Below are 144,179 nucleotides of genomic sequence, written 5' to 3' on the forward strand. Positions count from 1 at the left end.
CATTTCAGGTTGAAGGCCCATAGGCCTGACCACATGTTGCAGACATATCTGAAGTGATGAGAACTCCCTCACCCAGGCTGCTGAAGGCCTCCAAAGGCCTTCGCAGACAGGCAATACCCCCCAGACCTAATACACAAGTAGATCTTCCATGCCATTTCACCACACACACCTCATCCCCACACCCATCCCAAGTACCAATCACAAAGAAGCACCCCCTTGTCACCCAATAACACCCAGGACTGGAAAAACTGAACCACATCCTTCATCAGGGCTTTGGTTATCTATCACCGTGCCCTGAAATGAGGGACATCCCACTCTAGATACTTCCATCCCCTCCCAAAGTGAAGTTCGACCACCCACCAAACCTTCACAACATCCTAGTTCATCCTTATACCACTCCAACCTACAGCCCCCTGCCGCAGGGATCATACCCTTGTGGAAGACCCAGATACAAGACCTGCCCCATCCACCCTCCCAGCACCTGCTACTCCAGTCGTGTCACAGGCTTAACCTACCCCATCAGAGGCTGGGCCACCTGTGAAAGCAGCCATGTTATATACCAGCTCTGCTGCAACTGCTGCACAGCATTTTGCATTGGTATGCCAACCAACCAGCTGTCAACCAGAATGAATGGCCACTGTCAAATTGTTGCCAAATGCAAAGTGGACCACCAAGCGGCACGACATTCAGCAGAGTACATACAACATGTGAGATTTCAGTGGCTGCTTCATGATCCATGCCATATGGATCCTCCCCACCAACACCAGCTTTTCCAAGCCATGCAGATGGGATCGATCCTTACAGCACATCCTCCGCTCCTGTAGACCTCCCTGCCTAAACATCAGGTAATTCGCTGTCCCCCCAGCACCCCATCCAGTATGTACACACCATCCCTTTCCCATTACCACTCGCAATATGTGTCAGCTAGTTATGTGCTGCCATCTCATGCCCTAATCTGTGAAACTGCATGCTCAGCCGTCTGCCACCAGCCCCCTCTACCTACACCCCTAGCTAGCCCATAGGTGGCTCTTCACTCTCCCATGAGCCACTAGACATTTGCCCCCAGCCCCCTCCCTCCCTCCTGCATCTCTCCACCCCTCACCCTCCCCCACCCTGCACCCCACCTCACTCATCATGGGCCAGGAAAGAGCTGGCAGTCTAATGAGCACAGTATAGGGAGACAAGCATGTGCATGTGCCTGTGTGTGTGTGTGTGTGTGTGTGTGTTTGTTTGTGTGTAAGTGTTTGTGTGCATGTTTCTCCTACAGCCTGAGAAAGGAATTTCATTCTGAAAGTTAGTAAAGCAAAGCTCTGTACCTTTTGTTCATGTATCTATCGACAGCCCAGCACTTCCACCTTTTGGTGAGCCGTCTCTTTATTCCTAAATAATACATTATTCTCAACCAGAACTTTCCATGTATTATTATAGTAATAATTTTAGTCAGTATCACTCACTCCTTCTAGATATTTTTTTGTTCATGAGTCTATCCATACCCTGTCTGTGTAATGTTAGTGGTTGTCATCGCTCATTCCATTCAACTTAAAATTTTCTGTAATATCAGTAATGAATGAAATATACTACATAATCATTTTATAAAAAAGTAACACATCATTAGCTTTGATTGAAAGAGTATATTTACAGAAATATCACAGTTGTGTGGTACATAGTGCCTACTACAGGATGGTTAAATATAAAATAGCACAAAAATAAATCTGTAGTGCTCTTATAGTCTCTTCTGACAATTTTTTCAACATTCATGTACATCTTGTGTGGTGCCTCAAAATTCATCGTGAAATGGATAATATTTAGAAGCTTTTGCCCTGTAAGAGAAAGAAATTGCCACCAGTTAAAATCTATTTGCTGTATGCTACATATGATCACCAGCCTATTGCACTAGTCTTGGCTCTTCAATGCAGAAGTGTGCCTCTAAATTTTTTGTGGAAACATTTCCATGATATTTTGAAAATATGAGATATTTTTCACATATGAATGATGAGCAGATATGATGACAGCTAATTGACAAAGAAATAAAACTGACAGTCTTAAAATGTATCCCATATTTAACAAAGAGTTCTAGCATTGGTCATTATTCATGTAGACTGAACAAAGAGGGTTGAGTCTAGAGAAAAGATATTATACTGCTGACACAGAGCAAGTATGAGAAGAGAAACATGGCAGACATCATCATGAAGCAGGTGGTAAAATTGTGTTTAGATATATGAAATCAAGACCAAATTCTTGTTAATATCAAGGTCAAAGCAAAACCATCTCTCACTACCTGCAGGTAGACTGACATTTAAATAAATGAACAGATTTAAGTACTTAGGACAATGGTTTACTGTACAAAATGCTGTGGAATTGATGTAAAAGAGAAAATAGAACAACAAAGTCAGTTGTGCAGAAATGTTTACAAGCTGGGTGGCCGATATAGGGCAGCTCAATACTTTCAAAAGGATGATGAGTCAAATCCTAGCCTGAGTAAAATATGGTAAAGAATGGGGACAACAGACAAATGAAGAGGGATGTGGTGTGATGGGAGGTAAGCAGATTAAAAATACATTGAGGAACAAATGTATATTACAAGAATAATCAAGAGCACTACTATCTGGGCTCTAATGGAAAATTTTCTACAAAATCATTCCAACTTGGTAGAACAAAATATGTTGGTGGGCCAAACACAAAAGATCTTCAAAAGTTGGGTATTTCAGGAGACTGGAAAAAAGTAGCTCTAAATTGGTGGAGATGGCAGTAACTCATTAAAGTAGGAGATTGTCTTTGGGGTCAGAGACAACAGACTGATATTCTTTTTACATATGCCAGTAGCATTCTAATTAAATACAATTGAATATACAAAGCATTACATAACATAGTTCACGTGCATTTATTACAAAAAGTAAATTAACAAGAAAAATGGACTGATCAGATCTATATTCAGACAACATTTCTCCAAAACTGAGCCATACCATGGGTGTTGCCATTGGAAAGCAATAAATTTTGTTCTGAGTATGAAAATGGAAAGAAAGAGCACATATGGGTGACTTTTGGTTCTTGGCCACACATGCACTTTCTGTCCTCTGGTGTAAAGTATCATGATTTAAGTGATGACATCCTTGACAACATCAGTTCTTATTCAGTTAAGTGACCTCCAAACATTCGAGTCCTCACTGTAACCAGCTGGAAGATAGTCATGCAGCTCCATCCACTCTTGGTGCTTAGATTTCAACAGTGAAAGCCTTGCATTATTTGGAAGTACTTCCAAAGGCCTTGATGTCTGAAGGAAATTTTCCTTGATTTCAGCCTAGGTTGAGCAAGACAGTTTATCATTTCAGCAAAGGTGGGTTTTAGGCATCCAGTGATTGTCTTGATACACAACAATAAAAAGATTTTACAGCCTACAGAAACAGCAAACATATTCAACAAATACTTCACTGGGATAGCTGAAAATTTAATAAAAACTAATTTTAGTTCAACTCAGTATCAAGTGGTAAACAAGTGCAACAGTAATAAATTTTCAATGTTTGTGGACCAAGTAAGCAGGGAGTAGACACTGAAGGCTGTCAGAGAACTTAAGACAACATACTCAGCAGGAATTGATGGTATACCGAACAGAATCCTAAAACTCTGTATCCAAAATATAATTGACCCCCTTACTCACTTATGCAACTGTTCCCTAGAGTCAGGCATCTTTCCAGATCAACTAAAAACATCAAAAGTCATCCCTATTTTCAAAGCTGGTGACAAAGATGAAGTAATAAACTATCGTCCCATTACATTAACATCCTGTTTCTCAAAAGTAATAGAAAAAATTATGTGTAGTAAGTTGTTAAAGTTTATAAACAAAAATAGTGTGCTATCTAATACTCAACATGGCTTTAGAAGCAAGAAATCAACGGAGACAGCAATCTATGAATGCATATCTTCTGTATTAAAAACAATAGATGAAAAACAACAAACAACAGGTATATTTTTGGACCTAACCAAAGCCTTTGATAAGGTTAAACTACAAAACCCTATTGAAGAAGTTAGAGCACTATGGAATTAGGGGGTTGGCAAATGATTGGATTCGTTCATTTCTCAGCAACCGTAAACAAAAAGTATCCATCAGACATATAGATGATAATGCACGAATAATCACAGAATATGTATCATCAGAAAGCCCAATCACTTACGGGGCACCGCAAGGCTCGGTAATGGGACCCCTACTTTTCTTGTTATATATCAATGATTTGGATATACATATTGATTCCCACAAAGTAATACTGTTTGCTGACGACACAACAATACTGGTAAAAGCAGCAAAAAATGAAGATATACAAGAAGAAGTAAACACAGTTACAAAACATCTAAGTAATTGGACAGCAGAAAATCAGTTGATAATAAACTACAACAAAACAGTAGCCTTAAATTTCCATAACCACCAAAACACCACATTGATATATCCAGAAATAAAAATCAGTCAACACACTATTGCAAATAATGATGCTACAAAATTTCTCGGCATCTGGATACAAAGAGACTTAAAATGGGACAAACACATAGAACAAATTAATGCCAAGCTGAGCATGGGCTGTTATCTTCTTAGGGTTCTCAAACGATGCATAAATGAACAGGCACTATTGTGTGCCTATTATGTGTACTTCAATGCCCATCTCAAGTATGGACTCATATTCTGGGGAAATTACCCAGCAGCTCAAGGGACTTTCAGAATACAAAAAAGAGCCATTAGGATTATGACAGGGAGTGGTGCTCGACAGTCCTGCAAACCAATATTTAAAGCACTGAATATACTACCTCTGCCGTGTATGTTATTGTGGACACACTAATGTACATAGAAAAGTATATGACTGGAAATGATGATAACACTTTAAAAAACAAAGATATACATGATTATAATACTCGAATAAAATATAACTTGCATGTACCCCCAGCCAGTACCAGTTTGTATCAGAAAGGTACATGCTATCTAGGTATTAAACTCTATAATAGACTATCAAATAGTATAAAATGCTTACAAAATATTTGTGCTTTTGAAAGATCTGTCAGAGAATATCTACAGTACCACTGTTTCTACTCAGTAAAGGAATACTTGGACCAGAATAACTGTTAAGAACTAAAGCTATTGTAATTTGTTACATTGTATCATTGTAAGAACTACAACTATTGAAATTGGTAGCATGTTGAAAAATGAGTATTTAAATATGTATCATTTTGAACTTAGTAATAAGTCCAATATCATCCTGTACACTGTACTACATATGATCAAAGGACGCAATAAATAAATAAATAAACTTGCAAGCTTTGTTCAAAGCAAGGTCCACAGTCTTGGAATGGGTTGACCTACAGCACACTGGGGATAAATATTCTGGACCAGAGTAGCACAGAGCTAATGCTGTGGTTCTAAGAACTTCTGGTTTTACATTCCAATTTGTGCCTCTTAAGTTCCTCAGAATGTCATTTCTGGCACTGACTTTATGCTTTGTTTTAGAGCAATGTGTTCTGAAAGTGAGTGAGTAATCCAGCATTACCCAATGGTACGTGGATGAAAGAATGCCCCAAAAAGGTTTCATTCCAGCAATGATGGATAAAGAAAGGAATTTGGGAGACATATCTTAAGTAAGGAAGAGTGAAAATAAGGATGGGCCAGTGCTTGGTTTATGATGGTACACCATGCTGGTATCTCTGACGGAAAAAAGCGTTAAAATAACGTTTTAAGACGTCTAAATTGCAAAAAAAGCAACACCAAGAAGGTTACAGTACCAGAATATCTCTCTCTCTCTCTCTCTCTCTCACTCTCTCTTTTTATTTTTATTTTTTTATTATTTTTACAAATCAAGCACTGAATGTGCAGTGAAGGTTTACCACAATCAAAATATTCTCAATCATTTTTTGGAGTTATTTCAGTTGGTATTCTAAAAATACAACACTGACATTTCACAAAGAATTTTTTGTCATTAATTTCTCACATAAAACATAAAGAACCCATTCTTTTAAAATGCCAAGGAAATAAGTCATTTCATATACCTCCAATCACCAGTCAACCAATACTATATTCTGCACTTTCTGTTCCCTATTTCAATTGTGGGATATCCTACAGAATATGATAAAGATAAGCACAGACATATTTGAATTCAAAATGAACTCTTGCAAATGATGAAGCAGGGTCCTTATACACCTCCAAAAACTTTCAATGAATTTCCACTGCTGATAAGACAGTGAATTTTGTGAGAGCACAGCATTCCCATTAATGTAACAGAAAGAAAAACACGCAACAGAACTATTTTTAAAGAAACATGTAAGTAAAACTGTGCTGCAAATTGAACGACCACTTCCCACATTATTATCCAACATGCAATAAGGTGCCATAACTAAAACAATTTCATTTGTATGAATGCCATCTCTGTATCAAGTCTATCTCCATCATTCTGTTTCTGTGTATCATACTAAATATCTTTTTTTCTATAAATACAAGTGTCAGTAATAAGAGGCAAGTATTTTTTGTTTAATTAATCTATATTTGTCTTATATACTTACTCAGTAAATGGAAACACCCTGTAGTTTTTGTTAAATGTATTTATGTAGGTCATATCATCATTACTGAGCTCAAAATCAAATATCTGTATGTTTTCCTCAATCCTCTTCTTGTTAAAGGACTTTGGGATTGGAACTGTGCCTAGCTGGTACTGCAACAAAATTGAGAAGTAAATATTGACTACACTAGAATGAGGGTAATGTGAACTCATATAAAATAATGAATACATAGTTGCTTCTACATTAGAAATATACGAACATACATGGCAACTCAGTATGTTTTTGTGAACATGGGTTACAAAATGAGTATTTTCAACACTTAAAGATATTGCATTTTAACCTTGCAAAATGCTACATTTTATATACCAGTATGTAAAAGAAAATGTGGAGTATAGTCTCCGCATGCAAACTAGGCTGTGAAATAGACTTTGAAATCTCAGCTGTTGAGTTAATGTCTGAAAAAAATATTATTTTGTACAGATCTCCTGTTAGTGTGTGTAAGTGAGTTTCTTTCACCCCCCCCCCCCCCCCCAAACAACTGGACCTCACTTTAGGTAAACTCAAGACAACTGGGGAAACAGTTGTACTGTGTGAGATTTTAATATTGACCTTCTGAGCCATAGCCCTCACAGGGAAAAGTTCTTAAATATTGTAAAAGCCTACAATCTGTGTCTGACTGTTAGCTCTCCAGGACATGTAACAAAAAAAAGTGTTACTTTCCTTGACCAGGTATGTGTAAACATGGACAAGTGTACAACAGAAAACTTTGATACAGGCTGTAGTGACCATCTTTTGCAATTACTAATCATACCTGTAAATCACATTTCGACCAGTGTACAAAATATTATCCATAAAAGGAGTTATAGTCAGAAAAATATTGAACGCTTCCATTATCTAATCAGCAAACAATCTTGGAGAGAAGTATACCAATGAAAAGATGGAAAATTTTTTGAATATTTGCAAGTATAACTTTGACATAGCTTATCCACAATGAAAAATGATTTCCAGAAGCACGAACAGATTCAAAAACTAGATTACATCAGACATTAAAGCATCTTGTAAAAGGAAGTGGGAACTTTTACTGCACTCAAAAACTGACATTTCAAAAAATACAAGTTAGTTTTGAAATGTGTCATAATGGAGGCAAAAATCAGGGAAAATGACAAATATATTATGAAGTCATCAAATAAAACTAAGTCCATGTGGAAAGTTGTGCAGGATCGTACAGGGAAGAAGACCAAAAATATTGTGATATCGCATGATGGCAACAATATCAATGGCAGTTGCAAATGTCTTCAATTCTTATTATGCAACTGTTGCTGGAAAATTAGTGAAGAAAAAATTTGTTGATACACCTAACACAACATTGAAAGAGCTTTCATCTATTGAAATAAATAATATATCTATGTTCCTCAGTCCAATACGCCCAACAGAACTCCTAAATACAAATAATTCAGTGGAGAGTAATTACTCAACAGGTATTGATTATATTCTAGATTATATTATTATTAGACACATGCAATTCATCCTTGTCATGTGGTGTCTTCCCACAGCAACTGAAAATGGCAAACGTAATACCACTATATAAAAAAGGTGATCAGTAATGTATAGACCTGTGTCACTACTGTCAGGGTTTTCAAAAATTATTGAAAAAGTGTTCCTTTCATAACTAACTACATTTTTCACAAGAATAATACTATTTCTGGATGTCAACATGACTTCAGACTACAGCGATCAACCGAAACAGCCAGTTTTATCCTAATAAACCATGTCTTAAATGCAGTGGGCAACCACAAAAAAACTCAGGTTTATTCTTGGATCTAATAAAAACTTTTGATGTGATTGATCATTCTGTACTCCTGAGAAAGCTTGAATGGTATTGTGTAAGAAGTGTGCCAAATCAGTGCATTAAATCATATTTGGAATATTGCTCTCAGGTAACAGAAACTAAGTACATGGAAGGAAATGAACTACAGGTATGTCTTTCAGAGCCATGTGGACTAAATCATGGTGTTCTACAGGGCTCTATTTTAAGTCCCTTTCTTTTTTTGGTATACATTAATGATTTCCCATTACACATTAGGGATTCTGAACTAATACTTTTGCAGATGACACCAGTGTATTGATTAAAGGAAATAAAGATGAAAATCTTACTGCATCTGCAAAAGGTATTATGAAAGAAGTGTCTCAATGGTTTACCAGAAACAGACTAACAGTTAATCCCCAAAAAACAGCACACATGAATTTCCACGCAGATGAAAATAAAAATGCAGCACAACCAGTAATATGTATAGATAACCAAAACATTTTTGCTGCCAGCAAAACTAAATTTCTTGGGATTCACATCCAGGAAAATCTTAACTGCAGCTCTCATATCTCAGCCCTAAATTCAAAACTAGCAAAAATGAGCTATTCAGTAAAAAGTCTTTGCAACAATATGAGTGCAGAAAACAGTTATAGTTGTACAGTTTGCTCGTGTACATTCCATACTGAAGTACAGTATCGTTTTCTGGGGAAACATACACCAGGCCAAAAGAATTTTCAGGAAGCAAAAGGGAATTATACAAAAATGATACAAGTGAGCTGTAGAAAACCATGCAGACCTCTCTTTAAAGATCTAAAGATATTACCTGTTCCCTGCATTTATATACTGTAAGTAGTCGCGCATGTCAAAAAAAGTATACTGAGAAAAGAAAACCTTTTTCCTCAAAACATTGTGCCCATGATTACAGTGCCAGGTCAGACAACGACGTACATGTTAGTCATTGTAACACCACATTATGCCAAAAAGGTGTATATCTTACAGAAACAAAACTGTACATCAGCCTACCTTCTGAAAAACTGCTACTATTTAATCTGACAGTATCTTTTCTGAAAAACTGCTACTATTCAATCTGACAGTATCTTATGCACAAAAAAACGTAATTTGTATTTTTAATTGTTGAAATAAGTTATGAGTATACAGTTTTGAATAAAATTTGTAATTACTAACCGTATTTGTTATAGAAATTTAAATGATGTATGTCTGATGTTTGTAAAACCAATAGCTAAAAAGGTTTTCTGTCCAATATCCTGTGTACGATATATGTACTGATAAAGAGATTTACGTGGACACACAAAATAAAATATAAAATAAAGCAAAACCATTGGTAAATGTATGCACAATAAATACCAATAAAAATTACTGTTCATGTGTTGGAAATTACTGTATTTTATGTCTAATATCTATTATTTATCAAATTAGTAACTAATTTGCTTCTTATTCTGTTCTGATAAAGGCCAAATTGAACCTGTGTACAAGTGCTGAAGTTAGTTTTACAGTGCCTTCTCCAGTACTTCTCAAGCTCTTTATCTGTTTCTTTCCTCTATACTAACTTATCTGCACAGATCTCTTGCATAATTCAGACTTCATTGTCATACATATTTACATGCTTATCATATAGAATAGATATAACTGTTAAAAGATACTGCAATAGAATTCATGTTTAACATTGTGAAAATGGACAGTTTAACATGATGTGTCCATTTACTTCCATATACAATATAGCTAAGATATTTTCTAAAGTGGATAACCTTACATCTTGCACATGCATTTTTAAGTACTTGAAATTCTTGCAATCACCTCACATTGTGTTTAATCCTTTATGGTTTTTGTTACTGGTAATAAGAACCAGTTCCAATTACACTGCAAGACACACATTCACAACACAAGACACAAAAATAGTTCATATGCACATTTTGCCTCCTTGTCCAAGATTCAGAATGGAGTTTGGTGATAAGATCTTCAACAAAATTCCATCCAGCACAAATTAAGAAATTGGGAATCCCTGTTGACTCAAAATGAAATTAAAAGTATACTTCATTAGCCACTCCTTCTACAAATTATCTGGATGTTTGGATTCAGGGCTCAAGAGTTCTGTTAACTACATGGCAACTGTCAGTGTTTTGTTTGGAAGCTGTACGACAAGTAAGAATGTACTGGAAATAGGACTCAGGAATTACAGATATTGTCTTTGAAAAAATTGTAATCATGTAAGCACTAAGCTATTAGTTATACAACTGAGGAGGCAACAGCTTTTTCAAATAGCAATTTAGATGCCGTAAGTGTGAGTAATGTTACACAGTGCAGTGATCATCCATAGTTATGGTAGTATAGATATTAAGTTTGTATGATGTCTTATATTAATGAATACCTTGACTCATTCCACACCTGAATGAATGAATCACACTTAAGAAGTGATGGTATTCATATTTTCTCCCTATATGGAATATAAACATTATTATAGGCATATTGCTAGTATACTCAACAGCAATTTTATAGATGCTGTACCACCCCACTCAATGTTCCTGAAAACAAAAAGAACTCATAAAAATAATTCAGAAATTAAAATCCAATAAGTCTCCAGGAGATGATGAAGTATCAGATTATCTAATCAATCATATGAATGAAGAAATAACTGTGCCTCATTTAGATATAGAAAACTGCTCATTCAGAGAAGTATTTCCAGAGATATTAAAAATAAGCGAAGTTCTACCAATGTGTCAGAAAGGTGGCAATGATGTCACAAATAACTACAGACTAGAATCTTTAACCCCTGGTTTGTCAATAATACTATAGATACTCTGGCACAGTAGGATGACTACATTCCTATGGAAGTATAGTATTCTGATTCTAGGACAACATGGTTTCCAAGAAGGGAAATCTACAGAAAGTGCCATCTCAAGCCTAAGAGAATCTGTTACAAATACATTAGACAATAGAAGGTCTGTATCTGCTATGTTTCTGAATTCGTCTAAAGCTTTTCACACAATCACCCATAAAGCATTAACTGAAAACCTTGAAAGCTATGGCACACGTGGACATGCAGTGGAATAAACAAAATCGTATCTCAGTAACAAAAAGTAGTCTGTGCCAAAAGAATGTGGATGCATATCTGAAATACGGGATATTAAGTATGGAGTACCTCAAGGATCTGTACTTGATCCAGTTCTGTTCAACCCATTTACAAACAGTATCGAAGTCAGTAAGAGGGATGAAAAAATACTGTATGTTGATGACATGATATTACTGAATGTGGAAGAAAATTTGGAAACAATCTGGAAAGAATTTCATTCATGTCAACAAATAACATGGTAATGTAACCACCTTTATCCACACATAGACCATCAGTCACATTACTTACGTTCTAGCTCCAAGGGCATTATTCAGGATGAGGAAAAATGGAAGTGGGGTAACATATAGTGTTAAAGAAATGGGAGTAAGGTCCATGTTCAGAAGGTACACAATGCAAGCTTGATAAGTCTACATTTAAAATGCAGAAATGTCCTGAGCAGACAGGGAACTGTCACAGCAAGCCAACGGAGCAGGCAGTTATGAAGTTTCAAGAACTGATTTACTGGTTGCTTTTGCCTCGCAGTAACAGATGGCAGTTAGTGCAAGCTTCTGGCTGTTTCATGGTTGCAAGCTAGAAGTCAATAGTCATGTGTTAAAAACATGACCTCAGTAACCACAATTCTACATAGCCGAAAAGATGCATTTCTGGTACTATAGTTTGTCCATGAGAGCCAGAATAATATAACATAAATCCTTAAATATGTCATTGAAACAATATAGAAATAACACAGGTATAAGAGAACTAGTATGATCTACCATGTCTCTGTCCTCAACCCACGGCATCATTAAATTGTAAGGTATTGTAGCTAAGTTAAGGTAAATGCCCATTTTATTATATAAGCATATAATTAGTCAGTATCCCAAAATATAATCAAATGAACAATATGAGCATATAGATTGTGTAAAGATGATGCCAGAACATACCATACTCACATCAATAGTATAACTTAAAGACAACAATACGTGAGAAGGAAAGCTGCAGACGTGCGCAAGTTGCGCTTGTGTGAGTGAGTGTGTATGTGTGTCTACTGCTGACAAAGGCCATATTAGCCGAAAGCTATGATTGTGTGAATCTTTTTATTGTGCCTATCGTGACTCAGCATCTTTGCTATACGGAGAGTAGCAACTTTCCTTCTCTTATATTGTTACATTCCATCCTGGATTTTCCATTGTTTGATAACTTAAACATAGGTTTTTATTGTGAAATCGAGAACAGTGTTACTAAAACTGATGTTCATTTGTGTCATTCAGATATATTACTATTATTGTCTTCACAAATACACACACACACACACACACACACACATATATATATATATTTCCCAAGTGGAATGTTTCCCTCTATATATAAAGATGATGTGACTTACCAAACGAAAGCGCTGGCACGTCGATAGACACACAAACAAACACAAACATATACACAAAATTCAAGCTTTCGCAACAAACTGTTGACTCATCAGGAAAGAGGGAAGGAGAGGGAAAGACGAAAGGATGTGGGTTTTAAGAGAGAGGGTAAGGAGTCATTCCAATCCCGGGAGCGGAAAGACTTACCTTAGGGGGAAAAAAGGACGGGTATACACTCGCACACACACACGTATCCATCCGTACATACACAGACACAAGCAGACATTTTGTGTGTGTGTTTGTGGTTGTTTGTGTGTCTATCAACACACCAACACTTTCCTTTATATACTTTCTATCACTGCAAGCATGGTATGTTCTAGCATCATCTTTAAACAAGCTATCTGCTGTGGCAGTTCATTTAATTGTGTCATGTGTAATTTTGTATTGTCTTAGATGAACTATATGCATATAAGAACAGCTAAAAATGCACCTGTGAGAGCACAAAAAAGACAAATAAGCTCCTCTTTAAAAGACTCTGACAGAAAAATGAGGAATCAGGTGCCTCAATCTACATTTCTCCTTCCTCAGCAAATATTTTAGGCTTGTGAACATACTCCCTCTCTTTTAACACAGAACATTCTAATTCCTTTAACTTCATCTCCCTCTGTAATGAAGCCTTCATACTCAGCATCTCCTTTTCTCTCCTTCTCAGTGTCACTGTCTATATTTATCTATCTCCCACTGTCTCCTTTTTCTCCCACTGGCACTTTCTTCTGTCTGTCACTCCACTCTCACTGTCTTCATCCCTTTCTCTTGCTCTTCCGTAACACTGTCTCCTTCTCTGCCATTTTCACTTTCTCTCATTGCCATGGTCTCTGGGGGTTGGGGGTTGGGTTGTTAGGGGGAGGAGACCAGACAGCGAGGTCATCGGTCTCATCGGATAAGGGAAGGATGTCGGCCGTGCCCTTTCAAAGGAACCATCCCGGCATTTGCCTGGAGCGATTTAGGGAAATCACGGAAAACCTAAATCAGGATGGCCGGACGCGGGATTGAACCGTCGTCCTCCCGAATGGCCATGGTCTCTGTCACAGTCTTTCTCCCCATTGCCAAGGTATGTTTTTTACTCGCTTACAGTCTGCTGTCTTTCTCTTCAACCACCATTGTCTCCTCTCCACACATGGTCTTGGAGATTGTTTGCTCATGGTTTTAAGCCCTAGATGGAGAAACTTTAACATGTGGGTATAGTGTATGGGGGAAACTGGACAATTTTTTTCATGTTAAAGTTCATTGGTCTGGGCAGAGGAGGAGTACAGATCCCTCAAGCCTACATATGGTCCCCACTCATCCCTCTTTTTCATTTCTAGTGTCTCCTATCTCTTTTGTTCTCATTGCTACTATCTCCACTCACCTTTCTTTCTCTTTTACTGCCATCGCTATCTCTCTCTCCTTGGCTCCCATTGCTATTGTCTTCATCCACCACTCTTTCTCTTTCACTTCCATCCCCCCCCCCCCCTGCCACACACACACACACACACACACACACACACACACACATCACTGTCTCCTCTCCCTTTTAGTTTTACTCCCACTGGCAATGTCTCCTCTCTCTTTCACTTCCATTGCCTCTCTGCTGCTAGCTTTCAGTACAAAAAAGCGTGAATATGTTCACATGCCAAAATTTTTGTTGAGAAAGGAAGAATGAGGATTGATACAGCCTCTTCCCCATGTTACAGCAGGGTGTGCTGCTTATATGAAATGAATTCTGCAGCTCAGTAAAGTTTTGACTGTTTATTTATATATTTGAATACATTTAAATACTTTGTCACATATAAATAACAAATAACTATGCATAATATAACGTTAACATAAAATTGTCCAACACAAAATTTCTTTACACTACTTCAACTACAAATGCTCAACATTTTTAGGCTAAACATACAGTTATATGAGTGTGTAGTGTTTGTCTGAAAGAATCAACACCATGCAGGATCTGCAGCTGAGAAACATTATATGTAAATTAATGGGGGATCACTGCTGTTAGCTGCAATGGGACATTAAGTGGAATCAGTGGCAATAACAAAAATGTTTACCAGACTGGGATTCGAACCCGGGATCTCCTGATTACTAGTCAGCTTTGGTAACCACTGGGACAAGTGTTATTGCAACTGCATGGACTATCTCAGCACACCTCATGGCCAATTCACACTCCCACCAAGCACCACCTGTCTGCAGCCCCCCTTCACTATATTCCTGTTCACAGGTGTGGATGGGCCATGATGCATGCTAAGATAGTCCATGCAGTTGCAATAACGCTGTGTCCTGAATGGTGCAATGGTTACTGCATCTGCCTAGTAAGCAAGAGATGCTAGGTTCAAATCCTGGCCTGGTATACATTTACATTGTCACTGCTGATTCTGCTTGATGTTCTGTTGCAGCTGACAGCAGTCATCCCCCATTAATTTTCATATATTACTTTGTAGCTGCAGAGTCTGCATGATGTCTGCTCTTTCGGACAAACATTACACATTTATATAATTGATAAGCCTAGCTGGGCAATGGATCCCCTTCCTTCAAGTGCAAATACACAAATACGTCCAACCTTCTGTGGGAATCTCTGAGTAGCAAACAGGAGTATAGTAAACAGGGACTGTGGATAAGTGGCGCTCAGTGGGAGTGTTGATTGGCCGTGAGGCATGCTGAAATAGTCTGTGCAGTTGCAATAATGCTGTGTTCCAGATTGTTCAATGTTTTACCGCACCTGCCTAATAAGCAAGAGATCCCAGGTTTGAATCCTGGTCCAGTACACATTTTCGTCATCGCCACTGATTCCGCTTAATGTCCTGTTGCAGCTGACAGCAGTGATCCCCCATTAATTTACATACACCTACAGTATATCACAAAAATGTGGTGTTTGATTTGCAACTACGAAGAATTGGGAATGACAAAATAATTTTCTGTAATTAGCTTATGTGTTCAGGTGACACCATGACATTTCCAGGTCAAGAAAGCCTGTATAGGTGTGAAGTGTGCATTATGCAAAGAGAGCACTTCATAATGTTTTATTGGTGAAAAAATAGCACCTAAAACTGTTTGGTGACCTCAGAACCCTTTCAATGTATGACTATGATAACTTTGAATCTCTAGACCTCAGTAACAATAAATAATGACACCAAAAAAAGTTTCAAGGTTCATTGAGAATATCAATTTAAGAACATTATTATGGTAAAAATTTTGGTGATTTACCATGAAGAGAAATTATTGATGTGGCCACCCCCCAACTGGTACTTTTAGTGCCCAAAAATCATGGTTTTTTTTGGTTGTCTCTTGATAAAGGATAAAGATAGCTGAAAATAGGAAAATGGTATTTCTAGATAAATGTCTAAAGAGTGTATAGTTAGATTTTGAGCCATTTTCTATAGTTAGTTATTTAGATAATTGTGGCCCACAGAACAAATTTTTAACAAATGTTAAGATAATGTTCTCGGGGAACTTTGGAAATTTTTTTGATATCATTAGTTCTTACCAAGATCCAGAGATTCAAACTTACCATAGCTATGGAACAAACTGCAGAAGCCACTTTTTGGCCAACAAATCATTTTGGAACATTCTACAATGTTGTTCAATGCTCTCAAAGACTCTCAAATGGTCTGGAATGTTCTTGAATACTGTTCAATGTTTGGGAATGTTCTAGAAATTTCTGGAGGGAAAAACTTCCCAGCCCTTATATTTTCAAAAGCATGCCCTTCAGGTAAAAATGGGAACCTTCTTCATAGATGTGGAACAGAGGGCTACCATACCATCTGACTCCTTTTATCATACCAGGACCCATTTCTGAGCTTTAACAGCATGTACATTGTACCCTTACTCTTATACTATACATAGGCAAAAATTGTGTTCACCAATTTCAGTGGAACAGTTCAGATTTTATGTAATATATTGCATTAATATCACACAAAAAACATACATTCAAATAAATTTTAAAATTTAATTTTGTAAAACAAGCATTTAAACAGAAAACTACATGATAATGCTAATTCTATGAAAACTCAAATATTCTGCACTCTAAATTTTACTTTTTGCTATATTTTTATTGTTTATTACACATTTAATAATAAAAACACAAACTCCCACAAAATATCCAAAAATATTAAAATTAAACTGGTACTTTTTAGGTGTTTAGTTTCCTTCTCAGAGGTTTTCTTTACATTGACTGGAAATTTTTGTTGAGAATTCAAGTCAGCTTGGCTTCTTGCAACAATGGCAAATATACAGTGCCTTTCACTTCTTTTTTGGGACACAGGCAGAGCATCTTTGCCATTTTTCCAATCATTCTAAAATGGCTTCTACTCTTGGTTCTGCTACACCCAAAATACAGTGAAGGGTACACAAAGTTCATGGGGTGTGTGATTCTAGTTGACTCGCTTTTTATCTGTGGTGTCACCAATTAGTCTACAAGCTTCTTGAAAAATCAAAGTGTTACACTTGAGTACTGTCTCTGTAGAAATTGTGAAGGACAAATGCATTCACTCCACTTATGCCCATCAGAAGGGAAAGTAATGCCATTGGCCATTGTTGGAAGAGATTTCAATGAGCAGCGATATTTGTTTCGATCTAATGTATTTCTGGCAGAACCTCTAGCTAAAGATTCAGTCTCCATACTTCTGTCTTCATCACTTTGATCACTTGATTCATTCAAGGAATTCATGGGTGGCAAAATAAATTCATCTTCACTTTTGCACTGTTCCTATACTGTACTACATTCACTTTCAACTTCATTGTCACTACATGATCCAAAATCACTTCCTATACTGTCCTCAAACAATTTGAAAACAGTATCCACGAAGTCAGAGTCTGTTAAACACGAACAGTAAATGAAGACTTGGCTACTGAATCCAAAACGCGAAGTCCCAGGTGCAGTCTCAGAGATCAGTAGCATGAAAGAAGCAGTAATAGTATAGCTCCATGCCACATTCAAGTGGTTACTGACAAAGGAAACCTCAGAAGCTCTGAGAAAGAACAACTAAACAATGCTATAATCTCCTACTCCACCATTACGCATTTGCAACAGAGCAACAATAAACGCTAGCGGTCTGTGAGACCACACCTGGGATTTTAACTGTTAAAAGGCTTCTTTGCAGAAGCCCTGAGTGAGAGTATAAAAGAGCTGGTATCCAGTGGACTTAGGTCGGTCAGTTTCATGCAGTTATAGGTTACAGAACTGTGTCACTTTTTTTTATGATCTCGGCATTGGTCCGCCACTCTGCTACAGTGATAGAATATCTGCGATATGGTGGAACTTAAGGATTCCGCAGTGATCAGCTGATGCACAATTTCAGAGCAGTCCTGTGTTGTTACTTTGAATGGCATGACACACTTTATATTTTTATTCATTAAAGCAAACTGAGCTTTAAGTGACAGGAAATATGTAGAAACAATATAAGAGAAGGAAAGTTGCTACTCACCTTATAGCGGAGATACTGAGCCACGATAGACACAATAGAAGGATTCACACAATCATAGCTTTCAGCCATTGAGGCCTTTGTCAGCAGTAGACACACACACACACACACACACACACACACTCACACTCACACACACACACACACACACACACACACTCACACAAGCACAACTTGCAAACCGATCTGCAGTCTCAGAGCGCTGAAACTACACTGTCAGTGTAGTTTCAGCTCTCTGAGACTGCAGATGTGTGTGCGAGTTGCACTTGCATGAGTGTGTGTGTGTGTGTGTGTGTGTGTGTGTGTGTGTGTGTGTGTGTGTGTGTCTACTGCTGACAAAGGCCTTAATGGCCGAAGGCTATGATTGTGTGAATCTTTTTATTGTGCCTATCGCAGCTCAGTATCTCCGCTATATGGTGAGTAGCAACTTTCCTTCTCTTGTATTGTTACATTCCATCCTGGATTTTCCATTGTTTGAAATATGTAGAAATCTAGACCCAACAACTTATCTGAAATTAAAAAACCAATGACATTTTACTGGCATACCAAAGACAGCACATGTGAAAACTGATATGAGTTCTTTTCTAAAAGAGTAGATGTCTATTAAAATGTAGAGTAGATATTCTACTTATTTTGTTTTCAGAGCAAACACAACCAAAACAAAAAATGATGATGACATGAATCTCTATAGTTCTTAGTTCTTACTAACAGTTGTAGATCACAATGCACATATCTTACCACATATCTAAGAACAACTTGAGCCACTGTCTTCCTATACTTGGCAGCAAGTAACTTCATCTTTGGGTTTTCCAATAATGGCACTCCCCCTCCTGGCATTGTCATAGATGGATTCGCAAGTGGACTGTAAGCAGTTATCACTATGTCCCTCTGCTTGCAGAAATCAATTAGTTTCTTCTGGTTAAGATAAGGATGACATTCAATCTACAACAATGAAATTCAAGTCAGTAATTACATGTTTCACATTCTTATTGTGAGACTACAGCTTTCCACTTCATGTGGACCATAATACATGAATGCTCATTATATTCATGCTAGATATAATTTATGTAATTTAATTGTGCATGTGCAATTTTTCTGCTAACAAAGAACATCCTATTCTTTTGTCTTATGTCTTTAATGATATAGTTGTAGCATTCTACTGCAGCATACATCAGTCCCAGTTGATGTCATAATTTATTATTGATTATTGTAGTAAATACAACTGGGGTTGCAAAATATATTTAAAAAATATGGTAAAAACTGTGATTTAGACTGTGTTATTCAGACAATTTCAGCAGGTGGTGTAATGTCTTCTATCATGGTGGATAATTTTTTCTTACCATAATGAACTACAGGTATATAAAATTTACTTAAGTTTAATAAGACTGCTGGTTATATTGTTTGGGTATGAACAAAATTATTCTCAAAAACAAAACAGAAATAGTTTTTTTCCAAAACATAAAGTGGTCATTAACACAAAGTACCACAATTTAAATGCTACATCTGTTACTTCAGCATAACATCTACAACTTAGAGAATTTAAGAACATTTGTTTCTTCAGGCTGTAATATAATAAATTAAAGTGTAGACTCCTTGTTGTAATACTTTGTGGTAATAATTTGAATTGTGAGGACATCACATTGTATAACCCCACTGAAAACTGATCCTGCTTTATAATGGACTGACTACCTTTGGTGTTGACTGTGCAGTGACAATGCAGTCTATGGTTTCAAATTGAGCAGACATGCTTCTCACCATTTGAGTGCAATAAAGTGTTATTTTTGTCCATATCATGTTTGTATTCCATATCATACCCTCACTTTATAGATCTGCAATGGTGAGCCACACCAATCATGAATTACAGCAAATACACACCAAATTGGATACTATGCATCAATAATGCTACCATTGTGTAACCACTGTGTGTCAAAATTTGCAAATTGCACCAACAAGTGCAGTGCCAGGGTATACAGTGTTTTGGAACAAACCCTCTGGAAAAGTGTATCTTGAAAAGTGATTCAGACAGTCATCCATGCAGTGCACCAACAATTGTCAATAACATTGAACAGTGGCATCCTATGAGCAACTTACTGTGTGAATTAGCATCCACCCCTGTTTTGCAAGTGGTCCATTCTGACCCACTAGTGTCAGTCTGATTGTACCCGTAATCACGCACTATGAATGATGACTCTTCACCCCCATGTGTAGTAATTTTCATTACTGTGCTTACACAGCCACCCATGCAGATGCACAGTCTGACCACACTTTCAATCATGGTGGCACAGACCTACATTACCACTGCCAATCCTCCCATGGCTTTTGGCATAATCACCCACAGAGTTTGCCTAAAAACCAATTTAGTGCTCACCCCAAGCTACTGCCATTTCGTTCCAATCAGCTCTCCATGAGGTTTGTCATAACACACAGCATCCTCACCACCCATGATTTCACTGGGGATGCTGCAAAATTTTTCATGCTTGTCAGCCACTTGGATGTATAAGCACACATGATAAGAAACATCAGTTTTGCACCACTGGCAGATAATAAATACTCTACAGCAAAATCAGCACCTCTACAACACTTTTACAGGACACAACATCTTTTTCTCCAAACTTAATCATGTTCTTCACAAGATATCCACTCCAAAGAACCAGATTCTCATATGTGGGGACTTAAATGTAGATAAACTGAATCCTGATGCTACATGCGACTCATTACTAAGTCTTGCTCAAAGTTTCAATCTAGTTCCAATGGTTAACAGTGCAACAAGAATAACAAAATACTCAAAGACAGCTGTTGATCAGGTATTAACAGATTTAGGCAAAGAAAACTGTGAGGTGGTGGTAGCTGAGCTAGGATTATCTGATCACTCAGGTCAAATCATTAATATAAAAGTGGCTCCAGAAGAAACAAAGAAAATGCATATTTACAGACGAATTTTTTCTAAACAAAATAGATATGAGTTTGCCAAACAGATAACAGGACAAACATGGGACTCAGTATATTCAGAGGTGGATGCAAATGAAAAATTCAAAAAATTTCATGACATTGTTTACATTAAATTTTGAAGAAACATTTCCTAATGTGTTATGTCGATTATCAACAGCAGGAAAAAACAAGTGGGTCACAGCATCAAAAAATCTCCTGAAACACTAAAGTACCTGAGCTCCATTAAACACAGCCAAACTAATCCTGCTTTCTCATTGTTTTATAAAAGATACAGGAAAACATATAGGAAAATATTGCTTGCAGCAAAGAGATATCATAACTCCAAACTGGTGCTCTCTGCTGAAAACAAAAATAAGGCAGTATGGAATATTGTAAAGCAGGAAACTGGTACCAGGAAAATGAATCTGTCAAACTTGAAAATCAAAGAGGAAGGGACTCTAATAAAAGACCCAATATATTTGGCAAACTATATAAATAATTATTTTAGTAGCATAGGAATAAAATTACAGGAAAATTTTCTAACAGCGCCCCAGGTCAAAATGCCAAATAATGGTGCATCACACTCAATGGTGTTATTCCCTACAACACAGGAAGAAGTCTACAAAGCAGTCAGCAAACTGAAAAACAAAAACTCAGCTGGTCTGGATGAAGTCCCCATTTTTATAATTAAGGACTGTATCAAGAGCCTACTTGCACCTTTAGTTGATATTATAAATCAATCTTTCAAGCAGGGCTACTTTCCAGACTATTTAAAATATGCTAAATTACTACCTCTCTTCAAAAAAGGTGATGCAGGAAAAATTGAAAATTATAGGCCAATTTCTCTACTCTCATGCTCTGAAAAAATACTAGAAACTATTATGAAAGATAGGCTAATGAATTATTTAAATAAATACAACTTACTGTCTGTTGACCAGTTTGGATTTCAATCAGGGAAAAGCACAGAATCAGCAACAGCACACCTCACAAAACACATTCTAGAAGCATTAGATAAAGGGAACTACACAACAGGCATATTTCTTGATCTAGCTAAAGCGTTTGATACAGCAGACCACAACATATTGTTAAATAAGTTAGATGAACTGGGAATAAGGGGACTTGTGAAAAAGTGGTTCCAGTCATATCTAAAAAATAGAAGACAGACAACTGAAATATCACATATTTCAAGTTGCTCAAACTATATTGTAAAGTATACCTCAGACCCAAATTATGTAAATATAGGTGTCCCACAGGGTAGTGTCCTTGGCCCAATACTATTCCTCATTTACATAAAAGACTTCCCACAGAGCATCAAGCATGGACAAATAATATTGTTTGCAGATGACTCAAATGCTCTAATCAGTGACAAATCACCAGATGCACTGAAAGAAAAAGCCGAACAAACACTAAACAGTTACATGAGTGGGCATCCAATAATAAACTAATACTAAATTTTTAAAAAAACAAATGCTGTTAACTTCTATGTCTGCAAAAATCCACACTATAACAACTTTAAGTTAAATGATGAAACTATAGAATGTGTCGACTACACAAAATTTCTTGGTATGCATTTTGATAGTCAGTTGAAGTGGGAAGAACATATTAAAATAGTTACTAACAGAATCTCTATAGCATGCTATGCTCTTACAATTCTGACTGCAGTGTGTGATACTACATGCATCAGATCTCTATATTTTTCTTATATCCACTCTCTTATTACCTATGGAATAATATTTTGGGGAGTCAACAGTAAAAATATTCAAAAAGTTTTCAAATTACAGAAAAGAGCAATTCGTATAATAACCAGGAGTGGCAGTAGGGCTCACTGCCTTGAACATTTCCAAAAGCTGGAAATCCTAACCGTCCCCTGTCAATACATTTTTCAAAGTATTATGTATGTAAAAAAAAAAAAAAAAAAAAAAAAAAAAATTACTGCTAAGTTAAAAATTCTTTAGTACACAGCTATGAAACTAGAAACCAATACAATCTGCATCTAGAGAGGAAAAATAAAGTTAAAACTCAGCAGAGGTTGTTGTACAATGCCGTTCAATTATATAATAAATTACCCCAAAATATAAAAGATATTGACACAATTGGACAGTTCAAAACAAAACTAAAAAAATTTTTATTAAATAAAAGTTATTATGCAGTAATGGACTATCTGAATTAAAACATGCAGCATAATTAAAGTAGCCTTTTGTAATACATGAGGAAATAATTATAATATGAAATCTAGAATTGTACAGTACTATAAGAAAATTACACAAGGATATAAAACTAATGTAAGATACTTTAAAAATGCATGTAAATATTAATTTTATGTGTATTAATTGTAGGTATATTGTATTGTATATGATTTTGCTGACGAAACCCACACAATGTAAATTGTTACATAGATTAATAAAGAAATCAATCAATCAGACCAGAAGAACAACTGCAACAAGTGTTCTATAATGAACAACTAAAAAACAGAACCCTGTCCCAACAATGGCACCAGTTACAAATATTAATCAACTCTCAATTTATGCCCAATCATATGCTGTGGACATTGTGGATAGCTAAACATCCAGATCAAGTGCAGCTCGCCATAATCAGCATTGAGTGGGAACCATTGGATTACAGACTTAAATTAGCGGGTAGAATTTTTGCTGTTACTCAGCATCAACAATGTATCAGTTTAGTTGACAACAATACACTGCACATGACTAGAACACCGGCTCCAGTGTGCTATGCCTCCTGTGGCAAGCACACATGACTGCTGCCGACTCTGACATCATGGTCTCCACACAGCTGAGTCAACGAAACAAATTAATGATAATTGGTCTCCCCCCAGACTGCCATCCTGTGTTGATGTTGCTACCACACACTGTTCAGCAAGGTCACATGCAACTGCTGTCCACCCTGTGACCACCCAAAGGAGTAGTGTGCCCCACATTAGGTGCACAAGGTCATGATTATCATTCACATCAGCTCACCTTAAGTAACAACAGACTACCACACACTTCACCAATGAAGGCTCTGTATCCTGGATCATCTCAGACAGCAACAATATTTATATAATAGAAGGATACATTCCACATGGGAAAAAATATATCTAAAAACAAAGATGATGTGACTTACCAAACGAAAGCGCTGGCACGTCGATAGACACACAAACATACACACAAAATTCAAGTTTTCGCAACAAACTGTTGCCTCATCAGGAAAGAGGGAAGCAGAGGGAAAGACGAAAGGATGTGGGTTTTAAGGGAGAGGGTAAGGAGTCATTCCAATCCCAGGAGCGGAAAGACTTACCTTAGGGGGAAAAAAGGACGGGTATACACTCGCACACACACACATATCCATCCACACATATACAGACACAAGCAGACATATTTAAAGACAAAGAGTTTGCCCAAAGCTTGAATTTTGTGTGTATGTTTGTGTTTGTTTGTGTGTCTATCGATGTGCCAGCGCTTTCGTTTGGTAAGTCACATCATCTTTGTTTTTAGATATAGCAATAATATTTAGTTATTTGTGGCTCTGATGTAAGTGTGTTGCCTCCAACCTGCCTCATCACAGGACACAATGACACTGTTATACAGCTCTGTAGAGCAAAGAACTCAGCAATACCTGTTTGTGGCTCTACCCTGCATATTGGATCAGGGGTTCAGAACAATGGTCATGTGGAACTTTCTGATCACAGGTATCAGCAAACTGGTACTTGTTGCCAATTTTATCCAGCATTTCTTGCTCCTACTGGGTCTGTCCAGTGGCACACTGATTCAACCCAACACTGGTCATGAAGTTGCGGAACCATCTACTTGACTGTGTGAACTCACTCACTGAAATGCAACAAAACCAGTTTCTTTACTTTGAGACCCAGCTGGAGTCCCTATGCCTCAATAGCAGAATAATGACTAGCAATTCAAAAAAAATGTCTGAAGACCTCACCACAGCATGACATTGATTACTAGAGATGATCAACTTCTACCAGCACCAACTCTCACAGGCAGCCACTATTCAGTCACCATTCACAGAGGCCATAAAAGGAGAAAACACTAAAGGTAAACACAAGCTGATGTGGGTCACCGACATGCAAAAAGCCTTTGATCAGTTAAAAGACTGTCTTACCCAGGCAACGACACCAGCACATTCACTTCTGCAAGTACAGTTAACCATAAAAGAGTGTGTGTGTGTATATATATATATATATATATATATATATATATATATATATATATATATATATATATATTTAAAAACAAAGATGATGTGCCTTACCAAACAAAAGCACTGGCAGGTCGATAGACACACAAACAAACACAAACATACACACAAAATTCTAGCTTTTGCAACCAACGGTTGCTTCGTCAGGAAAGAGGGGAGGAGAGGGAAAGACGAAAGGATGTGGGTTTTAAGGGAGAGGGTAAGGAGTCATTCCAATCCCGGGAGCGGAAAGACTTACCTTAGGGGGAAAAAAGGACAGGTATACACTCGCACACACACATATATCCATCCGCACATACACAGACACAAGCAGACATTTGTAAAGGCAAAGAGTTTGGGCAGAGATGTCAGTCGAGGCAGAAGTAAAGAGGCAAAGATGTTGTTGAAAGACAGGTGAGGTATGAGCGGCGGCAACTTGAAATTAGCGGAGGTTGAGGCCTGGCGGATAACGAGAAGAGAGGATATACTGAATGGCAAGTTCCCATCTCCGGAGTTCTGACAGGTTGGTGTTAGTGGGAAGTATCCAGATAACGGGGACGGTGTAACACTGTGCCAAGATGTGCTGGCCGTGCACCAAGGCATGTTTAGCCACAGGGTGATCCTCATTACCAACAAACACTGTCTGTCTGTGTCCATTCATGCAAATGGACAGTTTGTTGCTGGTCATTCCCACATAGAAAGCTTCACAGTGTAGGCAGGTCAGTTGGTAAATCACATGGGTGCTTTCACATGTGGCTCTGCCTTTGATCGTGTACACCTTCCAGGTTACAGGACTGGAGTAAGTGGTGGTGGGAGGGTGCATTGGACAGGTTTTACACCAGGGGTGGTTACAAGGGTAGGAGCCAGAGGATAAGGAAGGTGGTTTGGCGATTTCATAGGGATGAACTAAGAGGTCACGAGGGTTAGGTGGACGGCGGAAAGACACTCTTGGTGGAGTGGGAGATATATATATATATATATATATATATATATATATATATATATATATATATATATATCTCCCACTCCACCAAGAGTGTCTTTCCGCCGTCCACCTAACCCTCGTGACCTCTTAGTTATATATATATATATATATATATATATATATATATATATATATATATATATATATAAAAAAAAAACAGAGGGAAACATTCCACGTGGAAAAAATATATCTAAAAAGAAAGAAAGTGATGAGACTTACCAAACAAAAGCGCTGGCAGGTCGATAGACACACAAACAAACACAAACATACACACAAAATTCTAGCTTTCGCAACAAACGGTTGCTTCGTCAGGAAAGAGGGAAGGAGAGGGAAAGATGAAAGGAAGTGGGTTTTAAGGGAGAGGGTAAGGAGTCATTCCAATCCCGGGAGCGGAAAGACTTACCTTAGGGGGAAAAAAGGACGGGTATACACTCGCACACACACACATATCCATCCGCATATACACAGACACAAGCAGACATTTGTAAAGGCAAAGAGTTTGGGCAGAGATGTCAGTCGAGGCGGAAGTACAGAGGCAAAGGTGATGTTGAAAGACAGGTGAGGTACGAGCGGCGGCAAATAGAAATTGGAGATTAGCAGAGATTGAGGCCTGGCGGATAGCGAGAAGAGAGGATATGCTGAAGGGCAAGTTCCCACCTCCGGAGTTCTGCCAGGTTGGTGTTAGTGGGAAGTATCCAGATAACCCGGACGGTGTAACACTGTGCCAAGATGTGCTGGCCGTGCACCAAGGCATGTTTAGCCACAGGGTGATCCTCATTACCAACAAACACTGTCTGCCTGTGTCCATTCATGCGAATGGACAGTTTGTTGCTGGTCATTCCCACATAGAAGGCTTCACAGTGTAGGCAGGTCAGTTGGTAAATCACGTGGGTGCTTTCACACGTGGCTCTGCCTTTGATCGTGTACACCTTCCGGGTTACAGGACTGGAGTAGGTGGTGGTGGGAGGGTGCATGGGACAGGTTTTACACCGGGGGCGGTTACAAGGGTAGGAGCCAGAGGGTAGGGAAGGTGGTTTGGGGATTTCATAGGGATGAACTAAGAGGTTACGAAGGTTAGGTGGATGGCGGAAAGACACTCTAGGTGGAGTGGGGAGGATTTCATGAAGGATGGATCTCATTTCAGGGCAGGATTTGAGGAAGTCGTATCCCTGCTGGAGAGCCACATTCAGAATCTGATCCAGTCCCGGAAAGTATCCTGTCACAAGTGGGGCACTTTTGGGGTTCTTCTGTCGAAGGTTCCGGGTTTGAGGAGATGAGGAAGTGGCTCTGGTTATTTGCTTCTGTACCAGGTCGGGAGGGTAGTTACGGGATGCGAAAGCTGTTTTCAGGTTGTTGGTGTAATGGTTCAAGGATTCCGGACTGGAGCAGATTCGTTTGCCACGAAGACCTAGGCTGTAGGGAAGGGACTGTTTGATGTGGAATGGGTGGCAGCTGTCATAATGGAGGTACTGTTGCTTGTTGGTGGGTTTGATGTGGACGGACGTGTGAAGCTGGCCGTTGGACAGGTGGAGATTAACGTCAAGGAAAGTGGCATGGGATTTAGAGTAGGACCAGGTGAATCTGATGGAACCAAAGGAGTTGAGGTTGGAGAGGAAATTCTGGAGTTCTTCTTCACTGTGAGTCCAGATCATGAAAATGTCATCAATAAATCTGTACCAAACTTTGGGTTGGCAGGCCTGGGTAACCAAGAAGGCTTCCTCTAAGCAACCCATGAATAGGTTGGTGTACGAGGGGGCCATCCTGGTACCCATGGCTGTTGGGAATGGGATTACAAAGTTTGCCAAGGTAATCCCATTCCGGATGTCCAGGCGGAGCTTCAAGGAATCCTCAGAACCTTAGGCCCCCTACAAAACCTTTCACCTGACTCCATCAACCTCCTGACCCCACCAACACCCCGCACCCCTACCTTCTACCTTCTTCCTAAAATTCACAAACCCAATCATCCCGGCCGTCCCATTGTAGCTGGTTACCAAGCCCCCACAGAACGCATCTCTGCCTACGTAGATCAACACCTTCAACCCATCACATGCAGTCTCCCATCCTTCATCAAAGACACCAACCACTTTCTCGAACGCCTGGAATCCCTACCCAGTCTGTTACCCCCAGAAACTATCCTTGTAACCATTGATGCCACTTCCTTATACACAAATATTCCGCATGTCCAGGGCCTCGCTGCGATGGAGCACTTCCTTTCACGCCGATCACCTGCCACCCTACCTAAGACCTCTTTCCTCATCACCTTAGCAAGCTTCATCCTGACCCACAACTTCTTCACTTTTGAAGGCCAGACATACCAACAATTAAAGGGAACAGCCATGGGTACCAGGATGGCCCCCTCGTACGCCAACCTATTCATGGGTTGCTTAGAGGAAGCCTTCTTGGTTACCCAGGCCTGCCAACCCAAAGTTTGGTACAGATTTATTGATGACATTTTCATGATCTGGACTCACAGTGAAGAAGAACTCCAGAACTTCCTCTCCAACCTCAACTCCTTTGGTTCCATCAGATTCACCTGGTCCTACTCTAAATCCCATGCCACTTTCCTTGACGTTGATCTCCACCTGTCCAACGGCCAGCTTCACACGTCCGTCCACATCAAACCCACCAACAAGCAACAGTACCTCCATTATGACAGCTGCCACCCATTCCACATCAAACGGTCCCTTACCTACAGCCTAGGTCTTCGTGGCAAACGAATCTGCTCCAGTCCGGAATCCTTGAACCATTACACCAACAACCCGAAAACAGCTTTCGCATCCCATAACTACCCTCCCGACCTGGTACAGAAGCAAATAACCAGAGCCACTTCCTCATCTCCTCAAACCCGGAACCTTCCACAGAAGAACCCCAAAAGTGCCCCACTTGTGACAGGATACTTTCCGGGACTGGATCAGATTCTGAATGTGGCTCTCCAGCAGGGATACGACTTCCTCAAATCCTGCCCTGAAATGAGATCCATCCTTCATGAAATCCTCCCCACTCCACCTAGAGTGTCTTTCCACCGTCCACCTAACCTTCGTAACCTCTTAGTTCATCCCTATGAAATCCCCAAACCACCTTCCCTACCCTCTGGCTCCTACCCTTGTAACTGCCCCCGGTGTAAAACCTGTCCCATGCACCCTCCCACCACCACCTACTCCAGTCCTGTAACCCGGAAGGTGTACACGATCAAAGGCAGAGCCACGTGTGAAAGCACCCACGTGATTTACCAACTGACCTGCCTACACTGTGAAGCCTTCTATGTGGGAATGACCAGCAACAAACTGTCCATTCGCATGAATGGACACAGGCAGACAGTGTTTGTTGGTAATGAGGATCACCCTGTGGCTAAACATGCCTTGGTGCACGGCCAGCACATCTTGGCACAGTGTTACACCGTCCGGGTTATCTGGATACTTCCCACTAACACCAACCTGTCAGAACTCCGGAGGTGGGAACTTGCCCTTCAGCATATCCTCTCTTCTTGCTATCCGCCAGGCCTCAATCTCCGCTAATCTCCAATTTCTATTTGCCGCCGCTCGTACCTCACCTGTCTTTAAACATCACCTTTGCCTCTGTACTTCCGCCTCGACTGACATCTCTGCCCAAACTCTTTGCCTTTACAAATGTCTGCTTGTGTCTGTGTATATGCGGATGGATATGTGTGTGTGTGCGAGTGTATACCCGTCCTTTTTTCCCCCTAAGGTAAGTCTTTCCGCTCCCAGGATTGGAATGACTCCTTACCCTCTCCCTTAAAACCCACTTCCTTTCATCTTTCCCTCTCCTTCCCTCTTTCCTGACGAAGCAACCGTTTGTTGCGAAAGCTAGAATTTTGTGTGTATGTTTGTGTTTGTTTGTGTGTCTATCGACCTGCCAGCGCTTTTGTTTGGTAAGTCTCATCACTTTCTTTCTTTTTATATATATATATATATATATATATATATATATATATATATATATATATATATATATATATAAGCAGACATATTTAAATATGTCTGCTTGTGTCTGTATGTGTGGATGGATATGTGTGTGTGTGCGAGTGTATACCTGTCCTTTTTTCCCCCTAAGGTAAGTCTTTCCGCTCCCGGGATTGGAATGACTCCTTACCCTCTCCCTTAAAACCCACATCCTTTCGTCTTTCCCTCTCCTTCCCTCTTTCCTGATGAGGCAACAGTTTGTTGCGAAAGCTTGAATTTTGTGTGTATATTTGTGTTTGTTTGTGTGTCTATCGACCTGCCAGCGCTTTTGTTTGGTAAGTCTCATCATTTTTCTTTTTAGATATATTTTTTCCACGTGGAATGTTTCCCTCTGTTATATATATATATATATATTTAGGGATTGGGAAATTACCCACTTACTATATCCAAAAATTCATCTAATGAGTAGAAGGAGTTGCCATAAAGAAATTCTTTTAATTTACTTTTAAATGCTATATGGCTATCTGTCAGACTTTTGATGCTATTAGGTAAGTGACCAATGACTTTTGTGGCAGCATAATTCACCCCTTTCTGAGCCAAAGTTAGATTTAACCTTGAGTAGTGAAGATCATCCTTTCTCCTAGCGTTGTAGCCATGTACACTGCTATTACTTTTGAATTCGTTCAGATTGTTAATAACAAATTTCATAAGTGAATATATATATATATATATATATATATATATATATATATATATATATATATATATATATATATATATTGTGAGGCTACAGTGAAGATTTCTAGCTCTTTAAATAAGTGTCTGCACGAAGATCTTGGATGAGCTCCAGCAATTATTCTGATTATGCACTTTTGTGCAATGAACACTCTTTTACTCAATGATGAGTTACCCCAGAATAAGATGCCATATGAAAGCAGAGAATGAAAATAGGCGTGGTAATCTAATTTACTCAGATGTATATTGCCAAAATTTGCAATGGCCCTAATAGCATAAGTAGCTGAACTGAAACGTTTCAGCAGATCCTCAGTGTGTTTTTTCCAGTTCAACCCCTCATCAATGCATACACCTAGAAATTTTGAATATTCTACCTTAGCTACCGATTTCTGATTGAAGCCTATATTTATTAATGGTGTCATTCCATTTACTGTGTGGAACTGTATATACTGTGTTTTGTCAAAGTTTAAAGAGAGCCCATTTGCAGAGAATCACTTAATGATTTTCTGAAAAACATCGTTTACAATTTCACCAGTTAATTCTTGTCTGTTGGGTGTGATAGCTATACTTGTATCATTGGCAAAAAGTACCAGCTTTGCATCTTCATGGATATAAAATGGCAAGTCATTAATATATATTAAGAACAGCAGAGGTCCCAAGACTGAATCTTGTGGCACCCCATTCTTGATTGTTCCCCAGTTTGAGAAATCACCAGTTTTTTGCAAATTATGTGAACTGTTTATTCCAACTTTCTGCACTCTTCCAGTTAGGTATGATTTAAACCATTTGAGCACTGTCCCATTCACACCACAGTATTTGAGCTATCAAAATGGGTGACTTCCAGTTACTCAGAGCATTTAATGTTTCATTAGTGAAAGTATATATAGCATTTTCTGTTGAAAAACCCTTCTGGAAACCAAACTGACATTTTGTTAAAACTTTATTTTTACAAAGGTGTGAAGCTACTCTACAGTACATTACTTTTTCAAGAATTTTGGATAAGGCAGTCAGAAGAGAGAGTGGGCGGTAGTTGTTGACATATCCCCTTTTTTATGCAGTGGTTTAACAATGGCATACTTCAGTCTATCTGAGAAAATACCCTGCTTCAGAGAGCTATTACATATGTGGCAAAGAATCCCACTTATTTCTTGGGAACAAACTTTTATTATCCTGCTGGAAATGCCATCAATTCCATGTGAGCTTTTATTCTTGAGAGAGTTTATTATCTTCCTAATTTCAGAAGGTGAGGTGGGTGGAATTTCAATTGTATCAAATGGTGTGGGTAAGGCCTCTTCCATTAACTGCCTTGCTTCTTCTAATGAACATTTAGATCCTATTTTCTCTACAACATTTAAAAAAATGATTATTCAAAATGCTTTCGACTTCCGGCTTGTTGTTTATCAAGTTTCCATTTGCTTTGATGGTGATGCTGTCATCCTGTACTCTTGGTTGCTCTGTCTCCAATAGGAAGTGGTGGGCCTACAACAACCCCTCAGACTTTTTTTGAAAAAAAAAACTGACTCCTTCTTAAAGCAAATGATCCACTAAGGACAGATGTATGAGGCAATCTGTCAATTTTAAAATGTGGAAGGTAGAGGACTAATCATGTATAAAGACCACCAAACACTAGCAGATTCTATCCATAACCCATCAACAGACTCGAGCCCCAGACGCTACAGCCACCTCAATTATACTGCACAATTTGTAACACGTGTAGGCCATCTGAAAGGTGCAGACAACATTGTCATTGATTATCTTTCATGAATCAACACCATTTTCACACAAATCGATTACGATGATTTTGCAGAAGCACAACAGCAGGACAAAGAGCTTCAAGACCTCCTCAATGATAACTATTGATCTCAGAACTGAACACAACCTGACATCAGACACAAGACAGATACTGAGTGATATCACAAAATCAAACTCACCCCTTAGTACTTCAGTTATTTCATAAGATCATTTTTGACCAGCTGCAAAACTTGTCACACCTTGGCATTTGCTCAATGACACAACTTGTTACAAATTGTTTTGTATGGTCGAACATCAAGAATGGTTGCAAGGAGTGGACATGCACATTCATACCATATCAAAAAAGCAAAGTGGAGCAGCACCCACTGGACAGTTTACAATACCAAAAGGACTGCCCCAGCACATGCACCTTGATCTGGTGGGATCCCTCTCTAAATCTAAAGCTATGTCTCCCTCACAGATTTAGTGAGCCATTGCCCTTATCACCAAAATCCATTCCATAGGTACTGATGGTAGAAACAACTCAACTTCCCACACTCTTTACTAGGGTGAAAGAACACATTGCAAGGCTCAAGATACCACCTCAACAACCTCACTACACTCCTTAAGTTTTCATGCATGAGGGAGTCACTGACTGCACTTGTGCCATGCTTTGTGATGATACAATTTGGCTTGCTTTACGGCTTCCTTATACATGTCTATACAAGGTTCTAAAACATGATACACATATGATCAAAATACTCCTGAATGGAAAGCCCAGCACAGCATCTGTATACCATCTGAAACCTGCATGGATGCCTCAGGATGATCCATCCACTGATGGCAGTGTGTCCAGACACTCTGTGGTGGTCACTGATTATGTAGTACAGATCGAGACCAAAGACTTCCAACCTGGAAACCTAAGCATTAAACTGCTTGACAAGTTCCTGGTCATCAAAGGTCAACATCCTGAATGCAACCCTGGAAATGGTTTCATCAGCCAGCACTTCGTGCATTCTTACTAACTGTCCAATGGCGTTGACACAGCAGCCATTGACCAATGACCGTAGCAGTCTGGTCCCTTTAATCCCACAAACCACAGCAGCCATCATTTCATGGCTTCTCCTGATGGTTTCCCCACAGTCACCATTCCCAGAACATCACACCATTCTGACACCATAATGGAGGACCACTAAGATTACCCCCTATGCCTTACCACAATACCCCTGCTAAATAACACGCCACAACAGTCCCACTGTGGTTGGACTCAGCAACCTTCGATATACCTGGAAGATTGCCACCTTAATGCCGTGCAATGAGACCCCACCTCACCACACCCTCAGCACACAAAGCTCAGGCACCATCTCATTTGATACTCGTGGCACATTGACCCAACTGCATAGCACACAGATATCAACTTCATACACCATCACCATATCGTGGCCATCACCTTCCACCAGTGTTCTACACAAGGGTGGGGGAGCCTCTGTCAGAAAACCATATTGTGTAACCCCACTGAGAAATGATCTGGCTTCACAACCAACTATATTTGGTGTAGACTGTCCAGTGACAGTGCACTCTATGGTTTCAAATCAATCAGACATTCCTTCTCACTGTGTATCATTCGAGTGTAATAAAGTATTACCTCCATGTGGTATCATCCCATATATATTCCAAACCATATGGATCTACAATAAGCAAGAGACTGCAACTAAAACATTACTTGTATTTCAAAAATACCCATGATAAGAGTTTTATTGTATTGTATAAGCAAGTTCTGCCTGAGCAGCTGTTTTAAGACTTCATGAGCCATCATACAGCCATCAAGAATTTCTCCTTGGAATAACTACTGCATAATTAAAACAAGGTAAGGAAATAAGAAGACCTGTCTTACTTTCTGCACTAAACAAAAGTTTATTAAAATATTTGTATTTCATTACCTGATTTGTAACTGGCTTGATGGTAGCTGCTTCAAGCAATCTGCTGAGCTGCTTACTGTTGAAGTTGGATACACCAATGCTTTTTGCTAGTCCTAAATTAACACACTCTTCCATTTGTTTCCATGTATCCAGATAGTCAATGTCAGTAGTAATTGCAATACCATTCTCTGAGGGGTAAAAATCATCCCCTTCCTGTTAAGATAATAGAATTTGGTTACTAAAGTTAATATACTACCAAAAAGAGTCATCTGCATCAAAAGTGATTTATGATAAAATTATGATACAGAACTGCTGGCACTACCAAATCACATCCTGAAGTAAGTATTGGCCAGCTAATCTGTTTCATAATTTTATAAAAATAGTCATCTTCGCTTACCAAACTCAAATTATATCACATGGCAATAAATAAAGTCAAAGAACATATAGAATGGAAAGAATTAGTAGTATGGTAAATATTGAAAAAATACTTTTTATTAAGCAGGCAAAAGATGAAACATTCAAGAAAGGGTTATTGTTTTTAGAAAGAATTTAATTAGAGAGAGAAATGATTGGATCAAGATGTACAAATGGGTCAGGGTAAATCTATGGGCATAAAGACAGCTCTTTATTATGTCAATCTTTGTTTGGACTGCTTAGAGGAAACTTCCTATACTGGTGATGCAAGCAGTGTTGTGCCCTTTTCTGACTCTGATACCTTCACAACATTTTCATAACATGAGTCTGAGCTGATAAATTTCCAAGGTTAAAAGTATTGCCTTCCTTTACCCCTGACGCATTATCTAGCCTCTCTGCCATTTCATTTCAGATCTCCCTCTTGTCCTGTGAAGCTGTGGCACTGTTTATCCAAATCCTGAGACCCTCCCCACTTAGGCCCTGGACAGTTCATACTCTTTCCTCCTCTTGTTCAGAACAAATAAGTCATTAACAAAGACTGCCACATTTATCATTTATTGTTTGTGCTGAACTTGTAAACTGTTGGTGGGTTTTTCTATTTCATGTCATTTACTTTCTTTTCTTCTAAGTGAAAAAAGTAGTAGAATTATCTATCTATAAAGGAACATGTAAAGTAATTGTCTCTTACTAAATACACAAAAAATATTGGGTAATAGTCCAGAAATTATACCACAAACAGCAGTGTAAGTAAATAGTCACAAAGTTTCACAAGAAATATAGTAATTTTTAATATTTTAAGAAACATATGATCTGTTCCATAAACATCACAACATATGATCTAATTACACATAGGTAATAAGCAAGCAGTTTTGAAATTTCCAGACAAATTAAAACTATCTTCTGAATTGGAATTCGAGTCATGAACCTTGGCTTTCAGGAGCAATTCTCTTACTGGCTGTGTTGTAAGCAATTCTCAAGACTTCAATTCTGTTAGTACTTCTCTCCTACTTTCCAAGTTTTATTCTAAATTCATTCAAATAATAAGCAGATAAAAATGCCATACACTAATTGAAAGTAAGTCCAAATCAATAGCAAGTATGTGTATGTACACACAGGCTCACATACAATACAGGAAGAAATAAAGAGAGCAGCAGCTAACATCCATTATTAGTCATATTGCCTAAATCAGTTCCTTGGTGCTGGGGTCTCTCAGTATGTGCCCATCATTCTTCTCTTTAATTTCCATTTTGAACAAGCTGTCAGAGTGGTTGTGCAACAATACTTGAATTGAGAAAAATACTTCTGCAGCCAGCTTTGATTTATGTTTTTCTTCCTAACTCACTGAAATTGGTGCCAGAATGGGTACATGTAGACATCAAAATGTTTCTTTACACATTGTTGTACAAATATGCTTATGTTATCTCTCCAATGACCATGCTGCCAGTGATGCATTAAAGACTAAACAATAACTATCCTGTCTTCCCGCTGTTTATTAATTGTATGTGAGCATGAACTCTTTATGTATGGTACCTGTAGAGCTGTAAGGAACTGATTATCCGTTTCCTCTTTAACTAATTAATTGTACCTTCCTTCACTGAAGGATATTTGAAAATTAGCAGCTAATAGGTAATATTTCAACTATGACTCATACACAGACTTCTACAACAAAAAAAATAAAACAGGCTCACATCTTACACATACATGAAAATTTAACACATCATGTGCATATACAGTTCCATTTTGATTCTTTCACGTATAATGATTTCAAAATTCTAAGTTGGTATGCTATCAGTTTGACACTCAACCATTTTTAACAGTATGCAACCATATACATATTAGCTAAATTTCACTAAATGTGAGATGGTCATATGCACTCTGTGCATTCCTCTCCTTCATTGTCTTTTCTCACTTGTGTTTCCTATTAAGATCTCTTCTTATAGATTTTCAGCATCATAAAAACTGCAGTCCATACCTGTTAGTTGGTTCATTTCCTTCCCAGTCCTGCTCCCCCATTAATTTACCAAAAGATACCTTATGTATTGGCAGATGCCAAGCTGAGTGGACATGCCAGCAGCAGTAGGAGCAGCAGCAGTACACAGTAATTTAGTTTAGTTTCTGTCTTTTTTTTCTGCAAAGAACTGAACTATAAATCTTGGTGCATAAATCTTGATGCATACCTTTGTTCAAGGTGGTTTCCTAGTGTAATTTTCCCACCACCAGAAGCTCTATGCCATGCCATTAAGTTTAATTCTTGTGCTGGTACACAGCATGCAGTTTAGATCAGTTCATTCCAGTACGTTTACTTATCTCATGCAGTAGCCTTTGGTAAGCAGAGTTTCTCGTAACAGGTATTGTGGATATATTCACTTCAGTACAGAAATTTATTGCTGTTTAAAGAGCTTTATATCTCAAGATATAGTGAAAAAGCTGCAGAGCAACTTTTAGTGTTTCTTTATTCTCCTTAATATATTTTACATTCATTCCAAACTCAGTAGGGCCATTTGAGACCTTATATCAATTTTTTACACTCTATGATATGGCTAGGGACTGTGCTTGTTGAGACCAGACACAAGGAATATTGGCTGCTGTCTGTAAACAGCTGGAAGCTGTATTGGCTACTGTTGACATGCTTTTGGCTAATGCTCAAAGTTGCAGCAACATCGGGATGCTGGTGATGAGACCTGTGACACCTTTGGTGTCATTGGAATCTCCTGGTTACCTAGGTGTTGCTGCATCTTCTGATGTACATCTGACCAGTCTGTCCTCATTTGAGAGTAGATGGCAGACAGTGATAAGTTCTTAAGTCACTGGCAGAAGGCGAAAGAGAGATCAGATAATGCAGCTGGCTCCTTATGCCTATGCAACAGATATGAGGTGCTACCCAGTGTTGATGATAACTCCAAGCCTGTTGGGCCAGTGGCCAATTTTCCTACCCAGTCTGGACAAGTGCAGAGCTCACTGGGACCTCCAACGTTAGGCGAGTGATGGAGACCCTCACAGAAATAGCAGGTGAGGTAGTAAAGAATGTCAGTGTGCACTTGGTATGTTTAACAGTGGGGTCTCATCTGTGGTGTAGAGGAGGCCTGCCGGTGGCTATCAAGCACATTGAGTGCAGCCGGCTCCATGCAGTCACACGTATTGGCACAAATGGTGCCTACCGCTTGGGTTCTGAGGGCATCCTTGGCTCCTTTCAACATATGGCTGATTTGGAGAAGGCAACTAGCATCACATGTAGGGTAGAGGCTAAGCAGTCTATTTGTAACATCACACCCAGAGTTGATCACAGACCTCTGGTTAGGAGCAGAGTGGAACGTCAAAACTAGAGGCTCAGACAACTCTGCAACATTATCAGATGCGAATTTTTCAACCTCCACTATTAGGTGCAGAATTCTAGGGTTCCCCTTAATAGATCAGGTGTGCACTACACGCAGGAAGCAGCTACTAGGGTAGTGGAGCACATGTGACGTGCTTATGGGGCTTTTTTATGTTAGAGGAACCCACCCTTGGGATTAAAGATAATTGGTCTGATAAATTAGCCACAGTGTCCACAGAGAATATTCATCATCACAGATCAGAGATAGAAAAGGTTGATATGATTTTAGTAAACTGCTGAAGCATCCAAGGAAAGGTCCCAGAATTGGCATCACTTACTGAAGTCTATAATGCACAGATAGTGTTAGGAACAGAAAGTTTCTTGAGACAGGATGTTAATAACAGTGAAATCCTAAGTTCAGATTGGAATATTTATCGTAAGGATAGGGTAGTCACCAGGGGTCACGGCATGTTTATTGCAATAAAGAATTCGATAAAATCTAGCGAGGTTATCATGGATTTCGTTTGTGAATTAATCTGGGTGAAGTTGAGTATCAAAGATCAGTCAAAAATGGTAATCAGATGCTTTTATAGACCACCTCGGTCAGGAGCTCTAGTGGTAGAGCACTTCAGACAGAACTTGCAGAGTATTGTTAACAATTTTCCTGATCATGCCATTGTAATAAGGGGTGACTTCAACTTGCCAGGTATAGATTGGAAGAGCCATGCTATCAAAACTGGTGCAAGAAACAGGGATTCATGTGATATTTTTCTGGATTTGTTGTCCAATAATTACTTTGAGCTTATAGTTAGAGAACCAGCTCGTAAAGGTGACATCTTAAACCTCCTGGCAACATAAAAAGCTAAACTTATCCAATCGTTTAACGTAGCGGAAGATATCAGTGATTATAAGGGTGTGATAGCATCCATGACAATGCATCTTACAAAGAATGTTAAGATAGGTAGGAAGATATTTTTGCCTAGTAAGGGTGACAGGATACAAATTTCAAAGTATCTGAGCAGTCAGCATCAAATATTTGTTGATGAAGACAAATATGTGAAGAACAAACTGATGTAAAAGACACACCATGGTTTCATAGCCATGTTAGAAAACTGCTACATAAATGAAGAAAACTTTATCTCAGAGTCAAGAGAACAAAAATCTCACTGACAAACAAGAACTGAATGAAGTGAAAATGAGTGTAAGGAGAGCAATGAGAGAAGTGTTCAGTGACTTTGAAAGTAAAACTTTGTCAACCAATCTAAGTAAAGACCGTAAGAGGTCTTGGTCTTATGTAAAATCAGTGTTGTTGTTGTTGTGGTCTTCAGTCCAGAGACTGGTTTGATGCAGCTCTCTGTGCTACTCTATCCTGTGCAAGCTTCTTCATCTCCCAGTAACTACTGCAACCTACATCCTTCTGAATCTGCTTAGTGTATTCATCTCTTCGTCTCCCTCTATGATTTTTACCCTCCACGCTGCCCTCCAATACTAAACTGGTGATCCCTTGATGCCTCAGGTCATGTCCTACCAACCAGTCCCTCCTTTTAGTCAAGTTGTGCCACAATTACCTCTTCTTCTCAATTATCTTCAGTACCTCCTCATTACTTACGTGATCTACCCATCTACTGCATTCATCTGTAGCACCAGATTTAGAAAGCTTCTATTCTCTTCATGTCTAAACTATTTATTATCCATGTCTCATTTCCATACATGGCTACACTCCATACAAATACTTACATAAATGATTTCCTGACACTTAAATCTATACTCGATGTTAACAAATTTCTCTTATTCAGAAATGCTTTCCTTGCCGTACCCAGTCTACATTTTATATCCTCTCTGCTTCGACCATCATCAGTTATTTTGCTCCCCAAATAGCAAAACTCATCTACTACTTTAAGTGTCTCATTTCCTAATCTAATCCCCTCAACATCACCTGACTCCATTCCACTACATTCCATTATCCTCATTTTGGTTTTGTTGATGTTCATCTTATGTCCTCCTTTCAAGACACTGTCCATTCTGTTCAACTGCTCTTCCAAGTCCTTTGCTGTCTCTGATAGAATTACAATATCATTGGCAAACCTCAAAGTTTTTATTTCTTCTCCATGGATTTTAATTCCTGCTCCAAATTGTTCTTTTGTTTCCTTTACTGCTTGCTTAGTATATGGATTGAATAACATTGGGGCTAGGCTACAACCCTGTCTCACTCCCTTCTCAACCGTTGCTTCCCTTTCATGCCCCTCTACTTTTATAACTGCCATCTGGTTTCTGTATAAATTGTAAATAGCCTTTCTCTCCCTGTATTTTATTCCTGCCACCTAGGTTGCTTGCGGAGTATGACATAGATGTAGATTTAGATATTTATTCATTCATAAAACATTACCAAGAGAGCAAAAATCATTACAGATCTTGCTCTCTACTCCCTACAGGAATTGTAATGACTTTATCCAATACTAAGATGTGGAGTATATTTATAGTCAGAAGAACTAATCAATGCTAACTTTGATTTGAAAGAGGAGTGGAGCAAGAACTTATGAGGGATCATTTCAAGAAAGAATGGAAATGTTGAAGACCCGGTGGTGAATCTCTTGTGTTTCATTGTCATGAGGTAGATCAGAGTCCAGTTTAAATGCATCCAAATAGAGTATGAACTAACAAAGGCCAAAATTCTTTGTGTGTCTATAGTGGTGAACAAACCACCACTGACAAGACTGAATATAGCTATAGACAGCTGGTGCTTCATGGAAACAGCTACAGTCTTTACACTAGTATTTTATGGTACTAAAGTTCCAACAAATACCATCATCTGACATTTTTATACCTCTACGATACAAAATTTATCGTAAATGATGCATTGGATCAAAGGTAACTCCTTAACTGATAAATTTATAATTTTAGCAACAACTATATTGCACTGTGGAACAACATTATGTTCATTGTTTGAACAGCTGTCTATTTCTAAGCAATCTGCACACTGCTAAGGTTTGGAAGTAACACAGCTTGGGTGAAGTGTTCACGTCATACAACCCACTAACATTCATCGCTGGCTGGGATAATAAACTTCCTGATCTTCCTGCACAGAATTTGAAACAGATCTGAAATTACTGTCAGTAATTATGATGTACCATTATCTCAGGAATCAGTACTTTGCCCACTTTTGTTCAGACTCTTTCAAAACAATATTGAAGGTAGTCAGGAGGAACAAAAATACTCTATGCTGTTGATCTGACATCAGTAACTGCAGAAAAAAAAATCATAAAAACCTGAAATAGCAGATTTATTTCAACTAATAATATAGTGTACTGGTTCATAAAAACTTAGTTACCAATAAAACTAAAACAGAAGCAAGTCCATTGTCATCACTAAGACAGAAAAGGATAAGCCCATAGATATATCTATGGATGATAAAAGACCGGAAAAATTCATCTTTGTAAAATTTTTGGGAATTATATTAGGCATTAAGCTTCAAGTGGGACAACGTACAGAAATGTCTGCTGTAAATTAAGCACTGTTTATTATGAAACAGTTTTCACATTATGCCAATGAGAACTTTCTGTGTACTCTAGCAATACAAAAATAATTTATTTATTGCAAAAAAAAGGCATTAGGATTATTCTGAATAAAAAACAAAGAAACTAATGCAAAAAATCTTACAAAACCTACAAATATTCTCATTTCCATCTATTTACATAAATAGAACAATAGTTCCCTCAATAAAATGCAATATATCACTAAAAGCCCTTTCATATGACACAGGAAATAAAGACTAGCTGAGACATATACCACTCAGACAGAGCTGTTGAAGGAGTCATCCATAATCTATTGTACAACTTGTAAAGGTCTGCCAAAGAATCTGTGGAACAGTGAGAGAAAAGATATTCTAGAAACTTCTTAATGATTATGTGGTGATAGAGAAATTTACAGCATAGAGAGATATATGGCGATGAGCCAAAATATTATGATATTGCCTGCTATGAGGTTAAATGCCACCTGGTAATACATTAAGGAACATATGTAAGTGGAGCAGAGACAAATGGAGGACAATCCTAGCAATAATACAGTTGTAAATGGGGGAAATTCACTGATGTATGCAATTTTGACAAAGGGCAGATTACTATAGCTCAGCACCTGAGAAGAATCATCTCAACTGGTCAGAAGCCCTGTGCTCCTGTCATGATCACCCATGGAAAGGTGTTGAAGAACAATGAAACTAAGAATAGGCAATATGGTGTTGGACATCTTCATCTCATCACAAAATGTGGAGATTGGTTGTTAAAGCAGGCAATAATCCGTGGAAGATTTATGATCGAATATGATGCTGGTGGATACACAAGTGATGTGGTGCACACCATTCAGTGCATATTGTCGAACATGGGGCTCCACAGCATACGAGCCCTATGTATTCCCATGTTGACCCAGTGACATCATCAATTATGACTGCAGTGCACACACAGTCATCAAGATTGGACTGTGGATCAATGGTACGCTGTTGCTTGCTTGGATGAATCTTGTTTCCTGTTACATCAGCTCATTGGTTGTACCTAGAGATGCTGTCATCCAGGTGAATGGCTAGTGGAGACATGTATATCACCATGGTTGCAGGTCAGAAGGGTGGTATTAATCAAAGACAGCCTGGTAGCTCTGGACTACATATCTCTGGACTACATGATCATTGTTACAGATCACCTGCATCCCTTCATTCTGTATGTCTTCCCCAATGGTGAAGGATAACTAGCTGTTTAACAAGGCCAGAATTATGCTACAATGTTTTGAAGAGCATGCTACAGAAATCACTTTTATGTCTTGGCCACTAAATATGCATCACCTGAAGCCAATAGAACACATCTGTGACACTACCAGGATTCAGCCTTGTGCACACAAATCACCAGTCCATAATTTATTGTAATTATGTGACCTGCACATAGACATCTGGTGCAATGTAACCCTAGAAACATACTAAGGACATTTTGAAATCTTGCCATGCATAATCACTACTGTAATGCATTCTCAGTCTGTGGGTCTTAAGTTACATTTTGGTTTTAGATCCCATGTTGGTTACTATAGATAAACTAATTTTATATTCTCAGTCTATGGTTCTTAAGTTACATTTTGGTTTTAAATCCCATGCTGGTTGCTGTAGATAAACTAATTTTTTGAGATAGGTAATTAGCAGCTTACATTAGGAGATGAACACTGGTACTGAATAGATTGCTGATATTTTAAAGTAAGCAGATCCTTAAAAAATAGCTTTCATTTTGTATTATCTTTTTACAAATGTGCCTGTTATTTCTAAAGCAAACTTTTACTTCATAGTTGCTGATATTTAGAATGACACATGGCTATGCTTTATGAGAACTCCTAGGAATTAATTTAAATTAAAAATGATCTGCTAAGATAATCATAGCTTCCATTTATTTATTATGTATTGTTGTTTTATTTATCAACTCACCTTGTATGAAAATGGCCAGTGTACAAGATAAAGATCAACATAATCTAGCTTAAGATCTGCTAATGTCTTCTTACAGGTTGGCACAACCAAGTCTGGTCTATGACAGGTGTTCCACAACTGAAACAACAATTTCATTTTATATAAATTTCTGTCTGCTGTAATTCACTCAGATTGCAAAATCTTAAACATGGCTGCAAAACAACATCTGTGTAAATCTGAAGAGGTTGAAAAATCAGCCAACCAGTTGCAAAACAAAAGTTTATTAGCCCTTGGCCTAAGTTTTGGCATTTCTAAAAATATCTTCTTCAGGAGGAGTGCTGTAACAAGATCCATTCCTTTTGAAGAAGATATTTTTTGAAATATCGAAACCTAGGTCAATGGCTAATAAACCTTTGGTTTGCAATTAGTTGGCTGATTTTTCAACCTCTTCACTTAGATTGTATTACTGCACTGCATAAAAAAAGAGTTTACCCATTAAATAATTTAGACATACTTGTACAATATCTTTTTAAAACACTATGGTATACATACAGGGTGACACATATTGAACTACATGAAATAAAATTGTCATAACGTCTGAAGCGTTTGTGTTAGGACGTTCAAACTGCACAGTTGGCTGCAGGTCGCAATGAGAATTATGTGCATGCAGACACGTCTTCTTGTTGTCGGCCATTTGCATTTGGACAGATTTGCCAATAAGCAAAATTGGAGCATTTGGGGGACTGAGAATCCGCATTTCACTATTAAGAAGTCTCTTCACCCTCAGTGGTTGACTGTGTGGTGTTCAGTGTCCAGTCATGGAATTATCAGTGTGATATTCCTTGATGGTACGGTGACTACCAAACAGTACGTGAAGGTTTTGGAAGATGATTTCATCCCCATTACACAAAGTGACCTTGATTTTGACAAGATATGGCTCATACAAGACGGAACTCTGAAGCTCGACCCCATTGAAGCAGGAGAGTGTCTGATGTCCTGGAGGAGCTCTCTGGGGACCGCATTCTGGCTCTGGGGTACCCAGAGGCCACTGGCCTGGGCCTTGATTGGCTGCATATTCTCCATATGCGAACACATGCGACTCCTTTTTGTGCAGCTGTATTCAAGATAAGGTGTACAGCAATCACCTCAAAACCATTAATTAGCTGAAAACAGCCATTCAGGAGGTAATTGACAGCATCAGTGTTCTGACACTTCAGTGGGTCATGCAGAATTTTGCTATTCATCTGCGCCACATCATCACCAATGATGACAGGCATATCGAACATGTCATAACCTAAATCCAAATATTTGTAGTGATGTTTACATATTGAATAATTCCTGCATTGTTACAAGCAACAAAAGCTACAGTTAGCCATCCGTTACCCAAACTGGAGGAAGAAGAAACTTTCATTAAAGTGAAATTTAACTTCGCACCACAAAATAAGGTAGGTCCATGAATAAGAACAAATTGAGTAGTTTTACCAACTCCTCTTACTTCGTTCTTTTTACCCTTCGCAGAAGATGTCGAAGCACCAAGAGTGCCGTCCACATTGACAAGTGACCAGCATTCGCCGACTCGTTCCACATCATTACGAAATATCGTATCCATGATCCATGGAACTTGTATTAATCTAATCTAATCTAATCTAATCTAATCTAGTGTGTGGATGCCATAGTTTGCAACTAATTTACATTTTTTTCATATAGTTCAATAATTGCCACCCTGTATCTAACAAGCAATCTATCAAAATAAATGTAGCGTATGAATAGTATTACTACAGACGTTCTGGCTCACGCCTCAGCTTTAGTTTGGATCTGGAGTTCCTAGCTTCGAGACCTGTTGAGGGCATTTTTGCCTTAGCCTCATCAGTGCCTTTGAAAATGACATTGAATGTGACATCTCAGTCTTGAACCAACCCAGTTTTATAGCTTACATTATTTGCAGTTACCAGTACATATAGGCAGTAACCATATTAGTGCTTTTATAAACTAATCCAAAGAATTATATCATGCTTGATAATTTTCTCTCAAACCATATAATGCCTCAAATTACTTACAAACTCTACTTGTTCCATCTTTGTATCTTGGAAAACGCCTCACATAAATGTCTGTGAAAACTTTACCATTTATTAATGCAGTCTGTACATCCATCTGTTCTACAGTTAAATACTTTGGCAACAGTATAATTGCAAAAGTTCCAATGTTTGCATCATAGCAACTGGTGAACAAATATCCATTACTTTAGTGTTGAAATTCGTTTTTTTACTTATGTATTTTTATTGTTCATACTCTTTTAATTGATTTTAGTAATAAAATACATTGTTTTTTGCATTATCCAAACAACAAATGGATTCTAAATCTTTTTAATATTAAAGTTAAGTGTTATTTTCAAAGTACCAATTTCTCAGGTAGATTTACATCCTAAGTCATTTTGCCGTACGTGGATGGACAAAAGAAAATTGAAATTGTTCAATTACATCACCTGACAAAAAAAGTGAAGCAGCCAGAACACATGGTTGGATTCAATGTAACTCCATTCACATACACACCATCAATGGGTATGTAAATTCTCTGTCACAGATAGAAAGACAATAGAGTGCATTAGCATTTTTCATGTTTAGTGTTGTTCCTGGTCTGTTAGGATATGTAAGGGGCACAAATGGTGTCAGACGTTGCGTGTTCACTATGAAGGACATGGAGATGCAATGCATTCATGTGAGACAGTGATATTAAGATCTGACATCATATGAAAAGAAGCCTCATTATATGTATCCATTTGGCCAACTGGTTGAATCATGCACCCTCTACATTTGCTGAGCATTCAGATATGACAGTGATCCAGTGTTGGACAGCATGGGAATATGATACCAGGGATACTTTTCATCAATGTTTCATTCAATTACATCTGAGTGTCACAAGGGAGGATTACCATACTGTATACTACGCAATCCCTTCACATCTGTGCCTGTCATATGACAACAAATAAATGATTCCCTGCATTATTCTGTGACATCTGCACCACTGTCAGCAGCCAGACTAGAGATTTACCGCTCCATATGTGGACTGATTTCACAACACAAATGGCATGTATTGTTACCATGACCAGGAGGTATGGAATGCTGATGAATGGCATCACATTGTGTTCAGCAATGAATCTTGGTTCTGCAGCACCCCAGATCACCATTGTTCCTGAGTATATCAGCAACCTGGGAAGATGTCCTGTTATTCCTATGTTTAGGAGAGGCACAGTGGTTTTATCCATTTGGAGTCATAGCGTGTGGAGTCATCGGCTATCGCTTCAAGTGAGAGCTAGTACTGACTGAGAGAACTCTGAGAGCACATTTGTATACCACAGACATCCTGCTTCCTCAAGTGTTATGTTTCATGTGACAGCATTGTCATGCCATGTTTCACAGACAATGCTCATCTACATATCATGTGTGTCTATGAACTGTCTGCATGAAAATCAGGTACACCCTTGGTCAGCAAGATTGCCAGATCTATGTTCAATAGAAAATGTGAGGGACCAGCTTCGATGTCAACTCCATCCCAGTGCCAGTATCCAGGGTATCAAGGAGCAGTTACCACTTTAAAAATAAAAAAATTAAAAAAAAGACATGCCACAAAAGAATTATCTGAAAGGAATTGAAGTCAGTAGATGTGATGTACATGTACAGATGAAAAAGGATCACAGTTTCAGAAAAGTCAAATGATTTATTCAAGAGAAAGAGCGTCACAAATTGAGCAAGTCAATAACGCATTGTTTCACTTCTGGTCCTTATGCAGCTATCAATAGAGTTGTTGAATGTCCTGAAGGATATGTGCCAAATTCTCTCTAACTGGCATGCTAGGTTGTCAAAATCCCAAGATGATCAGAGGACATTTCTCAGAATGCTCCAGACATTTTCAGTTGGGAAGATATCCAGCAACCTTTCTGGCCAAGGCTGTGTTTGGCAAGCATGAAGACATGCAGTAGAAATTCTTGCCATGAGTGAGCAGACGTTATCTTGCTGAAATGAAAGTCCAGGATGGCTGGACATAGAGGGCAACATAACATGGTGTAGGATATCAACATACTGCTGTGTTCTAAAGGTGTCATGGATGAAAACCATAAGGGCCCTGCTATGAAAAGAAATTGCACCTGAGACCATTACTCCTGGTTGTCGGACTATATGGTGAGTGACGTTATCCCACCTTCGTTCGGGGCATCTCCAAACACGACTTCCATGGTCATTGGGGCTCAATTCAAAGTGGGACACATCACTGAAGGCAGTCCTATGCCTCCAGCCATTTAGATTCCAGGCGAAAGACATGACTGGAGATGCCTTGGACAGTGGTGGGATACCAGCCCGATTGTCGCCGCCATATGACCTGACAACCAGGAATAATGGTATAAGGTGCCATTTCTTTTCACAGCAGGACTCTTTTGGTTGTCATCTGTGGCACCCATTCAGCACAGCACTACATCAACAACACCTACGCCATGTTTTGTAGCTCTCCATGACAAGCCACCTTGGGCTTTCATTTCGCAAGATAATGCTCAGCTACACACTGCATCCAGGACAGATGGGGTGCAACATCATACTAATAAGTGGGCTCCTACTGCCAAGTTCTTTGGCAATTTGACTGGATTTTGTAATCACAGAAATAACGTCACATACACTCTCAACTTGTGAAGGTTCATTTCGTTTCTTTTCTGGGTGCTTCTCTTTTCGTGTCAGGCAGAGTATTGTTTCCTATTCTATTTTGGTTTACAAGTATTACGCAAAGAGTAATGATGTGTTTATCTATATCTATACTCCTCAAGTCACCTTGCGGTGGGTGGTGGAGGGTTCTTTGTGTATCATGGTCACTTGCCCCCTTTGCCCTTCCAGCCAGGAATGGTTCGCAGGAAGAAAGAATTTTGGTAAGCCCCTGTGTGAGCTCAATTCTTTTTACTTCTACCGTCATAGTCTTTTCATGAAATGTATCACTCGATTCTTCTATGAACTAAACTCTCGTAAATTTAACTCTAAACCACATATTATGCACAGTGCTTCTCCTGTAGCGTCTAGCACTGCAGTTGGAAGAGCATCTCTTTGACGTTGTTGCACTTACTAAATGAACGTGTGATGAAACGTGCTGCTCCTCTTTGAATCTTCTTTATTTTTATGTCATATCTGCCTGGTACAGATCTCAAACTGCCAAGAAATATTGAAGTTTTCGTGGAATGAGGGTTTTGTAAGCCATCCCCTTCACGGATGGACTACACTTCCTGAGGGTTCTTCTGATGTTAACTCACTCCAACATATACCTTACTTGTGATCAGTTTCATAATAATAATAATAATAACAATAATTTACGTGGCTGTTCCATTTCAAATCACTCCATACACATAGATGTGAATGATTTCAGTGATTGTCCTGCAATCTCCATTTATCTGCAATACGCTGCACTTGTTTACGCTGAGGTCCACTGCCAATCCCTGCACCAAGCCTAGATCCTCTGCAGATGCCTTGCAGTTGGCTAAAATTTTCTGGTGTTGCAACTTCTCCGTGTGCAACAGCAGCATATGCAAAAAGTCTCATAGAACCTCAGATGCTGTCTACTAGCTCGTTACATATATTGTGAAAAGTGATGATCTTATAACAGTCCCTTGTGGTACTTAAATGTGTGAAGAGTTCTCTCCATTAAATCTTCATCCAGTCACAAAGTTAGTCTGATACTGCATACCCTCGTATTTTATTCATTAGGTAAGGGTGAGAAATAGTATCACACATCTTCAGGATGACAAGGTTCAAATGGCTCTGAGCACTATGTGACTTAACTTCTGAGGTCATCAGTCCCCTAGAACTTACAACTAATTAAACCTAACTAACCTAAGGACATCACACACATCCATGCCCGAGGCAGGATTTGAACCTGCGACCGTAGCGGTCGCTCGGCTCCAGACTGTAGCGCCTAGAACCGCACGGCCACTCCAGCCGGCTGGACGACAAGGAATACGACACTACCTTTGTGCCATTATTTAGTGCCTCCTTGGCCTCGTGAACGAACAAAGGACGAGGTGGGCTTCACACGATCGTTGATTGCGGAGTCCATATTGATTGCTAAATAGTACATTTTGAGTCTCCAGAAATGCCATAATACGTGATCACAAAACCTATTCCAAAACTCTACAACAGACTGATGTCAGAGATATAGGCCTTTAATACTGTGCGCCCGTTCCACAACCCTTCTTGAAAAGGGGAATGATTTGTTCATTTTTCCAACCACTGGGAATGCTTCGCTCCTCCAGCGACCTGCGGTACACTGCTGGAGAAGCAAGTTCTCTCGCATACTCTATGTAGAATCGTCCAGTCGTCTTTCATTTGATGAGCGATTTCACTTTATTGTGCATCTTGCGGTCACTTATTTAGACACCTACCACTCTGATGTTCATGTTACGATTTATAGGAGGAACCTTGGTACGTTCTTCCTCAGTGAAACAGTTTTGGAAAAAGGACTTTAACAGTCTGAACTTCTCTCTATCATCTTCCATTTCGATTTTTGATGCCATTATGGTCACAGAGTGTCTGGACAGATGGCTTTGGCTGGTTTGCTGAATTAACATAATATCAAAACTTTTTAACATTTTGAGTAAGATCGGTAGGTAGAATTTTACTTTCAAAATGGATGAACGCATCACGCATGGCTCTCCTTACGGTAATTTTGGTTCCGTTCAGTTCAGTTTTTATCTGTCTATGAAGCTTTGGCTACTTTTACATCTGCAGTCTATGAAGCTTTGGCATCGTTTACATCTGCAGTGAAGCTCTCTTTGCAGGCTTTCTAACACAGTTGTCGAACCACGGCGCTACCGCCCCTCCCCCGGCAACGCAAAACCATATTGCACCTCTTGGTTGGGAGCGCCTACACCATCCGCCTTACAGTCAGGATCTCGCACCAAGTGACTTCCCATGTGTTTCCTGCTTTGAAGAAGACTCTCGGCAGAAGGCGCTTTGGCAGCAGTGCTGACGTCAAACAAGCCGTTCAATGCTTCTTCCGTATGCAACGCCCTGATTTTTTCCTCGAAGGCTTTTTGAATGTACTTGAAAATTATGTACAAAAATAAAGATATATCTTAATGTCTCAGTATCTTTTTTTTTCCTCCCACGTACATCGACCTTATGATCACTGGATCCCCGTTCTACGTTCGCTGAGTCGGAAATTTCGGGCCTAGCTGGACTGCTGGTAGCATTTTGGAAGTCTTGACTGATTCCTTCAGATGATTTCAGGGCGTTATTAATATTATTTTCCTAGCACTCTCCACAATGTTCGATCGTTCCTGTCCGTCATAAGAGGAGGCCTTGCCTAGTCTTGGTGCAGCTGCGGTTGTTCCTTCGAGTTCCCACTTCACAATCACATCACCAATAGGCGATTTGGGCACTTCTAGAAGGATTGAAAAGTCCCTGATGTATTTTTTACTCAGCTGGCATCTAATGGCTAGTTCACGTTCGAGATAACTGCGCTCTCCTAACCGATCCAGTCTGATGTTACTGCATCTCTGCTGACAACAGATTTGCTAGGTCAAATAAGTAATAGATACAAAACCATTCTTAGTATATAAGAGGAGGCCTTGCCTAGTCTTGGTGCAGCTGCGGTTGTTCCTTCGAGTTCCCACTTCACAATCACATCACCAATAGGCGATTTGGGCACTTCTAAAAGGATTGAAAAGTCCCTGATGTATTTTTTACTCAGCTGGCATCTAATGGCTAGTTCACGTTCGAGATAACTGCGCTCTCCTAACCGATCCAGTCTGATGTTACTGCATCTCTGCTGACAACAGATTTGCTAGGTCAAATAAGTAATAGATACAAAACCATTCTTAGTATCTGTTCGCAACACACACAGATTAGCCAAGTGAAAGAGACTGGCAACTGACAACTTCTCTACTGTGCTTACTTTTATATCAGCAGATCAGCACTCGTGACGTCTAGTCGTCAGTCCCGCATTACATAGGGGTGTCCGGATACTTTTAATAAAATAGTGTATAGCGCTGCCGATCAAGTATAGTGTACGCAGAGTTGCCAGTCTCTTTCACCTGGCTCATGGTTTGCAACTTTTCGTGCATTTTGCAACCAACCTGATTCGTTTTGGTGGAACAACTCCACTAAATCTGTGTAATCTGTGTGTGTTGCGAACAGAAACTAAGAATTGTTTTGTATCTATGCCTTACTTGACATAACAAATCTGTAGTTCCAATTTTTATTGATGTTCTGTTAAATTTTGTTGACATTACTTACGAATTTAAGGGTGTAGAGGCTTAACTCAAGAGGAGTAAGATAAATACTGCCTATACGAAAATTAAAGAGACCTTTGGAGAAAAGAGAACCAGTTGTATGAATATCAAGAGCTCAGATGGAAACCCAGTTATAAGCAAAGAAGGGAAAGCTGAAAGATGGAAGGAGTATATAGAGGGTCTATACAGGGGCGATGTTCTTGAGGACAATATTATGGAAATGGAAGAGAATGTAGATGAAGGTGAAATAGGAGATATGATACAGCGTGAAGAGTTTGACAGAGCACTGAAAGACCTAAGTCGAAACAAGGCTCCGGAAGTAGACAACATTTCATTAGAACTACTGACAGCCCTGGGAGAGCCAGTCCTGACAAACCTCTACCATCTGGTGAGCAAGATGAATGAGACAGACGAAATTCCCTCAGACTTCAAGAAGAATATAATAATTCCTATCCATAAGAAAGCAGGTGTTGACAGATGTGAAAATTACCGATCTATCAGTTTAATAAGTCACAGCTGCATAATACTAACGCGAATTCTTTACAGACGAATGGAAAAACTGGTACAAGCATACCTCGGGGATGATCAGTTTGGATTCCGTAGAAATGTTGGAACACGTGAGGGAATACTGACCCTACGACTAATCTTAGAAGAAAGATTAAGGAAAGGCAAACCTACGTTTCTAGCATTTGTAGACTTAGAGAAAGCTTTTGACAATGTTGATTGGAATACTCTCTTTCAAATTCTGAAGGTGGCAGGGGTAAAATACATGGATCGAAAGGCTATTTACAATTTGTACAGAAAGCAGATGGCAGTTAAAAGAGTCGAGGGACATTAAAGGGAAGCAGTGGTTGGAAAGGGAGTGAGACAGGGTTGTAGCCTCTCCCCGATGCTATTCAATCTGTATATTGAGCAAGCAGTAAAGGAAACAAAAGAAAAGTTCGGAGTAGGTATTAAAATCCATGGAGAAGAAATAAAAACTTTGAGGTTCGCCGATGACATTGTAATTCTGTCAGAGACAGCAAAGGACTTGGAAGAGCAGTTGAACGGAATGGACAGTGTCTTGAAAGGAGGATATAAGATGAACATCAACAAAAGCAAAACGAGGATAATGGAATGTAGTCGAATTAAGTCGGGTGATGCTGAGGGAATTAGATTAGGAAATGCGACACTTAAAGTAGTAAAGGCGTTTTGCTATTTGGTCGAGAGGATATAAAATGTAGACTGGCAATGGCAAGGAAAGCGTTTCTGAAGAAGAGAAATTTGTTAACATCGAGTATAGATTTAAGTGTCAGGAAGTCGCTCCTGAAAGTATTTGTATGGAGTGTAGCCATGTATGGAAGTGAAACATGGACGATAAATAGTTTAGACAAGAAGAGAATAGGAGCTTTCGAAATGTGCTGCTACAGAAGAATGCTGAAGATTAGATGGGTAGCTCACATAACTAATGAGGAAGTATTGAATAGAATTGGGGAGAAGAGGAGTTTGTGGTACAGCTTGACTAGAAGATGGGATCGGTTGGTAGGACATGTTCTGAGGCATCAAGGGATCACCAATTTAGTACTGGAGGGCAGCGTGGAGGGTAAAAATCGTAGAGGGAGACCAAGAGATGAATACACTAAGCAGATTCAGAAGGATGTAGGCTGCAGTAGGTACTGGGAGATGAAGAAGCTTGCACAGGATAGAGTAGCATGGAGAGCTGCATCAAATCAGTCTAAGGACTGAAGACCACAACAACAACAACACTTACGAATTACTTATTTTTATGCTCTATCAACTTGTCGTTAAGTGAGCTACAAAGAAGTAGTGATATCTCCGTTAATGCTGGTTTGCTTGAAAAAACGTATATGACTTTTCGTTTTCTTTCTGCATTATCTGCATGTCGTTTGATTTTCTGTACACATTGGAACACATCATGTATAGCCTTATTTCTGTGGAAGTCCTTACCTTGCTGGTGACAAACACCTCTTCCCGCTTGGCTGCCCCTTCCTTAATTTTCTCCTGCAGTGCTTCGCCCACTTCTGACTCGTTGCGGTACACAGCAGCGGTGTCGATATGGCGATAACCGACGTCGATTGCGTGTTTAACTGCCTCCCTGACTTCTCCTGGAGTTGCCTGAAACATCACAAAACATAAGCTCTAACATTTATCTACCGGATTTGATGCTAGACACTTTTTATCACTAACTCACCTAAGACATTGTGCCAGTCTCACATTCGGTTTTCGCCCGCGGGGGCTTAGATTAAGTGGTGTGTAAGCCTAGGGACCGTTGACCTCAGTTTGGTCCCATAGGAACTTAGCACAAATTTCCAGCTCGGTTTTCGCGCAGAAATAGCACCATCCACAAATCACAGGACAGACGCCACAGTTCAGGTTCTGTCTTTCCCGACATCGCGAAACCCACCAGTAAGATTTGCCCGAAGGTTGTTATTTATATCATACCACACACAATTTTCACTGCATACAGTTCTCCTTGTTAACACTTTTCCAACGAGGAGACAACTCTTTATATGAAGAGTCAGTGTTGATAGTATGGTTAAGGTTGTTACAGTTAGGTTTCCTGAACGTCTATAGTTTATTGACTCCACTAGTGTTTAGAAAAGTTAAAATATAAATCTAAGGGATAATGACAATGTCGTCAGACTGTACATTAAACTTTGATCTATATTTACTGAATATGGACAAAACTACTATCAAAATAGTGGGCTGGTGAAGGTAGAAGAAGGAAGACAATGGCAGAAATCGTTTTGCTTGCGTAAGCAGTGATGTTCACGTTTCTAGCGGGAGAGAAGATTATAGGTAAATGATTAATTACGCTATGTGATCAAAAGTATCCGGACACCTGGCTGAAAATGACCTACAAGTTCGTGGGGCCCTCCATCGGTAATGCTGGAATTCAGTATGGTGTTGTCCCACCTTTAACCTTTATTACAGCTTCTATTCTCGTAGGCATACGTTCAATCAGGTGCTGGAAGGTTTCTTGGGGAATGGCAGCCCGTTCTTCACGGAGCGCTGCACTGAGGAGAGGAATCGATGTCGGTCGGTGAGGCCTGGCACGAAGTCGGCGTTCCAAAACATCCCAAAGGTGTTCTGTAGGATTCAGGTCAGAACTCTGTGCAGGCCAGTCCAATACAGGGATGTTATTGTCGTGTAACCACTCCACCACAGGCCGTGCATTATGAACAGGTGCTGGATCCTGTTGAAAGATTCAATCGCATCCCAAATTGCTCTACAACAGTGGGAAACTTAAACATCAATGTAAGCCTGTGCTGTGATAATGCCACGCAAAACAACAAGGAGTGCAAGCCCCCTCCATGAAAAACAAGACCACACCATAACACCACCGTCTCCGAATTTTACTGTTGGCACGCTGGCAGATGACGTTCATCCGGCATTCGCTATATCCACACCTTTCCATCGGATGGTCACATGGTGTACCGTGATTGTCACTCCGCACAACGTTTTTCCGCTGTACAATCGCCCAATGTTTACGCTCCTTACACCAAGCGAGGCGCCGTTTGGCATTTACCGGCGTGATGTGCGGCTTATGAGCAGCCTCTCGACCATGAAATCCAAGTTTTCTCAACTCCCGCAAAACTGTCATAGTTCTTGCAGTGAATCCTGATGCATTTGGAATTCCTGTGTGATAGTCTGGGTAGATGTCTGCCTATTACGCATTACGACCGTCTTCAACTGTTGGCTGTCTGTGTCAGTCAACAGACGAGTTCGGCCTGTACGCTTTTGTGCTGTACGTTTTCTGCATTTTTAAATTCTTATACTTAGGTCCACCCTCTTGGATAAAATATTCTGGAGGGAAAATAATTCCCCACTCGACTCTCCAGGAAGGGACTGCTCACTGCTCAGGAGGATGTTCTCACCGGGAAAGAAAAAAAAAATCTGGTGTTCTACCGGTCAGAGCGTGGAACGATAGCTTCCTTACACTGGTAGACAGTCTCGAAAATTTAAAAAGAATAAAGACTTCTTGTCAGCAAAATTCACGGTTATCAACAAAAATCAAATAAATGTAGTGCAGGAGTAGGATTACTAATGAATAAGAAAACAGGAATGTGGGTGAAATACTATGAGCAATATAGTGAACGCATTTTAGCGGCCGAAATAGAGCGCCAACACCCACTGCAGTAGTATAAGTTTATAAGTCTACTAGTTCCTTAGATGATGACGAGATTGGTAGAATGTACGATAAGATGGCGAAATTATTCAGATCGTTAACGCAGCCGAAAATTTAATTGTTGATAGAGGGACATGAATTCGTTAGAGGAAGAGAGAAAGAAAAATAGTAAAAAAGCATGAACGAGCAGAAAAGAACATAAGGGGAATCTGCCTAGTAAAATTTTCACAATGTCACAATTTAATGATTTGGTTTAATAATCATAAATGACTTTTATATGGTGAAAACACCTGATGACAGCGGAAGGTTTCAGGTAGTTTACATAACGGTATGACAGAGATTCTGAAACCAAAGTTAAACTAAAATATATTTCCAGGGAAAGATGTGGGTTCAGACCATAATTTACTGATTATGAACTGCAGTTAAAAACCGAATAATTTGCAAAAAGGTAAGAAATTAAGAAGACAGGATGTGAATGAAGCGAAGGAACCAGAATTTGTTGAGAATTTCAGTTGGGAGATTAGGCAATGTTTAACTGAAACAGAGGAAATATACAAAAGTGGACCAAGGGGTTCATTTCAGAGATGAAATAGTTAAGGCACCAGACCATCAAATAGGTCAGAAAGCAAGACCTGGTAGGAATCCTTGCATGACACACGAGATATCGAATATAATTATGGAAAGGCAAAAATATAAAAAGGAAGCGAATTAAATTGTCATGAGGGATTACAACGTCCGAAAAATGTGACTCAATTACTTGTAAAATAGCAAAGCAGGAATACTTCGAGGAGAAATACAAAGCTATAGAAGTATGAATGGCTCTTGGATAGATCAGATGAGAAGCCTCTCCAAAACAACGAAGGCAAAGATTGAAATGTGGAAGGAATATATAGGAGGGAAACAGACTTGAAGGCAACTTTATTGAATGGAAGTAGATTTAGTTTAAATTGGAGATATGATACTACGAGAAAAATTTAACAGAACACCGAAAGACGGAACAATACAGCAGAAGTACACGACAGTCCCTCAGGATTATTTAGATCCTGGGAGGGCCAGCTATGACAAGTATTCCATCTAACTTGCAAGCTGAATGAGAGAGGCAAGCACTCTCAGAATCGAAGAGGAATTTAACAGTTTCAAAGAGAAGTTAATGAGGGTGTGGATATTACAGAATCATCAGTTTAATATGTCGCGGTTCAAGAAAACTGACGCGACCTGTTTACAGATGAATGGAAACACCGGTGGAGGTCACCATCACGAAATATCCGTTCGAGTTCTGGAGAATGGTAGAAACGCTGTACGCAGTATTTATCCTACAATCTATCTTAGAAGATAAGTTGAAGAAAGGCGAACCTACGTTTATAGCATTCGGCGATTTAGAGAAAGTTTTCACCAGTATTGATAAACTACACTCTTCGAAATTCTGAATATAGCAGGAATAAAATAGCGCAATTTACAACGTGTTATGTGAGACGTAGCGAAGTGGTAGCGTTTCACAAACGCTCAGAATAAGCCAGCACAATGATCTGGGGCCGTAGCGCCTGGCCAAATCCCAGAAGGGGGTGGTAACACGAGCGGCCAGGTTTAAAGTGGCTACATCAGTAAACAGTATTAACCCTGGAACACTAAAGGTGGAAAATGTTACATTGCTACTAAACCATCTTAAATTTTACTACTACACATGTTATTCAAAGGAAGTCATATTTTATAGGTTATGCGCTAGTTAACTACGAGTATTAGCTGAAAGTGATGCTGAAACAACAAATGATGTTTCAAAAATCTAACAAGCTACGTAAAAGTGGAAGTGCCACATACCTACCTTTCTGAAGTTCAGCCGCAAATACAGGGTGGCTTAGATAAAAGTAACCTGTGTAAATATAGAGGAAATACAGTGAAATTACGGAACCGAAAAGCTGAAATGGACTTACCGCTTACTTACAGTGGAAAATATGTTTATAGAAGATGTTGAAAGGGACTCCCTGCAACATCGATACACAGCTGTGCTCGTCTAAGCATATTCAGATACAGCCCGTTTGAAGTTCCGATATCGATAGCGTCAACTTCACAGCTGTGTTGTCTTTCAGTTTCTGTATTGTATGTGCATTTCTTTCATAGAAATAAATCACATGTTGTTAGACCCGGCAAACGTGGTGGCCATAAATCTTTGCTGACAGTTCGTTCCTCAGTGAAGACGTCATGGGCTCGTTCCAGAACACGTTAGAAGCGTGGCGTGCTGCCCCATCTTGCTCGAAGAAGCAGTATTGTCTATCACATTCAGTGGGAGTTGAGCACAAAATATATCAAAAATTTCCATGTATGCAACCGTGTAGAAGGAGTAGTGTCAAAAAATATCGGTCCGATGATGCACGTTCCTGTTACACCGCACCAAACGCCGATTTTTTCATCATGGAAAGGTTGCGGACACACAATGTTAGGGTACTCCGTTGCCCGGAACCACGTGCTCTGTGAATTCACATGGGAAACATGAAACCATGCCTCTCGCTCATGGTGTAATGGAAAGAGTCTAACAAGCCATTGATGATGTTGTTCAAAAGCCACGTGCAGTAATCTACATGTTTCTGACTGCCATCCTCCCGTAACTGTTGCACAACCGTCAAACGTTATGGCTTCAAATTAAGACTTCAATAACCGCTAGCAACTCCTCCTACTTACAGATACATGGTGGGCCAATTTACATGTAGACTTCTCTGGGCTCTGAATAATTCTTCGACGAATGTCTGCAGTAACATACACTCCTGGAAATTGAAATAAGAACACCGTGAATTCATTGTCCCAGGATGGGGAAACTTTATTGACACATTCCTGGGGTCAGATACATCACATGATCACACTGACAGAACCACAGGCACATAGACACAGGCAACAGAGCATGCACAATGTCGGCACTAGTACAGTGTATATCCACCTTTCGCAGCAATGCAGGCTGCTATTCTCCCATGGAGACGATCGTAGAGATGCTGGATGTAGTCCTGTGGAACGGCTTGCCATGCCATTTCCACCTGGCGCCTCAGTTGGACCAGCGTTCGTGCTGGACGTGCAGACCGCGTGAGACGACGCTTCATCCAGTCCCAAACATGCTCAATGGGGGACAGATCCGGAGATCTTGCTGGCCAGGGTAGTTGACTTACACCTTCTAGAGCACGTTGGGTGGCACGGGATACATGCGGACGTGCATTGTCCTGTTGGAACAGCAAGTTCCCTTGCCGGTCTAGGAATGGTAGAACGATGGGTTCGATGACGGTTTGGATGTACCGTGCACTATTCAGTGTCCCCTCGACGATCACCAGTGGTGTACGGCCAGTGTAGGAGATCGCTCCCCACACCATGATGCCGGGCGTTGGCCCTGTGTGCCTCGGTCGTATGCAGTCCTGATTGTGGCGCTCACCTGCACGGTGCCAAACACGCATACGACCATCATTGGCACCAAGGCAGAAGCGACTCTCATCGCTGAAGACGACACGTCTCCATTCGTCCCTCCATTCACGCCTGTCGCGACACCACTGGAGGCGGGCTGCACGATGTTGGGGCGTGAGCGGAAGACGGCCTAACGGTGTGCGGGACTGTAGCCCAGCTTCATGGAGACGGTTGCGAATGGTCCTCGCCGATACCCCAGGAGCAACAGTGTCCCTAATTTGCTGGGAAGTGGCGGTGCGGTCCCCTACGGCACTGCGTAGGATCCTACGGTCTTGGCGTGCATCCGTGCGTCGCTGCGGTCCGGTCCCAGGTCGACGGGCACGTGCACCTTCCGCCGACCACTGGCGACAACATCGATGTACTGTGGAGACCTCACGCCCCACGTGTTGAGCAATTCGGCGGTACGTCCACCCGGCCTCCCGCATGCCCACTATACGCCCTCGCTCAAAGTCCGTCAACTGCACATACGGTTCACGTCCACGCTGTCGCGGCATGCTACCAGTGTTTAAGACTGCGAAGGAGCTCCGTATGCCACGGCAAACTGGCTGACACTGACGGCGGCGGTGCACAAATGCTGCGCAGCTAGCGCCATTCGACGGCCAACACCGCGGGTCCTGGTGTGTCCGCTGTGCCGTGCGTGTGATCATTGCTTGTACAGCCCTCTCGCAGTGTCCGGAGCAAGTATGGTGGGTCTGACACACCGGTGTCAATGTGTTCTTTTTTCCATTTCCAGGAGTGTATTTATGTGCGAACTGAAGGGATTCTTTCTCGTTTTATATTTTGCCCAGATCCGTAAGTGCGCCAATCTTTATACAAACTGTGAATTTCTCTCTTTGCTGGTAGTCCTCTATTCGAATACTTGACCCTGAAAATTTCGTGCGTTTCCTTAATCGAACCTGTATTCACATGTGCTTCCACAGTTTCAGTTGTTCAAAAATGTGTGTGAAATCTTATGAGACTTAACTGCCAAGGTCATCAGTCCCTAAGCTTACACACTACTTAACCTAAATTATCCTAAGGACAAACAAACACACACACACACACACCCATGCCCGAGGGAGGACTCGAACCTCCGCCGGGACCAGTCGCACAGTCCATGACTGCAGCGCCTAAGACCGCTCGGCCAATCCCGCGCGGCAAATTTCAATTCTTTTCTTCTATCAGGAAAGTCATTTTGCAGGCCGCAAAGAGAAACGACTAACTACAGTGGCGAAATAAACTGAAATTCTGACAGACGAATGTTAACAATAGATATTGTATAAAACTGTCCAACATTGTAACAGTTTATTTCAGAAGTCGGAATATAGCATTCGCATTCAAAGGGAAGGCGGGCTGCTTTTAACTGCCCTATCCTGTATTAGGGCAAGTAGTTCACGTGATCCATGACATAGTTCTTAAAAAAGAAATGGAGAGAATAAAGAATGCAGCTTAGAAGCTGTTTTCTTGAGGAATGTCTCAAAAGGGAAACAGAGCAAATATGTTTACTTTATCTAAACGGAATCGTTGTGTACAAGAAGCAGTGGGGACAAACGGATGATTAAATAGATTCAGTAACTCATTTCTTTTGTAATACCCTTTGATTTGGTCGCAGTAACTCAACAGCAAAGGTCATACATACATATTCGAGCTGATTTAGGAATAGTACAGCACTTTAAAAATTTTCTTTTCTAAGATTATTAAGTTAAGTACAAAACAGAATTTTTGTGATTGTATTTTTTTTCTAAAATTTAGATATAACGGCAGTTGTTATTTAGTTATTGTTTTATTCACATTGGTTAGCAATTCAGCACCCATGAAACTGTTCGCACACGTTACCTTTCCACGAAAACATCAGCTACATTTTCCTGAAATGAATATTTTCTTTCAACTGGGAGATAATCATTACATTAATTAGAGTATTTCTGTGTAGATCGACGTGTATGCAACATAGCACATTACACAAACACACTGATTTATATTACTCGGCAAATGTTAATTATGGAATAGTAACACTGAATGAGTTAGTCCGGCCTGTGGCAAGTTACAATTTTTTACTTTAAAGACAGCTAACAAAATAAAGAGGATGGATATTAATTCCAATCGTAGGATTTGTCGCCTTTTTCAATTTATTCGCACTTAAATAGAGATGCTACTCAATACACCTAGTGAAAATATAGCCCTTACGTCCTTACGATGAAACTATCCTCTAGACAAAAGTATCGAAAGCGAATAATCCACCAGATGTTTTTACGTATTTAATAAATCGTATATACATATTAAGAAAATCAGCGGCCACATTACAACTCATTTGTGCACATCTGACGATAGTTTCGCATGTTTTAAACATTCTATTGTAACATACTGGATTCTATTAGTGAATAATTCTTCGGAACGATCGCATATCTGAAATGTAATCCATATGTTCCCACCTTGGTTATCAGTGTCATACAACATCGAGCCCCTTTCGGAAATGTAGCAAGATAACGCGTTAATAAAACAAGCAATGTTTCATATGTGCTGCTTTTCCTGAACCCGAGTAGCTTCATAGAAATAATTCTTTTTTTCCTTACAAACGTCATAATGTTCAAGTTTAGAATTCCTCTAGGATCCTGCAGCATAAGGGCGTTAATGATATTATTTTGCAAGATCTACATTTTAATAAAGTTATTGCAGCCTGAATAGTTTAAGAGAAGTGGGTAAACATAATATAACATTTGCAGTGGTTGGAAAGAACTTCGAAACACTGGAGTGTCTGTTTACTGAATCGTACTTCAAGATATAGAAAAGCTAAATGTTTTTGTAACAGGTGGTAGCAACATTTAGTGACTGAATAAATTAATATAAATATAATTTCTACAAGAAGAAGACACAGTTGGCAACCTCCTGTCGCGAGAAACTGCCTCGGGCTCGGAAATACCTCAATTAACTACAAATAAGTGTTAGACTCAACGAAGCCTCACTATGCTACTCGCGGTTGTTATTGGAGCGCTAATTGGCCACACTCAGAACCCATCAGCTATAAAAGGTTAACACTATTACGCCAGACGATATTGTTGGTGAAATCTGCAGTGACGTGACGCAGCTTCAGTGGCAGTGAATTTCACTTATTCTTCAGCTTTCGCAGCTATTACGTTTCGTCCGAGAGCAGCAATTGGTTTGAACTTAGAATTTTCGGCACGTGTGATATTGACACCTGGCTTGCACAGAGAGGGTCGCAGTGCTGGACTTGTTTGTGAGTCATCTCGTGTAAATTTGGAAAAGTTTCGATTATTTTGTACCATGGGGGCCGCTACAGTTGTGGACTTCGAGTATTTTTGTATAGTATTTCCAAACAAAGAGTGGGTTATAAATGAAGAAAAACAAGGTCTTTTAGGAGAAATGCTAAATATTTTAGCTGGTGGTATGCAGAGGAATTCGAAGAAAACATTCCATACAACATGTGTCTAATATTTTATTTGTTGCAGCGATACAGCCATCAAAGTGTAACCAAAAAGATACTACCACAAGGTGTTAAGCAAAGCCAAATAATTGAGTTTAAAGTATATTTTCACAAGATCCACCACCGACCTCAATGAACTTTCAAATTCTCTTGACAACACCATGTCTAGCTTTTTTGAGGTCGTCTTGGCAGCACTATTCATAATACGACCGATCACTATGTCACTTGTGTTTATTTTTTCTTTGCAGACTTCTTCTTTCAGCCGTACCAGCTCCCAAAAATTAAAATGCGTTAAGTCTGGAGTTTTTGGTGGCCAAGAAACGTGACCATTTCTGCCGATCCATCTTCCTGGGAAGGTTAAGTTTAGACGATGTGTCAATTGACTACTAGAATTCGCAGGGGCCCCGTGATGCTAGAAGAACATATCCATCCCTGTAGCCAAATTATCCTCTTCCAATAAGCCTAGAAGCTGGTTTTTAAGATAATAGAGATCAGGAGGTCGTGTAAGACGAAGTGGCAAATCATCATTCCCAATAAACTGATAGTCTATCATGCCGCATCACACATTTATGCTTCTTGAAAATGTGTTTCCACAAAGTTATGTGGGTTTTCATCGGACAACTACTGTGAGTTACGAGTGTTATTTATACATTCACGAGTTAAAAGTGGCTTCATCAGCAAACAGAACTAATGAGATTACTTCACAATTTGGAATTAATCAACGGCAATCAACTCTTTAGAAGATGTTAACTTTAAGAGAGGGCCTGAAGGCCCTAATCTGTTCACGCCAGATAAACAATGGATAAATAAATCGGCTGTAAACGATAGGGACAGCGGCTGTGTATCCCTAACGTCCGCCGTATTCTTGTAAGTGGAATACTGATACGTGTAGAAATTCTGCGTGTGTTTGTTGAAGGACTGCACCGAACAAAGTCTTATTCTCCTCCAACACACTGTTCATTTGCATTTTCTGTCAGGCAATGTATCTGAGAAAAAATTTTGTTACCACCTTAAGGTGCTTTTATGAATAACGCTTATTGATGACTATACAGGGTGAAAAGTATTTAAGGGGAGCCGGAGGTGGTCAAATCCAAAAAATTTCGATTTTTTTTTTTTGCTACCGAAAATTAATTGGAACATTCCTCTTTAATGTAAACTTTGATTTATTGTTCTACTCGCCCTAGAAGTGGAGTTATTACCATTTTCCCCCACGCCTGCAGAGGAAATGGGCGGCCGCTGAATGCTGGATCCGCAGATACGTCCCCTCTGGACTTTTTTGTGTGGAGAGAGATGCGCAACCTTGTTTACGCAACTCCTGTTGCATCAGAAGAGGATCTGGTTGCCCGGATAGTAGCAGCAACAGTAACAATTCAGGATACTCCTGGGGTTTTTGCCCGTGTCAGACAGAACATGATCCGACGGTGTAACCTTTGTTTACGTGTCAAACGGCTAGTGTACGATGTGTTACATAATTTTACTGTTGCACCAGAGCCGGAGAGGACGCAGGTCTGTCCTGCATTTTTGAAAATCTACTGTAATTGAAATTGGGTTGCGTTAATGTGTTGTCTCTTGGTCATAAAAAAATGGAAAAGTGTTTCTTGGTTAGATTAATTTTCTGCCAGAGAAATCTTCCTCTACCGGTTTAAACACTCCTCATAGGAAAAAATGACATTAGGGAAAAGTATTTGTTTTGATGTCCCCTACTACCTCCCAGAGTTTGTCGGCTTAAACACTTTTCACTCTGTATAGTTTGTACAGGGACCCCGTCATGTTGGAAGAACATACCCATCCCTGTAGCCAAAGCCTAGGGCCTCATTGTCGAGATACAGTCACGTTCAGAAAAAACAGAATATATTGAACGACTACAGATAGGACGTTCATATTCACAGGACATGTACATCAGTATGTTCTGCAGGAATGCTCAGCATTTCAGTCACCTCGGCTCGGCAAGTGTCATGTTGCCAAGTAAGCACAGGGTCCCGCATGGGCCATGATAACTTGTTCCATACGTGATGGCATCGACGCATATAATGCGCGAAAGGCGTCCTGTGCTACATTCATCTATGCAGCATTCACCTGGTACCAGAGTTCATCTGTGGTGATTGATATTGGGTCACAGTGCTGCACCTATCGTTTCACTATATCCTCACACATTTCCGATTGACGAAAAGTCTGCTGACTTGACGGGCCATGGAAAAAGGCTGACATCATGTGACACCAAGAAGGCACATGTTGTACAGCAACTTTTGGTCATGCATTGTCTTGCTGACAAATAGCGTCTGGGGTGTGTGCAGAAAGGGTATGGCTGCGGGTCGCAGGATGTGATTCACGTAGGTTGTACTGGTCATTGTGATTGTACCCAATAGTATTCCTCACCATAAGGCCTTGAGTTGGCGCTATAAGTCTTGTGCGAACGCAGTCACTGTGATGTCACCAGAGACATATATGGGGGGGGGGGGGGGGCGCCCGCATTGCCACCCGCGCCGCCCCCGCCAGTCAGCCCGTACACTATTCGTTCGTTTCGTTCATCAGTCGACTCGACTGAATCGAGTTATCGAGTGGTTGTGCTTTCCTATGTCCGCGTCCGTGTCATCGTATTAAATAAAACTTTCTTAAACTTTGCATGTGACTTGATTAATTTTCATTACGGTAAAAGTAAAGGTTGTTGTTGTTGTTGTGGTCTTCAGTCCTGAGACTGGTTTGATGCAGCTCTCCATGCTACTCTATCCTGTGCAAGCTTCTTCATCTCCCAGTACCTACTGCAACCTACATCCTTCTGAATCTTGGTCTCCCTCTACGATTTTTACCCTCCACGCTGCCCTCCAACGCTAAATTTGTGATCTCTTGATGCCTCAAAACATGTCCTACCAACCGATCCCTTCTTCTAGTCAAGTTGTACCACAAACTTCTCTTCTCCCCAATCCTATTCAATACCTCCTAATTAGTTACGTGATCTACCCACCTTATCTTCAGCATTCTTCTGTAGCACCACATTTCGAAAGCTTCTATTCTCTTCTTGTCCAAACTAGTTATCGTCCATGTTTCACTTCCATACATGGCTACACTCCATACAGATACTTTCAGAAACGACTTCCTGACACTTAAATCTATACTCGATGTTAACAACTTCTCTTCTTCAGAAACGATTTCCTTGCCATTGCCAGTCTACATTTTATATCCTCTCTACTTCGACCATCATCAGTTATTTTACTCCTTAAATAGCAAAACTCCTTTACTACTTTAAGTGTCTCATTTCCTAATCCAATTCCCTCAGCATCACCAGACTTAATTCGACTACACTCCATTATCCTCGTTTTGCTTTTGTTGATGTTCATCTTATATCCTCCTTTCAAGACACTGTCCATTCCGTTCAACTGCTCTTCCAAGTCCTTTGCTGTCTCTGACAGAATTACAATGTCATCGGCGAACCTCAAAGTTTTTACTTCTTCTCCATGAATTTTAATACCTACTCCGAATTTTTCTATTGTTTCCTTTACTGCTTGCTCAATATACAGATTGAATAACATCGGGGAGAGGCTACAACCCTGTCTCACTCCTTTCCCAACCACTGCTTCCCTTTCATGCCCCTCGACTCTTATAACTGCCATCTGGTTTCTGCACAAATTGTAAATAGCCTTTCGCTCCCTGTATTTTACCCCTGCCACCTTCAGAATTTGAAAGAGAGTCTTTCTCCTGATAACGACGTCCTCTTGAGTAGTCCCCGCCCGGAGATCCGAATGTGGGACTATTTTACCTCTGGAATATTTTACCCAAGAGGACGCCATCATCATTTAATCATACAGTAAAGGTAGCTCAAGATATCTTTAGCGCACCCTCCTTGAGGTTTTTCTGTATCCGCCACTGGATGTCACTCCCCCTTTCTGAGGCGAACCAACATGCGGCCATCATTTTCAAACAGAACGTGAGTTTGGCCGGAAACACTACCTGATACGATTCCTACCCCAGTGACGGTGCACCATACACCACTGCCGTCTAGCGTGTTCCTCACATTCGTCAAAGGTAGGCGTAGAAGCGGACGACGAACATGTAACCCGTGCCGTAATAAACGGCTAGTGTACCATGTGTTACATAATTTTACTGTTGCACCAGAGCCGAAGAGGACGCAGGTCTGTCCTGCATTGCCATTCGGATGAGGTGTCGATCTTCTCGGGGGAAGGGGGTGGTCTGGATCGTGCGACCTCACCCATCTCGTCATGCTCTATGGCCTTCCGTAAGCCATTCTGTACTCAGTCATTATACTGCGAATCACTTCGTCCCACACGAGCAACAATTTCCCGGATGGATGCATCACATTCTCTCGAGCCAATAATGTGCCCTCTTTTAAACTAAACCGATCTGACGGTACGGTTCGTGCATACGTCTGCAAGGCGTCCTGCACTGCTGCTCAAGTCACACTGATCCATTACCTTCGGTTTAAAGCGACGACGAGAGCCGCCGGCATGTTTTACCAGCAGGTGGTGTTGCGCCGTGATATCGATGTTGACCTTGAACTCGCTGCCCGACATGGTTCAAATGCTAATCATTTCTGCAGAACATGCTAATGTACATGACCTATGAATATGAACATCCTATCTCGAGTTGTTCCAGGTGTTCTGTTTTTTCTGAACATAAGTGTAGTAGAGATAAGGGCCATGAAAGGCAATGTGACAACTTAAGCATGCCCAACTGATAGTCGACGTAAACAATAATAAAAACTTCTTGGTTGGATAGATTAAAACTCTCCTCCCGCACAGGCCATGAGGGTCGAAGGTACCGACTGGCCGCCGTGTCATCCTCTGCCTACTGGCGTCATTGGATGCGGATATGGAGGGGCATGTGGTCAGCACTTCGCTCTCCCGGCCGTATGTCAGTTTCCGGGACCGGAGCCGCTTCTTCTCAATCAAGTAGCTCCTCAGTTTGCCTCGCAAGGGCTGAGTGCACCCCGCTTGCCAACAGCGCTCGGCAGACCGGGTCACCCATCCAAGTGCTAGCCCAGCCCGACAGCGCTTAACTTCGGTGATCTGACGGCAACCGGTGTTACCACTGCGGCAAGACCGTTGGCCCCAGGATAGATTAAGTAACCAATAAAATGGGATACATGTTATATGGAATGTTTTACTCGAATTGGTCTATACTGCCAGATACTAAAATAGTTACTACTCCTCCTGAGACACCCTGTATATTGTGGAGGTAGTGTCACCACTGAGTAGCAAACACAAAACGCATTTGAATTACACAAAATAGTGGAGTACCTTATGATGGGAACTTCTGAGTGCTCCTTTGCTCTTGCATAAGTTAAAAGGAGCGACAAGCCTGCACAATTGGCGAGTGACATGGTAATCGATGCTAGGGATAGCGGTTATCGCTGAAACAATCGGTTTTCGGTTATATCTTTTTTTTATCCCAGTTTAATCAGACTGTCAAAACCGCTCAAAATAACCTGTTTCTGAAATAACCGATTCTCGGTTTTTTATTGCTGTTATTTCCAGTAATAAACTTAGACTTCGAACAAAGATTGAAAAAATTCTGTCGGTGAAGGAGTAGGAGATCTCGATCGATAGGAGTTTGCGGATGTGGCAGAAATTGGCCTCATTGTCTCCAGGGAAGATGGCGAAATTGAAGGAACAGGCATGGCGACGGCGTGAGCGAAAGTTCACACGTTGATGACTTCCCTGTATCGTCAGTTTTGGATTATATCAATTTTTTACCCTGAACCAACCACAAAATTAACAGATCAGTTATTATCCCAAATTTATAGCGCATCAATAAAATGATAGATGTGACAATCAAATCTAAATTCTTTGCCAAGGAACATTGTTAATGATTTCTCCTTCCATTACGTCGCAAGCTCGTTTTACCCCCTCCCTTTCTTCATCTTTTAAAGCAAATGGATCACTGTGCTTCACTGCTACCGTACTTTGTAAAATACTGCCAAAGTATCGAGGTGCCATTATGCAGTATACCGATGTTAAGAGAGCCGCGCAGGGTAGCCACTCGGTATAGTGCGCCTTGTACGGGTCGCGCTGCTCTCCCCCCCTCCCCCCTCCCCCCACGGACTTTAAAAAAACGGAAATTTTGCAAATAAACATAACTCGTTTTTAGAAAAAGTTTTATTTAAAACCAAACATTTTAGCACTGCTGCTATGTCGATTGATATGCCTGTTTGTTTGTTTGTTTGTTTGTTTTTTTACCTGGTTGTTGTTGTTGTTTCGTTGTGGTATTCAGTCCAGAGAATGGTTTGATGCAGCTCTCCATACTACTCTATCCTTTGCAAGCTTCTTCATCTCCTAGTACCTACTGCAACCTACATCCTTCTGAATCTACTTAGTGTATTCATCTCTTGGTCTCGCTCCACGATTTTTACCCTCCACGCTGCCCTCCAGTACTGAACTGGTGATCCCTTGACGCCTCAGAACGTGTCCTACCAACCGATCCCTTCTTCTAGCCAAGTTGTGCAACACATTCAAGCCTGCAGGTTGCGCTGCTGTATTTGACCACGAACGGCACCTCTGCAGTGTCCTCAATACGTTGCAAGTGTCAGCCGTGGTCAGAAAAGTGTTCTGTATAGTTACGAGCGCATTATGTCGGAGCTAAGTGAATATGAACGTGGGTGAATTGTTGATGTTCGTATAGTGGGTGCTTCCGTAAACAGCAGACCCAGAGTGATTTTTCAACAGACACCGTATTGAAGATTCACATCGTATACAGGGAAAGCGGAAAAAATCAACCGCTCGGACGAAATTGTGTGTTGAGTGATCGTGACGGAAGATCATTGAAGAGTACTGTGACGTAAAATCAGAGGACGACAGCAGCAAAAGTCATTATACACACATCAAGAAATGTTTTGCATCACCCCGATTCCAAGAACTCCTGAAGATAGACGCTGACTGTGGATGTTATATCACAGACACGGTCCCTTTGACTGTTCTGAGATGTCAGTAAACCCGCCCAAAGATATAAACAACCATACATGAGCAGCGCCTATTAGACGGAGGTGGTCAGACAGTCGATCAGTTCCAGTCATTCCACCAGGAAGGAGGTACACGGCTAGTGTTGTCTGTACTTCAACCGTGCCTAGAAGGTCGATACCACGGTTCGATCGCGTCCGCATTGTTACTTTGTGCCAGGAAGGGCTCTCAACAAGGGAAGTATCCAGGCGCCTCGGAGTGATCAAGGCAATGTTGTTCGGACATGGAGGAGATACAGAGCGACAGGAACTGTCAACGACCTGCCTCGCTCAGGCCACCCAAGGGCTACTACTTCAATGGATGACCGCTACCTACGGATTATGGATCGGAGGAACCGTGACAGCAACGCCACCATGTTGAATAATGCTTAACGTGCAGCCACAGGACGTCGTGTTACGACTCAAACTGTGTGCAATAGGCTGCATGATGCTCAACTTCACCCCCGACGTCCACGGCGAGTTCCATCTTTGCAACCACGACACCGTGCAGCGCGGTACGGATGGGCTCAACAACACGCCGAATGGACCGCTCAGGATTGTCATCACGTTCTCTTCACCGATGGGTGTCGCATATACCTTCTACCAGACAATCGTCGGAGACGTGTTTGGAGCCAACCCGGTCAGGTAGAGGTTCCCTGATGTTTTGCGGTGGCATTATGTGGGACCGACGTACGCCGCTGGTGGTCATGGAAGGTGCTGTAACGGCTGTATGATACGTGAATGCCATCCTCCGACCGATAGTGCAACCATATCGGTAGCATATTGGTGAGGCATTCGTCTTTATGGACGACAATTCGCGCCCCCACCGTGCACATCTTGTGAATTACTTCCTTCAGGATAGACTAACGACATCGCTCGACAAGAAAGAAAATGTTCAAATGTGTGTGAAATCTTATGGGACTTAACTGCTAAGGTCATCAGTCCCTAAGCTTACACACTACTTAACCTAAATTATCCTAAGGACAAACACACACACCCATGCCCGCGGGATGACTCGAACCTCCGCCGGGACCAGCCGCACAGTCCACGGCTGCCGCGCCTTGGACCGCTCGGCTAATCCTGCGCGGCTCTCGACAAGTGTGGCCAGCATGTTCTCCAGACATGAACCCTATCGGAAATGCCTGGGATAGACTGAAAAGGTCTGTTTATGGACGACGCGGCACACCAACCACTCTGCGGAATCTACGCTGAATCGCCGGTGAGGAGTGGGACAATCTGGACCAACAGTGCCTTGATGAACTTGTGGATGGTATGCCACGGCGAATACAGGCAACCATCAATGCAAGAGGAAGTGCTACTGGATATTAGAGGTACCGGTGTGTACAGCAATCTGGATCACCACCTCTGAAGGTCTCTCTGTGTGGTGGTACAACATGCAATGTGTGGTTTTGAAGAGCAATAAAAAGGGCGAAAATGATGTTTATGTTGATCTCTATTCCAATTTTCTGTACAGGTTCAGGAACTGTCGGAACCGAGGTGATGCTAAACTTTTTTTCTCTTTATGTGTGTAGAAGGTCGTCCCAAGCCTACGATTCAGACTGCTTGCTGCTAAGAGTGAAACATGGCGAGGATTGTTGATGATTTGGGCGTCCATATCGTGATAGTCCATAGACCCCACGTTTACTATGCAAGGGCGCAGTACTGCCAAGGATTACGCGACCATTTTGACTGATCATAATTTAATTGATGAAAGGAGAAAATATAAAAATGCAGTAAATGAAGCAGGCAAAAAGGAATACAAACGTCTCAAAAATGATATCGACAGGAAGTGCAAAATGGCTAAGCAGGGATGGCTAGAGGACAAATGTAAGGATGTAGAGGCTTGTCTCACTAGGGGTAAGATAGATACTGCCTACAGGAAAATTAAAGAGACCTTTGGAGAGAAGAGAACCACTTGTATGAATATCAAGAGCTCAGATGGCAACCCAGTTCTAAGCAAAGAAGGGAAGGCAGAAAGGTGGAAGGAGTATATAGAGGGTTTATACAAGGGCGATGTACTTGAGGACAATATTATGGAAATGGAAGAGGATGTAGATGAAGACGAAATGGGAGATAAGATACTGCGTGAAGAGTTTGACAGAGCACTGCAGGCCTGAGTCGAAACAAGGCCCCGGGAGTAGCCAACATTCCATTAGAACTACTGATGGCCTCGGGAGAGCCAGTCATGACAAAACTCTACCATCTGGTGAGCAAGATGTATGAGACAGGCGAAATACCCTCAGACTTCAAGAAGAATATAATAATTCCAATCCCAAAGAAAGCAGGTGTTGACAGATGTGAAAATTACCGAACTATCAGTTTAATAAGTCACAGCTGCAAAATACTAACGCGAATTCTTTACAGACGAATGGAAAAACTGGTAGAAGCCGACCTCGGGGAATATCAGTTTGGATTCCGTAGAAATGTTGGAACACGTGAGGCAAAGCTGAACTTACGACTTATCTTAGAAGAAAGATTAAGAAAAGGCAAACCTACGTTTCTAGCATTTGTAGACTTAGAGAAAGCTTTTGACAATGTTAACTGGAATACTCTCTTTCAAATTCTGAGGGTGGCAGGGGTAAAATACAGGGAGCGAAAGGCTATTTACAATTTGTACAGAAACCAGATGGCAGTTATAAGAGTCGAGGGGCATGAAAGGGAAGCAGTGGTTGGGAAAGGAGTGAGACAGGGTTGTAGCCTCTCCCCGATGTTATTCAATCTGTATATTGAGCAAGCAGTAAAGGAAACAAAAGAAAAATTCGGAGTAGGTATTAAAATTCATGGAGAAGAAGTAAAAACTTTGAGGTTCGCCGATGACATTGTAATTCTGTCAGAGACAGCAAAGGACTTGGAAGAGCAGTTGAACGGAATGGACAGTGTCTTGAAAGGAGGATATAAGATGAACATCAACAAAAGCAAAACGAGGATAATGGAATGTAGTCAAATTAAGTCGGGTGATGCTGAGGGAATTAGATTAGGAAATGAGACACTTAAAGTAGTAAAGGAGTTTTGCTATTTAGGGAGTAAAATAACCGATGATGGTCGAAGTAGAGAGGATATAAAATGTAGACTGGCAATGGCAAGGAAAGCGTTTCTGAAGAAGAGAAATTTGTTAACATCGAGTATAGATTTAAGTGTCAGGAAGTCGTTTCTGAAAGTATTTGTATGGAGTGTAGCCATGTATGGAAGTGAAACATGGACAATAACTAGTTTGGACAAGAAGAGAATAGAAGCTTTCGAAATGTGGTGCTACAGAAGACTGCTGAAGATTAGATGGGTAGATCACATAACTAATGAGGAGGTATTGAATAGAATTGAGAAGAAGAGGAGTTTGTGGCACAACTTGACTAGAAGAAGGGATGAGTTGATAGGACATGTTCTGAGGCATAAAGGGATCACCAATTTAGTACTGGAGGGCAGCGTGGAGGGTAAAAATCGTAGAGGGAGACCAACAGATGAATACATTAAGCAGATTCAGAAGGATGTAGGTTGCAGTAGGTACTGGGAGATGAAGAAGCTTGCACAGGATAGAGTAGCATGGAGAGCTGCATCAAACCAGTCTCAGGACTGAAGACCACAACAACAACAACAACATGTCCGTCCTAAGGTTCAGTGTTAGTTCACCAACAGTGATGCTTGTTCCAAGACGACGGGCCCCCTGTTTACACAACTCACACCGTCCAGACGTGATTTTGTGAGGATGAATGTGACTTGTCGAATCTCCCCTGGCCACCATAGTCACCATATCTCAATATTATTGACCGTTTGTGGTCTGCCTTGGAGAGATGGGTGCTTGATTGCTATCCACCTCCATAAATGTTACCTGAATGTACCACTATTTTGCAGCAAGAATGGTACAAAATTCCCTCGAAAACAATACAGGTGCTGTATTTATACCGGGTGATCAAAAAGTCAGTATAAATTTTAAAACTTAATAAACCACGGAATAATGTAGATAGACAGGTAAAAATTGACACACATGCTTGGAATGACATGGGGTTTTATTAGAACAAAAAAAAAAACAAAGTTCACTAAATGTCCGACAGATGGCGCTGGACAGCAAAACGTCAGTGACTGCGCATGACAATCGTGTATAAAAGGAGCTGTAATGAGAGAGAGAATCAGATGCGCCAGCAGTTGCAGCATGTTGACGTTACCTGGAAAGGCGCTTTTAGTGAAGCTGTGTTATCAGAATGGGGAATGTGCTAGTTCAGCGTTACGATCCTATCGCCATAGGAAGGGCATTCGAACGGGTAAAGGTCCGTTGACAAATGCAGCTGTGGTGAGAATGATTTAGAAGTTCGAAGCCACGAGTTGTTTAGACGATAGACCCCTTTGTGACCGACCGAGCACAAGGCGTAATGCTGCTGAGACAGCTCAGGAAGAAATGGAGACTGTAGCGGGTTCGTCTATTCACGGGGAAGTCAGCGCTCGTGCAGTCGCACGCCGCGCCGGCAAACACTACTGTTTGGTTGGCACTGAGGCGTACCCTCCGATGCTATCCGTACAAAATCCATCGGCATCATGAACTGTTACCTGGCGTTTTAGTGAAGCGGAGGGCATTTGCGGTGTGGGCGTTTCAAAAGATGGCGGAAGATGGCGATTGGTGGAGTAAGTTGTTGTGGACCGACGAAGCTCAGTTTCTCGCTCAGAGGGTCTGTCAACGCCCACAACTGCAGAATTTGGGCTACCGAAAATCCTAGAACTGTCGCGGAAACTCCATTGCACGACGAGAAAGTCACGGTATGGGTTGGATTTACCACATCTACCGTTATCGGGCCTTTTTTCTTCGAGGAAATGCGTGATTCTGGTTTTGTAACTGCTACCGTGCCGGGTGAGAGGTACACCGATATGTTACAGAATCGCATCATCGCCAGCCTCGCTGATAAACACCTGCTGGAACGTACGATGTTTATGCAGGATGGCGCGTGAAAGATCTCTTGCGCACGTCGTTTGGTGATGATCGTGTGCTCAGCCGCCACTTTCGTCATGCTTGGCCTCCCAGGTCCTCAGACCTCAGTCCATGCGATTATTGGCTTTGGGGTTACCTGAAGTCTCAAGTATATCGTGATCGACCTATATCTCTAGGGATGCTGAAAGACAACATCCGACGCCAATGCCTCACCATAACTCCGGACATGCTTTACAGTGCTGTTCACAACATTATTCCTCGACTACAGCTATTGTTGAGGAATGATGGTGGACATATTGAGCATTTCCTGTAAAGAACATCATCTTGGCTTTGTCTTACTTCGTTATGCTAATTATTGCTATTCTGATCAGATGAAGCGCCATCTATCGGACACCTTTTGAACTTTTGTATTTTTTTTTTTTTTTTGGTTCTAATAAAACCCCATGTCATCCCAAGCATGTGTGTCAATTCGTACCTCTCTATCTACATTATTCCATTATTTATTCAGTTTTCAAATTTATACTGGCTTTTTTATCACCCGGTACATTCAGAGACGACTGAACCCTGTTTTGAATGCATACTGTTCCAACACTGTACTTGGCACGGTCTTTTGTTGTGTTTTTGGTTTATACGTATTGTTGTACAATGCCTACACCTGCTGCTAACAATACCTCACGGTTCGTGAGTTCACTGGTAGAACCGGCAAAGCACAGAAACCTGAGTCAGACAAGACAGAAAACGAAAGACCCTACAAAGAGAAAAAATGTCAGAACGACATAGCCGAAACGACTGAAAGAAATAGTGTTGCCCAGTTACAGACTCGAATAGCCGTAGCCTGCAGTCATGTTATGTTCAATTTCATATCGTATGAACTGTAGGTTCAAATGGCTCTGAGCATTATGGGAGTTAACATCTGAGGTCATCAGTTCCCTAGAACTTAGAACTTCTTAAACCTAACTAACCTAAGGACGTCACACACATCCATGCCCGAGGTAGGATTCGAACCTGCGACCGTAGGCTAACGTTGTTGCTGTGGGCAGTTTGTTCCTGCTATGGTCCCTAAATAATTTGATTGACACTTCTAAATCTTTCAGAGAGTGCTCCTTTTTAAATGTTTACCTGCCAGGTGCCGAGTCCGAAAGCCGGCATGCTCCTCCCGTTGTTGAGCTTCACAGTAGGTGCGAACGAAGGCATGGCTGTGGAGAGGCGGAAGACGTGTGACTGACAGAGCAGTTGTTGCTGGCAGGTGCCAAACGGTGCGCTAATATAGACTAATATAGCGTGGCGTTGCACAAGCGATGCTTCGATCACAGCAGATTACGAGCGCGAGAAGGGGACGGGGAAGCTATGAGATAGGAACAGACGGATAACATCACCGCCTTCGAGCACGCGCTGAGCGGAAGGACAAGTTTATTTTTGCGTAATCACTCCATCGATATTCCCCGCCTTTCACGATGAAAATTCAAAAAGCGAGACTTTCTCTCGTACTACGAGGGACGTCCAGAAATGATTTTCAATTTTCTTGTTTCACAAGTACCTCTCAAACTACGGGTACGTCCTCGCGTATGACGAACTGATTCTGGTACATCACGCAGACGCTATAATGCAGATGTGAGCACTGTATATAGTGAAAGGACAGGAGAGAAGGCAATGTACTAGATCAGTAGTCATCAAACTGCTCCCTGAATCATGTACTCGTGCGGCCCGCTGTTCACAGCAGTATTTTTTGATACAGTAATGTGCATCTAGCAAGTAACAGCCGAAACCAAAATCGTGAAATAACGTTAAGAGCTTCTTAATAGTGAAGTTTTTCTCCTCAGTAACAAATAAATATATTTACAGAGGTAATAGTATTACAAGATGTATTGAATTATAATTGACATACGTTAATTCGGGCATGAGCTAATAAAAGTTGTTGGTGTATCTCAGAGACATGGGGGTAAGTAGAGCGGCCACTGGGGGGATAGAACAATGATTCCCAAAATGAGGATAGTTACTTCCTGAGAGGTAAAACGAAAATTTCTGAGAGATACAACAGAAGTGTTCAGTTTCGGTCATGAAACTGAATTACCTTTAAAAGCTATTTATGTTATCTCTAATCCGTGAGACTTGAATACTGATTACATAAGTTACCAAAAATACATTTTTAAATACTAACATTAAGGTGTGTCACAATGTGATGGAGATTACAGCTTGTGAAACGAATTTATGAACAAAATTTTTCTCACAGAGTCTATCCTCTTAGATATACACTTCTTACCATTCATCTACGACAGTAAAACGGAGACTTATACATCACATATACTTAAATATCTAATTAACATGGCTTTTCTGCGTTGTTGACAGTTCCCATAATAGACTATAAACTGCTTCATTATTCACTCCGCAACAATAAACGAACTAATTGGCAGCACAACACAACAGTAGCTACATAATGGCTACTCCACTGGTGTAGGGCCTACAAAATATATAATAATAATAATAATAATAATAATAATAATAATAATAGCGGCAGTCTACAGACAGAAAGCATTCACAGCCTGAAGTTGTCGAAATTTCTGCCAATTGAGAAGTAAGGAGTCCACCAATCAAGTGATTTTCCAGCAACAAGTTTAGTGTCTGCATTTCAATTTGACTGATTTTAAATGAGGGAGAAGTAATGGACAGCAAGCATTCTTTTATAACAAGTGTCTACCCTCAATGTGCATAGTTAGCTTTCTTTACCGAGACGGAGTTGTAGGTAGCAATCGCGGTTCATTGACATTTGCTTCATCGTTCTATAAAAAATGCGGTGTTAGAAATACGAAGTACCTATTGTTTCATTGTCTCATTAATTCATGGTTTAATGAAGCATCTACAAACACTAAGTATCATTTATCTTTCTTCATTTAGAAAGGGAACTGTTCAAAAGAAGATTAGTTAGGTGCTTATGTTTGATGGTTGATGTTGGTGGTGGTATGGTGGGCAGGGGGGGAGGGGGGTACGGGGGAAGGTGGTACTAAAAATGGTTCAAATGGCTGTGAGCACTATGCACTATGGGACTTAACATCTGAGGTCAACAGTCCCCTAGACTCTAAACTATTTAAACCTAACTATCCTAAGGACATCACACACATCCATGCCCGAGGCAGGATTCGAACCTGCGACCGTAGCAGCAGCGCGGTTCCGGACTGAAGCGCCTAGAACTGCTCGGCCACAGCGGCCGGCTGAAGGTGGTATTGGCTAATATCAGATTTCACTAAGGGATAATGGTCTCAGAAGGGTCGCGAAGCACTGCATTAGAGGATATAAGAGGGGAAATGTTTCGTTGTTTGTCTTCCAGCACTGACAACTCGCGGGCATGGGCTACATGTGCCAATCAGATACTACGACATAAATTTTGACACAGAAGTAATAATGATTTATGAGTGCACATTATGGAGACGATCATCTTCAAATGCGGTACATATTTTTAGTCAGGAGTATGGAAACTGAATTAAGGTTGTTGTGAGACAATGCCACAGGTAAAAGAAAAATGACTTTCCTGTTGCGTAATGCATTTAAATATTAGCACAATTAATGTTGCTAATCAATTAATAATATGACAACACAGATAACACAACACTTCGTCAGGCAGTTACAGTGTCTGAACTTCGCGGTTGCTAAGGGTGAGAGCAATCTGAAACAGTGAACTGTTGACACGAAGTGCCAGTGTTTGTGGTGCCGGAAGCCAACTTACTGCGCCCTTACTGTAGCTTATATGTTAGGGGCTCATAACATTTTCGTTTACATAGGTTGCCAATTAACATATGCGGTACATATGCGGCGCTAGGTGTTGCCTCACAAAGTCAGTATTGGCTCCTGAGCAAAAACGTTTGACGACCACTGGTCTAGATGGAAGGCGAGTGTCATGGATAAAGATGGACGGCTTTGCTTCTGCGGAAGGAAGGAATCAAAACAACAAATTTTCATAAACGTTTAACTGCAGCGTGTGATCAACAAACTCTTCCACAAAAGGGCTGGAACTGGATCGCTGAGTTCACTAGCGAAAGAAAATCTACAAGTTAGAATGTGAGAACTGGTCGTTCATCTTTATCGTGACCTCCAGGGAACATTGAGATTGCGTCTAAATTGATGACTGTTAGACTTGTAACCTGTGATGAACTGGAATGGCAGACAGGTCTCAACCGCTCAATCCAGCACTCCATTATGCGTAACGATTTTGACAAGAAAAAGGCGTGTGCATAACGGGTTCCAAGGGACTTGATACAGGGCCAGAAGGAGAACGGAGTTGAAGTCTGCTGTACATTACTGGAAATGAAGAATGAAGAGCCAGATTTTTTTTTTGGATAAGCTGGTGACGGTGACGAATCATGGTGTTACTACGATAAATCCGAGAAGAGAGACGAATCCGTGCAATGGAAGGATCCTGGCAGACCCCGACCCAAGAAATATCGTGGTGCTCCTTCCGCGGGTAATCGATTATCTCCGTCTTTTGGCACACTTGTGGCATAGTTGTAATGGACTAGCTCCCACAAGGAACAACTACGTATCAATAGTAGGGAGTACCGTCACACCCTACACGACTTAGACGCAGGACTCAGCAAAGGCGACAGGGTAAGTAGGTGAAACGAATGCTTTCCAGCACGACAATGTGCGGACCAGCACCAGCAATGCGACGGCTGCAAAGTTGACATCACTAGTGTTCATTGTTGAACCACACCCACCACATCCACCGGATGTCGCTCCATCTGATTATGCTTTATCCGTTATATGAAGTACATGCTGCGAGGTAAGAGGTTCGGCAACAACAAAGAATACGGTATTTGACTGTTTTCTGAAAATCATCTTAAATACCTAATTATGTCGTTTTATGCTCATAACATGCCTTTTTTCTTCATTAATAACAGTATTTTAAAAAACGAAAATGAAGTTCAAATAATGTGGAATGTTGCTAAAACGCTCCATTTGAGTCACGTGATGCCTGTGACATCCCCGGCTAGCATGCTGCTCCTATTGCCGCAAAGTTTCTTTACAGTGATGTCTTGTTATGGAATTTACATTTCGGAAAACGTGTTAAAATGGTGTGTACTACCACATTATACAAATACATCTATAAAAACTCTTGCAAAATTGTTTTGATAGTTCCAAAGAATCGGAAGATGCAAAAAGTAGTTGCCACTCACTCTTAGAGATCCAAATGAGATAGTGGTTACGGCGTGTTTTCATTTTTCTGAGGCTCATCTTGATGTAAATAAAGACTCAATACGAACAAGTTGTTCCTTGTAGCATAATAGGTAGCGTTCTGGGCTTGTGATACAGTTCTTGCTAGGTTGATTCTCATTCGCAGCATCATTTTTTTAGTACTACTACTGTCTTCGTGAGTTTATATTATTCGTATTACAGTTACGTAATAACTTTAAAATCTATATCATATTACTTTTTAAAATCTATTTTCATTTATTAATTTCATTTTACACGTCATCAATTTGAGATGAACCAGAAGGATGGTTTACGAAACTGTGTTTCGTGCCTAATGTAACACTTTTTTTGAAGAATCTGAAAAACCGTTTAATAATTGCCGACCAAATTATTCTTCTCAAGCAAGTCGCTGAAGGCAACAATTTGTCACTTACAACTGCCTCCACTGAACCTGTTGTAAAGCTCGATTATTTTGACAAGGAGAAAAATTGAAAATTGTTTCGAACCTACGAGGAACTGTAAGACGACCAGGACATTATGATAAAATGAAAGTTAGTTTTGCTTAAACACTTTTAAATCGTAACGTTTCAGCAGCAGTAAAGTATGTAGTAGGATGACAGATACTTAAAGGTCCTTCATATGTTATAGAGCTATTACGCTGTTTGAAATTTTGAAAATTGAGAAAAGAGGTATCTGGGAAACAGTAGCAGTTCTGGAAACAACCACAGCAATTAACAATCAGGATTATCTTCTGAATCAAAAAGTTTCCACTATTTTTCACTTCACACGCTTTCACAAGTTGTCCTGGGAAACGCTTTCAGCATGGTTCAACAAAATAATCCAGTTCCAGACTCCCTCAGTTTTAAGACAATTCTGCGACTTATTGCTGTGTCAGAGTGCTTCCGTCCCATCGCCATGCAATGCAGTTTTCACATTTCTCATTTCCGGAACATAAAATGCTGGGTTGTTTTTGAAGAACGTATCAAGTTTCGCAAGGTTTGCACTATCAGTCTTCACAAAATTCCTTTCCATTGTTAATTAAATGTTGTCAATGCGTTTTCCGTCACTAAATAACTTAACTGTTTGCCGAAAAAGTACGGAACAACACTAGTAACTTAGATACCACTCCTATGCCACACGTATAGCTTCTACATCTACATGGATACTCTGCAAATCGCACTTCCGTGTCTGGTAGAGGGTTCGTCGAAGAACCTTCACAATAATTCTCTATTTTTCCAATATCGAAAGCGTGCGGAAGAAACGAACACCAATGTCTTTTCGTGCAAGTTCTTACTTCTCTTATTTTGTTATGATGATCGTTTCCCCTACGTAGGTCGGCGTCAACATAATGTGTTTTGCATTCGGAGGAGAAAGCTGACTATCGAAATTTCGTGAGACGATTCCGCCACAACGGTAAACGCATTTGTTTTAATTATGTCCATCTCACATCATGGTTCATGTCAGTGACACTCTCTATTTCAAGATAATACAAAACCTGCTGCCCTCCTTGGAACTTTCTCGATGTACTCCGTTAATTCTCTCTGGTAAGGATTCCACATAGCGCAGCAGTACTCCAAAGCGTAGAGTAGGTACTTCCTTTTGTAGATCTGTTACATTTTCTAAGTGCTCTGTCAATAAAACACTCAGTCTTCGGTTTGCCTTCTCCATAACATTTTCTGTGTGTTCTTTCCAATTTAAGCTGTTCGTAAGTCAATTCCTAGATACTTAGTTGAATTTACGGCATTTATATTTCACTGATTTATTGTGTGACCCAAGTCTAACGGGTTCCTTTTAGCACTTTTCATTATTTAGGGTCAGTTGACAATTTGCGCGCTATATAGATTGTTGTTGTTGTTGTTGTTGTTGTTGTGGTCTTCAGTCCTGAGACTGGTTGATGCAGCTCTCCATGCTACTCTATCCTGTGCAAGCTTCTTCATCTGCTATATAGATATCTTTCCTAAATCGTTTTGCAGTTTGTTTTGATCTTCTGATGACTTTACTAGACGATAAACGACAGCATCACCTGCAAACAACCTAAGACTGCTGCTCAGATCATCTCCTAAATCGTTTATATAGATAAGGAACAGCAGAGGGTCTATAATACTACCTTGCGGAACGCCAGAAATCACTTCTGTTTTAGCCGCTGACTTTCCCTCAATGACGGCGAACTTTGACCTCTCCGACAAGACATTACCAATCCAGTCGCATAACTGAGACGATATTCCATGAGCATGCGATTTCATTGCAAGGCAAATGGTTCAAATGGCTCTGAGCACTATGGGACTTAACATCTGAGGTCATCAGTCCCCTAGAACTTAGAACTACTTAAACGTAACTAACCTAAGGACATCACACACATCCATGCCCGAGGCAGGATTCGAACCTGCGACCGCAGCGGTCGCGCGGTTCCAGACTGAAGCGCCTAGAACCGCTCGGCCACACCGGCCGGCCATTGCAAGGCACTTTCGTGGTAGTGTCCAAAGCCTTCTTGGAATCTAGAAATACGGAATAAATTTGAAATCCCTTGTCAATAGCCCTCAACACTTCGTGTGTGTAAAGAACTACACTCATGCTCATAAATTAAGGATAATTGCAGAATGTTGTGCCACACAACGTGGCACTACACAAAACTGGCGCTAATAGCATAGGCACACAGGAAACACACACTACACAGATCTGTAAGTCCACGGTATTGGTGATAAGTTGAGAAAACCGTCCCGAAACACATGTGCTACAAAACGCCACTGTTTCCTGAGCATGTACCCGACATCAGTATGGGGTATGATCACCATGCACACGTACACAGGGCGCACAACGGGTTGGCATACTCTGGATCAGGTGGTCGAGCAGCTGCTTTGGTCTAGCCTCCTATTCTTGCACCAGTGCCTGTCGGATATCCTGAAGTGTCGTAGGAGTTTGAAGACGTGCAGCGATACGTCGATCGAGAGCATCCCAGACGTGCTCGATGAGGTTTAGAAAGATGGGACGCACTGCACCCCTGAAAAGGTGGATATGCTGGTGCAAAATTATGTCCTGATACACCTGACCTGTTACAGTTCCTCTGTCAAAGACACGCAGGGGTGTACGTGCACCAATCATAGTTCCACCCTACACCATCAAACCACGACCTCCATACAGGTCCCTTTAGAGGACATTAAAGGGTTGGTATCTGGTTCGTGGTTCACGCCAGATGAAAACCCAGACTATACCTGAACTCGTCCGTGAACATAACCACTGTTCCAATGACCATGTACTGTGTTCTTGACACCAGGCTTTACGGGCTCTCCTGTGACCAGAGATCAGTGGAATGCAAATTGCAGGTCTCCGGGCAAATAAACCATGTGTGCTCAGTCGTCTGTAGATTGTGTGTCTGGAGGCAGCTGTTCCAGTGGCTGCGGTAAGGTCCCGAGCAAGGTTACCTGCAGTGCTTCGTGGCTGTCTGCGGGCACTGATGGTGAGATATCTGTCTTCTTGTGGTTTTGTACACTGTGGATGTCAGGCCGGCCGTGTGGCCGAGAGGTTGTAGGCGCTAAAGTCTGGAACCGTGCGACCGCTACGGTTCGAATCCTGCCTCAGGCATGGATGTGTCTGATGTCCTTAGGTTAGTTAGGTTTAAGTGGTTCTAAGATCTCAGATGTTAAGTTCCGTAGTGCTCAAAGCCATTTAAACCATTCGAACTGTGGACGTCCCGTTCTGTAGCACCTGGACACGTTTCCTGTCTGCTGGAATCGTTGCCATAATCTTGAGATGTGGCATACGGAGGGCCCGTGCTACGACCTGTTGTGTTCGACCAGCCTCCAGTCGCCCTAGTATTCTACCCATCATAACGTCATCAGTATGTGTTCTTTGAGCCATTTTCAACACACAGTCACCACCAGCACCTCTGAAAACGTCTGCATACTTACTCGCTGCTCCGTACTCTGACATTCACCAACACACCTTTGGGTATGTGGACTGGCGCAGAGCCACCGTGCATATGTTAGCTAAATTTCGTATATATATATATATATATATATATATATATATATATATATATATATATATATATATATATATCTCTGTCCGAATTCAGCGATTTTTTTCGCCTGGCTTGTTAACCATTTGTAAGTTCCAAAGAAACATCATGAGTGGCGAATTTTGAGTAAAACATACACATTTCTCTGCTTGCAATATTAAAACTTGCTTCTTTTGCCAAAACACAGCGGAGTTTACATAGTCTCACCCCACTAACATGTGCAGACGCAGTTGCAAAAGAATTATGAAAAATCGGTCTAATAAGTTTATTAAGTGAGGAACTGAGGAAAAGTAAGGTCAGTACCTTGTGAAAAAGCACATTCTCGGTACAAAATAAACGTGTAATGTCTTCACTTATGTTGTCCCAAAACCCATAGCATTTCTCGTTTCTAGGCGCTACAGTCTGGAGCCGAACGACCGCTACGGTCGCAGGTTCGAATCCTTCCTCGGGCATGGATGTGTGTGATGTCCTTAGCTTAGTTAGGTTTAATTAGTTCTAAGTTCTAGGCGACTGATGCCCTCAGAAGTTAAGTCGCATAGTGCTCAGAGCCATTTGAACCATTTCTCGTTTCAACAGCTATTAATGGCCCTTAAAAACTGCATTCTTTCATCGAAAATGTTTATAGTTGGTGGAATAGCACGGTAGATAATGAAGTTTTGTAAAATAACCATATCGCAAAACACTCTCCTCTATGCATCGTATTATTTACCAAAATATCATTTCGATATTTGAAACTGTATATGAAATATGACGAATGTTGTAGATATTCCACTTTGGCTTTATCGCAGGCACGATCGGAAATGGGTGTGCTACGTCAGATCAGTTTTCTCAAGACTGGTGACAGATACAGCCACGTCTAAAGAAAAATTCAATATGTTAGCTAAATTTCGTATGCTACAACATATTACGTAATGTGCATCAAAAGCAAAATCATAGCGACCTCTATTTTTCATCACAAACTTTTTCGAATTTCGTGCAGTGTCTTACTTCCACGTAAATATCACAATAACTATGACCATTAACGAAATTATGGACACGCCACCATGAACCTGACATATAAAGCTATAAGCGAAGCAAACATCGTTTTTTTTACCGAATAGCTTATGTAAAATCGTTTGAGAAAGACTGTAGGGCGTGCGCCTCGATTCTGTCGTCGCCGACCGGCCGAAAGCTTTCGGACACTATCTGCCGCCCCCCCTTCCGAACAAATGAATGAGCTCGTCTAGCACTTTGGACGAAAATTGGTCACTACGCATCGGCCACCATATCCCGCGCGGGCTATACCTTCTACATACCTATACAGGGTGAGTCAAATTTATAGCTTTGGAATAATATAGAAATTTATTGAAACAACTTGCAGAATCGGTATTAAATGTGTCATTTTGTAGCAAGCAACCTCAAGTTTGATTCATATAGTGCATCAGTACCCTATACCGCCACCAGGAGCGCCAGCGTAGTGCACAGTTAAAATGCCTACATTGACTTGTGTGGAGTGTGTCTGCTATGTGCTTTGGTACCATGAAATGAACTTTGCAACAACTGTCCAGCGTAAATTTCGTACGGAATACGACAAAGAACCTCCAAGGTGGCCTATAATTTACTCTTGGCTCAAGAACTTGGCTGAGACAGGCTGTTCAGTGCCACTTGATACATCACCAGGTCGCCCGCGTGTTGATAATTACGTCGAACAGGTTAGGGAAAGCTTTACCCGCAGTCCACAAGAAACGACGCGAGTGTGTCTCGCAAGACGCATTTCACGAAAGACGTTTGACGAGTACTGCTTATATGTTTACACTTGAAACCATAGTACGGCCCTGTCTCCTTCACTGAGAAAACTGTCATTGGTAGTGTGTACCTGGATATGCTTGAAAACTTTTTAATTCCACAGATCGACGGAGATGCCCGAGAGGGGATGGTTTACTACCAGCAAGATGGTGTACCACCTCATTTCCTCACGAAAGTTCGAGGTTTCCTCGATAATCACTTCTCAGGCCCATGGATTGGTCACGAAGGGCCAATTGCCATGCCACCTCGCTCCCCAGGCTTGACAGCACTGGAGTTCTTTCTCTTGGGTTTAATTATAGATTGGGAGTATGTTTCTCCCATACCAAGCAATTTAGCCGATCTGAAAAATAGAATCTACACTGCTGTTGCACAATTTATGCCCGATTTGCTGCAACGAGTGTGGGAAGAAATTGATCACCAACGGGATGTTTGCCGCAAAAAAAATGGCTCTGAGCACTATGGGACTTAACATCTATGGTCATCAGTCCCCTACAACTTAGAACTACTTAAACCTAACTAACCTAAGGACATCACACAACACCCAGTCATCACGAATGTTTGCCGCACCACAAATGGTGACACTGTACACATTTATGTGAAACTTGAGGTTGTTTGCTACAAAATGACACACTTGCCAACTCTGTGAATTATCCCAATAACTTTCTATATCGGTCCAAAGTTGTATAGTCGTTTTCACCCACACTATATATCGTGCCAGCCAAGCATTTGGAAACAATCGGCTAATAATTCGATCGTTTCCAAATGTGTTTCGGAGAAGCAGGTGAACTTCACGAGCGATGTACGGTGAGGCCCCATCTTGCATGAAAACTGTCGAGTTCAATGCTTCTCTCTCCTGTAGGGCGTGTATAACATGCCGGCAAAGCATATCGCAGTAACGCTGGCCAGTCACACTGCCTGTCTTTGGTCCTTGAGCGCCAACGTGTTGAAAAAAGAACGGGCCAATGATGAACGTAGCCGTAAAGCCACACCATACGGTGACACGTTCACCATACAGAGGAACTTCACACACAGTGACTGGAGATGAAGATCCCCAAAATCGGCAATTCTGTGTGTCATAGAAAAATGAGCTTCATCTATTCATAGGATAGTGCAGGGTCAGCCCTTGTCAACTTCAGTCCTTGCGGGAAAGTAAAAAAAAAAAAAATGGTTCAAATGGCTCTGAGAACTATGGGACTTAACATCTGAGGTCATCAGTCCCCTAGAACTTAGAACTACGTAAACCTAACTAACCTAAGGACATCACACACATCCATGCCCGAGGCAGGATTCGAACCTGCGACCGGCGAGAAAGTCGTTGTGCGTCCTGCAGTGCAAGCTGCTGTTCGATATGGATCTTGTACGGATTACATTTGAGAATGGTTTGAAGCACCCTCCGTACAGTGGACCACGGGATGTTCAATTGTCATGACACAGCATGTGCACTGCCTGACGATCGGGAATAGCGCGCAGCGTTCTCTGCCATGACAGCAGCGATTTCATCAAACACCTGTGGTGCAACCGGTCGTCGGCCTCTTCCCGGAGCGACGCCCAGTTCTCCAGTTGATTAGAACTTCTTCATCATGCTCCGCACAGCAGGTGGAGGAAGAGGACACTTCCGTAATCCTTTCAGAAGCGATCTTCTCGAAGTGCAGCTGCAACATTACTGTTGTTTTGATAATAGAGCTTCACCAAGCTGCCCTGCTACTTTTCTCCAGGCCTATGTCGGCACGTCAACAAGAGCAATTTGACTGGTCAGGCGTACGAGACCATGAATCACGATGATTGATCACGGTCCCTGGTGGCCATAGTTTGGAACTGGACGCATGGAAATCATGCACCCCATACACTGGGCATTACTGCTACCAAGTTTGATACTAGTACGGTAATTAGTTTCCGTGTTACAACGTGTTAAATGAGGAAAGTTTAATTATAAATATCCGGAAAAAAGTGTATTTTTAACCGGGAAATTCAAGAAAAATCCGGGAATTTTGTTTCCTTCTCCGCTTACACACCCTGAATACATATTACGCCAATTTGAAGTTGGTTGCATGGAGCCTACGCGGTCTTGCTGTTTCGATGGCCATCGGAGTACATACTACGAGTATATTCTGACCACCTGCTGTTGTTCTGTGTCTCAATGGCAAACGTTGCCGTACTTCAAATCTGATACCAAATGTTGCTTGTAGGCGGTGGACCAGAACCTAAGTGACGGAAAGCACGTCCTGGACTCTGAGAATTGATCCACAGTTGAAATTAAGATTATCGTTTCATTCACCTCCCACGTGATGAGGCACGATACGTTCATAACTTTCCGTATCATTCCTGTTGCACTGACAGGAAGATAAACATTGTCTGCTTATCATCTTTAAGTACATTCTCTTGTTATCGAGACAAGACACCGCTTTGACGGATTACCTCATGTCGCGACTCCTTCATTCTTAAGTCGTTTCATGAGATTAATTTCGAGGCCACTCGTTGCTATCAATCAGTATGTACCTCGCCTTCTCCCGCAGGCAGCTAACAGTTGTCTGCCTTAGGACACACAGCTAGTTTCTTAAAAAGAAATTTCCGCCATTTGACTGTTAGTTGTTCATTTATTTTACAGAACCATGATTTCGGCCTTTGGAGCCATTCTGAAATGCATGTTGAAATATTAAAATATTTCTGACCTGTCTGTGACGTGTCATCGCCGAAAAAAAAAATTTTTTTTTCCTTTATTGAGTTTCGATTCCCCCCCCCCCCCCCCCCCGAAGGGGGCGGACTGGCAGCAGCTTAGTACGCCGCTCTTAAGCCTACAGAATTTTTGAAACGGCGAGAAGATAATAAATAACAAAAGCAGGCGACAAAAACGGTGACTTAAATTGTAAAATGGTGGAATTGTGGAAGTTAAAACATAAAACAAAGGGTTGCCGATGCTGATAAAATACACAGTAAGCAGGCAGGTAAAATAGTAGACAGACAATTAAGAAAACACGGCGACAGTCTGGTTTCTGTTCGTAAGGGATATAAAAATCACACCCAGCGACAATATCGACAATATGATTCCTGTACGCAACACTTCGGAAAAGACGCACAACACTTAACACTCACTTAAACACTGTACTAAAACGTTGGCACGAAGATGACACACCACAGCCAAGGGCAGATGGAGGGCGGGGGGGAGGGGACCTAGACGGGGGGGGGGGGGGGGAAGAGGAGCTGACAGTCGAAAGGCCGAAATCATGTTTGTGTAAAATAAATGAACAATTAACAGTCAAACAGCGCAAATTTGTTTCAAAAAATACTCTTATAACTGTGGTCCACCACGAAGGAAAGATCATTAATACCGCTAGTTGTTGACCGAGAGAGGTGGCGCAGTGGTTAGCACACTGGACTCGCATTCGGGAGGACGACGGTTCAATCCCGCGTCCCGCCATCCTGATTTAGGTTTCCCGTGATTTCCCTAAATCTTTTCAGGCAAATGCCGGGATGGTTCCTTTGAAAAAGGGCACGGCCGAGTTCCTTACCCATCCTTCCCTGACCCGATGAGACCGATGACCCTGCAGTTTGGTCTGCTTGCCCCAAAACAACCCAACCCGCTAGTTGTTGAGTTGCGCATTTCTGTCAGACTTTTCTTCATCGTAAACGTTTCACGCCGTAACCATTCTCACGAATTATGATGGCTACATCAGACCGCTTCTAACACATGAACAGTGGAATTTGAGACACCTAAATATTAGCGTGCATCTTTCGCTATCTCCCAGGTGGCAGTAGCGATGCGTACTGGCACAGAAGCGATGCGTACTGGCGCAGACACCAACATACAACAAAAACATTGGCGACCCGTCTAGGTCCACAATCGTGTGTCTGTGTCCGCAATACACAGAGCCTGTAGCTGTGTGCACATGTGTTGTGGCGTAACAAGACAGCTACGCCACACTGAAGTAGCCGAAAGGCACGCGTTACTGACGCAGGCTAGAGATAGGTCTGAAACAGGATACGTAAAGAATGCTATAAAGAAAAGTACGTAGCTGCTATAATACTTAACTTTAATCCATCATTTGTATACAGCATTCTTGATGATACAAGTGAGACTCTTTAGATTCATGAAGTAACTAATGGCGCCTTGCTAGGTCGTAGCCATGGACTTAGCTGAAGGCTATTCTAACTGTCTCTCGGCAAATGAGAGAAAGGCTTCGTCAGTGTAGTCGCTAGCAAAGTCGTCGTACAACTGGGGCGAGTGCTAGTACGTCTCTCTAGACCTGCCGTGTGGTGGCGCTCGGTCTGATCACTGACAGTGGCGACACGCGGGTCCGACATGTACTAATGGACCGCGGCCGATTTAAGCGACCACCTAGCAAGTGTGGTGTCTGTCGGTGACACCACATTCCTCCCCCGCAAATCGGCGAACCAACGGATCCTCGATCCGTGACTTTGACAAGGGCCATTCCGTAGCAACAAAACGCAAAACGGTAGCAAGGACAGGGTCAGAAGCTGTGGCTGTAGCCACACGACGAAAATCAATCGGGAACGATTCGACCACGTCATCGGCTTCCGAGTCAATGAACATGCAAGCAAGTTCGGAAGAATCGAATGCTTTATCCTCAGCAACAGGCAAACGGGACAACGCATCAGCGTTTCCGTGCTTAGCAGTGGACCGATACAAGATATCGTAGCGGTACTGCGAGAGGAAAATAGACCAGCGAATGAATTCTAAATCGTGTAAAGTTCTTGCGACCTCATCACGCAATGCGTGGGGAACATTGCGCGCTCTGAAAAATTTCGGTTGCGCATTTACTTTCAGTTCCAAATGTGCTTCATAGTTCTTAGCGCAACCAAGGCCCGGTGCAAAAATGTCTGAAAATTCTTCACGAAGACGAGAAACACTGGCGGAAGGCACAGTCTGATTCACTGATAGGATCTGATTGACGATAGACAAGTTAAACAATTGAAATAAATCTAAACCAAACAAGTTCACTGCAGTAGAAGAACGAAGAACGTAAAATTACACAAGTTTTGTTTGTCCCTTGTATGTTGCAATAACACTGCACTGTCCTAACACAGGGATCTGCTGTCCTGAATAACTAGTGAGCTGAACATTTGCGGCACGCAACGGAGGTTTGCCCAGTTGTTTGTACGTGTTGTGATTGATCAATGAAACCGCAGCTCCAGTATCGAGCTGGAATGGTATCACTTTGCCTTCAAAGTCCAAGTCTACAAAAAGTTTATTGTCCTGCTAACGACAAGAGCGACTGTCTCGTGCAATTTGAACTGATACAGGTACAGAAGCACTTGCGACGTTACGGGATTTCCGGCGACGTCGACGCACACTTGTTGTGGAACGAACACAGTCACTGTTTGAGAAAGTGGCACTGGACAGGGTGGAAGTAACTACATGAATGTCCATGGGCGAAGGTTCACGAGCCTGAGTATTCTTGGTTCTATTCCGGCGTGAAGCAAAGGGCCTGGAATGGTTGTGATTGTCTGATCTGAGCTTTTTCTGGCAAACACTTTGAACATGGCCTTTCTTATTACAGTAAAAGCAAATAGCTTGGCGTGACGGGCAATTGTCACGCGAATGTCTAGTTGCACACCGCAGGCATGATTTCAGAACTGCATTGGCATGCTTACACGGCACACGTGTTTGAGAGCTAGGCCGCAGCTGCGCGGACGTGCGCGAGGGCTGTTTAGCGTTCCGTGCAGTGCGCCCGGCGGGCCGGTTAATGTGACACACGGCCGGCGAAATTTCAAATGATTCCTGAGCAAAGTCAAGTGTGTCTTGCCTATCTAATATGTCTATCACTTGTTGAAGGGAGGGATTGACTAATTTCAAAATCTGTTCCTGTATGCGAACATCAGCAACGTTCTGTGCTATTGCATCACGTACCATTGTATCTGAATAAGGGAGTCCACATTCACACTCAAAAGCACAATCCCTAGTAAGGCCTTGCAAAGTTGCAACCCACTCCCGATTAGTTTGACCGGCCGTACGTTTTGTACGAAAGAACGTATACCTTTTTGCAACGACATTGACTGTTTCCTTGAAATAGGCATCTAAAGCAGACAAAATTTCTTCGTAGGACAGAGTTGCGACGTCGCGTCGGGGAAACAATTTCACTATCACACGGTAGGTGGACACACCTACACATGCCAACAAAAAAGGCTGCCGCTCGTTACCTTGAATTCTGTAGGCGGCGAGATGGAATCCAAATTGGCGTGACCACTCCGTCCAGCTTTCCAGTGCCGCATCAAAATGACGAAAAGGTGGTGCAACTGCATGTTGTGGCTGCGGTAGCGGTGGAGCGGCGGCTGCCGCATCGTTGTGCATTGCACGGTGACCCTGGACGAGCTGTCCAAGGGCATCCAATAACGCCTGCGTCTGCTGATTCTGCAAGCGATAAAATTCGGACAGTACATCTGGAGAATGTGGCGAAGCCATGACAAGCAAATTAGGGCAATACGAACGCTAAAGTCTCTTTTGAGACTCGTCGCCAACTGTTGTGGCGTAACAAGACAGCTACGCCACACTGAAGTAGCCGAAAGGCACGCGTTACTGACGCAGGCTAGAGATAGGTCTGAAACAGGATACGTAAAGAATGCTATAAAGAAAAGTACGTAGCTGCTATAATACTTAACTTTAATCCATCATTTGTATACAGCATTCTTGATGATACAAGTGAGACTCTTTAGATTCATGAAGTAACTAATGGCGCCTTGCTAGGTCGTAGCCATGGACTTAGCTGAAGGCTATTCTAACTGTCTCTCGGCAAATGAGAGAAAGGCTTCGTCAGTGTAGTCGCTAGCAAAGTCGTCGTACAACTGGGGCGAGTGCTAGTACGTCTCTCTAGACCTGCCGTGTGGTGGCGCTCGGTCTGATCACTGACAGTGGCGACACGCGGGTCCGACATGTACTAATGGACCGCGGCCGATTTAAGCGACCACCTAGCAAGTGTGGTGTCTGTCGGTGACACCACAACATGTCTGTCGATAATCGTGCCATCTAAAAGCTAACAGAGATGCTTAGGGAACTTAAATGAGAATCATTATAAGAAGGGCAATGAAGTTCTCGCAAAATCCTATTGGGTAAACTTAACGAACCTCTATTCAAAAAGAACTGTGCGACTGATGTATTCCCACCATCGAAAATAAAATAAGAGAAATCAGGGAGGGCACACACGCAGATAGACAATCAATTTTCCCTCGCTCAGTACGCTATATCTACATCAACATACATACGCTGAAAACCATTGTATGCATGCGAAACTACCCCTCCCCCTTTTCCCCGGGATATTACAGAGTGTGAGAAATAATGCTAGTTATTTATCTGTCTAGCTCTCTCCCCAAATTATCCACGCTAATTAAACTGCGCGCAAAAAAGTTAATGAACGCCAGTTTTCGGCCCAGTAGGAGATAATTACATAGTTTCCTTAATTATGCACAGGGATGATAAGCTGTGCACTGAAATTCGGGGGTACGATAAATTTCTGAATATATTAGCACGAGCTGATTTCGTTGAATATTGTCAAGTAATTCAGTAAAATTTACTCCAGTTGTTACGAAAATAATAATCACAAAACAAGATAAAGTTGAAGTGACTTATAGTTGGCAAAGTTCAGGAAGGAAAGTATGTGATGGTAAGTTCAGCTCTGTAACATACTGAATTTTAACTAATTCAAATCTCTGACTCGACAACAGTGACTGCACTAATGGTTGGAATATAAATGAAGTTGCTGTGCAACTGTGTCAGCCACAGTGGCCAGGTAGAACCTAAATGTCCTATTATTGACGGTTATTAAATTCATCGCGACCTATACCGCCGATACTGCTCGTAAAAGGGGCGTTTGAAAAGTCCGTGCAAAGTCCGAGAAATTGCACCACTGCCGCGTATCGAGGTCGTGTTTAGTTACTAGCATCTTTCGAAAGAACGCACACCAAGTTTCAGCAATATTGGTCTATTTCTTTGTGTTTGTCATTCGTGTACATCGAGTATAGATTTAAGTATCAGGAAGTCGTTTCTGAAAGTATTTGTATGGAGTGTAGCCATATATGGAAGTGAAACATGGACGATAAATAGTTTAGACAAGAAGAGAATAGAAGCTTTCGAAATGTGGTGCTACAGAAGAATGCTGAAGATTAGACGGGTAGATCACATAACTAATGAGGAAGTATTGAATAGAATTGGGGAGAAGAGGAGTTTGTGGTACAGCTTGACTAGAAGAAGGGATCGGTTGGTAGGACATGTTCTGAGGCATCAAGGGATCACCAATTTAGTACTCGAGGGCAGCGTGGAGGGTAAAAATCGTAGAGGGAGACCAAGAGATGAATACACTAAGCAGATTCAGAAGGATGTAGGTTGCAGTAGGTACTGGGAGATGAAGAAGCTTGCACAGGATAGAGTAGCATGGAGAGCTGCATCAAACCAGTCTCAGGACTGAAGACCACAACCACGTAATTCGTGTGAATAAGTAAGTTTCGTGTGGTGATTAAACATTACTTTATGAAGGGAAAATTGCCTCAGGTGACTAAAGAGAAGCTTGATAAACATTACAGTGACTCTGCACCTTCGATTAGAACAGTTTATAAGTGGTTTCAAAGTTTTCGGAGTGCCCATATGGGCACAAGCGATGCTGAACGTTCTGGACGCCCTGTGGAGGATACTACTCCAGAAATCATAGATGAAATTCATGGTATGGTGATGGATGTCAGATGAGTTAAGGTGCGTGAGATTGCTAGTGCTGTGGGCATCTCGAATGAACGCGTACATATTATTTTGCTTAAACATTTGGACATGATAAAGCTATCTGCAAGGTGGGTTCCGCAATTGCTAATACTTGTCCAAAAACGGAATCGTGTGAAGTGTTGCAAGGATGGTTTGCAGCTGTACAGATAGAATCCGCAGGACTTTAAGCGTCGTTTCGTCACTGTGGATGAAAAATGGATACATTACTATACTCCTGAGACCAAACAACTATCTAAACAATGGGTTACCAAGGGAGAATCTGCACCAAAAATGGCGAAGACCAATCCTTTGGCCGGAAAGGTTATGGCGACTGTCTTTTGGGATTAGTGCATATTATTCATCGTTATTGGATCGTTTGGAAACCGAGCTGCAAGAAAAACGCCGGCGATTGGACCGCAAAAAAGTCATTTTCCATCACGACAATGCACTAGCACACACCTCAGCAGTTGTGGTCGCAAAATTAATGGAAATAGGATTCCAATTCGTTTCACATCCTCACTGATCTCCAGACCTGGCTCTCTCGGACTACTATTTGTTCCCCAATTTGAAGAAATGGTTGGCGGGACAAAGGTTTTATTCAAACGAGATGTTGATTGTAGCAACTAATAGCTATTTTGCAGACTTGGACAATTCGTATTATTCGGAAGGAACCAACAAATTAGAACAGCGTTGGACGAAGTGTGTATGTCTAAAGGGAGGGTATGTCGAAAAATAAAAAAGGTTTACCCCAAACACGTAAGTAGTTTTTATTTTTGCACGGACTTTTCAAACACACCTCGTAAATCTCACCATCGCTGGAGTGTGAAGGCGCTGCATGTAGGTGGTGCCGATGGCTCGCTAAGTGAACATGCGGACGAGGTATGACCCGGACCCAGGAGTCTGCTGGGCGAACAGCAAACGGAGCGTCCTGGCCGACAATTGTCCCAGTTGCGCGCGGCACCTGAATTCTCTACCGAGTGCAAAACGTGTGACGACTTTGGTGCAAACAGAGGCCGAAGTGTCCGCTCTGCAAACCTAGCCTGAAGTCGCTCTACTCAGACAAGAATCCGAAGAGAAAAGCGCAGTCTGCGTCAATTCGTCGGACGTTTTCCTCGTCTCAAGCAGCAGTAGCCAATCAGAAGGTACATTTTCGTTCCGCCAATGAAAATATAAGGCAGACGTCGCAATACTCTCACCACTGTAGGAAAAATGTGGCCCTTCCTATCAAGGGTACTCAAACCCCCTCTTCCAGAAACTTGCGTCTAAAAATTTTACGTTATGATACTCCAGCCAATCCAGATGTCTCCTTTTTGGTGCCCTTTTCGCGCTGTTTTCTAGGGTGGGAACATAAAAAAAGTTGGCTACAAGCCGAACACACGTCTGACGCGTATGACCGTCACTGCCTGTATCTTCTAGAAAGCTTTTGAGATTCGTATCTCCCCCCCAAAGTTTTCTCTTAAAACTTGCTGAAAAATCATTCCACCAGAGAAACACTTTGTCCTTTGCAGAAAAATATTACAGAGTCTTTGCGTGATGTAGACAGAGCTCGCTGAAGGGCAATCACCAGCATCTGCCATCCCTCTGTCTGCTGAATTCAGCACCGGAGACCGACGTTTTCTCTGCTTGCTAAACCAGCAGGGGTTGTATGGTTCCTTGGTTCAACTGGCCTTGTTGCTCTGCGGCTGGCACAGCATGCAGAAATCGTCTTAGCCTGTACCTAACACATGCAGTGGAATATTTACAAGTATCTAGATGGAATAAAAGGAAGAAACCACTTAACGCAATCACTGTTCTTGTGATTTCATTTGAAAAGAAATTAATTTGCATATCAAACTGACTGTAATTTGCATATCAAATGTGGCTAATTCACATAACGACGTACAGCGGAATGAAAAGTGATGAGCCGGATATTAGCCTTCCTTCCCATTCAAACTGTTGTGTGTGTGTGAGTGTGTGTGTGTGTGTGTGTGTGTGTGTGTGTGTGTGTTTGTGTGCGTGTGTGTGTGTGGACTGAAAGCTTACCGCCTTTGCCAGTCTGTGTTTGTGGGATAAAGGATTTTGGGACTCTGTTACTTTACTTTTCACTTTCAGAGGCAAATAGACTTGCTAATGAAACATTTTCTCCTCTGCTTACATGTAGGTTTTGGTTTTGAATCTTGCTTTAACTTATTTTGTTATGCCATTATCTCTTGTCAGGTACCTAGGTACTCTACAGCGATGCCACTGTCTTAGGACAGCTCTCGCTAGCGTGTATAATCGTCTGATGATGATTCGCGTTTCGTCTATTTGATTCTTGGATGACACAGGACATACTGAATTTTGCGGAGAGAAGATGAAAATATAAAAATGCAGGAAATTATACATACAGGTGGAGATGAATACAGACGTTTAAAAATGAAACTGATAGTAGTTAAATGGCTAAATAGGAATAACTAGAGAACAAATGTTTAAGTCTGTAGAAATATGCATGACTTGTAGTAAGATAGATACCACATACAGAAAAGTGAGCGAGGACTTGGGATCAGCTGTATGGGCATAGAGCGCTGGGATGGGAAACCAGAACTAGGAAAGAAGGGAAAGTTAAAAGGTGGAAGGATATGATACTGCGAGAAGAATTTGATAGAGCACAGAAAAACCTAAAACCAGGAATAGATATTCCCTCAGAACCATTGAGATCTTTGGGAGAACCAGCCACTGACAAAACTACTCCATCTGGTGTGCCAAGCATACTCGTATAAGACAGGGAAATGCAGACTTCAAGAATAATGTAAAAATTCAAGTTCCTAAGAAAGAAAATGCTGAGTGGTGTAAATATTACCGAACCATCATTTCAGTAAGTCAAGGTTGCAAAGTATTGACAAAAATTATTTATGGAAAAGTGAAAAAACTGGTTGAAGCGTACCTTAAGGATGATCAGTATGGAGAAATGTAGGAACACGTGAAGTCAAAGTGATCCTGCGTCTTACTTTAGCAGAGAGGTTAAAGAAAGTCAAATCTACTTTTATACTGTTTGTAGATTTACAGAGAGCTTTTGAAAATGTTCATTGGTCTACTCACATTGAAATTTTTATGGTAGCAGGGATAAAAAAAAATGGGAGTGAATGGTTATTTGCAACTTGTACAGAAATGAGACTGCAGTTACAGGAGGGAAGAACATGAAAGAGAAGCAGTGAGGCAGGGTTGTAGCGTATCCCCGATGTTATTCAATCTGCACGTTGATCAAGCAGTAAAGAAAATAAAGGTGAAATTTGGAAAGGAAATTACAGCTCAGGGAAAAGAATGAAAAGGTTGAGGTTTGCCGATGACACTATACTTCTGTCGCAGACGGCAATGGACTTGGAAGAGCAGTTCAACGAAATGGATAGTGTCATGAAAAGAGATATTGTGGTGATTGTCAACAAAATTACAGCAAGGATAATGGAATGTAATCGAATTAAATCAGTCGATGTTCAGGAAATTAGATTGTGGAATGAGACACTTTAAAAGTAGAAGACGGGTTGTGCTATTTGGGCAGTAAAATAACTGATTATGGCCGACATAGGGAGGATATAAAATGCAGATCGGCAATAGTAAGAAAAACATTTCTGAAAAAGAGAAATATTCTTAACGTTTAATAACAATTTAAGTGTTAGGATGTATGGATGTAGCCTCGTATGGAATTGGAATTTGGACAATAAGCGGCTCAGACAAAAATAGAATAGAAGCTTTTGAAATGTAGTGCTAGGGAAGAATGCTGAATATTATGTGAGTAGACCGAATCTAATAGTGAAGAAAAGAAATTTATGGCACAACTTGACTAAAAGAAGGTGTCCATTGATAGGACGGATCTTGAGGCATCAACGAATAATCAGTTTGGTAATGGAGAACAGTGTGGGAGATAAAAATATAGTAAGCAGTTTCATATTAATATAGAATACAGTAGCTATTCAGAGATGAGGAGGCTTACACAGGATATCTTAAAGGGGAGAGCTGCATCAAACCTGCCTTCGGACTGAAGACCACAAGAATAGCAGTGAAAAGTGTGGTTGCTCTGTCTATGATTTTCTCTATTAAGTATGGGTTTTGAATTGTCCTGTTAATTTTGGTTGTCCTAGTGCACCGTCGTACTTCTAGACTATATCTTAAATATTTTGTAGCACTTGTAATTGACTTACATTTGTTTGACAGGTTGTTCCCCATGCTGCACTTCCCTACACTAGTATGGGTTCAATAGTTGTTGTGTGCAACTTTAGTTATTTTGTGTTGTGTTACGAGGTGCATTCAAGTCCTAAGGCCTCCGATTTTTTTTCTAATTAACTACTCACCCGAAATCGATGAAACTGGCGTTACTTCTCGACGTAATCGCCCTGCAGACGTACACATTTTTCACAACGCTGACGCCATGATTCCATGGCAGGAGTCTGTTTTGACCACTGGAAAATCGCTGAGGCAATAGCAGCACAGCTGGTGAATGTGCGGCCACGGAGAGTGTCTTTCATTGTTGGAAAAAGCCAAAAGTCACTAGGAGCCAGGTCAGGTGAGTAGGGAGCATGAGGAATCACTTCAAAGTTGTTATCACGAAGAAACTGTTGCATAACGTTAGTTCGATTTGCGGGTGCGTTGTCTTGGTGAAACAGCACACGCGCAGCCCTTCCCGGACGTTTTTGTTGCAGTGCAGGAAGGAATTTGTTCTTCAAAACATTTTCTTAGGATGCACCTGTTACTGTAGTGCCCTTTGGAACGCAATGGGTAAGGATTACGCCCTCGCTGTCCCAGAACATGGACACCATCATTTTTTCAGCACTGGCGGTTACCCGAAATTTTTTTGGTGGCGGTGAATCTGTGTGCTTCCATTGAGCTGACTGGCGCTTTGTTTCTGGATTGAAAAATGGCATCCACGTCTCATCCATTGTCACAACTGACGAAAAGAAAGTCCCATTCGTGCTGTCGTTGCGCGTCAACATTGCTTGGCAACATGCCACACGGGCAGCCATGTGGTCGTCCGTCAGCATTCGTGGCACCCACCTGCATGACACTTTTCGCATTTTCAGGTCGTCATGCAGGACTGTGTGCACAGAATCCACAGAAATGCCAACTCTGGAGGCGATCTGTTCGACAGTCATTCGGCGATCCCCCAAAACAATTATCTCCACTTTCTCGATCACATCGTCAGACCGGCTTGTGCGAGCCCGAGGTTGTTTCGGTTTGTTGTCACACGATGTTCTGCCTTCATTAAACTGTGGCACCCACGAACACACTTTCGACGCATCCATAACTCCATCACCACATGTCTCCTTCAACTGTCGATGAATTTCAATTGGTTTCACACCACGCAAATTCAGAAAACGAATGATTGCACGCTGTTCAAGTAAGAAAAACGTCGCCATTTTAAGTATTTAAAACAGTTCTCATTCTCGCCGCTGGCGGTAAAATTCCATCTGCCGTACGGTGCTGCCATCTCTGGGACGTATTGACAATGAACACGGCCTCATTTTAAAACAATGCGCATGTTTCTATCTCTTTCCAGTCCGGAGAAAAAAAATCGGAGGCCTTAGAACTTGAATGCACCTCGTATTTCCTTGCTACGTAATTTTGGTATTTAGGCTCTAATCGTTATGAACGTTTATTTATTTATTTCTTGAACGTGTTGGGTGAATATTAGTCCTATATCGAACCAGATTCAGAGGAATGACAAGGAATTCGGTATTTGAAGATGATGAGTTGTCTGTCTAATATTGGTCTTTACTTTGTAAAAGAAAGTATTGTCGCTGTTTTGATACCGTTGAGAGTGACTATGTTTAGTTGAGTTCATGTTTCTAATCTGTCGAGTCGCCTTTGCATACGATGTATTATTTGTGGTACATTCTTTCCTGGTGTTAAGAACGTTCCGCTGTCCGCGAATATTCTCCTAACATTGTGTCCCAGTGGTAGGTCATTTCTGTAAATATTGAACAATAACGGTGAGATACGAGTTCCCCGGGAAATGATGGTTGTTATAAACTTAACAGCCTGACTCCTCGCGTTCTGTCTTGAAGGCAGTTGCCGATGATACTGATTGGGCGTATTCTCTATGAGTGTCATTGTTAGTTTCTGGTGCCATACTTCATCATATGCTTTCTGTTGCTGGTTTTACTCTGTTGCAATCTGTTTTATGCAGAAACTATAGCTAAGCAGATAGCTTCGACCGATATCCAAACTGTTCCAGTTGTATAAAGTAGCGTCGTGCCAGTTGGCCGCTGATTCGTTTTGGTATGATGCTTTCGAAATTCTTTCCCATTACTGGTAACAGACTGATTGGTCTGTAGTTGTCAGGTTTCGGTAAATTCTTTACGGATTTAGGAATGGGTATTATTTTTGCTATTGCCAGGCATTCAGAAAGTAGATGTGAATCATATTATTGTTGAAAATGCTCGTTAGAAGTAATATCCGTTTTCATAGTAGGTGTTTTAATCCTTGATTTCCGATAAAATCTTGTACTGGGGAGCTGTTCTTCATTTTCCTTACGATCTGTCTAACTTCCTGTCGTGTTGTTAATCTGGGTTCGTGTTGCACTTGTCTTCTTCGAAATTCGTTTAATATCTATGCCAGACGGTCTTCTTCCTGTTGAAGTTGGCGTTCCTGTTGAGGATGTGGCTGTGACGTTTACATTCGTTGCTCGTAAACGTTTGCAAATAATTTTACCTGTGTCAGCGGATCGTATATTAGACCTTGTGGTCCCTGTAACGCATGTTTAGCTGTCTTAGGTCCTTTGAGGCTTTGACTGTTTGGCCTCTTTTTCAGTTGTTTGGAGGAATTGTGCCGTTCTGTCTTCCCATTTTTCCTGTTTCCACTTCGATGCTCTTAGACTGGCTCGCGTGATAGGCAGTTCACCCCCTTTCTACATGCAAGATTTCTGTTTCGTTTCTACAGTCTTCTGCTGTACTTGCGTTTAATATTTAACTCTTCAAGGAGTGGTGGAAATGGCTAGGAATGTTGGTCTAATAGGACGACCATGGTATACGCTCCTTTCCTCGCTGCTTCCATCTTCTTAGAGTCCTCGTCGCCGCATCTGCGTGATCTATTATATCGACAGTTTGGGTCGACTTTATGTTGTTAATAAAGGTCGTAAATGTATTCCAGTTTATTGTTCTTTGGAAATTTGTGGTAAGATCTTGTGGGACCAAACCGCTGAGGTCATCGGTCACTAAGCTTACTCACTACTTAATCTAACTTAAACTAACTTACGCTAAGGACAACACACAAACCCATGCCGGAGGGAGGACTCGAACCTCCGACGGGAGGAGCCGCGCGGGCCGTGACAAGACGCCCTAGACCACGCGGCTACCCGGATCGGCTTTATTGTTCTTGCGGATTTTGATCCCAGCTGAATGCCTTCTCTTTCGATGATTTCAATAACCGGTAGATGTCAGGTCGTTTGTTGTTGTTGTTGTTGTTGTGGTCTTCAGTCCTGGTTTGATGCAGCTCTCCATGCTACTCTATCTTGTGCAAGCTTCTTCATCTCCCACTAACTACTGCAACCTACATCCTTCTGAATCTGCTTAGTGTATTCATCTCTTCGTCTCCCTCTACGATTTTTACCCTCCACGCTGCCCTCCAATGCTAACTTGGTGATCCCTTGATGCCTCAGAACATGTCCTACCAAACGATCCCTTCTTCTACTCAAGTTGTGTCACAAACTTATCTTCTCCCCAATTCTATTCAGCAACTCCTCATTAGTTATGTGATCTACCCATCTAATCTTCAGCATTCTTCTGTAGCACCACATTTCGAAAGCTTCTATTCTCTTCTTGTCTAAACTATTTATCGTCCATGTTTCACTTTCATACATGGCTACACTCCATACAAATACTTTCAGAAACAACTTCCTGACACTTAAATCTATACTCGATGTTAACAAATTTCTCTTCTTCAGAAATGCGTTCCTTGCCATTGCCAGTCTACATTTTATATCCTCTCTACTTCGACCATCATCAGTTATTTTGCTCCCCAAATAGCAAATCTCCTTTACTACTTTAAGTGTCTCATTTCCTAATCTAATTCCCTCAGTATCACCCGACTTAATTCGACTACATTCCATTATCCTTGTTTTGCTTTTGTTGATGTTCATCTTATATCCTCAGTTCAAGACACTATCCATTCCGTTCAACTGCTCTTCCAAGTCCTTCGTTGTCTCTGACAGAATTACAATGTCATCGGCGAACCTCAAAGTTTTTATTTCTTCTCCGTGGATTTTAATACCTACTCCGAATTTTTCTTTTGTTTCCTTCACTGCTTGCTCAATATACAGATTGAATAACATCGGGGAGAGGCTACAACCCTGTCTCACTCCCTTCCCAACCACTGCTTCCCTTTCATGTCCCTCGACTCTTATAACTGCCATCTGCTTTCTGTACAAATTGTAAATAGCTTTTCGCTCCCTGTATTTTACCCCTGCCACCTTCCGAATTTGAAAGAGAGTATTCCAGTCAACATTGTCTAAAGCTTTCTCTAAGTCTATAAATGCTAGAAACGTAGGTTTGCCTTTCCTTAATATAGCTTCTAAGATAAGTCGTAGGGTCAGTATTGCGTCACGTGTTCCAACATTTCTGCGGAATCCAAACTGATCTTCCCCGAGGTACGCTTCTACTGGTTTTTCAATTCGTCTGTAAAGAATTCGCGTTAGTATTTTGCAACCGTGACTTATTAAACTGATAGTTCGGTAATTTTCACATCTGTCAACACCTGCTTTCTTTGGAATTATTATATTCTTCTTGAAGTCTGAGGGTATTTCGCCTGTCTCATACATCTTGCTCACCAGATGGTAGAGTTTTGTCAGGACTGGCTCTCCCAAGGCTGTCAGTAGTTCTAATGGAATGTTGTCTACTCCCGGGGCCTTGTTTCGACTCAGGTCTTTCAGTGCTCTGTCAAACTCTTCACGCCGTATCGTATCTCCCTATTCATCTTCATCTGCATCCTCTTCCATTTCCATAATATTGTCCTCTAGTACATCGCCCTTGTATAGACCCTCTATATACTCCTTCCACCTTTCTGCTTTCCCTTCTTTGCTTAGAACTGGGTTGCCATCTGAGCTCTTGATATTCATACAAGTGGTTCTCTTTTCTCCAAAGGTCTCTTTAATTTTCCTGTAGTCAAGTCGTTTATCGCTTTTAATTTTAGATTTGGGGGTAGGTTCTAAATCACTGCGATGTCCAACACGCTAGTTGTTTGATGCTGGAAGTTGGGAATTCTTGCAGGTTCAGGTGGTCCATGGATTGCAGTATTAAGTTCACCTTTCATGTCGTGCAATGTTCTCTCCTTTTGGTTTATCGACAGTGAATTCCACGAAACACGTTTAGAATTGATGTCAATAGTCAACGGAACTCGTCCTATATATTATTATTATTATTATTGTTATTATCATCACCATTAGCGAATCCTCCCAATAAATGCAAGATACACACTTCAAAAAATGTTTCGCATCACCCTGGTTCCTAGAACTCCTGAAGATAGACGTTGACTGTGGATATTGTATCACATACACAGTCCCTCTGAATGTTCAGAGATGTCGCTAATCCGGCCCAAAGATGTAAACAACCATACATGAGCAGCGCCTATTAGACGGAGGGGTCCGACAGCCGGTCAGTTCCAGTCATTCCACCAGGAAGGAGGTACACGGCTCGTGTTGTCTATAGTTCAACCATGCCTAGACGGTCAATACCGCGGTTCGATCGCGTCCGAATTGTTACTTTGTGCCAGGAACGGCTCTCAACAAGGGAAGTGTCCGAGCGTCTCGGAGTGAACCAAAGGGATGTTGTTCGGTCATGGAGGAGATACAGAGAGACAGGAACTGTCAATGACATGCCTCGCTCAGGCCGCCCAAGGGCTATTACTGCAGTGGATGACCGCTACCTAGCAATTACGGCTCGGAGGAACCCTGACAGCAACGCTTTTCGTGCAGCTACAGGACATCGTGTTACGATTGAAACAGTGCGCAATAGGCTGAATGATGCGAAACTTCAGTTCCGACGTCCATGGCGAGGTTCATCTTTGCAACCACGACACCATGCAGCGCAGGACAACAAGCCAAATGGACCGCTCAGGATTGGCATCACGTTCTCTTCACCGATGAGTGTCGTATATGCCTTCAACCACGGAATCGTCGGAGACGTGTTTGGAGGCAATCCGGTCAGGCTGAACGCCTTAGACACACTGTCCAGCGAGTGCAGCAAGGTGGAGGTTCTCTGCTGTTCGGGGATGACATTATGTGGGGCCAACGTACGCCGCTGGTGCTCATGGAAGGCGACGTAACTGCTGTACGATATGTGAATGCCATCCTCCGACCGATAGTGCAATCATATCGGCAGCATATTGGCGAAGTATTCGTCTTCATGGACGACAATTCGCGCCCCCATCGTGCACATCTTGTGAATGACTTCCTTCAGGATAACGACATCACTCGAATAGAGTGGCCAGCATGTTCTCCAGACATGAACCCTATCTAACATGCCTGTGATGGATTGAAAAGAGCAGTTTATGGACGACGTGAGCCACGAACCACTCTGACGGATCTACGCCGAATCGCCGTTGAGGAGTGGGACAATCTGGACCAACAGTGCGTTGATGAACTTGTGGATAGTGTGCCACGACGAATACAGGCATGCATCAGTGCAAGAGAACGTACTACTGGGTATTAGAGGTACCGGTGTGTACAGCAATCTGAACCACCACCTCTGAAGGTCTCGGTGTATGGTGGTACAACATGCAATGTGTGATTTTCTTGAGCAATAAAAAGGGCGGAAATGATGTTTACGTTGATCTATATTCCAATTTTCTGTACAGGTCCCGAAACTCTCGGAACCGAGGTGATGCAAAACTTTTTTTTTCTATGTGTGTATTAAGCAAATAGCTCAATCAACATTCCTTGTTGTTCCAATAGGCTTTCATTCTTTCCGAGGAGGCTTGTTTATGTTCTTCTGACCACTTTGGTCTGTACTGTTTTTGTTTTAGTTGGCTTGACGTAACTTTCGATTTGTCTACTTTGCATCTGAAGATGTCTCTTTCTAAAACGTCGGCTTGTCTTGTGTTTGCGTTGTTGAACTCATTTAGAATTTCGTTTAGCCAAGGTGTTGAGTTTTTAAGTGATGTTACATAGTCTGTTATCCTTTTTGTAATACGTTTTCCTGGTAGTCTGTTGAGATGACCACAGAATTTTACTCGCGTTTTCTTAACGTCAGTTTCGATGTTTGAAAACTTTTCTGTTGTTTTAATTGATTGTAACCTGCAACCGTCTTGGATGTGTCTTGCTCCTAAAATTTTCCTAATGATCTTTCCCTCATTTTTTTTTTTTTTGACGTCTTCAAATTCGTGTTTTCTGTTAACCATCAGGTTTTCGCTAGCATAGAGGACTGTTGCTTTTATGACTGTACTATAGTGTCGATTTTTTGTCTGTGTAGACATGGGTTTTTTGTTGTAAGGGTTTTTGGCTAACCTAATGCTTTTTGGACTTTTTGGAGGCGATTCTGCTGTGAGATTGTTTCAAGGCCTGTCGGTTCGGTGAATTCTCCAAGGTATTTAAAGTACGGAACCTTGCTGATTTTACCGTATTATGTTTTCAGGCTCGTGATTTCTGTCTTTGAACATAAGCATTGATAAGAATTCAGTTTTCTCAAATGAGGTTTGCAACCCTACATTTTCTACACATTCCATAAGTACCTCGAGCTGTTTGACGGCAGTCTCTTCGTCCTCTGCAAGCATCGTAAGGTCGTCCGCAAATTCGAGGTATGGCATGTAGAGGTTGTTGGGAAAGACCAGTAGGATTGGCTTCCAAAACCCACTTTTCTTTGTCCCATTCTTCCATAACCTTCTCTCGGACGACGTTGAACAGAATAGAAAAAAGTCCGTCTCCTTGTCTCGCACCTGTTCGAATGTCAAAGGATTCTGCGATTTCCCCCTTAAATTTTACTTTAGATTTCGAGTCAGTTAGCGTTAATTTTATGAGTTCTCGTGTTCTGGGATCTAGTCCTCTCTATTCTAAAATTTAGAATAGTGAGAGCCTGTCCACCGAGTCGTACGTGTTTTTGAAAGCTACAAATTTGCGTACTACAGGTTTTTCTCTGAGGTCTCGCATTTTGAATGTGGTTTCGAGGTTAAAAATTTTTATTCCAGAAACATTTCAGGCCCCTGAAAATTTGGTTTTTAGCCCACCTGTTAGCTAACAAAAAATATAGTTGATAGAATTGTTGGCAAAATTTCAATTTTCATATTTTGGCCAGGATTTCGGGTCTAATATACCACTGTGTGGCGGGAATTTCAAAATGGCGGAGCCCTCTCTAGACGGAGGCCCCAAGTGCACCCCCAATATATGGGAGCTGCCCAGATGTAGGAGAGGAAGATTAAGTTAGTGTACTTTATTTATTTTAGTTGTAAAACTGAAATAAATATCGGTCCTAATTATGTAATTAATCATAAAAAGTCGCTCCTAATTACACGACTATGGGCATAGAGCTACACAAGGAGTGCCTAAAATCGCAATACAGGTCAAAGATTGTTGGTGCCGTACAACTGGTGTTATCCTGCTGGGAAAAAATTTCACAATAGCACTCGAAACTTGTGGCAGTCGTTCACAGACTGTACCCTTCACCTACAAGCTTGTGGGAAGAAAGGCTGGAGTGGCATGTACTATCTTTATTATTATTATTATTTCTTTACTTTCTCAGACGTTAAGTCTGGTTAAGAATGGAAAGTGATGCGGACCTTGATCAAGCGTCACATCCTATTAACTGTATGGTATGTGTTATATTGCATTTAGGAACTTTCAGGTAATTGAACATGTATCAATAATTACGGATTTCTGTAGTTGTATATATATGTTTGGATGTAGCTGTATTGCATTGATGTACTGGTGGATATTGTGTGGTATGACTCCTGTAGTTGATAGTATAATTGGTATGATGTCAACTTTATCCTGATGCATGTCTTTGACTTCCTCAGCCAGTTGGATGTATTTTTCAGTTTTTTCTCCTGTTTTCTTTTGTATATTTGTTGTATTGGGTATGGATATTTCGATTAGTTGTGTTAATTTCTTCTTTTTATTGGTGAGCATTATGTGAGGTTTGTTATATGGTGTTGTTTTATCTGTTATTATGGTTCTGTTCCAGTATAATTTGTATTCATCATTCTCCAGTACATTTTGTGGTGCATACTTGTATGTAGGAACTTGTTGTTTTAAAAGTTTATGTTGTAAGGCAAGTTGTTGATGTATTATTTTTGCGACATTGTCATGTCTTCTGGGGTATTCTGTATTTGCTAGTATTGTACATCCGCTTGTGATGTGATCTACTGTTTCTATTTGTTGTTTACAAAGTCTGCATTTATCTGTTGTGGTATTGGGATCTTTAATAATATGCTTGCTGTAATACCTGGTGTTTATTGTTTGATCCTGTATTGCAATCATGAATCCTTCTGTCTCACTGTATATATTGCCTTTTCTTAGCCATGTGTTGGATGCGTCTTGATCGATGTGTGGCTGTGTTAGATGATACGGGTGCTTGCCATGAAGTGTTTTCTTTTTCCAATTTACTTTCTTCGTATCTGTTGATGTTATGTGATCTAAAGGGTTGTAGAAGTGGTTATGAAATTGCAGTGGTGTAGCCGATGTATTTATATGAGTGATTGCCTTGTGTATTTTGCTAGTTTATGCTCGTTCTAGAAAGAATTTTCTTAAATTGTCTACCTGTCCATAATGTAGGTTTTTTATGTCGATAAATCCCCTTCCTCCTTCCTTTCTGCTTAATGTGAATCTTTCTGTTGCTGAATGTATGTGATGTATTCTATATTTGTGGCATTGTGATCGTGTAAGTGTATTGAGTGCTTCTAGGTCTGTGTTACTCCATTTCACTACTCCAAATGAGTAGGTCAATATTGGTATGGCATAAGTATTTATAGCTTTTGTCTTGTTTCTTGCTGTCAATTCTGTTTTCAGTATTTTTGTTAGTCTTTGTCTGTATTTTTCTTTTAGTTCTTCTCTAATATTTGTATTATCTATTCCTATTTTTTGTCTGTATCCTAGGTATTTATAGGCATCTGTTTTTTCCATCGCTTCTATGGAGTCACTGTGGTTATTCAATATGTAATCTTCTTGTTTAGTGTGTTTTCCCTTGACTATGCTATTTTTCTTACATTTGTCTGTTCCAAAAGCCATATTTATATCATTGCTGAATACTTCTGTTATCTTTAATAATTGGTTGAGTTGTTGATTGGTTGCTGCCAGTAGTTTTAGATCATCCATGTATAGCAAATGTGTGATTTTGTGTGGGTATGTTCCAGTAATATTATATCCATAATTTGAATTATTTAGCATGTTGGATAGTGGGTTCAGAGCAAGACAGAACCAGAAAGGACTTAATGAGTCTCCTTGGTATATTCCACGCTTAATCTGTATTGGCTGTGATGTGATATTATCTGATTTGTTTGGATATTAAGTGTGGTTTTCCAGTTTTTCATTACTATGTTTAGAAACTGTATCAATTTAGGATCTACTTTGTATATTTCCAATATCTGTAGTAACCATGAGTGGGGTACACTATCAAAAGCTTTTTGGTAATCAATGTATGCGTAGTGTAGAGACCTTTGTTTAGTTTTAGCTTGATATGTCACCTCTGCATCTATTATCAGTTGCTCTTTACATCCTCGTGCTCCTTTGCAGCAGCCTTTTTGTTCTTCATTTATAATTTTGTTCTGTGTTGTATGTGTCATTAATTTCTGTGTAATGACTGAAGTTAATATTTTGTAGATTGTTGGTAGGCATGTTATGGGGCGATATTTAGCTGGGTTTGCTGTGTCTGCTTGATCTTTAGGTTTCAGATAAGTTATGCCATGTGTAAGTGTATCAGGGAATGTGTATGGGTCTGCAATGTAACTGTTAAATAATTTAGTTAGATGTGAATGTGTTGAGGTGAACTTCTTTAGCCAGAAATTTGCTATTTTATCATTTCCAGGGGCTTTCCAATTGTGCGTAGAATTAATTGCTCGGGTGAATTCATGTTGCAAAATTATCACTTCAGGCATTTGTGGTATCATCTTGTATGAGTCTGTTTCTGCTTGTATCCACCGTGCATGCCTGTTATGTTGTACCGGGTTTGACCATATGTTGCTCCAGAAGTGTTCCATGTCTGTTATGTTTGGTGGATTGTCTATTTTAATGTGTGTGTTATCTATTGTCTGGTAAAATTTCTTTTGGTTTATGTTGAATGTTTGGTTTTGTTTCCTTCTATTTTCACTTTTTTTTGTATCTTCTAAGTCGTTTGGCCAATGCTTGTAATTTCTGCTTCTTTTCATCTAATTGCTCTATCGCTTCTTGTTGTGAGATTTTACTTAACCTTTTTCTTTTTTTCCTGACATTTCATTTCTTATAAATTGTGTTAGCTGTCCGATGTCCTTTCTCAGTTTTTCTATTCTGATCTGTAGCCTGTGTTGCCATGCTGGTTTTGTGGGTTTCTTCTGTGTGTTGGTTGGTTCTGATCTCTGCCTAGTGTGTATATTTAGTGTAGTGAGTGCTCCTACATAAACCAGTAGTTGTAACTCTTCCATTGTTGTATTTTCATTTATTTTGTTGTGTATGATTGTGTTGATAGTTGTTATTGTTGTTTCGACTTGTGGGTTATTTGGTGGTGTATGCAAGAATGGTCTAATGTCTGTATCTGTGTCTTTGTATTCTATATATGTCAGCTGAAATTTCTCTTCTATATCTAACATCTGTGTCACTTCGTGTTCTATTTGTGCTTGTTCTGGTGGCTGTCTTAAGATGTCGTTTTCCTCTGATTGTTTAATTGATGTGTGTTGTTCTTTGTTTGTTTGCTCTGGGATGTTTGAGTCCATTACTGTATTTTCTTCTTCTTCTTCTTCTGATTGCACACTATTTTGTTCTAGTATTTGTTGTACTTGTTGTTTGATGTTTTCTAATTCTGACTGGGGTATCCTGTTATTTTTTATTATTACACGGATCTGATCAGCTAGTCGTTGTTCTGTTAAAAAATTTTATTCTGGGTATCTGGTAATAAATGTTGTGTATACTTGTGATCTGTATCCAGTTGTGTTGGTTCCTAGGTTTGTTGCTTGGTAATAACAGAACATGAGGTGTCGATTTACTTCATCTGACCATCTCATCCTCTGTCTTTGTTTTCCTTCTAGGGTGGTTGCAGGAAGCATATCCTGCAAAACACCTCTATTTGGATTTAAATCATTATCCAGTTGGCTAGCAGTGTCGTTACCATTGTGGGCGGGCATAGGGTTCAAGCGTCGTCCCCGACCATGACGGCGCTTGTCCGAGGCTTCTTTAGTTCTGTCCTGAACCAAGTAATCACACTAAAAGGGGGGTTAGCCCTATTAGTGGTTTGTTCTTTTCGTCGCCTTTTACGACTGGCAGAACATACCGGAGGCCTATTCTTTTCCCGGGCCTCCACGGGGTTATTATTATTATTATTATTATTTAGGAACTGTGTTCAAGTGACACGATTCTGGTGTTGGACAGAGAAGAGTTTAGTAAGCGTATTACCTGTAAACATACAGCTGAGGAATATGTTGTTTTTTTTGTTGTTGTTGAAGGAACTGTGTTCAAGTGACACGATTCTGGTGTTGGGCACAGAAGAGTTTAATAAGCGTATTACCTGTAAGCTTACAGCTGAGGGCAGTGTCTGTCACTGTTTGACGTCAGAGTTCACTACAGACGCCTGCTCGACAATCACCATGCAACCTAGGTAATCGAAGCCCATACATGCTACCACAACTTCATTCTTGTAATTACACATCGAAATTCTTGTGAAAATGAACAGTACTTGTAATCAACAGGTTATAATGTAACACATGTAGTGGGGAAAATCATCGTTCCAAAAGATTGAAGAGGGGCGGTAGTTGAACATGTGTTCCCCTCGATGTATGGCTGGGAACTAGCGAAATTATAGGCACTCCTACCTGCGCTCATCCCTCCACCTCCCTCCACTTACGGTGGGGACACAGACTTTTTCAAACAGTCAACTGCTTCCACGTACCTTGCGCTTTTTCTGCAGCCTACCACCCTTCCGCTGGAGGACAAGTAGCACTCGGCCTGCCTTGAGGTGATGGTCCACGCATTGGCCTTTCTCCAACACAAAAGGATGTAAAGCCAGTTAAACAATATGAGATAAATGAGGGCCTCTCCAAGTGCACCCTGTTTGTTCATCTAAAATGTAGGTGCACCACACCATTCCACACGCCGCCCCCTGGTTGGGGTGCAGTTGTATCGGCGACCTCGCACACAGAAGGCCCGTCCCAGCAAGTGCCCGCCGTTCTGAATGTGAAAACACTTCACTGTAACAATTGTATTTAATGTCAAAGCATCTCTCAGAATCGAGCGTCCATTAAAAAAATAATAAAACACAATTGCTACGATAATAAATGTCCTCTTTCCATGAAAATATGTGCAGTCCATTTAATCTTAGTTTTCTGAGCAAAACTGGTGCAGTTTTACATTCGACTGCAGGATATAATGCGCATCTCGATCTTTTGTGGCATCCAACGAAGTGAAAAAAACTGCAGCACGGCCGCCGATTACAGACAATCAGAACTGCAAAGGTCAGATTATACACCACCTATACACGTCCACTCTGCGTATAATTTGGAAAAAAACTTCCACTATTTTGGTGCGAAAACTACCATTCACAGCGCAATGCCCTCATTATCTTGAAATCGTCATCAGAGTAAAGGAAAAGTGAGAATTTAAACTCCTGTAAGGGTCCTCGGGTTGCACGCAGCCATACGGTACGTAACACGCGCTCGCCAGTCGACCTGTCTGGAATACTGACAATTTGTTCGGTCGGTAGACGTGCGTTCGGCCGCAGTATGACACAGGCAGTAAGACTCTGACCGCCGTCCATAGCGCGCCGTATTAACTAGCGTGGCCACATGCGTGAATATGTCTCTTTTCTTAGCTCACCATGCAGCCTTTCGATACGACCGTAATTAGGGTGTCAGACGCAGTGATGATGGGTGCACGTAGCGTGCATGTTTTATTATCAGCCTTTGTTAATAAAACTGTTTAAACTTACTTCTCGGTGTTTGCGTATTGTCGTACCTCAAGGACCCTAGCTTACAAATCCTGACAAATATTTCGTCTAATTGTAACCTGGGGCAACACCACAAACAACCCCCTTATACTCCAAAGAAAAAACCTCTATATTTAGCAATTTCTTTCAGCTTGATAGAAAAATGACAGAACCTCTGAGCATCCCTCACGTTCAAATCAGTGGCTGCAAATAAACTGTCGTGCATGTGTGTATTACAAACATTTCAGACACGTGAAGTAACATTACAGAATATATTCTCGCGCTGGTGACACATTTTATTTTGAAGTTGCTTGCGCGGTGTTGGCAGATAAATACGATACTGCAGTGCATCATCATTCGGAATAAGACAGGCACTGCAATATCATCTTTATCCGCTAACACCGGGCAGCCACTTTCAAGTAAAAGTCTGGCCTGTGTCAGAATATACATAATGGATGCACGAATACAGGTTGTAGACACATGACTGACGACATATGGAAGTTTGGGACTGGCTGTGAATCATGCTCGGATAGCTTAATGGTACGGCGGCTGCTCACGATAGGCAGCAAATCCAGGTTCAAGTCCCGGTCCGGTACAAATTTTGAGTGTCGTCTTTCCAATTGCAGCTGATGGTTGTCACAATTGCGAATACATTTCATATATAAAATACAAGGAGTTTCACTTGAAATGATACAGTGCCTTTTATAAGAAAGTTAATTCAGGTGGGGGTATCTGCCAAATTTGTGATGGAGCGCTCAAAAACTGCATTATAAAAATTGTTTTGTGTTTTTGAAGAATGATAACAAAATGCACTCTGTGATTCGTGAAGTAAATGAAGAGGTCAGAGAGATATAGTCATAAACCACATTCAACTAGTTTTGAGATACAGCGAATTTAAAGTTTCATGAAAGCATAAAAATGTTGAAGACAAAATAGACACTTCCTTTTTGCTTTTAATTATACTTTAACACATTGCAAACCTTGTGTAAAATACATAATCGTCTTTCTTATATGTAATATTAATTTGAGAGTAATTTTAATTATGATGTGGTCGAAAACGGCTTATGACTGTGTCTCCCTGGAAATAATTTAGAATACAAAATTCGTTTTTAAGGTTTCATTTTGAAAATTATATAACAACTAGTAATTTTTAACAATTTTTGCACTTTCACATACATACATACATAACAGATAAGTCAGTCTAATACTTTATTATACATTTTAAATGTGAAATCAAGAAAGTTCTTCTACGTCATCATCGTTCACATTATTTCCAGTACATGATCGAAAAAAGCTTTGATATGCTGCAGGTATGTATGCCATAAGAGACAGCATGTCATCAATCTTTTTCTGATTAATTTGAAGTGGCTTTCTATATTTTATTGGCAGCTGAAATATATCTTGTTCAGCAGGTCGTCCTTTCTTCTTACTACGTAGTTTCACTGACGAGAAGGTTCCTATATCTGAGTAGCAATGCTTCACACTTAGCGTGAAGGGATCTCTATACTCAAACTTAAATTGAATCGGTTCACTAAAACGAATCGGATCTCCAGATCTGAATAGAGTGGGTAGCAGGATTAATGACTTCAGATCACCAACGCTTCTGAAGTCTTGTCTGTGCATTCTCGTCACAATGAAATTTTTGGACTAGCAGATTTGACTAGTTCTGCCCATTCATCTGGTGTGTATACTATTGCACATCTGTTTCTCGCATAAATTGTAATGCCATCAAAATTATGATCGCAAGGAAATCTAGTGTGACCTACCATGGGGAAATAATGCTGCACAGATTCAAATCCTTTGGTGGCAACGAGAGTCCTTTCGAGGGCAATAAGAGACCAATTCTTTGCCTGACCCCTACAGTTATCTGTGAATATTGGAGACTTTTGGCTTGAGTGTTAGTTATCTCCAAGTATTTTCATAAACAGCTCCCAACTTCATCTGAACCCCTTCCTCTGTCCTTCTCGCTCCACAGAAATATGTATCCCTTATTTTACCCACAGTCGTGGATACTGTAGTTACACGTCCATATTTTTCTCTTGTAGAATGCTGGAATGTTAGTTTGCTGGAATGCTGGAATGTTAGTTTTGGCGCGGGAAACGTTTGTTGCATGTCCATTGCTTTTACGTGGTGCTCTTTCACATTCTCTTTAACCAGAGAAGTTAAAGACACGATCATATTTTGCCCAGTATCGGCCTTTTTTACATGCAACTCATGTTGCTTTTTCCTTTGTGTAATTTCTTCTGCAGATAATTCTGGGTTACTCGTTGTTGTTAGAAAAGCATCACATGCTGAACAAGTGTCGCTTTTCGGCAGTTTGAAGCCTATGTTAAATTCGGACACAAAAATTGCCCTGAATTTGCTTTGTGATACAGTGGGACACTCTTTTCCTTGCAGTATTCAGCGTATTTGTCCCAAAATAAGAATGCAGTTGTGAGATCACATCCAAAATATACATTGTTGGGGTTCTGCTGCCTGCTATAGTGACTGTTATATTTCGGTATAGCATTGAGGATGTCTCTGACACCTTGGACAGCTTCGTCTTGAAATTTATGTGGATGATTGTCATATTTGCCTAAAAGAAAAGAGCACAAGAGTTGATACATTACATTGTATTATTATTATACTTCAACCTTATTTTATTTGGTTGAAATGAATACCTTATAGCAAAATGTAATAGACGAATCTCTTCGATCTTCTTTTGGAACTGCGCGACCCAACTTAATTTGCTGTTGCTAATTCTTCACTCTTCTTCTGTGGTTCTGTAAGCCATGAACGCTGAGGAAAGCTTACTTGCAAATCATGACTTCCAGTCCATTTACTTTCAAACTGTATGAAAATGTTACAGTTCTAGATGAAATTTGGTTTGTAGTCACTTTGGATAGCTGTGATACAAAGAAATATGAAGCAGAACAATTTAAAGTAAATATGTGACAATTGGTCCATTCGTGTTTAAGAAAAGTGAAACGAACCTTCGCTTTTTTGGTACCATTTTCATACAACACATTAGGTAAGTAGTCTCGGCATTAAAGTTTCCTATGTCCCAAAACAAGTGGAAAATATTTTCTTCTTCTCCGAGTAGTTTCATTTAGTACTTATTTGAACAGCTACAGGGACTTCCCAAAGATGCTGCCTGAACAGTCTGGTTGGTTTCAGAAGACACATACTACTGACCCGTATTATGTCGACGTTTCGCCTTAATTTTTTTTCCACTGGTCAATATTACACTTTCTTTTTCTTGAAGATTAGATTAGATTAGTACTTGTTCCATAGATTATGAATACGACACTTCGTAATGATGTGGAACGTGTCAGATTAATAAAAGGTGTCATACAAGATATTACATTACACAAAATATTACATGACTCTTAAATTTTTTGTGGGGGTTGGGAAAATTACCCACTTACTTTATCCAAAAATTCATCTAATGAGTAGGAGTTGCCATTAAGGAATCCTTTTAATACCCTTTTAAATGATATATGGCTATATGTCAGATTTTTTATGCTATTAGGTAAGTGACCAAAGACTTTTGTGGCAGCATAATTTACCCCCTTCTGAGCCAAAGTTAGATTTAACCTTGAGTAGTGAAGATCATCCTTTCTCGTAGTGTTGTAGCCATGTACACTGCTATTACTTTCGAATTCGTTCGGATTGTTAATAACAAATTTCATATATATATATATATATATATATATATATATATATATATATATATACTCCTGGAAATGGAAAAAAGAACACATTGACACCGGTGTGTCAGACCCACCATACTTGCTCCGGACACTGCGAGAGGGCTGTACAAGCAATGATCACACGCACGGCACAGCGGACACACCAGGAACCGCGGTGTTGGCCGTCGAATGGCGCTAGCTGCGCAGCATTTGTGCACCGCCGCCGTCAGTGTCAGCCAGTTTGCCGTGGCATACGGAGCTCCATCGCAGTCTTTAACACTGGTAGCATGCCGCGACAGCGTGGACGTGAACCGTATGTGCAGTTGACGGACTTTGAGCGAGGGCGTATAGTGGGCATGCGGGAGGTCGGGTGGACGTACCGCCGAATTGCTCAACACGTGGGGCGTGAGGTCTCCACAGTACATCGATGTTGTCGCCAGTGGTCGGCGGAAGGTGCACGTGCCCGTCGACCTGGGACCGGACCGCAGCGACGCACGGATGCACGCCAAGACCGTAGGATCCTACGCAGTGCCGTAGGGGACCGCACCGCCACTTCCCAGCAAATTAGGGACACTGTTGCTCCTGGGGTATCGGCGAGGACCATTCGCAACCGTCTCCATGAAGCTGGGCTACGGTCCCGCACACCGTTAGGCCGTCTTCCGCTCACGCCCCAACATCGTGCAGCCCGCCTCCAGTGGTGTCGCGACAGGCGTGAATGGAGGGACGAATGGAGACGTGTCGTCTTCAGCGATGAGAGTCGCTTCTGCCTTGGTGCCAATGATGGTCGTATGCGTGTTTGGCGCCGTGCAGGTGAGCGCCACAATCAGGACTGCATACGACCGAGGCACACAGGGCCAACACCCGGCATCATGGTGTGGGGAGCGATCTCCTACACTGGCTGTACACCATTGGTGATCGTCGAGGGGACACTGAATAGTGCACGGTACATCCAAACCGTCATCGAACCCATCGTTCTACCATTCCTAGACCGGCAAGGGAACTTGCTGTTCCAACAGGACAATGCACGTCCGCATGTATCCCGTGCCACCCAACGTGCTCTAGAAGGTGTAAGTCAACTACCCTGGCCAGCAAGATCTCCGGATCTGTCCCCCATTGAGCATGTTTGGGACTGGATGAAGCGTCGTCTCACGCGGTCTGCACGTCCAGCACGAACGCTGGTCCAACTGAGGCGCCAGGTGGAAATGGCATGGCAAGCCGTTCCACAGGACTACATCCAGCATCTCTACGATCGTCTCCATGGGAGAATAGCAGCCTGCATTGCTGCGAAAGGTGGATATACACTGTACTAGTGCCGACATTGTGCATGCTCTGTTGCCTGTGTCTATGTGCCTGTGGTTCTGTCGGTGTGATCATGTGATGTATCTGACCCCAGGAATGTGTCAATAAAGTTTCCCCTTCCTGGGACAATGAATTCACGGTGTTCTTATTTCAATTTCCAGGAGTATATATATATATATATATATATATATATATATATATATATATATATATATATATATATATATATATATAGTGAGGCTACAGTAAAGATCCCTAGCTCTTTAAATGTCTGCAGGATGATCTTGGACGAGCTCCAGCAGTTATTCTGATTACACGCTTTTGTGCAATGAACACTCTCTTACTAAATGATGAGTTACCCCACAATATGATGCCATACGAAAGCAGAGAATGAAAATAGGCGTGATAAGCTAATTTACTGAGATGTATATCGCCAAAATTTGCAATTACCCTAACAGCATAAGGAGCTGAACACAAACGTTTCAGCAGATCTTCAGTGTGTTTTTTCCAGTTCAATCCCTAGAAATTTTGAATATTCTACCTTAGCTACCGATTTCTGATCGAAGTCTATATTTATTAATGGTGTCATTCCATTTACTGTGTGTAACTTTATGCACTGTGTTTTGTCAAAGTTTAATGAGAGCCCATTTACAGAGAACCACTTAATGATTTTCTGAAAAACATCGGTTACAATTTCACCAGTTAATTTTTGTCTGTTGGGTGTGATAGCTTTGTTTCTGGGGTGATACTTCATTTGCTCAACTTATTTCAAGCTGTAATATGAATAGAAAAATAGTCACAGAACTTCCGTGAGATATAGTCACAAGCCACATAAATCATTATATGTCGCTAAAATGGCACTGATAATAAAAATATTGTTACAAGTTTGTAGCCATGACAACTATGTTATTACCGCAATTAGTCGTCAGTAAAATTAGGCCCTTAAGGTTTCTCACTAACACAAAAAACGACATGAGAAACAAAGTCACAAGCCACTGATCAATGATCACCTATAAAATATATTTTTGTACACTTACCGAAACATCTTCTGAGCTAGTACTGTTGCTTGATGGACACCAAGACGCATCACCATTACAGTCAAAAGGATCAAAATCCTCATTTAGACAACTGTCACTGCTATATATGCCTAGAATGTGCGAAGCACCTTCAGATTTACGTGAGCATTCAGCCATTTTGATGTGGCTTGTGACTATGTGCTGTATCTTCTGAAAAAGACACCAGGTGGCAGAGTATAGAACTACACTACCTCATCACCTGCCAACTGTTGGAGAAACTTCTTCAATCCAAGATGAGGAGGGCATCGTTAAGAATGTCGTAGCGTGAATATCTCAATTTAGAAGAAAGTGTGGCTTATGAATATATCTCTCCGACCCTTCAAATTTATATACAACTGCAAAACTGCACAGTCCAAACTGAAACATAGTCCAAGGCAATTTTACATCAATGTGCCCTACATACAAGAACCTACAGCTGCATCCCAGGGCATAATTCTCGACAATATTTCATTTCATTTATTTATTGGTCCATTTGATTCATTACATACTTCAACAGTACATTGAATATAGGACAAGTCAAAATTGCGAAAGGAACAGAAACACACACACACACACACACACACAGAGAGAGAGAGAGAGAGAGAGAGAGCATGACAAAATTAATTAGAGATAACAACCATAAATTACAAGTGACAAATATAGCAATTTGAATTTAGCCATTATTACATAATCATTGTTTACAAGGCTATTTTTTGTAATTTAAAAATTCTTTTACAGAGTAAAAACATTTTTCCACTAGAAATGACTTAACATTTCGTTTTAAAAAATTTTATGTTGCTCCGATTTTAAATCACTGGGTAGGCTGTTATATAGCTGAACTGTTATCTGTGATACACTTTTTTGGTACAGTGCTGTTCTACACGGTGACATGTGGATATTATTTGTGTTTCTTGTGTTGTGACTATGTCTATGCTTATTTTGTTGAAGATGTCCAGTTTGGTTTAAAAGATACTCATTTGCGAACAGGATACACTATATATGTAAAGTCTCGGTAGGCTCATTATTTTCATCAATCAATGCGCTTTGACAATTACTCAAAGCTACAGTAACAAACGTGCCCCGGTGAATTTAGAGTAATTTACTGCTGTAAGTGGCCAACGGCCTTGCCGCAATGGTAACACCGGTTGCTGTCAGATCGAAGTTAAAGCACTGTCTAAATTGAGATATTCATGCTACGACATTCTTAACGATGCCCTCCTCATCTTGCACTGAAGAAGTTTCTCCAACAGTTGGCAAGTGATGAGGTAGTGTAGTTCTATACTCTGCCATCTGGTGTCTTTTTCAGAAGATACAGCACATAGTCACAAGCCACATCAAAATGGCTGAATGCTCACTTAAATCTGAAGGTGCTTCGCACATTCTAGGCATATATAGCAGTGACAGTAGTCTAAATGAGGATTTTGATCCTTTTGACAGTAATGGTGATGCGTCTTGGTGTCCATCAAGCAACAGTACTAGCTCAGAAGATGTTTCGGTAAGTGTACAAAAATATATTTTATTGGTGATCATTGATCAGTGGCTTGTGACTTTGTTTCTCATGTCGTTTTTTGTGTTAGTGAGAAACCTTAAGGGCCTAATTTTACTGACGACTAATTGCGGTAATACTTGGATGGATGATCGGCCGGGTCACGAAATCTGACAACGGCCGGGAAAGGGGTGTGCTGACCACATGCCTCTCCAATATACGCATCCAGTGACGCCTATCGCCGGAGGATGACACGTCGGTCGGTCGGTCGGTATTGTTGGATCTTCCGAAGTGTGTTCAGGGCGGAGTTTAGTTTATTCCTCTAAGTGCTTGACAGCGCAGTTCTTACACCAGTAGGAAACCCTTGCAGTATTGACTCTGGATTGAGAGAAGAGCTTCCTAAAAGAATAATCTGCATTTATCAGGTCTTTCCGTCCGTATTTTTGTCTTTTCGTTCTAAACAGAGAGTGGATCCATAAATCTGAGCGCTTGTGATTCTATTTAACTTCCGTGTAATTATTATGACAGGGAAGTTTGAACTCCAGTATAGGGCAATCACTGTTGTGCAGAGCGATACTACAAAAGTCCTACATACATGTTCCCACTGAAGCAGCTATGAATCAGCCTTATTACTGACAAAATTTTCTGACTCGCGAAGAATTAACAAGCTTGGGAAGCCCTCCACAGAATAAAGCAGGTGTACACAAGGGCCTTCCACGGGATTTCCTAGCGGGCGTCGAATCAAAGATAGAACGTGAATCTCTCGAATCATATCGAGCAATTGCACCTACCTAGAAGCCGAAACCTTGTCGTGGGAACGCCCAAAGTATTATCTTTTGATAAGATTAATTGTGACTTCGCATTTTCCTCTATATCCTTGCACAAGATGTCAGTCTGCGCCTCACACTGCTCTGTAAGTTCACTATTTCGAAAAATTGCACAATAACGCCACAGAAACTTTGTAAGTCGTACCTGATTCCGAAAGTGGCCACTCTTTAGGAGTGTTCGTGGGATACGTTAAAATACTGCGGCAGTACCTCGCTTCTTTAACCACCGTAAAGTTTCAAGTACTTGCTGGACAATACAATATTAACGTTTGTGTGAAAACCCCTTCTTTAAACTTGATTTCTTGCTTACCCACGACACACTGACGTTATCTGTTACTTTCCACTTGCACTGTCACGTACCTGAAAGTGTTATAAGTCACGAAAAAGTCACTGAAATGACGTTGTTGATGTATCTTCATATAATACTCTACAGATTTCCAGCGAGAGCTAATTTTCTATTCCAGTTTCATTTTCGTTTTTAATTATTTTATTAGATTTGATTTCTAGAATCATACAGATCTGTATGACAAATGCTGTCTTTCGCTCACATACATTATACCATTTGCGCTCACACGCATTATTCCATTCACAAAGCCGCATGGCGTGTTTGCCGTGACTTACTTAGAGAATACTGGTTACGTTCGTGTTATCTCGTACAAGCATGATAGCGCTATATATATTATGAAAACAAACTACACAAACAATAACAAACCAAAGCGTTGTAAAGGTCTATTCTCACTGCTGTGGGAGAGCTAGCGACTGACGGCATGCCCCTGTCGCCGCAATAATCTGTAAATACTAATGTCTGCTGTTGCCTTGAGCATTCTCACGCCATACGGTCCGCTACGTCCCATGCTATTTAGTTACAGTTCGCAGCTCGTGGTCTAGGGGATAACATTGCCGTCTCTAGATCACAGGGTCCCGGGTTCGATTCCAAGCCGCGTTTGGGATTTTTCTCTGCCCGGGGACTGGGTGTTTGTGTTGTCCTCATCATTTCATCATCATTTGCGAGAGTGACTAGATTGGACTGTGCAAAGAAACTGGACTGCGTAAAAATTGGGACTTTGTATGGGCGCTGATGACCGTGCATTTGAGCACCCCACAAACCAAGCATCATCATCATCATCATCTTCAGTTGCAAAGTGGATCCTTATACCTTGTTCCCACCGCCGACACTCAAGTCCCACGTGATTAAGTTCATTTACAAACAATAAAAATTTAACTTGATCGCAAAGAAACAGTGTGCCATAATTGACTAAATGTCATATAAACTGTTACAACAGTTGTTATAATAAATAAAGAAACATTGTCTGGGTCACAATTTCTTCTATTACAGTTGCGCCTTCAGGTCTAACAAGCAGACGCAACAAAATAATAATTAGAAAAGTGTATGGTCACAAACAATGCCATCAAAAGTAGCATAAATAACTTTGAAACATTATGAAACCCACATATACCTATCACCGCAATACACAGTTTGTGAACATTGTCATGACATAAAACTAATGTAAAAATACAATGGATGTAGCTGTCGCCACATGAACAAAATATGGAATATCAGAACATAATCGTGATTGGACAATAGCATGCTGTTCTTAATAGAAACTTCAGGCTTAAAAGTTGTTTCAGGCATTCCTCTAGGGTGTGTTATAGCATCTTTCAGTGGCACAGCCCAGCCTAGCGACCGCCGTGGTGTAATTCTGGTGTGACTAGGGTTGACCAGACGTCCGGATTAATCCGGACATGTCCTCCTTTTTAGCTCTTTGTCCGGGGTCCGGACGGATTTTTACAGCGTCCGGCTTTTTCGCAAAGTTGAGCGTAATACAGTCAAATTTACAATTCGTCCTTCCTAATGCTCTTTTCTTAAACACTTCAACTATTGGCACGGCCTTCGTGACAAACACGCACGAAGGCGGTGTTAGTAGGTGGCACCAGGATCGTCGATGTTACCGTTGATCTACCTATAAGCGAATGCAAATATAGATTATTTAAAATTTTCGTTTCGTATCTTCACTTTGTATTGGCTTGGCTTCCTGTAGTGCACGAGTGATTTGTGAGTGTAATTTTTAACCGAGTGAGTTACGTAAAATGTTTGGCTACGCATAAACGAAAGTATACATTTTCTGATGTCCTTTCCTGCAAATATCCGGCTTTAAGAAAGGGAAGCGGAATGTAAGATATGTGGAGCTGGAACGTACGTCTCAGTGGGCAATAAAGGTAAGAAATAACTCGACGGATTAACTGTCATGGTTTTATTTCATTGTTTCATAGTCATTCAATTTATTTGTATCGGAAGGTTAAAGTGCAGTTTACATGTCGTCAGCTGCTGCTTGAATTGTAGATGTTGGTAGCGGTGCGTCGAATGAAGGGAGGTGAATGGTGTTAACGTTTTTCGCTTTGTAAACAATTCCGTGTTGTTGACATAACAAAACAATTGACTCCACACTGTCACCACAATCAATGTTTTTAATTTTTTTATATTGCTCAGTTAACCACCACCTGACCATCAGTAACAATTAACTACTAGTATAACCGGAAATTCCCGGCAGTCACGTGACTTGTCCAAAGCTGACGGGTGGTATCCTCATCTGCAGTTGACCCGTGGCCGTGTGATGTGAACCTCTTTTTTTCTTCCTTTGCACTCCTTTTTGAAGCTGTTTGCCCTCCTTTTTAAGCAATTGCATCTGGTCACCATCAGCATGCAGCCCATAACAGTTGTCACATCATGTCAGTTCGTGCAGCACAATATGACTGCGTCCAGTTTAATAAGAGTTAAATGTTACATCTTGTAGTACTAGAGTGCTGTGGTGTGTACATAGCATTACAAGCTACATGACGTCTTCTGTGTCCACACACACACACACACTGATGAAAGTGACTTGTTGGGTACATAGACACAACATGATTCAGTTCCTATCCCATCCCACAAAACACACATAATAGTGGCAATTGTTTAATTGTTTGACAACCATGCAGATTGCAACAGTGAGTTACACAATTTTAAACTTAGTAGGCAGCCTACTTCTGACAATCGTGTAGGCTGCATCTGAGGGCTCCCCTCCATTTTAAACCTAGAGGGAATTAATTTTTGAATTTCTTGCCATTTTAAATGTAGGAGGACAAGTGAATTTTTTCAGTTCCCCACAATTTTAAACTTGAGACAGGTGTATTTTTTCTTAATACCCCACTATTTTAAGCTTAGGAAAAATGAGGTCTTGAGTTTCAAACTTAGATTGGTAACTATTTAAAAAGCACAAGTGGGATGCCATTTGTCTGGAGGAAATTGTTTAAACATACAAGTTTTGTGAGTTTTTAAACTTAGGGCAAGCGGTCTTTTAGCCAAGTGAAATGTAAAATCACAGGAGCAGAGAAAACAATTATCTTTACATTTCCTGCAATTTTAAAGTTAGGTGCAGATAGTGAACTTAGCTCATGAAATCAAACAACCATGCAGACTGCACCAATATCCACATGCCCACCCATCATGTATTGTTTACTAATATGGCAACCATGCAAGCTGCACCAATATCCTGAGGTCAGCCATCTTGGTTTCTATACTTAGGACAAGTGAACTACTTCTACCAACTTATATTTCCCACCAACAGGGCAATAGCCCATCCTGAACTTTTTGAATTTCTCATCGCTTTACAGTTACAAGGAGTGGTCCCCATCAGTGGGACAGACTTTTTGAAACTTTCTATACGGTGATGTAGATTAAGACTGACTGCAGCCATTCACCCTGGTGGGCCCAGGTTTGCAAGTAACTGACAAAAAATTTTTTTGGAATTTCATGTGATGCTCTATTGCTTTAAAAAGGAAATGTAACACTGACTGGTTGTGTCGTGTGGTAGTTAAAATACAGTTTTCACATGTAAAAGGTTGCGTATTCAAATTTATGAAATTATTTATTTTCAAATCTTCATTGAAATGACTTTGATCATTATTTGTGTTCAGTTAACTGGTTGAAATGTAATTTTTTATTGCTATTCCTTTGTCAAGTCACTTTAATCACTATATTTACTATTTCGTCTGTTCTCATTTTTTTCTATCATTCTTCCTCATGCTAATCATAGCTACCACTTGGTTCAAGAATCATGAAAGAAGGTTGTATACATGGAAGAAACCTGGAGGTACTAGAAGGTTTCAGATAGATTATATAATGGTAAGACAGAGATTTAGGAACCAGATTTTAAATTATAAGACATTTCCAGGGGCAGATGTGGACTCTGACCACAATCTATTGGTTATGAACTGTAGATTAAAACTGAACAAACTGGAAAAAAGTGGGAATTTAAGGAGATGGGACCTGGATAAACTGAAAGAACCAGAGGTTGTACAGAGTTTCAGGGAGAGCATAAGGGAACAGTTGACAGGAATGGGGGAAAGAAATACAGAAGAAGAATGGATAGCTTTGAGGAATTAAATAGTGAAGGCAGCACAGCATCAAGTAGGTAAAAAGATGAGGGCTAGTAGAAATCCTTGGGTAACAGAAGAGATACTGGATTTAATTGATGAAAGGAGAAAATACAAAAATGCAGTAAGTGAAGTAGGCAAAAAGGAATACAAACGTCTCAAAAATGAGATCAACAGGAAGTGCAAAATGACTAAGCAGGGATGGCTAGAGCACAAATGTAAGGATGTAGAGGCTTATCTCATGAGGGTAAGATGGATGCTGCCTACAGGAAAATTAAAGAGACCTTTGGAGAAAAGAGAACCACTTGCATGGATATCAAGAGCTAAGATGGAAACGCAGTTCTAAGCAAAGAATGGAAAGCAGAAAGGTGGAAGGAGTATATAGAGGGTCTATAAAGGGGCGATGTTCTTGAGGACAATATTATGGAAATGGAAGAGGAGGTACATGAAGATGAAATGGGAGATATGATACTGTGTGAAGAGTTTGACAGAGCACTGAAAGACCTAAGTCGAAACAAGTAAACAACATTCCATTAGAACTACTGACAGCCTTGGGAGAGCCAGTCCTGATAAAACTGAACCATCTGGTGAGCAAGATGTATGAGACAGGCGAAATACCCTCAGACTTCAAGAAGAATATAATAATTCCAATCCCAAAGAAAGAAGGTGTATACAGATATGAAAATTACCGAACTATCAGTTAAATAAGTCACAGCTGCAAAATACTAACGCGAATTCTTTACAGACGAATTGAAAAACCAGTAGAAGTGTACCTTGGGGAAGATCAGTTTGGATTCCATAGAAATGCTGGGACACGTGAGGCAATACTGACCGTACGACTTATCTTAGAAGCTAGATTAAGGAAAGGCAAACCTACGTTTCTAGCATTTGTAGACTTAGAGAAAGCTTTTGACAATGTTGACTGGAATACTCTCTTTCAAATCCTGAAGGTGGCAGGGTAAAATACAGGGAGCGAAAAGCTATTTACAATTTGTACAGAAAGCAGATGGCAGTTATAAGAGTCGAGGGACATCAAAGGGAAGCAGTGGTTGGGAAGGGGGTGAGACAGGGTTGTATCCTCTCCCCATTGCTATTCAATTTGTATCTTGAGCAAGCAGTAAAGGAAACAAAAGAAAAATTTGGTGTAGGTATTAAAATCCATGGAGAAGAAATAAAAACTTTGAGGTTCGCCGATGACATTGTAATTCTGACAGACACAGCAAAGGACTTGGAAGAGCAGTTGAACAGAATGGACAGTGACTTGAAAGGAGGGTATAAGATGAACATCAACAAAAGCAAAATGAGGATAATGGAATGTAGTCGAATTAAGTCAGGTGATGCTGAGGGAATTAGATTAGGAAATGAGACACTTAAAGTAGTAAAGGAGTTTTGCTATTTAGGGAGCAAAATAACTGATGATGGTCGAAGTAGAGAGGATATAAAATGTAGACTGGCAATGGCAAGGAAAGTGTTTCTGAAGAAGAGAAATTTGTTAACATCAAGTATAGATTTAAGTGTCAGGAAGTCTTTTCTGAAAGTATTTGTATGGAGTGTAGCCATGTATGGAAGTGAAACATGGACGATGAATAGTTTAGACAAGAAGAGAATAGAAGCTTTCGAAATGTGGTGCTACAGAAGACTGCTGAAGATTAGATGGGTAGATCACATAACTAATGAGGAGGTATTGAATAGAATTGAGAAGAAGAGGAGTTTGTGGCACAACTTGACTAGAAGAAGGGATGAGTTGATAGGACATGTTCTGAGGCATAAAGGGATCACCAATTTAGTACTGGAGGGCAGCGTGGAGGGTAAAAATCGTAGAGGGAGACCAAGAGATGAATACACTAAGCAGATTCAGAAGGATGTAGGCTGCAGTAGGTACTGGGAGATGAAGAAGCTTGTACAGGATAGAGTAGCATGGAGAGTTGCATCAAACCAGTCTCAGGACTGAAGACCACAATAACAACAACTTCCTCATGCCTTTCCAACTTCCCCATTATGGCCTAACCAACATCCCCAACTACTACTCTCTTCCTGTCTGTCCAACATCCACTCCTCCACCAATACTACCCATCAATCCTCCATAACTGTATCCACACCCTCTGACCCTACTAAACACCCATACGTTTCCTCTCCAACAACAGATATTTTTCCCAGATCAGGTGCTTCAACTTTTGGTGTCAGGGTAATGTTTCATTTTTAAGGTCAGTTTTCTACATTGTGTTTTAAATGTATACTTAATGCTTTAGTTTTATCTTTAGTACTCCTATTTTAAAATTAATGACAACAAAAATTAAGTTTCTTTTACATAAAAGCTTTCATTAAAGTCATTTTTACAAATTTTAAAATCATTTATAAATATTTCATATTTTAATTTTTTTTCTTTTCTTCTTTGTGTTTGTTACACATCTTTGACTGAGGAGCAAATTGACTGCAAAGCTGACAACCTACCCCTGCCCCATATTGACTGACGGGCAGGAAATAACAGTAATGAAAAAAAAGGGAAGAAAAGTTCAGTTGTTTCCTCCACACAGGGTGTGTGGAATATTGTGATGCTACATGCTTCTAGTTTTTTCACTGTGGTGCAAGTAACAGAGGTGCTTCAACTTTTATAAATGTATATTTTTTATTTTATTTCTTTAACATGTAGTAGCTTTTGATAGTGCTTTTAACATCAGATCGTTTAAAATGCCCAAAATGGTGAAATTAGCTAACAGCTTAATCATGAAATAAAGTGATTACCAATATATAAAAATAAAATAGCCTAAGCACAAAAAAAATTATGACTGACTGACAACCTCAGCTGCTGACAGGTGTTGTTGTTATACCTCGATGTGGACAGCTGAAAATGTGTGCCCCGACCGGGACTCGAACCCGGGATCTCCTGCTTACATGGCAGACGCTCTATCCATCTGAGCCACCGAGGACACAGATGAATAGCGCGACTGCAGGGACTTATCCCTTGCACGCTTCCCGTGAGACTCACATTCCCAACTGTCCACAATTCTACATATGTATTGTACCTTATAGACATTTGCCCACCCACTCATTACTCGCGCACGCGTTGGCAATTCCCGTAAGAGTTTGGGCAACCTGTGCGCATTCGCACAGACAAAGGTCAATGGCTGGGTAGCCTTTAACTATATATACAAAGACAGTAACTTGTTCTCGAAAGAACAGTTATTGTTGATGACCGTGCAGCTTTTCCCTGAAATAAATGATGACTAACTGACAACCTCAGCTGCTGACAGGTGTTGTTGTTATACCTCGATGTGGACAGCTGAAAATGTGTGCCCCGACCGGGACTCGAACCCGGGATCTCCTGCTTACATGGCAGACGCTCTATCCATCTGAGCCACCGAGGACACAGATGAATAGCGCGACTGCAGGGACTTATCCCTTGCACGCTTCCCGTGAGACTCACATTTCCAACTGTCCACAATTCTACATATGTATTGTACGTTATAGACATTTGCCCACCCACTCATTACTCGCGCACGCGTTGGCGATTCCCGTAAGAGTTTGGGCAACCTGTGCGCATTCGCACAGACAAAGGTCAATGGCTGGGTAGCCTTTAACTATATATACAAAGACAGTAACTTGTTCTCGAAAGAACAGTTATTGTTGATGACCGTGCAGCTTTTCCCTGAAATAAATGATGACTAACTGACAACCTCAGCTGCTGACAGGTGTTGCTGTTATACCTTGATGTGGACAGCTGAAAATGTGTGCCCCGACCGGGACTCGAACCCGGAATCTCCTGCTTACATGGCAGACGCTCTATCCATCTGAGCCACCGAGGACACAGATGAATAGCGCGACTGCAGGGACTTATCCCTTGCACGCTTCCACATCGAGGTATAACAACAACACCTGTCAGCAGCTGAGGTTGTCAGTTAGTCATCATTTATTTCAGGGAAAAGCTGCACGGTCATCAACAATAACTGTTCTTTCGAGAACAAGTTACTGTCTTTGTATACAAAAAAAAAAAAATTCCCTCAAGAAATCCACAGCAGCAGTTGACCCATACATGCAACAGACTACTGAAAACAGACTTGTTAGTAGCTGTGATCTCCACAGAACAATTCCAGTAACACACAGTGCTGAAAACATGGGTCACAAATGGAAATGACAGCATTGATGATGAGTAACTAAAATTATGTAAAATTCTATAAATAGTGTCTGACTGTCTCATATATTTTTATATTAAATAAAACCTGGACTTGTTTATGTCACAAGCACCATAGTCTATTTAGGCTGTTATAGCAATATATTAAAATGATTGAGGAAGATAAAACTATTTTGATAATATATATGATAGAGAAATAATACAAAAAGTACTGTTGAGTGTTGTATAATAATCCACATAAAAAAGCATTGAACAGGAATAATGTTATACCATTTGGGCTTAAGCAGGCTCGTATGTGAATGAAGCATCTACTTCAGAAGAAGCCACCGCAGCTTCAGTTAAACTACTCAGCTTCTGTTTGTATCAGCTTCTCAAATGAAGCATTTACCAGTAGTATATAATTTTACATAAAACACTACCAGCTGTCTGCTTCCTAGCAAAGCCTAAACCAATGTGATACAAACATTAGAGTTAACCACGATTTACATCTCTGTCCAATTCTTACAAAAATTATAGAAGTGGGCATTATAGTATGCTTTTGCTCTCTCTCTCTTTTATTATCAGGGTGTTTTCAACATCCTGCCTGATGTCTACTAGCAACCAGTAACAGGACTGCATAGGCCATAAGGAAACTATTTCTACTATGTTTTGTGCTTTTGAATTACACAGTGTTTTCTAATTTCTGAATAACAACAAATACTGTTATGGAGTAAATGTATTGGAATATAAGTGAAAATATTGTTATGTCAGTGATCAACTTTACATAGTATACCAACTGTGTGCATCTGTAAAATAAATACCTTCTTCAATTTCAATTTCATTTCCTCATAATACCATGCCAATGGACGGTATCTTAAGCCATGGGTCAGTGCCGAGTGAAAGTCTACTAATAGTCCATCTGCTGGTCTATACAAGGAAAGAAATTCCTAACTCCCAAGCAACACTGAACTTTCTGGTTAAGGTATCCACATAGTGATAGCACCTGAGTTTCATATGCATCCGTAACGTATGACTATAATGAGTAACAGATGCTACATGTAAGGATCCTTGAACCCAACATAATATTAGACAAGACACTAAAACTGTCCCAATTTACTTTCAAGTCACACAGCAATCAAAACCATCAGCTTACACAAGTAAATAGTTAAATTTTCATTCTGTGTTTCATATGCATCCGTAACGTATGACTATAATGAGTAACAGATGCTACATGTAAGGATCCTTGAACCCAACATAATATTAGACAAGACACTAAAACTGTCCCAATTTACTTTCAAGTCACACAGCAATCAAAACCATCAGCTTACACAAGTAAATAGTTAAATTTTCATTCTGTGTTTCATATGCATCCGTAACGTATGACTATAATGAGTAACAGATGCTACATGTAAGGATCCTTGAACCCAACATAATATTAGACAAGACACTAAAACTGTCCCAATTTACTTTCAAGTCACACAGCAATCAAAACCATCAGCTTACACAAGCAAATAGTTAAATTTTCATTCTGTGTTTCATATGCATCTGTAACGTATGACTATAATGAGTAACAGATGCTACATGTAAGGATCCTTGAACCCAACATAATATTAGACAAGACACTAAAACTGTCCCAATTTACTTTCAAGTCACACAGCAATCAAAACCATCAGCTTACACAAGTAAATAGTTAAATTTTCATTCTGTGTTTCGTATCTCTTCCCAATAATGAAACTATTAACCTTTTAAGGTAGCTACGCAGTGTAAACATTATCACATCGTGGATTCAAGTGCTGTCTTGACACAGAGCTCTACCTATTTTCTGTAAAAAAGAAAAAAAGCAGGCCCCCATTAGATTCTCAGATCTCCTGTTCCCTTGTAGGTACTTATCTTGTAGCCATTGATTTGTCTCGGGTCCATGGCTTCAATCTGCTTGATGTGATTTTAAACTTAAAAATAACTAGCAAAATCAGAGTAAATTTTGTTTATCATTGTTTGGTATAAAAATGATATCTTCCTCCAATTCCACCTAGCATGCTCAGCATTGTCACACACGATTTAATAAGATCAGAATAACTGTCCTAACTAACTCAACAGACTCCAGAACTGTCAGCAACTGCCCAGATTCAGCTGTGGCTGCGGTTTTTATTATGGTGGCTTGTGGTGTCATTCTGATGGTGTCAAACCAGACCTACATCATTATTGGTAAGTGACTAATTAATCAACGGAATATTTCTACAGTTTCAAAGGACACTGAAGGTCAATCATTTGGCAGATCAAAATAGTATTCATGAATCCTCATAGATTGCTAGTTGTATTTACTTACAAACCATGATGATGTATTGGTTTAAATGGGTTTACATGGGGATAGAAACACTAAAACCATAAACATATGTGTGCTTTTAATCTTCATCTGTCAAACCAGTTCCATAAGTATATTACAAACTTGATTTGCAGTGACCAAGAACTGACAATCTGTGAGGGTCACTGAACGTATATATATTCTTACGGACAACACAAAGACATGTATTGCACGTAAGTTTTTGTATGTGCATGAAGAAACTATGTTCATGGAGAAGGCACGATTTGCACTGTACTGTTATTTTATTTCTTAAGATTTTGTAACTTTCAAAACATTAGTTTACATGACCCTTGGAACAGTTATTTTTTTGGAATTCAGCTGGTATTAAAAGTGTATGAACGATGCAGTTTCAGCAGTGTACCTATGATGAACTTTCCTGCAATGACTTAGCAACATGTGATCATCTGGAGTTTGGATCTACAATGAGAATTCACATTTTAATAATGATTAGTAGTATCAGAACAACGCAGGGAGAGATTTTAAATGTTGTCACTATAAGGAAATTTCCAAGAAAACAAAACCTATTAGATGAAACAAGTTATAACATGGAAAACCTAACTGGAGCTCACAACAAGTTCCACCTACACATTAATTCTGACACACTGTAGATTTGTTTAGGCTGTGAAGTGTGAAAAAAGTTAATACAGAATACTGGTGTAGAAACATTAACATTGGTCTAAGTTGAGAAAGACCTTTGTACCAGTTGAAGGCATTAAATCTTCATGTAAGTTAATTTTCAAAACAGTTACAACAGAAAAAATCAGAAATGATTGAGATTTCTGGCTTCATGACCAATGTAAATGTTCTCTGTCATCTCATAACATTGATGGTGTTCATAAGTCATTTAGCAGTGGTGCTGGATAACCAGCTGAAAAGTGGATCACGGTCTTCAACGAAATAACATTTTTAATAGGTTAGAACAAATTGCAATTACTCATTTACACACACACACACACACAACATTTTTAATGAGTTGCAACAAACTGTAGTTCTTTATCTCTCTCTCTCTCTCTCTCTCTCTCTCTCTCTCTCTCTGTTTAGAATTTGGCTAAGCCTTTTATTCAGGGCTGATCTGAAGACAGCTTAACAAGAAAATTTTGAAGACAGGTGATGAAAGATCGATGAACTGCTGTCTCAACAAAAGAAGAAAGAATTTCTCCAGGAATATTGTCATGAGAGAGATTGCCATTGTGCTGCCAATTGCTACACAGGGTGGGCCTTCACTGTATTTGCAGCTGTAATGCAGAGAAATGTGGCATCTTCCACAGAATAAAAAAGTAGATTGAACAGGTATTGTGAAGTAGTGCAGCATGGCTCATTGTCACAATCACATGGATGAATAGATGTTAGATTTTGTAAATAATACTGAGTTGAATCCAAAGGACGATATGTAGATGGTATTTCAGCTGATTCTGGCTACCATACAGGGAACTCGGGTGAATCAGAGGACAGCAATTAAGATTCTAATAAAATTTCCTGTGCCAACAGCAGAGGAAACTGTAAGAAATAAAATGTTTCTGAAAACATAAATTTTTGCTTCTCATTTTTCATTGCAACTGAGGTTTCGTTTTATGAAAAACACTCATTTTACTTGTCTCTACATGTGGCCTCATTCAAAGAGCAACCATATCCTTATGGTATTAGAAAAGATAATAGGGGCAGTTATGTTGCAATGGTTTCTGGTAGTCCTGGTAAGGTTGGTATTTTGCAAGATAACAATGATGAACACGTTATAGCTATAGGAGACTGTGATTTTCATCTGAATGACACAGAATTGAACCATGCACGTGCTACAAGGCAACACAATTCGGGTAAAAGATACTTTCTAAGTAACTTGTCGGTTTAGAGGTTGAAGCATCTGAATGAGTCAAGTGGGACTTAGTTCCTACTAACTCCTGGGAGGCATAGACAGAAATTGTGCTTCAGGAGCTTCTGGTCCTTCTCCAAAGTAAAAAGTGATGTTCTGTCGAGTGCTTGGCATTTGTTTATTGACAAACCTGTTCTCAAACATATTCAAATACACTCTGAAACAGACGTGTAGAGTGTTGGGATGTGGAGAATTGTCATTAGTATTACAAGAGCTTGATACATTTCTTGCTATCCTTTACTTTAGGGTTGCACTGAATCCAAGGGAACAGAAGTGGACCGTCTTTGATCATAGAAGTAGGAAATACAATTTAAGAACTCTTGTGATGTCACATACCTGCTTCAGAGAACTTCTCCCAACCAGTGGAATGGGGATAGGGGCGAGGGGGTTGTTCAAAAGTCACTTTTTGTGTTCTTAAGTAACTCAAAAATTGTGGCTTCCAGGAAAAATACTTCCCAGCAAAAAATTAAACTAAATTACATTTTGCACAAGAAAGGTTCTATTCTTTTTTTCTATAGGACTAATAGTTTCCATGTTGCAGGGGATGGAAGAGCCACAGGTTTTAATGCTACAAAATTAATGTCAGTTGTTAAATGAAGTGGGTTAAGAAACAAAGATTCAGTTTGTGTACCACAGCTAAGTGCAGTAGAATCGTATGAAGGGATAAACTGCATTCTGCAGGTGTGACAGGCTGGACAGGGGTTGGGGTGACGGATGTTGAGTTAGACACGTCAGGGAAGGTGAGTCGTGGGACTGTGGTCATGCACCTGCCTCCTTCGTACATCTGCAAACAGAATAGTGAGCAGGCAAATCCCCACTCCCTCTGCTCCTCTACTTCACAAGAAGTAATCACAAGAGTGGTTCACAAAGATATACTGACCATTACACAACTCAGACCATGAATTACTGGTGATGCAGAGCACAGAGTTGCCGAGGGGTTTTTATTTTCCACAAATTGTGTTATCAATACATGGAATACATATATAAGTTACTAATAATACTAATTCAAGAAATATATATGGACAGATTCTATGTAAATCTCTGAAAACTGTTCTACACAGCAGGAGAGGAAATTGTTTCCTGGTCATCCTGCAGGGCAGTTGTAGGCTTCTTCTGCAAAAGGCAATGTCTCCCACCATGAGTGCTGCTCACTTTTCAATTTACAGACAGACTATATCTCCCCAGAAATTCCTGTCCACTTATGTTACATGAGTACACAAAAAATTGAACTCACATTTGTTACAGTGGAATTATTTTCAGAATAGTAAGTGAGTACTTATCTGCAGTTTTTAAGTGAGCTTTAATGTGAAATACATTACTCTATTGACAATGGCTGAGAAGTCTATTAATCTGTAATTTTGATGTCGTCAGTGATCTATGAAGCGCTGAGATTGGATTGGTAAATGTTGCACCTTGTGGTATTGCAAAAGCTATGTAACTGTACTTTAAAAATGGATACAAACAGTCTCACTTGCAAAAACCTCTTCGTCTGAAGCAAATAAACGGGCACAAAAAAAATGTCTTCCTTCAAGGCTTCAAAAATATGGAGAGAGAGTGGGAGAGTATGGAGGGTATGAAAGAGCTTCCCAGCACATCTGCACCGTAATCATATCAACCATGGTAACATGTGGGATTGATGTCTTTATAAAAAAAAGTGGAGAACTTGATAGAATTATATTACAATATGATCTCTTGTCTTTCAGAATCAGTTCTGCTGGGCCTCATTGTCATTTCTAGTGGAATGCAAATTTATTTAACCACTAGTTGGCTGGCTAAGCATTTCCATCTCATCTCAGAAAATGTTTGCACTGACTCATCACTGATTTTTTCAAAAGTTATGGTATATGCATGGCTTGACCACAAATGAAATACGTAAAAGTGGGAGCTCCCTGTAGTACATTGTTTAGAAAAATTTGCATTTATGGTGCTGGTCGATTGCGACCTGAGCCATTTTGTTAGTGGTTTTTACGTAGTGCTAGTACAGTGGGACGAGAACAAAACAGCAATCTAAGGATCATGGAAACTATGTGGAAACTTTTCTTTTTTCATATTTTCAATTTTTATACTACTTACACTGCAAATAAACTGAAACAATACCAAACATATTGCATTTATTAAAACTTTTATAAAAGTCATGAAAAGGAAAGGCAACAGAAAAAATTCCGAATTGCAAATAAATTTTTGGGAAGTGATTGTATCAGTAACTTCAGATACACAATAAGATACTTTTATTGTTTCATAGTTGATGATTTACACATGGTGGTGTTCCCCAGTGGCCTATTTTACCTGCACCATAAACTTTTGGGTGCAACTGCCACAGCAACTCGAAGGTGAAAATGAAACAAACAGAATATCAAATTCTGTATGTTTTGCAACCTCTTCTTGAAAAGATATCTGCAGGGTCCTCATGGGACACTGTAAGTACATGCAGTTTTGTCAAAGATATGGTTGGATACCATGGCTGCTATATGAAATAAATTCTTGACAGTGTTTCCTTTCTTGGAAACCTATTTGCGATTCCAAATTTTCCTTTCACTAATTTTTTCAAGCCTTTCATGAAAATATTAGTACAAAAAATACACTGAAAATTATTTTTTAAAATGATTTCAGTTAGTTTCCAGTATAACATTAAAAGTGAAAATAAATTTCTACACAGGGGCTCAACCCTTGCGTTGCCGTTCTCTATCCTCTCCACTACACCACCAGCTGCTGTAAACCATGCTAACACAAATGGCTCATGGCTCACCAAACCAGAGCCAAAATGACTACACTTTTCTAAACATTTGGCATCTGTATCTCTCACTTATGTCCCTTTTATTTCTTCACGAACCCTGCATGTACCATACATCTGGACGAAATTGGTTACGAACAGTATATGGAGTCATAACGAGTGTCAATTGACAACATTGCATGCCACAAGGCCAACAGCAACCAGCGCAAAGCCTCACGCCTGACAACATGTGCCCGCCGGTGGCCGCACCAGTCTCACGCTAAATGTTGTGTGCCTGCCATCAATGTCATGTCAACTACTACACTCGCAGTAATCACATGTTAATGGTTATTATTGTTTTGGAAAAGTCAGTGAATCTAATGACTGTGATGGCTGCATGATGTGTTCCACAGGGATTTGTCAATTGTGGGCATGATGCACAAGAATCATGCAACCCTACTAGAAATGGACAATCATTTTACTAATGAATTAAATGGTTTACTGAGTGACTGAAATGACCACAAAATATTAATGTTGCTTTCAACACTACATAAAAATGATCACTTTTTAAATGTCAGTACTTGATTTGGTACCTCTGAGAAATAGGTCCACATATAAGGCACATGACCTTCTATTTATGTTCATCTCAGCACCACACAAAAAGCAGACTTAAAATACTATTAAAATTGAAGAATGAGGTTTGATAATACTGGATATGTGTTATGATGATTAGAATGTAACAACTGAACATTTCTGGGTCACAGTCTGAGTTACACTTTTTGAAAGGCTCAAGTTTCTCATATCACATTTGTTTGCCTCCAAATTCACAAACTGGTTTAGTCCTTACTACTTCCTCCCAAAATATGGAAACCAAAGAGCCTGCAGTAGAAGATATTTTTTCACAGTATCAAAGATGAAGTGTTCACAGCTCTAAGGATATGCATTTTGGAGACAGTGTCTACTAGACAATATTGCTTCAAATGATCGTCCTGGAATCTTGAACATTCATCCTGGGATAGCATGTATATCCTAATGCCAATGTAGGAGCAGTAAGTTAACCACTGTGCCAAATTTTTAGCATTGCTCAAATTACTGGCAGGTAGAAGTTACATAGTTCTCCATCACACTGTTGCATGAAAATATTGAAACGGATTGTAAATCCATACAGGTCAAGCTGGAAATCAAATACAAACCTCTGGACTTAACACAACTTCACTGTATGCACTGTACAGTTATGCCACACAGTGGAGTGCAGCAACACAGCAGTTGGTACAATTTGACCTGAGGGTGATTTCATCTCGAATCATACAGGTTATGTCAACTCATGATCGAGAATTTCTCTGGAAAAAATATATATGAAGACTTCTATATCATAAGTGTTGAGAAATGAAGTGTTTTCGTTTCATCCAAATTTTTGTTAATGGTATAAGCACTCCATATTCAGGCCAGAAGTGGCCCATCGGGACCATCCGATCGCCGTATCATCCTCAGCTGAGGATGCGGATAGGAGGGGCATATGGTCAGCACACCACTCTCCCAGTCATTATGATGGTTTTCTGTGACCGGAGCCGCTACTATTCAGTCGAGTAGCTCCTCAATTGGCATCACAAGGCTGAGTGCACCCCGAAAAATGGCAACAGCACATGGCTTAACTTCGGTGATCTGATGGGAACCAGTGTATCCACTGCGGCAAGGCCATTGCCTTTTAATGGTATAGCCCTTTGAAAAATGTATATTTTGTAAATAACTCTTAAAACAGTAGAGAACAAAATATATGTATAATTAATAAACAAAATGTACTGGAGACCTGGCAGATGTTTTTCCATTAAAGTTCCCTCTTAGTGTGTTGAAATTGAATTGACACTCGCACACTTGCTTTAACTTCACAAATTTAAGATGAAAATAGGATATTTGAGTTAATTTTCTCACTTAATTTTTTTTTTTCTAATTTGGAAAGTCACAGAACGCTATCTTTTCTGTCATGTTACCAGATACTACTGATGTAATTATATGTAGTATCTTCTCTACTCCAGCTCTCTGTATTATGTAAATATTTATTACTAAAAATGTAAAAAAATTGCATTTCCACGAGTTTTTGTGAATTATTTATTCGAAGCCCTCCATCCAAAAATTTTTGAGAATTACACAAAACATCATTTGGTTAATATGTTAGTAGTCAGTGCAAACACAGTGGGCAATATTTTTTTGTGTAAAGTGTTCAAAATTTTTCAACATTCTGCACATTCGCATAACTGAATTTCTAGTGTAAAATACGCAGGTAGGCAACACTGTTTCCAGCAATTTTCTGTTTACAACAAACGAGTGAAAACTTGCACACAAACCATTCTGCATCAAGTTTTGTGTTTGGTTTGCACTTTATGTTAGATATATTTCAGTGAGAAAATACAGTAGTGAAAGAGGGAGGTGTGTGGACTGTGAAAAAAGATGCAAGAAGGTAGTGTTTAAGAAAAGTGAAAAACACTTCACCGTTGTTGGAAATCTGTCAGAGGCATTGCAGACAGATCTTGATCCCAAACAACAACATTGGCATCACACCCACTGTGCAGGAATTGCTACGCTCACTACAGGAAGAAATTTAGTGACAACCTACCAGAACAATCACCATCACTCGAATGTGAAACTGAAGGAGACAGTGTAGATGTTTATATTTCTGAGAGTGAAGTTGCTTATGTGTTGAATGTTCGCATTTCTGCTGTAGCCTCTACTATAGCCCCCTTAAACATCCAGAAAAGGTAAGAAGCACAAGCAGAAAAAAGTGTGTAAAAAGAAAAGTGGAAAAAATTGAAACAGAATTCACACACGCAACATCTTCAAAACTTTGTGAAGCGTGTAATGTGGATAAACTTTGTACAGAACCTGAAGATAGTGATATGTGCACAAGATGTGATGTGATGAGCTCAGTAGCCACCTATACTAAGAAGGTATAGTTACTGACACTGACACCAGGTAGCTACCTTTAGCAACAGGTACAGAAATAAATACCCACTTCCTTACATTATTTGATTTCAAAAGCTCATAAAATAAAGCATGAGAAAGATATTTGGGCACAGCCAGATTCTTACTGTGGACATCTGCTGCAGGATGGTAACTTACTATTGCTCTGGAATATTACCTAAGTGATAACAAAGATTGCAGCAGGCAAAGTCCTAACCAGGCTGATATCTCTGTTAGTGAAAATGACAAAAAAGTTAAAAAAGGTATTATGATAATATCAATAAGAAAAGCATATCTCCTACTGAAAATGGGGAACCCAAATTTAAAAACTGGTCTCACAAAATTCTACTCCTTATGCCCAGAATTGGTAAAATGGCAGCCAGTGAAGAAAATATTCATATGTATTTACTGCACTAATCCGAAATTTGTTTGTTTCACCAAAAACAGTATCACAGGAAAGAAGCACAGAGAGATGGAGCTGATGCTTTTGTGTATATGTCAAGATCCACATAATAAACTTTAGGTTGCAAGAGTGTGCAATGTGTCCTGGTGCTGAAGTGATGACTGTTGAAACATTACACCTTCAATGTGTTTCAGCTTTATGACCTTGGTCAACAGTGTAGTACACGAATCAAGACAAAAAAATTGATATTTTCAACAACAGGTCATGGAAAAACTGTGTGTGATGGGATAGAAGGTGTCTATGAACATCTTGCAACAAGATTTAATCTCCAGCATGAAGCTGTTGATGCTATAAAGAGATGCTACTGGATTTGTAAACATCTTATCCACATTAGTAACAAACATGAAACTCTTTAATTCTAAATTAAAGTACTTTCAGGCAGTTCCAATTAAAAAAGAAGAGTGGCCTGCTATGAAGCTTGTGGAAGGGTTTCAATCAAGTCACAACTGGGTTGCATGCCGGAGTGGCACATACATTGCAAGAACAGTTCTACATGAAATGCAGCCTGTTACTGTGTGTGAAATGCAGAGACCACAGTGTACATTAGAAGACTTTGTAGTGAGCCACTTCATTTCATGTGTGTATGACAAAGATAGCCGTACCGTAGGTACAACCACAACGGAAGGGTATCTGTTGAGAGGCCAGACAAACGTGTGGTTCCTGAAGAGGGGCAGCAGCCTTTTCAGTAGTTGCAAGGGCAACAGTCTGGATGATTGACTGACCTGGCCTTGTAACAATAACCAAAACGGCCTTGCTGTGCTGGTACTGCGAATGGCTGAAAAAAAGGGGAAACTACGGCCGTAATTTTTCCCGAGGGCATGCAGCTTTACTCTATGAATAAATGATGATGGCGTCCTCTTGGGTAAAATATTCCGGAGGTAAAATAGTCCCCCATTCTGATCTCCGGGCGGGGACTACTCAAGAGGATGTCGTTATCAGGAGAAAGAAATCTGGCGTTCTACAAATTTGAAAAGGGAAATGGATAGGTTAAAGTTAGATATAGTGGGAATTACTGAAGTTCGGTGGCAGGAGGAACAAGACTTCTGGTCAGGTGACTACAGGGTTATAAATACAAAATCAAATAGGGGTAATGCAGGAGTAGGTGTAATAATGAATAGGAAAATAGGAACGCGGGTAAGCTACTACAAACAGCTTAGTGAACGCATTATTGTGGCCAAGATAGATACGAAGCCCACACCTACTACAGTAGTACAAGTTTATATGCCAACGAGCTCTGCAGATGACGAAGAAATTGAAGAAATGTATGATGAAATAAAAGAAATTATTCAGATAGTGAAGGGAGACGAAAATTTGATAGTCATGGGTGACTGGAATTCGAGTGTAGGGAAAGGGAGAGAAGGAAACGTAGTAGGTGAATATGGATTGGGGCTAAGAAATGAAAGAGGAAGCCGCCTGGTAGAATTTTGCACAGAGCACAACTTAATCATAGCTAACACTTGGTTTAAGAATCATGATAGAAGGTTGTATACATGGAAGAACCCTGGAGATACTAAAAGGTATCAGATACATTATATAATGGTAAGATAGAGATTTAGGAACCAGGTTTTAAATTGTAAGACATTTCCAGGGGCAGGTGTGCACTCTGACCACAATCTATTGGTTATTACCTGTAGATTAAAACTGAAGAAACTGCAAAAAGGTGGGAATTTAAGGAGATGGGACCTGGATAAACTGAAAAAACCAGAGGTTGTACAGAGTTTCAGGGAGAGCATAAGGGAACAATTGACAGGAATGGGGGAAAGAAATACAGTAGAAGAAGAATGGGTAGCTTTGAGGGATGAAGTAGTGAAGGCAGCAGAGGATCAAGTAGGTAAAAAGACGGGGGCTAGTAGAAATCCTTGGGTAACAGAAGAAATATTGAATTTAATTGATGAAAGGAGAACATATAAAAATGTAGTAAATGAAGCAGGCAAAAAGGAATACAAACGTCTCAAAAATGATATCGACAGGAAGTGCAAAATGGCTAAGCAGGGATGGCTAGAGGACATCTGTAAGGATGTAGAGGCTTATCTCACTAGGGGTAAGATAGATACTGCCTACAGGAAAATTAAAGGGACCTTTGGAGAAAAGAGAACCACTTGTATGAATATCAAGAGCTCAGATGGAAACCCAGTTCTAAGCAAAGAAGGGAAAGCAGAAAGGTGGAAGGAGTATATAGAGGGTCTATACAAGGGTGATGTACTTGAGGATGTAGATGAAGATGAAATGGGAGATACAATACTGCGTGAAGAGTTTGACAGAGCACTGAAAGACCTGAGTCGAAACAAGGCCCCCGGAGTAGACAACATTCCATTGGAACTACTGACGGCCTTGGGAGAGCCAGTCCTGACAAAACTACCATCTGGTGAGCAAGATGTATGAAACAGGCGAAATACCCTCAGACTTCAAGAAGAATATAATAATTCCAATCCCAAAGAAAGCAGGTGTTGACAGATGTGAGAATTACCGAACAATCAGTTTAATAAGCCACAGCTGCAAAATACACTCCTGGAAATGGAAAAAAGAACACATTGACACCGGTGTGTCAGACCCACCATACTTGCTCCGGACACTGCGAGAGGGCTGTACAAGCAATGATCACACGCACGGCACAGCGGACACACCAGGAACCGCGGTGTTGGCCGTCGAATGGCGCTAGCTGCGCAGCATTTGTGCACCGCCGCCGTCAGTGTCAGCCAGTTTGCCGTGGCATACGGAGCTCCATCGCAGTCTTTAACACTGGTAGCATGCCGCGACAGCGTGGACGTGAACCGTATGTGCCGTTGACGGACTTTGAGTGAGGGCGTATAGTGGGCATGCGGGAGGCCGGGTGGACGTACCGCCGAATTGCTCAACACGTGGGGCGTGAGGTCTCCACAGTACATCGATGTTGTCGCCAGTGGTCGGCGGAAGGTGCACGTGCCCGTCGACCTGGGACCGCACCGCAGTGACGCACGGATGCACGCCAAGACCGTAGGATCCTACGCAGTGCCGTAGGGGACCGCACCGCCACTTCCCAGCAAATTAGGGACACTGTTGCTCCTGGGGTATCGGCGAGGACCATTCGCAACCGTCTCCATGAAGCTGGGCTACGGTCCCGCACACCGTTAGGCCGTCTTCCGCTCACGCCCCAACATCGTGCAGCCCGCCTCCAGTGGTGTCGCGACAGGCGTGAATGGAGGGACGAATGGAGACGTGTCGTCTTCAGAGATGAGAGTCGCTTCTGCCTTGGTGCCAATGATGGTCGTATGCGTGTTTGGCGCCGTGCAGGTGAGCGCCACAATCAGGACTGCATACGACCGAGGCACACAGGGCCAACACCCGGCATCATGGTGTGGGGAGAGATCTCCTACACTGGCCGTACACCATTGGTGATCGTCGAGGGGACACTGAATAGTGCACGGTACATCCAAACCGTCATCGAACCCATCGTTCTACCATTCCTAGACCGGCAAGGGAACTTGCTGTTCCAACAGGACAATGCACGTCCGCATGTATCCCGTGCCACCCAACGTGCTCTAGAAGGTGTAAGTCAACTACCCTGGCCAGCAAGATCTCCGGATCTGTCCCCCATTGAGCATGTTTGGGACTGGATGAAGCGTCGTCTCACGCGGTCTACACGTCCAGCACGAACGCTGGTCCAACTGAGGCGCCAGGTGGAAATGGCATGGCAAGCCGTTCCACAGGACTACATCCAGCATCTCTACGATCGTCTCCATGGGAGAATAGCACCCTGCATTGCTGCGAAAGGTGGATATACACTGTACTAGTGCCGACATTGTGCATGCTCTGTTGCCTGTGTCTATGTGCCTGTGGTTCTGTCGGTGTGATCATGTGATGTATCTGACCCCAGGAATGTGTCAATAAAGTTTCCCCTTCCTGGGACAATGAATTCACGGTGTTCTTATTTCAATTTCCAGGAGTGTACTAACACGAATTCTTTACAGACGAATGGAAAAACTAGTAGAAGCCGACCTCGGGGAAGATCAGTTTGGATTCCGTAGAAATACTGGAACACGTGAGGCAATACTGACCTTACGACTTATCTTAGAAGAAAGATTAAGGAAAGGCAAACCTACGTTTCTAGCATTTGTAGACTTAGAGAAAGCTTTTGACAATGTTGACTGGAATACTCTCTTTCAAATTCGGAAGGTGGCAGGGGTAAAATACAGGGAGCGAAAGGCTATTTACAATTTGTACAGAAACCAGATGGCAGTTATAAAGAGTCGAGGGGTACGAAAGGGAAGCAGTGGTTGGGAAGGGAGTGAGACAGGGTTGTAGCCTCTCCCCGATGTTATTCAATCTGTATATTGAGCAAGCAGTAAAGGAAACAAAAGAAAAATTTGGAGTAGGTATTAAAATC

At 40.8% G+C, this 144,179-nt stretch overlaps 1 protein-coding gene across 1 annotated transcript; it reads right to left on the reverse strand.

Moving 5' to 3' along the window:
- Positions 1-1,611: 1,611 nt before the first annotated feature.
- On the reverse strand, positions 1,612-76,164 carry LOC126204405 (aldo-keto reductase family 1 member B1-like). The gene is made up of 7 exons (XM_049938783.1): positions 76,006-76,164; positions 53,994-54,161; positions 43,811-43,927; positions 34,653-34,844; positions 18,964-19,167; positions 6,532-6,680; positions 1,612-1,820 (listed from the first exon to the last, which is right to left on the reverse strand). The coding sequence occupies exons 1-7, from the start codon at positions 76,078-76,080 to the stop codon at positions 1,778-1,780; spliced, it is 948 nt and encodes a 315-aa protein (XP_049794740.1). The 5' UTR covers positions 76,081-76,164; the 3' UTR covers positions 1,612-1,777.
- Positions 76,165-144,179: the final 68,015 nt, after the last annotated feature.

This window comes from Schistocerca nitens, chromosome 9, assembly GCF_023898315.1.
Source record: "Schistocerca nitens isolate TAMUIC-IGC-003100 chromosome 9, iqSchNite1.1, whole genome shotgun sequence".
Lineage (NCBI taxonomy): Eukaryota > Metazoa > Arthropoda > Insecta > Orthoptera > Acrididae > Schistocerca > Schistocerca nitens.

Coding starts and splice junctions, on each gene's coding strand:
- LOC126204405 (XM_049938783.1), bottom strand. CDS start 76,080: ATGCCTTCGTTCGCACCTACTGTGAAGCTCAACAACGGGAGGAGCATG. Junction 6,681..18,963: donor AAGTTGTTCTTAGATATGTG/GTAAGATATGTG, acceptor ATTTTGTTGCAG/TACCAGCTAGGCACAGTTCC. Junction 1,821..6,531: donor AGGGTGTTTCCATTTACTGA/GTAAGTATATAA, acceptor TTTCTCTTACAG/GGCAAAAGCTTCTAAATATT.